This window comes from Netta rufina, assembly GCF_964035555.1.
Source record: "Netta rufina genome assembly, chromosome: 4".
NCBI classification, from domain to species: domain Eukaryota; kingdom Metazoa; phylum Chordata; class Aves; order Anseriformes; family Anatidae; genus Netta; species Netta rufina.
In genome coordinates this window covers 47,130,567-47,274,745 of record NC_140127.1, presented here as the reverse complement: position 1 = coordinate 47,274,745, position 144,179 = coordinate 47,130,567, and the positions used below count along the sequence as shown (strand labels likewise).

Genomic DNA, 144,179 nt, shown 5'->3' with positions numbered 1-144,179 from the left:
GCCCAAAAGGATGACATGACCATTTGTGCCCCTTTCCATTGGAAAGGGGTGCAAATTAGTCATGAGATATTTCCTGCCTACATGGGGCAATCACCATTTGGTTATGACGTGCAATCTGCCTGCACTGCTGGTCTCCTGAGGGACTGAGCGAGGAGCTCACAAGCCATCTGGGCTGCAAAGAGGACAGAGCTCAGGAAAGAGCCTCTGTGTAGCCCTTATCCCCACTAGGGCTCTTCCCTCTGCTGCATCCGACGTGCTTTCAGTCCTCAGCTTGGTTTTGCTTTCAGACAGGAAATCTTCTAATGGGATTGCTGTACTGTGATCCTTGTGACTTCAATAATCACTTGATTTTGCTTTCCATGTTGGCGTCCCCACCACTATAGCTTTACCTGCAGCTAATGCCTACACTGTCCTATTACTGTCATTAAAATGCGTACTTGGCTAGTCACTTAAAAAACATAAATGTAACCTATGTACCTCAGCTGCAAGAAGCCACCTCTGCAGTGAGACTTCTTATAAGGAAACAATACCCATTTTCCCCTGAAAATCAAGTCAAGCCAGTTCAAAATAGCCACTATAATGTGCCTGATCTCAAGTCAGTCTAATAATGATTCACGAGCAAGTCTCTTCTTCATAAACTAGGAATGTTGCACTGGAATTTGTTTTTATGGGATCTTGCATTAGTGCTTCAAGTTGTAGATGTATATTCCCCAGCAAAGAATTTATTTATTTAATAAATAAAGATTAGAACATTGCAAGGGGAGGGAGACCAAAGAACACCCTTACAAGGCTTTACTGCTTGCATAGCCATAACCGTGTCTGGAACTGAAGCAACAAATGGTACAAAAATACCAGCAGCAATCAGGACAAACAAGGTATGTGAGCTGTTGGAGCAAAACCCATGGCAGCAATTCTGGAATAAATCACTTCCCTGAAGTCTGTTCACAAACATTCATGCAAAAGAGCAAAAAACATCAGCTGCAAGCAGAACAAAACGCAACCCTGCAAAGTGCTATTTCATATCCAAGCTAATTGCCAATGTTTCTATATCTCTGACTAAATCTATGAATAAATAAATCTAAATAGCATCTAATTCCTTTTGAAGACTCCCAGAAAGCTGCTTTTTCGCTGCTTCAGGGCAGAAGTTAGCAAAATTTGTTGAGTGTACCGAACACCGAGAGGGAGCTATCCGCAGAGAAGCGGAGTAGGAGCTTGCAGGAGGGGATTTCAGGTACGCAAACGCGAGTGCCACCTATCTGCAGGCAGCACCGCTTCGCACCTCTCAAACGGCAGGTGCAGAAAGGGCTGAGCGGGGGGAAAAGTCCCCCCTGGGTGAAGGCGAGAGGTCGCCAGCAAGGCGAGCTCCGGCCCCTGGATGTCCCTGTGGACGGAGGGGATGGAGGGGACGGACGGGGAGCCCTGTCCCGCCCAGCCCCCGGGGTTCCTGGCCCGAAAGCGGTGAACCCGGCCCCTCTCCACGCCGGGGAAAACCCCCGGCAGCTCCCGGCCGGGCCATAAAAGCAGGGGCAGGCAGCGGGGAGGATCAGGCAGCTCCGTGGCACCTCCGATGGCATCCCGAGCCATGAACCCGCACCTCCTGCTCCTGCTCCTGGCCGCCTGCGCCGCGCTCTGTTGGGGTGAGAGCAGCGGGGACGTAGCTTAGGGGGGACAGGGGATGGGGAACAGGGGGACGAGGGGCGGGGGGGACGGCCCCAGAGCCTCGCTGAGGCCGTGCCCCCTTCCCCAGGTGCGCCCCTGGCCGGGGAGCTGCGGTGCCGCTGCGTGCAGACCGTGACAGAGGTGATCCCCCCGCGGCGCCTGGCCGGGCTGGAGCTCGTCCCCGCGGGGCCGCACTGCGCCGTGCCCGAAGTGATGTAAGTGCCAAGTCCCTGTCCCTGTCCCTGTCCCGGGGTCCCCCGGCTGGCAGAGCCCCTCCTGAGTCCCCTCTCACCCTGCAGAGCCACCACGAAGGCGGGCAAGACGCTGTGCCTGAACCACTCGGCGCCCTGGGTGCAGCTGCTGATCACCAGGCTCCTCCGCAGGTACAGCGGGATGGGATGGGATGGGATGGGATGGGATGGGATGGGATGGGATGGGATGGGATGGGATGGTACGGTACGGTACCAGGACCAGCCCTGCTGAGCTCCTGGCCCCTGCTTTGCAGCTCGGCACAGAATTGATGGGTAAGGGGCTCCTGCGACGCTCTCAGCTTCAGCCCTCAGTGGACGCCTCCTGAGACTCCGCGCCTCGACTTGGCACCTTTCGTTAACGCCGTGGTACCTGGATGCACTTAGAGCCCAGCTTTAAGTGTCCTACTCATTTTCTGCCTTTAAATCCTTGCTGTGAGGCATGGCACGAGGAGACTTCCAGCAACCACCCTGCCACCTCTCAACGCACAAACTTTGCCAGACTGCAGCATCGGCACGCTGCTGGTGGGCTCGGGATGTCCGCAGGCAGCGATGTCCACCTTAGGCATGCGATGGCAACCCTAGACAAGTGATGTCTTTTTTTGTATGGCATAATGTCATAATTTATATTGAGTCACGTAAAACTGACTGTTGCACTGGTGGATGTTTACTTGCTATAGTCCAAATCCCCTCTGGGAACTGCACGTACGTAGTTTTCCCCACTCTTCATAGCTCTGTCCAGCAGAAAGTGAAAACGAAGGGGGAATCTCAGCCTCTTTGTAATTACTGGTAATTAACTGTCTTCACAGTGAGACCATACGGGTTCTATTCATCTGCTAACTGCAACCTCTCTAAATGTCAAAGAAACTGCTAGTTATTTATATCTAATTATTGTGTAGGTACATCATTGTACAACCAGCCTGGTTGTGATAAGTGCCTGTAACTTAAATGGAAGATTTTTCTAACGTATTGTTTGCTACATGTGTTTCCTAATTAAGAGTTTCTCCTTTGTTGCTTATGGTGTTTCGCTTTTAAAAAATAAATATTTAGTTAAATATGCTTGGTGTCTGTTCCCTTGTGTTCACATCATCAGATAACATCACGGATGTTATCTGGGTAACACCAGATTTTCAAGTTCAATTAGTTAATGGCTTATATAGACCGTGCCCACCAGTACTGTCACCATTCCACTGTTACAGCCCTCATCGTGCCTTTGCCTTGGTGGCCTTCTGGTGTGAGAGCACTGGGACTGAGCCTCTTTTGTTTGGTCCCATTTGTAGGGGAATGAAATTATGTGAGAGGCTGATGTGAAAAGCATCGAGGCTCCATCATCTGCTTAAATTTCACAGCAGTCACCTGAAAACAGAACTAGGCTGGAGACAAGAGGGGTTGGAACAACAAAACAATGTGTTTCCACATAGCAGCCTGATTTTTTGTACTGCCTTGTGGTTCCTTTTCAAATGAGGGGTGCAGGACCACGTGGAGGTGAGCCAGCACAGCTCGTGGGTCAGATGGCGACACTCTTTGAAGTGTGAAGCTCTGTGTTTGTCTCAGGCTTCTCAAAACCAGGTGGCTCTTTGGCCCTGCTGGTAACACTTCTGTCATTTTGCCTACTGCAAAGGAGCAACAGTGTTTACTATATGTTTGAAAAACGCACTCTGTCCCGTGTTTTCATGAAGGCTGTGGGTAAAGCAAGGGCGATACAATCTATTTCAGCCCCAATTAGCCAGCTGCTAATTAGTTCCTCAGGCAAACTCACTTCTGAAGTTAAATACTGGTCATGACAACTTTTGTGGTGGCCTCATTAAGTTAATTCCCAGCCTCTGCAGAAAACATGAGCAGGGTGGAGGTTCCCATTAATGAAAGTGAAATTTGGGGAACATGGAAATTAAACTGCTTGTGAGACATGCTTCACAAATTGTCTAATTGTTCCAGGAATAAATCCACCCTGCAGATGTGCAATCAGACCTGTACAGATGTATCACAGTATCTGTTGTTTGCAACACCTGACCTGGCCTTTCCCAGTTCACACAGACGCTGCACTGCGTGGAGACGGTTGGTGTGGCAAAAGCATTTTTGGGACAAAACCAATCCCTTTGGTCTACATCTGCATGGTGAGACTCCTTTGGGACACGCATGAACTGAATTCTTCTTACATCGGTCAGGGAAAGGTTGGACATCAGACAGCTGGCAACAGAGAAGCAAAGCAGGCAGGTTTGCAAGGCTGGTTGGAGGAGTAACAAGGAGCTGCAGCTGCCCCGCTGCTCCTTCCATGCCCAGCAGGCATCCTTCAGCACCTGGCTCTCTCCTAATGAAGGATAGCCCAAGCAGTGACAGTGATTCCCAACTCCCTTTGAGAGTGACAGCAACATTTTGGCATTTCTGTCCTCCTCTGAGTATTTTTATTCCCACCCTTCCACCCATCTCGAGTACCAACAGGCTTAAATAGGTCCTGGATGGCTAAGTGTCCTTTTCACTGCCACAGGTCTGTAGCTGCCGTGGACAATGGGGGGATATTCTGTCTGTGTAGCTCTTTTGCTGTGAAAATTTGATTGTTCTGTTTGGATGATTGCCTGGACTGGAACATGACTGAAATCCAGCTTCACATCTGTTTGGCAGCATCCAGCCTGGTTTTCTTAGTAAAAAAAAAAAAAAAAAAGTCTATCATGGGCTGAAGCTGCTTCATTTGTTCTATACTCCTCTGTTCCCCTGGCATCTTTTGAGTATTGGCCATTTTCGGAGTACTTCCTAGATGGTTTCTGAATGTCTACGGTGAGTGGTAGAAATTCCCATCAGAACTTGTCAACCAAACTTTCATGACACACTCGAGAACCTATGGCAGAGGGGGAGAAGTCACAAAGGCCCTAATTGTGGGAACTTCCTCGGTTGGTTGTATACCTAATTAGACGTCAGAGAATCCAATTACAAAACTCATGTCCATTGAAAAGCAGGTATCGTCAGTTCTGCTGCTTGTTTGCACAAAGCACTTTAATCAGCCGCCGCAATAATCCTCACTCGGTGGGACCAGGGTCAGATCTGACACTTCCCAATGACAAGGCGAGCTTAGTGTTACTTTCAATACACGAGAAGAATGCCTTTCCTATCACCCGTGCAGAGCAGCAGGATGAGCTGTGCAGATCGCATATTTTCCTTATGTTCCAACACGTATTTTTATTCTCTTTATGTCATCAGATCAAACTCTTGACACACTAACCTCACCACAGATAAATGCTTTTCAAATTACTCCTTCTCCTTGGGCTTCCCTGATTCATGCTCCCTTTCCTGTGCCCACTTCCAGGAGGCACCAGTGCATGAGGAGAACAGAGCTACATCTTCTCGTCAGGCGAACTGGCAAGGGACCTGTCAGCCTCTCTTATCTCTCACCAGTTGCTATGACCAAGTATGACCAAGTGGTTGTGCCACTTAGGAAAAGCAGGGAAATCCCCATAGCCGGAAAAATCTGGCCAGGAGATTGGGCTGATCCCACCTGCAAAATCCAGCTAATTGCCCGGAGTGATGCAGACATGATCCTTGGGAGATGATTCGGGATGATCCTGATTTATTTTCCTCATAACTTTGTTAAGAGTCTATCTAAAAGTGACATCGTGGATTACCTATTCATGTTTTCAGCTGCCTCCTAGTCACAGACCTCTTTAAAGATGATTTTATTGGTTCCCATAAAAAGGAATACTTGTAGGATATTCTGGGCACCACCACAAACGGCACAAGGTGCTCTTGTTTTACAGGGACAGAGACAAAAGGTGCTCATCTGACCATTTATCACTTTTTTTTGCTAAAACTGGCTCCTGGCAGTACTGCTTTGAGTGTATCCTGATGGGGCCAGATGTGTAGGGTTAGCATCACACAGATTAAAGAGAAGGGGCTGAGCAATGCTCCTGAGCATGAGCCATTTTTTGCATTTTAGCACAACTCAAGTTTCCTCGCACTCAGTTGGCACGGCAGATATTTGCACAAGAATTATCCAGAACCATAGCCTGGTCTAAAGGTCAGGCCAGCTCTTGAGGAGTTTGATATGTCAGAGAATTAAGACATTCTAGACCATCAAAAATGTTCTTATGAACGTCAGACAAAATGGTTAATTACACCACAGGAAAATGACTGAGCAAATGAGCTTCATAAGCACTGCAGATGTTGCGCATTTGTCAACAAGCCACATTTGCTGATTGAAGAGTATTTCCTTTTTGGCATGGTGAAGCAATCTGTGAGCTTCTTCACCCCTTTCTGAAGTGCCTTTCTGCTTCCCCAGCACGTCACTGAAATTATTTCATTGCCCCAAGCTGCTCAGCACTCAGGTCTCCCTTTAGAAGCAATGTACCTGAACAGCTTATCTGCTGAATTCATGCTGAATCGTGTTGTAATTCACGTCAAGACCAGTCAGTGGCAAATAAATTTATGGGAATGAAATGTTCCTAGTTGAAGAGCAATCATACAGACTGCTTCGAAAAGCTGCACTAGCACAGGGAGGAGGTGCTAGGTGCAGGAGAACACAGGCATGTTGTCCAGTCGAGTTTACGAGCCCTGAACAGATCAAGCTCCACATTCCACCAACACCTGTCCTCCAGATTTTGGACATGATTTTTCTAGGAAAAAGATGGAAAACTTCCCAGTTCACAAGAAGCATAGCTTTATTTGAAGATAGCTTGTTTCTTGTTAGGCCCTCTCAGTTACTTGTTAAGACACCTCCCTGGCTAGGAAGCAGCCGTCCAGATGTTTGAGAAGGCACGGGAAAGCAGTGTTATTTCTGACCACATTGCTGGAGTTGGACACTTTGAAACCCACAGCACAGAAGACTCTCACTGCACGGGGACTTCGTCACTGCTGCCTTACCATATGCATGGTTAGTAGCCAGCCCAATCTAGTAATTCACACTCTTACATATTGCATTTACCTCAGCCTGTTCTTGGACTTGAATTCCTGCTGAGAGGTTTGACTAAAGCTAACACAGGTACTGTAACAAACTCTGCTCCGTTAATGCAGATTTCTGTGTGACACGAGACGTTGACCACACTCCAACAGAGAAATCCTTTCCTCTGTGAGATGGGCTCTTAATGCACCACCTGTAGTGATCTAAGAGCTCAGCTGCTGCTGCCCTCCACAAATTGTTCAAAAAAGGGGCAAAACGCAGGTCAGCCCCAATTGTTCTTCTACCCTTGCCTATTTAATGGCACCTAACGTCAGCAATGAAGAGCTGGCTTCATCTAAGATACTGGAAATCTTGCCAATGACGTCAGTGCGATGAGGGCTTCACCCAACAAGTGTGTTTCAATTGCAGGCTATGGGAGCTTTGCCTTTAATGCCAGCGGAAGGACTGCATTCAAACCGTGCTGCTACGGAGCTGGCGCTCTCCAGAGAAGAAAGCTTGTTTGCACAGAACATCACCACAAAAAGAAAAACAAACTGATAACATCAGAAAGATTTCCCTAAGTAAGCAAAGGCCAGCACATAATGCCATATCTTATAAACAGCCACAAGCTGGGAAATGTTAGCTTAATCTTTTTCTGGGGTGAACCAAATACCTGAGATAAGGAGAGAAAAAACAGCAGAAAATAGTTCAGAGAGGCTATATTCCTTACATTTTAAAACCAGCCTGTGTCTTTATGACCCCTTTGCATCTGGCACAGCCAGCACATCACTTCAGTTACTATTAAGAATACTTTTGTCTTGGAGAAATGGGATTTTCAGCAGGAAAACATATTTTCCTGGGCATCTTGTAAGGTGGTTCCACAGTAATAGGCAGGGTTGTGGCTGAGGTTGGGTGTTGTGGGGCAAGGGCTAGCGTCCAGACTAGTGTTTGACGGTGCTTATCTATTGAGCCCAAACCTGTAGTTTTTTCAGAAAGCTCCTGAGCGAGGCAGAAGGAATTACAGGCTAGCAGAAATCACATTATTTGCTCCCTACCTACCCTTTGGCAGAAGCAGGCACTTTGGAGAGAAACACAAACCCCTTCAGTTCTTAGATCTGCCCCTCCTGCTTAGTTTAGCACTGTCCTAACTTCCTGCAGGATGGCTGAAGCAAGAAATATTGAAGTGCCCCAAGGCTTTGGGTCTAACAGACCTAGGGCCACACAGTGCCAGGCTGTAACACACGCCAGGGAGGAAAGGAGCCCTTACAGAAGCCGGAGCTGAAAAAGTGCTGCCTGGATCTGAACAAATCACTCAGTTCACACACAGCTGCAAGAGGAAAACAAGTCAGCTCACTAACTGTGAGGCAGTCAAGTTGGTCAGTGCACAGGGAAATACCTGACAGCCAAATGGTGAGCACAAAGTTAGAACGGTCTCTCTTCTCAGCTTCCCTCTTCCTGGAATATTTTGCAATTAAGGAGAGAAAAGGTTTACAGACTTGCAGATACCACAGTAATAAATCAGTCTGTGTTGTCATTCCCCCCAGCCCAAGTCAAAAAGAATGAGGTGTCCATTGCCTAATGATCTAATGATTAAGGGAAAAAAAAAAAAAGGAAAAAAAAAAAAAGCACAATTATTACATCTTTGACAAGACTGCAGTGGAAAATTTTCAGTTCTGCTTCACTGCTCCAGAACACACAAGAGCAGTTCCCTAGCTGCCTCCTGCAGGCCGAGAACTGGAATGAGATAATGAACGGTCTGCAGAGTGGGAAGAGGGTGGGATGGCCCTAACACCTCCGGCCACAACCTCTTCCCAGAGGTGTTCCTGGAACCCCCGTCAGACTTTAAGCCTTTTGAGCATGCTGGAGAGGGAAGGCCATGCAATCTTTTACATCACACCTTTTGCTTTGCAGATAACAGGTAAATCTGCAATGAAATTACTGTGCATTTGGCAGAGATACCCGGGTGCTAAAATTAATTTTGAACGTATCCCTAGATGCACAGGACAAATGATTTCATGCCTCAGTTTCCACCAGCACCTTGCAAACCTAAGAACTTCAAGAAAACATGGGCTGGGCTAAATTCGGAGGCCAAATCCTCTTGATTTTATTGTTTTCTTTTACTTGTTTTTTATTGTTGCCTATCCCTGCGTAAGTATTTATGCATTTTCAGTGTTTTAGTACCCGTTCAGGATGACACCAAAACAAAAGCTGGTTGAAGCACACACAGTTCTGTGCTACCATACCCTGCCTGTTGCCTCAGCTGCCTAAATGAGCCAAATCTTTTGTTGCCGTTGTTCCGAGGTCTGTATTCACCACTTTGCACAATTTAAGAATTTCCATGAAACTGTGGGGTTTTGTGCCTAGGTTTGTTGTTGTTGTTGTTGTTGTTCCTAATTATAATTTTTTAAAGGAACTTACATTTAATTATTTGGTATTTATAGACAAGGTGGAACAGTAAATGTTCTGATGAGGCTTAGATATTTTATGTCTACTCATAACATACTGTCCTAGTTCATGTTGAGTAAGGCATTTTCCTTACTCTGCTGTGGGAAAATGCATTTACATGAAAAGGCAGACTTTTCATGTAATGCTAATGTAATAAAATGCAATGCAATACAAATACTTTTTTTGCTGAGAAGTATAGTGGGCTTTTCTGCCAATTCTGTGTTAAAATGGGCCCATGCAGCTGCGTCAGCTCAGCTAGCCAGGAAGTCAGGAAAGTGGGAGCTCTGCACCCATCTGCCTGCAGTCCAGGCTTCTGCAGGGTGCCCAAGATGCTCTGTAGTGAACAAATGTGCCTTTCCATTCCCAGGCACAGTGTTTAAATCCTTCCCGTGGAGCTGACGATGTGAAGACAGGTTAGCCCTCAGGTGCTGAACCCAAGTACACCCCTGTGATCTCCAGGAGCTTGTATTCTGCTTTGACTTAGGGCAGGAAGGAGCAACGGTGCCTGCTGTGGTACGAAACCACAACAATTTGCAAGTGGAAATGGGGAATTTGTTTCCATGAAATGAAATCGTTCAGGTTCCAGCTTTAACAAGAAGCCCTGTCACCTTTTAAAGCAAAGAATCTCTGTCTATTATTTTTTAGCACACATTTTAAGTACAAACAGTATGTTCAATCACTAGGTACATAACACTTATTTAGTGACAGAAAAATAGAGTGCTGTTTGCTCCCGAAATACAACGGGCCCTTATCTGAAGATGTAGCCAGATCCTGGCCTTGGGACACAGCTAACAGTGTTCTCCTCTGGTAACTGAAGGAAAACTACATCCTCGCAACACTGCCTAGCTTTTCTTTGAGAGAAATTGCAGGAAAGCAAATTCTTATGAAAAACTGTTGTTCCTTATTTATTCCTCTTTACCTGACAAGTCCAGGTGATCTATGTTTTCTAGTTGTGATCAGACTTTTGAAAACTTCTTGATGTATAAAACAGCTTTTCTCTCTGTAATGCCAAAATTCTAAAGTCCGATATTTAGGCTGTTGTGGCTAAGAGGAACTGTTCCGTCACTCAGAAAGGAGAACTATTTTTTTTCAGTGATACCATAAGTAAAGGGATAAAGTGTTACTATATTAACAGCTTTTCCAAGGCAAATCAATTATTTTTCTGAACTTATCCATCTGATGAGTACAGAAATTTAAAATGAAAAAGGGCTAAAAAGATGTTACGCATCTGGGAAAAGCAGTGAATCCAATGATGCATGTCTGCAAGCATTAAAGAGAGAAGTTAGGGGAAAAATGGACAAATGTACGTGTCCAAAAGGTACAGAGGATGGGAAGGTACTTACAGCTACGTATATAATTAACTGAATTAAATTTCTGTCAAAGGTGGATTTTACAATATGCCAAAGACACACAGATCTACTTGTATCAGGCACACATTACGAAATCTCAGAATGACTCGAATTATAGATGCTCTATTACCCAACTGCCTAGTGCACTTGGTCACAACATGACTTAGCTAGGAGTTGAAGACATTTCATGAAATGACCGGTGTTACTGGTTCGGTCATACAGTGAAATCTGGCTGTAAGGAAAATCAGCAGTTTCCAAATGACTGCGATGCTATTTGTCAGACAAAAATATTCCGAGTTTCCCCACATTGCCAAGTGAGCTGGAGTGATTATTATTGTCCTATCCGAGAACATTTTGCTTCTCAAAATTTATCTTATTAGACTGTTTTTGCATTTTCCCACATTTTGTAGACTTCATACCCTTTTCTGCTGGAGAGAAAAAAAGAAACTTTGCTCTGTTTCTCTCTGTGGGAGTCCTTTACAATACAGATGTCCCCGTGCCACTTGACACGGGGGTCAGAGGAGGTCCCCCTTGTAGAGACCTGGCTGGGACATGGGTGCATCGAGGCACTGGTGTCCCATGTAAGGGTTACTCGGAGCTCAATGCTGGTGATTACACCACCTACACATCCTTGCCCTTATCGAATATTGCAGCAAGAAGGCCTCATGAGAGCACCCTTCTTATCTAACCATAGAAATGATGAATAGAGTTCCAGCAAACCCTCAAAAGAGCTTGTGTAAGCAAAATGGGGTAACCTTTTGGCATCCAGGATTCTCAGAGAATGCTGTGCCCTGCTTGGAGCCCTGCTCTGTAATGCACAGTGAGGGGCTACCAGCATCTGAAGAGACATCAGATGATCTTCACTCTCCTCTTCTTCTGTGTAGCATTAGTTCCAATAAATGGCATTTTAGGTGATGCTTTGTAGAGCCTGACTGCCTCTCTTACTGGCACCCTAATGGACTAGCAACTTTCTGGTGCAAAACAGCCTTTCAGAAAATCCAGGAGATGGTCTTCAGATGCAGGCATGTGCAAATCTCCTGGCTACCAGTCTGTGACCGGGTCTGTGCCGGCCAACACGCTTCTTCCACACCAGCAATGCCAGCTTTACTGCAGCCACCTAGAATACCAGAGTTGCCTGTTACACCACCACGCAACAAGACCTCACTGCTCTAGGCAGTTTCTGGCGAGGTTCATCCAGACACCAAAATGAGTCTGCTGGATTTGGCAATTCTCCAAACCGAGCAAAAAGCTTCTAAAAAGGAAGCACAATGACAAATGAGCTCAGGTCTCTTCTGTCTCACTGTCCTGGTTTCAGTTAGGACAGAGTTAATTTTCCTTGCTCAGGGATAGGCTGGGCATTGGTCAGTGAGTGGTGAGCAATTGCATTGTGCATCACTTATTTCATACACATTATTATTATTATTATTATTATTATTATTATTATTATTATTATTATTATTATTTTCCTGCCTTAATAAACTGTCTTTATCTCAACTCACAGGCTTCACTTTCCCGTTTCTCTCCCCCATCCCAGAGAGGGAGGGGGACGAGTGACCGAATGGCTGTGTGGTGTTTAGCTGCCAGCCGGGTAATACCACAGCACTCACCTCTACTCACACTGTGTAGGGCTGCAGAACCAGAGCTACCCTTGGCTTCTCCCTCTCTCCCTCCTTCCATCTGACTCTTTCTCCAGCAGCCTGGCCACCACAGAAGTGGGTGCCTCTTTCCAAGACAGGACCCATGTAGTTCACGTTTCCAGCAGACCGCACTATCACGCTGAAACCACACATCCCCCTTCCTGACCATCCCCAGTGCCCAACCTTGCTCATTTTGCAGAGGTGTTTCCTGCTTCACTGAGGAATCCCACAGGATACTCCTCTGCTGGTCTCACACCAGAAATCACTCGTCTGTTCCCAAATTTATGGCTTGCCTTGCTCCCTTTAAGGACAAGCTTGAGATTGTAAGTTTGCAGGTGCTGGTAACAAGCCCATTGGGTTGCTGTTACCCAAGTAGGAGGTGCAGGTTCCTCCACCAGTTCCAAAAATGTGAGGATTACAAGGTCACACAGGCGTTCAGATACAGCAGAGTAGTCCTGCACTTGTGGCCTGCTGAAACCACAAAAAACATGTACCACCATAATTGTTACAAAGGATTGAAGCCAAATTCCATGTCAACCAACATACGAACCAAAGCTGAAAAATTATTTTGCACGAAGTGTTAGCAATTTCTCACAATGACATATGTACAGATACACATGGAACAAGTTTTTCATCCTGCTCCTTACAGAAAATAATGATACCTTTCCATGGGGAACTATTCACGGGAAAATAAAGTTTTCCACTGCTTTATGAAATAACCTCAGCTGTGAGCATTACCATAGATATGCAGAGTGGCATGCCTTACTGGTTGTTTTTGAAACAAAAAGAAAAAGCTTTTCTAAATTCATACTGTAGAGAAATGTTCTTGTACTTTTCACTTCACAAGCAAAACTGATGGTAATTAGGTATTTCTTCACATTTTTAACTTTTATTTAGTTGATTTCTAAAGTTACCAATGTTTTAGTTATTTCATGGAGCAACCAATTTCACAACATGCAAATGTGCACAGAAAACCACAAACATTATTTGTCCATCTTGTGAGCTATCGTTCACTCGCATGCCAATGCCAAACATTCATATATAGAATGGGTAAAACTGAGTTCCTCTTCTGAATACAGTATTTTTGGCATAGCAAAATCACCAGCAATTCATTATGGCAGAAGAAAAGGCTGGACTGGGATTGCAAGCAGTGTGCAGTGCACACGTCTGGTCATAGACATGGGGAGAGCAACTAGCCATGTGGCGAACACATGCTTTCTTTTGTTTTTTTTTCCCTCATTTTCCTCTCTGGAGGAACACAAAGAAAGAAGTGGGAAGAAGAGATCTGAAAAAAAGAGGCATGTTCAAAAGGGTTAAACACACAAGCACAAAGAGGGACAATCTCTTTGTGCTTGCAAATCCAAAGGGACTCACAAGAAGGAATTAATTGCTCTTGAATGAGAAGAAGAGAGAAATACCAAGGAGGGCAAAGGAGGGACCGTGAGGTGGCTGTTTCCAGCATTTCCACAGCTGGTTTGTGTGCGTATCTGTGGTATTGCGCAATTAAATCAAATCCTCATTTAGTGAACCACACGTTATTAGTTCCCTTTGAAGGGAAGGAGAGCTTATTTTGTTACTACCTCGAATGACAAAGTTAAACATGGCTTTAAGTTCTTTCTAAAACAGAGCATAATATTCACACATGTTGAAAACTCACACCTCCTTAATATCTTTATTTTATTTTTATTCTTTCTCAATAATACAATTACCCAGATTTTTGCCTATGTTCTGTTACCAAGTTAATTCTGCCTTGTATTTCACTGAACAAAAACAAAGCAAGTACTGAGCTATAAAAGTCAGCAGCAAATGAAGCTTCATATCTTCCTCACTGTTTCAGCCAGCATGTTTGAAAAGCTCAGTCTTTAGATACTCATGCATCTCACACATTTCTCCGTTACTCTCTCACAATTTGTCTGTCTCACCTCAGACAGAGTCTCAATCTCTTCTCACATCAGCTTTGTCTGAACATCATCCACTGATTCCACTGCGCTCGCTTCTGAATGACACTGCTGAAGTAAAAGAGGGCAAGGCACACAATGTTCAACTCCATAAAGAAAGCATTTTAGTATTTTACTGTTTTCTTTGAATTAAAGGAATCAGAGCAAGCCCAGGGGCTTCAGGTTGCTGCTCACTTACAGGTATGTTAGCAGAAGATGTTTCATCTCAGATTTTCCCACTACTTCTGGTTGTGGCAAAAGGCAGGAGCAAGAGCAATTGCATCTGTATGTACTTGTGCCTGCAAAACAAATCCTGCAGCAGTGTCAGCAGTCCCATGTGGGTCTGGAGACAGAAGAGTTTGTTTTCAGTTCACCATAAGAAGGCACAGAGAGCAGTCATGGATACCAAGATTGCAATCTCCCTCCTGATTCTTGCTTTTATGGGCAACTTTCCTGGTAAGAAAACTGAATTTATCTTCCTTTATATTTCAATTCTTCTGCAATATGGTTGAACTATACAATATTTTCAAGGTATGTAGGACTTCCAAACTCACACTGTCTTCAAGGTAGCAGGTCAAGATAAAGATGTCCACAAACTGTCAGAGTGAGCCTATTTCTCGTCTCCTATTATTCTTCTACTAGTGCAGATTCACTAACATTGAAAACTTGTCCCTTAAATATTCTGAGAAAAATGAGATTAGAACCAAGGCTTGAGAAATTATAGCCTGCGGCTATAACTGCGGCATGTTTCATTACTATGACTTTTCACGTTGTTTTTATAATAACAACCCCTGAGTTTAAAGCCCAGAATATTCAACTTAATTTGAGTTAATTTATTTCTATTCACCACCAATCTGTAGAAGCTCTTCCCGGAGAAGCATGAGGGTAAACAAAAGCAAAGTCTGCTGGGATAGTCCAGAGAGTATTTTGTGGGCAGAAAGTTTGCCAAGTTTAGGGGTCTGGAATGCTCCCAAGCCTCAGCACCACGGAGGTCCATGCATTCTGGCTTCACGCTGGGATGGCACACATGTGCAGTCCCTCCTGGGCCAGAACAGAGCTGGATAAGCTGTTACCAATCTTCAGGCTGGACAACTGGTTAACAGGACACTGGTATCATCATACACATCCAGCTCTGGCACCACCTTTGGAAATTTACTTTCTTCTGTTGAGCCTGAAGAAGAAAAGGTGCTGCTGCTATGCAGTGATGCTCTGTGCTGCCTGGTGTTTGACTTTCAAGTGCTTTTGTTTCTGCTTTCTGTCAGGTAGGGAGGGAGGTGCTGGTCAGCCAAAAGAACCACTGGAGGATTCAGCTGGCCGGAAGATAAGTGAAGAAGGGAAATAGGTGGATGATCTTATCAAGGTACAAGAAGTAGCACAGGGTGAGGTAAAGGGCAGAGCTGGATGGTATTAAGGATGTAAATACTGTCCAAAGACAACTGGTGAACTGAATGGGATTTCAGCTTCTGTGGCCCTGCTCATCTCAGTAAGAGTCTCTGTCCTCCCCCCACCATCTGTTTATCTGAAGCTTATCTTTGCTGCTTGTTGATGCTGCCCTGAAAAGTACTGAACTTCCCTTTCAACTAGATTCCACAGTTCAAGTGTCAGGAATTGCAGGCTGCAGCTCTAGCTTGCCTTAGCAGGAAAAATGAAGAAATGTGAGAGCTGTGATTGTACACTTTAACCCTGTGCTGTCTGACCTGAAAACAGGAACCTATCCCAGTGTCCGCAGAGGGTGGAGCTGGGAGAGCTCTGGGCTTTATGGCTTGCGATCCTGGGAAACTCCATCACCTTTCTGTGCCCAATCTTTAAAGCTGGGCTAACATTTTTCTTGCTTTGCTAGGAAAATGTGGGACTGGAAGGACTGTCAGGCAACAGCAGATCCGTGGACTTGGGAGCTGTAGGGAATGTGGCACAATACAATTAAACTTCATCCCAAAGCCAGATAGATTTCTTGCTCCTAGTACTTACACCGCATGGCTTCCTCTGCAGCCTGATTCTGAGGTCAAGCTTCTAAGCTAAATGTATCTGTGGCTCTCTCACACCAGGTGCCAACGCAGAAATTTAGCCCAAACAGGTTTCACCTCCAGGCTGTATTCATGGAGAGCAGCCTTCGGCCTCTTTGGCTAGCTTCTTCTTCCTCTCCTAAGACAGAGCCCCCAAACTTTCAGTAGCCTTTCACTGTCCTTGATATTGTGAGACGCCAAGAGAATTGTGGCAGCAACAGGAGCTTATTCATTGTTACCTGTGCAAAGTCTGCAGACATTATGAGCTTTCCTTTCGTTTCCTCACAGAGATGATGCTGGCGGCAGAGCTGCGGTGTCACTGCATCCGGAACATCAGACGATTAATGCTGCCGAAGCACCTGGCCAACGTGGAAATCATTCCCAAGGGCCCCCACTGCAAGGCTGTAGAAATCATGTAAGTAAAGTCAGCAGGCGATGGAAGGCACAGCTTGTAAATGCTGAAGAGTTGGCAGCCCTTAAGCTTGAAACCTTCAGCCTTCTCTGTGTCCTCCGCTTGCCTCCTCTGGTGCTAACATTAATTAAAGTGAAATGTTCATTCCATTGCAGAGCAACACTGAAGAACAGCCAGCAAATCTGTTTAGATCCCCAGGCAAAATGGGTGAAGATGATAATTAACAGGATTCTGCACAGGTAGCTGTCAGGATTACCTAGTAACTGGAATTATTCCACCAAAGGGCGTTTTCTCCGGTAGAAACATCAATGTGAGGGCAATGTTTGGCACTCTGTCTCCGAGAGCCATTTGAGAAATGCAAGGCTGGGAATAAGGAAGGACTAGAATTAGTCAATCTTTGGACAAGGCAGGAACAAGGCTTACTGGATATATCTCTGTAATTTAAAGCAAACAACCACACTAAACGTTATCCATCCTGTATTTCCAATGAGTATGTTGGTCTTGGATTCCTCAGGCTTGTGTTCAGCTCCACAATGCCACAGGCAATGTTTGGGCTTTCTGGAGGGAGAGCCTTGGAAGTAATACAAGAGCACTGCTCAGCACTGCCTTGCTGGTCAGGCTGACCACTAGGACAGGCTTCCCTCGTGGCTGTGGATGGATGCATCTCCTCGGAGATAAATTGCATGCAACAGCTATCCAGGGAACCTTAGTGTAGAATAGTTGCAAGTGACTTCCCACTAGTGCAACTTAAACCTACAATCAACTAAAAAGAAACAAAAACTAAAATAATTCTTTTTTTTTTTTTTTTTTTTTTTTTTCCCCCCTAGGAGTGAGTGTTTTTTACTGTTTCTGATGTCTGTAAATTAATATCACTGTGTTGTGCCTTCTGATAATTCATTACAATGTCTGCATTGCAGCTCAGCCAAGAAACTTCATCAGTAAAGAAAAGAGAGGCATCTCTGCAAACAAGCAAAAGCTGCATGGAAATGCCAGTAGCCTCTCAGTGTCTCCAGGGCTAGGTATTCATCATCTTACTCTCATTTTTTTCTGTCTTCACTTCTATCCATGTACAAACTGTTGATTTTCAAAAGGAGACTGCTGGGCTCAGTAGGCTGCCACAACACAAGCAACTTCTCATATTTTATCACAAAATTTTACACTGTGCTTAACCGCAGAGCATTTAAAGCAATATCCTAGCCAAGCCCTAGCCTAGCATCGCATCACTCAGCTGGAAACACTTGCACAGGTTTAGCTACACCAAGGAGGTAGCCGTCACCAAACTGGTGGTAATACCAAGTCATCTGTAAGCTTAAGTCATCTGTAAGCTTCGTTCAGAAGAACTACAAAGTAGGGTTTTGTCTAGTTTAAGAAAGCTGCAGTTTTCAAACTAATAAGGAATTAACCAAAGGAGATTCTAAGTGAATGTATTAAAAAGAAAGAGAGAGACAGAGGAAAAAAGGAATTTCTTGATATCAGTAAGCAGCTTGCTTAGAGGCAATATGATCAATTGAAGTGAAACAAATGCTGTAAGATTTTAGTGGTTAAAACCTTTTTTTTTTTTTTTTTTTGTCTCATGGTCATTAAATACATCTCTAACCTTAAAACCATAATCATAGTTATTTTGTTTTTTGTCACCAAGCATGACTGCAATAATACTATCAATTTCAAAAGGGTTCTTCTCTATAAAAGGTTTTTAGGTTTTCAGAAGCCTTCAACTGTAAAGAAAATGTGTATGAAATATCTTAATGTTTCAGATGTGCTCAGAGTTTTGCCACCTGCAAGCCATTGTGAGGCTTTATTCATAATGCACCAGGGGCTGAAATGTAAAACAAAATTTATAATAAATACAAGACTGTATATAATTTCCTGAATTGCTGTGCTGTTCTTACAGGGAAAAAATAGATTTTACATTTATTTTCAGTACAGAAAGACTTGGTGAAAGGCATTTAAATAACATATTTGAATACTATTTTGTTTTCAAAGTCCCCTTTCCCCATCTGAACACAGATGTATTTTTGGTTCTTATGCATGTAAGAGATCATGATATTGTCACTGAATACTAACATTGTTGGTCTCCAAACACAGCTGAGAGCTCACGTCTCAGCTGTTTAGCATGAGGGGCTATTTAAGATCTATCTGACTACTCAATAAATGAAAGAACAAAACAAAAGAACAGGTTTGCCACTAACACTTACACGTAAATGTAATTGAAAAGATAGCTCAGCAAGAATTTCTTTCCAAATATACTGAAAAATATGCTGATCTAGTCAATTAGTTAGAAGCAAAATGTTTGATACTTTTATCAGTATTTGGATTAAAAGAATGTTTATTTCAGCTGTACTGGACATGAGGTAGCTTTCTGATCAGTTTACTTTGCCAAAAGCACATGTTGGTACATGAAGTGTATATTCACATTGCAGTAGGAGTTGTTAGTGAAAAATGTCTGATAAACACAGTTTTGTGTGATTCTATGCACCCAAAAGTGCTATCTTGGATTCCAGTTTTTATCTCTGCAGACAGTCAGTGGCTGCAGTGACACAGAAGATTAATACAGCATTACTATGACACAGAAACAGCAAGTGAATCTTCTTCCAAGCCCATAAGAAACAAAAACACATCTGGTACCAGATGTACCAGATGTTGCTTCACCTCTCTGGGACATCATCCTAAAAAGATTTAATTAAGGTTTCTACCATTGGAAGGATTCTTGCAGATACTTGAAAAGTTCTTCTAACTTCTAATGTACTTTCACCCAGCACTGATGCAAAATCTCTTGATGTTTTTCCATTTCTATCCCGCTGCATTAATAGGTCTTTTCCATTAAGGTACCTGTAAAAAGTCCCCATAGCTCCTCTCGACAATGTAAACCCATTTCATCTCTTTGCAGAACATGAAGTCTTCTAGGCACTCTCTGAGTTCTTCCCCGTGTCTTCTTTGATTTAAGCTAATCTTTCTTGCACATAAATAATAATCTTCTGGATAAAATCTTCATCTTGGCATGAAATGATGATGCTGATTTTAAAAACACAGTTTGTTGTGGTTGTTTGACTGGCATTTTATTTGTTGTAGATGGTCATCCACACATAACAGACCTTTGTAAACAGTCTGCCTTACAAAGATTATTGATGTGAATGAAAACAAGGCTTGTTTTTATGATGCAAGACAGGATGTAGGCACAGAGCTGCAATATTTCTTTGAGATGTGGCTTAACTCTCAGGGAAAGAACTTCTGGTCTCTGTGATGCTAAATGAAATGTGTCAAGAAGCAGAAAAACAATCCTGTGGCAAATCTTTTGGTCTTTCATCATCTGTGACAAAAGAATGTTGCACTCCAGCCTAAATGCGACACAGCTACAGGCATATTTTTAGCATTCAATGGGATATGGGAATTAGAATCCTAGAATATCCTGAGCTAAGAGGTACCCACAAGGATCATGTTGCTGTTCCCAGGGAGCAAAGCTCAGCTTCGGCTCCTCCACTCCCCTCGGGAGGAAGCTGCAGGCTGCCATGAGGTCGCACCTCAGTCTCCTCTTCTCTAAGCTGAAAGTGGGGGACAAACCTCTTAGTGAAATGAGGAGAGCAGGAGGGAGCTCTCCTCACTTCAGTTCTTACGTTCCAGAAACAGAAGGTGTGCTTCAGATACCCTCTATTTATGAGGATTTCTGAGGAAAAATAATACGAGAAAAAGTCCATTTTCATATAGGTATTCTTGGTACTGGCTGTCATTTTGAGCTTTTTGCCCTTGATAATGCAGCCAGTGGGATGGAAAGGTGTTTGCTCTGTGGCTATGTCAAGGAAAGCAATCTGCATTTTATGTACTGTTAGGTAAGACACTGCAGCAAAGTCACAAAACTTTGTCCCTTTAGTATTTTGTGACCTTCATAGCAACAGCAGCCTTTTGGTGATCAGCTACATAAAAATGAGGGATGTCCAAATGACAAAATTATGTTGTCATAAATAAAATATTTTGGAAAAAGTACAAAAGCAACTTAAGCATTAAGACCCTAGAGGGGTATTTCTTTAAAACTAGTTATTCCAATAGGATGAGCAGCTGACATGCAGATCAAGCCTCTATTATGCCTGAACACCTCCAGATTGCACAGAAGACAAAACCTGCAGCCCTGAAGTGAACTGGTACGAAGGCCAATTCACAAACCCAAACCCAGACCTCTGCATACCTAGCGGATCTGAAAATACACTGAAAAATCCCACAAAAATGCCTTTGGTTACCCTCCAAGGTGAAAGCAAAACATCAGAAGGCCCACATCTTCTGTTTTCACATAGTGATACCAACAATTCAGTGGCTGAAAGGATACATAAAAAGTGCCTCAAGGAAACAGCTGAGTAGTCAAGGTCAACTTAAACCACAGACAAAGTAGTACTTGGCTGGAAGAAGCGTGCTGGGGACAGTAGCAAGGCCCTGGGTCTGTTTCCTGGAAAGTCAGGCAAGCTGCTGAAAGAGAAATCAGAGCATGCAGGACTGACAGCTATGCGGGGGGGAGGACTTCCCACCCACAGAGACCAGCAAGGCATAGCAAGCTTTCTGCCAGGGTTACCCCAAGCTCTTTGTCTGCCCACAACATCCCCTTTCCTTCCCCTAGCAAGACCCTCCTGGCCCAGCTCCAGTCCTGGTTCCTCTTCCTTAGGACAGCAAAAATCAGTTTTGTTTACATGGCTGAGAAGCCTTGAACTGGTTCTGCAAGGATTTCACCGTACTGTGAGGAGGCTGCACTTAGGAGAAAAAGTTGGAAATATACATGTAAAAATACCAGCAATGCCTAAATTAAAACAAAACAAAATAGCAACCACAAACCCACAACACTATAGGAATGCACTAGCATGACCTGCAATACGTAACACAAACCATTTCCCCGAAGTCAGCACACAAGCTGCCAAGCATCACTCCACATGCAGCAGTCACCGGGGAGAGGATGTGTGAGAGCTGGCAGTGTTGATGGCACTTTGATCATCATGCAGGTGTTGCACTGCAAATGAGAACAGGCACAAGCTACAGTTTTGAAATACCCTGGTTCCAAAGAACTGGGAGGCGATCCAGCTAACAGTGGGAAGCAGAGAGCAGGAAGGGCATCAGTCTGTCTGTACGGTAAATGTAGATAAGGTTCAGAGGATGATAAGGGTTATGGGAGGGGAAACAACCAAGTAGAATACACCTCTTCAACCTAGAAAAGAGATGTGACAAAATTTTGTAATGTTGCAAATGGCATGCATAAAGTGAACAAGGAAGTCACTGCTTTCAATCTAAAAGAAATATGGCCAAAAAAAAATAATGAAGGCAGCCAGTGGCAGATTCAGGAGAAACTAAAGGAATGTGTTCTCCTTACATCTAATAGTTAAACTGTGGGATTTTTGCTACACCATTCTGTGGATACTAAATGTTTACAGGGGGTCAGACAGTGATTAAGCAAATTCATCACTGAAAATCCTATAAGGCCTACTCAATACAGAGATGCTCTGTTTGGCTCAAGAAGTTCCTCAGCTGCAAATTCTTGACATCTAGAAAAATACAGTGGAATATTAAAAGAGTAAAGTATCTTTATATGTTTTCCCTATTCTTTCCTAAGCACTCCTTATTGGTCACAGTGGGTGTCAAGATATTGTTCTAGGTGAACCTGTAATGAGATGGTGATGCAGCTGCTCTTCTGCTTTTGTCCTAAGGCTATTGAAATGCCATGACATTTACAGGATACTTGTCAGCTTGCGTGTGAAGAGCTCAGAAAATCTCCCCTATACACCTACGGAAATGAAACAGGCAATAAAACAAAGCAGTTTGTTTCACAAAGTATGCTGAGTCAATGCTACGATCCTCATGCTGCTGATTTCATATTCTAGATTGGTCATATGAATGGCAATGTCAGCATGAAAAAAAAAGGAAACTATAGTTTCCACTGTGGAAGGATGACTTAGAAACACCATAGCATGATGAGGAAGAATGAAAATAACCTGAAAGATTGCACCATTACTGTGCACTGGAACCGTGTTAGGACTGGTGCGTAAATTCTCCTTGAATTAATCATGTCAAGTAAACTACAGAAAACATACAATTTCAGAAACATTTTTCCTCTGATTTGAATTGAGTTTTCTTGTTCCTGGAACCAGCATGCAGTTCAGTATGGTTTATTCAATTGACAGACACATCTATCAGCCTTGAAATGCGTTGCTTAATCACCTCTGGAATAGTTTTTCTGCCTTCTTCCAAAAAAATGTCAGGAAGGAGAAACCAGAGGAGATAAAATGTTATCCTCAACAGCACAGAAAAGTCTCCTGAGGCTTGTTTCCTATGTGACTATCAGATGCAGAACACGAAGAATGTTTTTCTAAGTCAGATGAGCAAACAACGGCTGGGTCCAGAAGGCAAGAAGGGGATACTTTGCCTAATAAAAGTAACTTCTATTTAATTCTTCAGTATTTGAGATTCTTAGTACTGCAGATTCTTAGGACACTGGTAATGCCCTTATTGCCTTCAACTATTTATTTTTATTTTTATTTTATTTTTATTTTTATTTTTATTTTTATTTTTATTTTTATTTTTATTTTTATTTTTATTGTGGGAAAGACCTAAGTATATGGAAACTTAGAGTCATCTCTGCCAACATGTGTCAAGTAAGAGGAAAAGGACTTCCCATGTATGTTCCTGGATTGTACTTCTAAATGTGTAGCCCCCATTGAATGAGGCCTCAGAACTTGATGGCCTGTTGTTTTGTCTTCTGTTCCTTAGAAAGGGAAGAGGGCTTTCACCCCAGCACTTCCATTGCACCTGCAGTCGTAGCAGATAGAAGAAACCTGTCTGTCTTTATGAAGAGTCCAATCAGTCCATCGAGCCCAACCTTCAACCTGACCTACTGCATCCCATCGCTAACAAATTGTCTGCATTCAGACTGACACCATCTCAGGGTATCTTTTCCATCTGCCCTTTCTCAGTGATAAAGTTGTTACTGAGATGAAAACAACAAAAAGCAAGGCCAAGTTATGAGATCATATTGGTCCTGAGTAAATTGACATGGAGAATGAAAACAATTAGCCAGCGCTCCCTGGACACTCACTACTTAAATATTAACACCGAATGGTGCCAGCAGAAAAATATACATTACACCACACTGCCAACAGGGAAACCTGAAGAGCCTGAAGTATGGCACCACTCACGTAACACTATAGATTTTTTTAACAGGAAGGTAGCTGCAGAGTCTGATTTCTGCACTTCTCCCAGTGTTCTTGTTCTTGTCCCTAATGCCAAGTTGATGTAAGACTGGACAAACTGAACACTGCTGTGGGAGTATGCCAGTGAGTGCATGGTACCAGGGTGAGATCACATTCAGACCGGACTAGCTGAAATCCGTGTTGTAAAGCCATATTCAGGATGTCGCATCCTCTTTCGTTTTGCACTCTGTGCCACCTTTAGATAACTCGAGGCTTTAATAATATGAGCTACTTTAAGATTCTTGTGAATTATGGGAGAAATTGTTCTATGAAAAAACAGGACTAATCTTCTCCAGAAGATTTCTGCATTTAAAAGGCTTAGCATGTTGACTGCAAGGCTGGTAAATGATGTGCAAATGAATGAGGTCAGCACTCTGAAATGGATCCAGTTAATGAGAATGAAAGCACCAATAATTCTAGAAGAGAAATCCTTGCATAAATCTTCAGATCAATACCTCAGCAAAGTTAGTTGCAGCATTTTTACTTCCTTCAATGGGCTGCATTCTAGGTTGCTCTACTTCTCAGCTACATGTTATATCCCATCTCAGGTAATCCAGGTTTCACAGAAAGAGCTGATAGAAATAGTTTCTTCAAAAAGCTGAACAGGAGATTAATGAAGATAACTGATCCAATGAAGCTGGACAAGTTCAGACTAAAAGGAAGAGAAAGAAGGGTGAGAAACCGAGAAGGAAATCTGGAAAAGAATGAAACAGTAAAGATTCCTTAAAGGGTGTGGAATCTTCCTGCTCCTGTCTGCACTGGCCTGCCTAATTAGAGCATTAGTTTTGGCACTCTAAATTGTTACCCATGTCATCATACGTCACAAGGAAATGTGCCATTCTGATTCCAGATGTAGGAAATTATGTGGGAAATACTGATTCACTGCAAGGAAAATAGTAAAGTCATAGAAAGTCACCTTTCAGGCTTGGGGCACGCTGAATAAAAATAGCCTACGTTCTGTATGAAATTAAAATGATGAATATGCATGTAATTCCTCATTTATATACTCAGTCAAAGTCAGAAAATAAATGCGATTTGGGGATTCATTTTTACATTTTGAATTCCAGCACCCAGGGTGTGGAAGGGGCTCTTCTGTCCAGTGTGTCACTCTATGTCAGAGTGAACAAACGTCTATTGGTTTTCAAGACAAGATTTCTTGGTGATAACACCCTTATTAACCTATTGGTAACACTAATACCTTTATTAGACCAGCTACTTTAACTGGGAGGAATAAGTATATACACCAAAAAGGCTTTGCCAGCCTGCTGTTCTACTTCCCTATACAGCGAAAATACCCAGATTATTTGACTGTCCGCTAGAGTTTTGTCTTTTTGATAAAATGCCATACTTCAACAACAACACCCCCAAACCACTGCATACAGCAGGCCACATTTCTCTACATCACATGAGTACACTGATGGAGCTCCACACTGATGTGTGCGACCAAAAAGATTTTTTTCTTAGAAAACTTCGGAGCCTGCTATAATGAAGAACCAAATCTCCACTCTACAGGAGGTAAAGAACTACTGCCACCTGTGGTTTAGTGATGGGGAAACTGAAGTCATAAATATCCCGGAATTTTGAGCAAGGTCTTCCCGTTTCTATTGCTATATAACACTATAACACTGTCTTCCTACTTCTTCAAATCAGCAGATCAGCATTTTCAGGAATCTTTCTTACAGATACAAAATTCTGCTCTTGTCAATGAAATGAAACATTGCAGGGATTTGAATAAAAAAATGTATTGGCAATTGTGTTCTTTGCCAATCCATTTATCCTAAACAGAACACCAAATTCGCCCACTGCTTTTTCTCTTACCATCCAGCTGAGATAAGCTTCCTACTGAGACATACAGTAAAGCACATAACAAGACATAAATTTCCACCAAACTTCTGATCTCACTTCTTTTTATTTTCATTCGATACAAACTTTTCTAGCAGAAGGGTTGCATCTGGGTTGCACTACAGCAAAGTCCTGCTGTTTTCGTTTTGCCACCAAGTTGTACCTCAGCACTCTTTTCTGTACAAAACTACAACAGGCCGTTGGTGGTTTGAAAAATCTTTTCTATATTATCAAATTATTTTCACATCCTGCGAGGGAATGTGGGGTAGTTAAAGAGTAGGTAAGCTGATAGTGAAGAGGAAGACTTCTCCAGAGCTCTTCTTCAGTAGCTGTGTCATGACAAAGTTTGCAGTATAAGAGTTCTTAAATCTCATGGGATTTTTCCCGTGATCTGAATTGTCTACTCTTCCGATGACTTTCTGCCCTGCCCCACATGACATACAATATATCTCAGTCACAAGGTGTGAAACATTACCCTTGCATTATTAGAAAACAGTCTCAAATTTCCTGTTTATACTGATATTAAACAGTAGTTCAACATAGAAGTTGCTTCAATGAAGTCAATAGAATTAAACTACAAGTGAACGTAGTCTGCAGTTGCTTTTGTCTCATGATTGCCATACATGTAAATACTAAATACTTGTCCCTTGAATGAACTCATCAGCATTTTCTGTGAACAGCTTACTGAACGATGGAAAATACCAGTTCTCCCTCCTTCTGTGCAATTGCAGTTTTTCATTTCAGGGTTTTTCCAAAGGCACACCCTATTTACGAGTCACCGTCTCTTAAATATTAGCAAAGTTTTCCTTACATGGCACATAAATAGCAGTAATTGCAATGGTAGGAAGGCATTACATGCCTTAAACCCAGCAATGGACAGGAACTGGGTAGCAGGTTCTGATCAAGTTTGGCTGCCATTTCTCCTGACATTCTACTTTTCTTGGAGGGGTTTACAGTGTTGTTAGACAAATTATTTTTGAGACTGAATTGTCCACTTGCTTGCTCTGGAGGATTTTTATACATTGAAGGTTTTAGTCACATCTTTTGATGACAGCTGAGGTGTATGTGAAAGTACAAGTACCCCCTGACACACACTTATCCCCCTAGTAATGTTGTGGTTGGATAGAAAACTGAAGATTGAAATGAGCAACATCAGAGCTGCCATATCTTAAAGACCTACTTAGACAAAACCCTAGTTTAATGTGGAGATGGATTGCAGAATAAAGAAGAAAAATAATTATGATTTAAGATAAAACGCTCAAGAACTTCCTCAAATAAATGTCATTTTTAGAAGTGATGTAAGCATATAAAAGTCTAAGCCAGACAAAAAGCCGGTTGAACCTACATGGCTGAGTGAGCTCATGGGTTATGAACTTAAAGTATGAGCTTACTGGTATCCCTGACTGATGGCCCTGATTTTGAAACACAAATGGCTTTTTCCAGTTCATACTGACCACTCTGCAAGTAAGAAAAAGCCCAGGTTCCCATCTGTAGCAATCCCAATACAATTAGTAATATCACAGTTACACCATTCTAGTTTGGCTTCATGCTTCTCTGTTTAGGAAAGCAAGGTGTCACTTCCAGAACAAGTAGAGTTTTTACAGTGCTCTTAGACATGGACATTGAAGTTTATCATCTGTTTGGAGCTTTAACACCATTACTAACTGCACCAGGAATGCCTTAGGTTGGCTCAGCATTTGAGTGTTGCTCTCTGAAGCTTTAGATGATTCTGTTGAAGTGCATCAATTCAAAGAGGGTCAGAATCATTCAAATTCTACATAATGGCTTACAGTTTAGAAAATAGCTATCGTCTTCTACTTTAACACCTACCCAGGAAGTTAAATAGTCTAACTGTATTTACAAAACTCAGAAACTAACAATAAAATAATCTGATTTTTTGATTTGCTATACTGACAGTGCCCATACACTTCAACTTCAGTAACAGAATCCTGCTGTAATTATCCTGTGGTTTCAGACACTGAGAATTTATTTCCTTTCTGGCTAAGTTTATCCAGAGCAGGATAAATCACATCTATGTTTTTCTTATCTGTATGTGCTTAAAACCCTTTGCTTGACATTCAGGACCTGAAGAAGCTGCAATTCAGATTGGATTCCTTCATGCTTCTGAAACATGCATTAAAGAGTGGCATAAAAAAATCTTAAGTTTTTACCTGTATAAGGAATAGAAAAAGACTTTTTCCACATCAGCAAATATTTAGTTTTATCTATATTCAGAATGGTAAAAAAGTGTCAAGTCATCTAGGAACATGGAAGAAATTTGCTCCCTGACTCAGTTGTGTTACTCAAATAGCAACGTGAAAGCAGATTTAAAAATAAAGCAAACAAAAAAGCAAATAAACAAACAAACAAACAAACATTATTTTGCCCAGGACAGCATTTTTTTCTAAGATAAGAAACTCTTTGCTGTCAGGAAGAGTTGCATCTTTGGTGAGGGGGTGCAGTGGAGCATGACAGCACCAACACTGCTGCTTGCATCCCTCTGGAAAGCTACCCTGGAGATTCGTGCTGTGAGAAGCCACGGCAAAGACTGCAGATCCATAAGGAACATTTTTGTTCTGCCAGCACATCTACCTCACTTGCTGGACACAGCTTATTCAAAAACTTGTCTGTGTGTTAGGGCTTATGCCCTTAGTTATGTTCCCAGAGCTTTTTTAGGGTGAAGTTGTGTCTTCCCTCACATTCTCAAGAGGAAATTGAAAGGATTTTGTAAGCAGCTGTCAAATTCCAGACATTATCTACTGCTGTGCCACTACCACAAAGTTGGAAAGGCTGAAGAAAGTGAAAATAAGTCCTGTATTGCACAGCTGGCTGGAGCTGAACATTGTACAGGTGACTGATACTTGTGTTTTTTTAGGAAATACCCACTGTGGTCAGATTGTGTAAATTAGGTTGGTAATTGCAGAATTTTTCTAATTCATTTTCAAGGGGGATTTAAAATAAGTGGCTTTTGTTCCCTCTACACACATACTGTTCAACAGCTCTCTACACACATCATATTTTTAAACCAGAGAATGAACACCCATGTAAATGTGCTTGTTCATTACCTTTTATGCAAACTTATTAACCTTAATGAACATGAATTCCACAGAATTTAATGTACCGCAACATAAAACCTTGCCCTAAATTTAACTTTACCATTCATATTTCTTAGAATTACTGGACCTCAATGCTGAAAACCCCAGCACTTTATATTTAAGCACACAAGCGGCATCAAATCATGCGGTTGACCTGACCTTAACAGAACAGCTGATTCTTTCCCAGTTCAGCTGGAGCTGTCTTGAAGGAGTTCAGACAGTCTCCACAGCAAATTTCCCTCTGTGTTTAATGGATCATTCCTGCCCACCCAAGCCAGGAACCACAGACGGCAAAATAAAAGATTCACATATCCTGCTTACATTTAAATACAGTCAAATCATTGCCAATGTCCCTTGCAATTAAAAAAATATATATATACTAGTTCCAAAAAGCTATTTTCTTCCTCACACCATGACTCCAACATAGAGCACATGGCATCCCCACATGAATTATACTCCTAACTTTTGCCTTGACAACCATCTTTACCCTCACCATTTATACTTTATAAAATTCTCACAGCAGCAAGGTCTCCTGGCATAAGTTTTACCCATCATTTCGCAAATCTTTCTCCACACACAGGCAGTAATTAAGTCAGTAGGACAGAGATGAGGACAAAGGTACAGTCCAAGAGTATAGAACTGGGTCTTAGGAATAACACCAGGATTTTCCAAAGAACTGGAGCGCACACCAGTTCTTTCCAAAGTCATAAGAATCATGTGAGGCCTGATATTCAGGCATCATCAAATCTTTTCTTTCGTGGCAAGCCCTATTTACAATGTAAGAGACACACTGCATTTTGAATGTCCTTTGGAGATAAAAACAGGATTAGAAGGGCATTAAGGAAAGTTACTTGTGCTGAACAGCCAGAAGAACTACTTCTCGGTTCATTCAAAACTAGCATTCTTACACAGAAAAGTAAACAGAGGACTTTTTAATCACATCAACAAACTCGGTTCCCTACTCTGTCCCATTTGTCTGCTACAGATTGGATTGATTCCTGCACAAAACATTCAGATGTAGCTGTCATGCCAACTGCACACACCCTACCTTAAACAGGCACTGGGCAAAATAGAACAGCTCCCGTTATTCTCTTGGACCAGTGCCACTTGCCTGGTTACTACATCTGTTCAAGCCTGATATGGCATTACGTGCTTATGACAAATACAACAATGCAGAAACAATTATGAAATAAATTACATACTCCTACTCTTTGTGTATCCTGCAATTTACTTATGTCTCATTTGGTTTATTTTCACAATTACCCTTAAGTGGTTTGCATGAAAGTATTCAAGGTTTAGTACACACAAATTTTATCATATGGATTTACTGCGATAGAGGCTCCACGGGGCATGCCAGAGGGATGAATGGCCTCTTGGTTTGTCGCGTGAGGGGTAGAAAAGCCCCAAATCCAGTCCTTTAGGTTAGACTGACAAACACGGCTCTCCTGGGAGAGCATTGCAACATCCCTGAGGGTGTAGGAAATGCTTCTATTTAGAGCAATGCCACATGAAGGCATTTATACTGAAAGGCCACTAAAGCAAGTAGCCCACATTTAATCACTTGTGTCTTAATGCCTCAGAATTACACAGATGTGCTCTGCGGCCTGATTGCAGCAAACAGCTGGAAACCAAAGAAAGGTGGTTAATCACATAACATGCGGCTAAGTCATAGTCAAGGATGTTGCAAATATTAGGAGCTTACAAGTGTCTCCTATGGATAATGTGTAGACATATGGCCAAAAAAAATAAAATCTAAAGACTAGCTCAGGAAGTCTGTGGAACACAAATTGTTGACAGTACAGGGGCAATTCTGGGAAATTCTTGCCCCACACTTGATCTATTCTTTTCTAGAAGTTTTTAGCTACCATCAAAGGAGACAAGGCTGGGCTGGATGGGTCTTCAATCCCATCTGGTGTGGCTGTTCTTATGAAATTAATATGTACTTCACTCAGCAGTCTGCCACAGTTAAGAGAATTTGGATTTAGTCCTTCCTCATCTCTCTTGTGGAAAACAGGCACAAGTATAGGTGATGCCTTACTGTGTTGCAACACTCTGTGTTTTGATAAACCAGGAAAAAACAAACCCAGGTATTAAAAAAGCTGTTTCCATCACTGGCACTAGGGAATTACCACAGGGAAGCAACCTCCGTCCCCAACCTTGGCAGTACCACTCCACACCCATGAATATGCTGCGTGTTCTCCTGCCTTCTGCCCCACCATTCCTTTCCTGCAATTCACAGGCGACCTGAGATTTCTGCTCCTTCTCCACACCCTTGAGAAAGTCCTGCCTGCACTGGCCACCACTCAACAGACTTTTAGTGCATCACTGTCCTGTTAGCAACGCTGTCTCAGAAGTTGCACAAATTCCAGACAGAGCTACGTCCAGTTTCATTTGACCACTTGACTTTGCCGTTTGTAAAAATCGCAGGTCTCCAAGGCAGAATTTTTACTTTGACTACCTGGTGCATATCAAAGAGTGGGGCAAAAAAATCTGCCAACAGTTTCCCTAAAGAGCAGACAGAGGTAATTTACCACTTGGAACAGCTGCTAGTTTGTATGTTGTTTTTGAAAACTGGATCAGTGAAGACTGCTGCAATTCTTCCCTCCTCCTCTATGTCATATGTTTTCTTCACATACAAGCTAATCTACTAAAACAGCAATGGAAATATATGGTCTTGTGCAACCCTGGACTTTTGCCTCCCACCCAACTTGAGACTATATTGCCCAACAATAAATGCAAGGAAAGCAAGACATAAAAAGCCTCCTTTTTTTTTTCAAAGTCTCCATGAGACCTAGGACCTTCTGTAATCAGTCCTTGCAACTCTAAAAGTACTAAGCATAAAGAAAGATAAGCCTGACAGTACTCTCCGAACTTCAAATATATGCTTATAGATAGTCAAACACACACAGTCACATTAAGCCTAGTTTTGCAAATTAAAACTGGATTGGACCCTTGCAGCTGTTTTTCATGGCATGAAATGTGGAACTGGAAGGAGGGTTTCCATTTAAAGTTCCAGCTTTGGATAGTCTACTGTGATAGTCTTTGCACAGTTTTGTAATAAACTTGATTAGCTGAAAAAAAAAAAGGAAAAAAAAAAAAAAAGATATTTCAAGGAACAGCTAGGAAATTGTTTTGTTATCAATAGTTGCAGACTCTAGAAACAGAATACTTTGAGAAATTAGAAATTACCCTAGAGGAGTACGCAAAGATGGTCACTACTACCATATGAATCATCAAATCATTTCTGTTGGAAGAGATCTTCAAGGTTATCAAGTTCAACCTGACCTACATCCCATCACCAAACCATGTCCCTTAGTGCCATGACCACACATCTCTTAAATACCTCCAGGATGGGGATTCCACCACTTTGCCTAGGCCCCCGTTCCAACCCCTAGCCACCCTCTCCATGATGAAATTCCTCCTAATATCCCATCTTAACCTCCCCTGGCACTATTTGAAACCATTTCCTCATGTCCCACCACTTGTCACCCGAGAAAAGAGACTTAGCCTCTCCTTGCTGCAACCTCCTTCCACCTAGTTGTAAAGATTGATTGTAAAGACCTCCTTTTCTCCAGACTAAACAACTCCATTCCCCTTAACCACTCCTCATAACTCTTCTCTTCTAGTTTTTCAGTTTTTTTCACCAGCCACATTGCTTTTCTTTGCACAAGCTCAAGGAACTCAGTGTCCTTGTAGTGAGGAGCCCCAAACTGAACACAGTATTCATGATGCAGTCTCACCAGTGCCACGTACAACAGGACAATCACTTCCCTAGTCCCACTGGCCACACTATTCCTGATGCAGGCCAGGATGCCATTGGCTTTCTAGGTTACCTGAGCACACCACTTGCTCCACTTCTGAAAATTAAATGCTGAGTTTGCAGCACTTAAAATTGCTTTAAATTTGCATTTCAGAGTTTTCATCTGGAGGTTAAAAAAAAAATTAAATAGTAATAGCTGGTAACTGTTGTACCTGTACATGAATCAGAAACAAAATAAAGACATTTTCTGTTATTTTCACCATGGGGATGGAAACTAGAAGAAATTAGAGACAGAAACAATCCAGGAAATTAGTGAGTCCATCTCTCTGCCAAGAGCAAATCGAGAAGTAATCCTCCATAGCTACTCCAGCCACTCTCAAGATAATTAACTATGGAGCACTGCTAACAATGTTTTGGCTGCAGTTAAGAGGTTGCTTTTGATTTCTGTGTTCCTGAACTAAGCTGTATTCCCTGGAAATGGGATGTTAAGTCAGAACCTAGAGAGGTTTCAAAAGCATGTGGCATACTGTAGCTATCGCCTAATTTTAATTAACTTATTTTCCTTTTTAAGCCTTGAAGTTAATTCCAAACCAATTGTTTTTCCTTGTCTCTTTGGAGTCTTCCCCCTCAGCACAGTCAGTCTGTGTCATAATGGGTCTGTTCTCTGCAATGACCTCTGTAGGCAGCCAGGATAATTTCTTGTAAACACTCTATTTAGCCTTAAAAATAGAGGGATGCGTGCTTCAGTGAAGATGCATTCATCCTCTTCAACACAGAAAGTATCTCTCAAAATGAGCTGAACAGCACGTAGAAACTCACTTGACAAACCAGCAACAATTATTATAGGCTTTGTTTTTTGCTTTTTTTTTTTTTTTTTTTTTTTGCCAGTACTATTTCAGTGAAGTAGCAAAACACATTCTCAGTGAAGGCCTTGTAGTTAAAGGGGTTTCCTTTCCAGAGTCAGGCTAAACAAAAAAAGCAGGTTCTTATGCTCTGCACAGAAATGGTTTTGCACAGAGAAGATAAAACATCTTTGTTTTCTATGTGAACCAGCTGGCATCATAAGCAAAAGTCATCCACTAACCTAAAAGAGTTATACATGTACTAAGGATAAATTTGTCCTTATCTTTCCTGATTGGTGCGTTGGCATAAATATGAATTTTCAGCCCAGCCCAGAGTTTCCTTAGTAATCCTCCTACCTGCTAGCAGCACAGCTTTATTTCTGATACCTACACGATGTATGTAATCTCAGGTATGATGCTGCACTTGATACCTATATTTGTTGCTCCTCATCAGTGGATTGTTGATAATTCATTCTAGGATGTTTTGCATACATTCTTCTATAACTTTTATTACATTGGTGACCTTTCAGTAAAGTGCTGGATTTATATCAGTTTCCAGAAAAACACTGTTTCTGTAGTACCTAGACAATAAATATAATATATCCCACACCAGCTATTTTTATTTCGAGAAGTTGGCTACTCCTCTTCTCCTCATTGGAATATTAACTTTAAATTAAGTCTGTAACTAAATCTAAATTAAAGTGGCAAATAGTCCAGTTTGAAGAACAAGGAATCAAATTATATTAATTAATTTTTTTAAAAAAATACAGAGAAAGAAAACAAATGTAGATCCTAACAAACACACTGATTACAGACTGGCTTTTAAAAGACCAATTTATTCCTTGTCCAGCCATTTTTGTGTGATATACCAGATTGCACTTTGATTCTGACCAGTGTTTTCTGCTTTCCAGGAACAGTGTACTCATCATCATAAGTGTATTAAACCATATTTCTACTGTAATGCAATTGTTTAAGATGGACCTCATTTTTTTTTACACTTAAGGCAAATCAGAACATTACAAGAAATTTCTTCATAAGTTTTCTCCCCCGCCTTTTTCTCAAAGAGAGAGTGACCAAGTTCAGCTGCACATATTCACAGATTCTTTTAAGCGCTTTCCTGTAATTCCCCTGGTGATCAAAGACAGCTGCCAGCACACAAGCTCTTCAACAGTGATACACCCAAATCCCTTGGTCCCTGGACTCCGATTTATCAATCCCCTTCAGCACATCAAGTTAGCTTCCAAAAAGAAGAGTGCTCAGCGATTAACTTGGCAACTCAATTCAAATCTGTCTTTATCTTTCTGCAGCCCGCACCCATCACAGTATTTGTATTTTTTTCCCAGACACCTTTAAACCCTTTGCAGTCCTGCTCATCATGTTTGATTAGCTACTCACCTCAGCCATATACAACAGCATTCTGCTGCATGTTCAGAAGGAAACATCTCTCAGCCCTCGGAAATGAAATTTGAGAAGGGACCATATGTCCTTGCCTGAAAGGAAAAAAAAAATAGTCAGCAATGGAATTTCAATCCTGTATTAGACAGAAATTTTATGCCTCTAAAAAAATATAAATAAACAAACCAAAAGCCCAGGTTAAAAAAAAGGATGGGAACTTTGTACCACTGGCATATTACTGCTGCCAAGTCACTCATTCCCTCCCATAAAAGATGTTGAAACTGTCAAAGTATATAAGGCAACAGTAACTGCAATATGCATGTGACAGGTATTTTGGAATGTCTATAATTTTGTAGAAGACTTGGGACAGTATATATTTTCATAAGGTAAATGCCATGAGCTTAGAGTCTCATACAGAAAACTGTAGCTATATTAACATCTTTTCTAAATTTTTGACATGAAAAAGCTGTTCAAAATTGTAACATGTCTTTAGAATTTCCATTTTTTTCAGTGATATAAATAAACTGCAGATAAAGTTACATCCTGGGATGGTGAACAAAAGAGTGCTTTGCCAAAAAGCATAGCTGCCTAGTGGCTAGATGAGTTCTAGGGGCTTCAAAAACAAAGACAGCTGAAGAACAGTTTAGCAAGTGACAAGAATGAAGATAAATAGTATGGGTATGCTGCAGACTTCAGTGAAAATTTACTTTGATGTAAACTCATAACATGTGTTCACTTCAGTAACAGTGCTAACTGTATGAGTATACTTAAGTAAAAATCCACCTTTAATGCTGGTTTTATGTTCTGTTGATTTATGTCATCAGAAAAACAATTTTCATGGGCATTTTTTTCTGAGAACAACCTGTAATGTAAGACCCATGAGAAGATCCCTTTATCAGAAATAATTTATGCTGTGTCGTTAAACCACATGCTAAGTCTCGGCAATGTTTATCGTTGTTAATGATTATTTGGAAATAACATAAACAAAATACAAATACAATTAACACGTCAACGAAGCTTAAGAGAAGCTTTCCAAGGCTGAAAATTCATGCTTCCTGCTGTTGTGCTCATAGCAAGGAGCGACAGCACTGACTAGATACCTTGGTTTCACTTGAGCTGAGTTATAAGTATAGAGGCAAAATATTCAAAAAGTGTTGTGGCAGAACAAGTATGCAGACTACTGCAACTTTATCGAATCTAAACTCAACTGGAAAATCACACCGTTTGAGTAGAACCTGTGTGTATTTATAGCACATTTTACATTCCTTGCGATTCAAACATCCTACTTGGTTTCTTTGGCTAAGAATAACAAATGATGAAATAGTCAAACTATTATGTATTTTTGCAAATAGACTACAGAATCTGGGTGTTGCTGCTACTTAGCAATAGATATTAGTAATAATAATAGTAGTTATTACTAGGTATTAATGGTTTTGTACTAGGACAGACTGTTGTGTGATTTAAAATCACATCAAAACAATTTCCTTGCTTCTCCATCCGAACATGCTTTTAAAGGATCCAATAAAGTTTGTGAAAAGCATTATAAATGTATACTGTTATACATTTACTGGTTAACATATACTGGTTAATTATTCCTATTTTATTTAGTTTTAAAAAGTAACACCAGAATCTTTGCTCAAAATTTGATCCCAATCTATCCATAAACTGGAGCGCTCTGGGAGGGCTCGAGCCTTCTTGAGTGCTCTGAGAGCACTGACTTACTGCTTTGACGTCTAAGGTATGCCAAAGTAACTAGGATAAAAAATTCTCATTAAAATAGACTTGGCAAGGTATTTGTTCCTTCAGTTCATGCCTTAAAACTGTGTATTTGGGCCAAGATTTTTCTAAACATGCTGTGTGCACTGGCAGCCTGAAGGCTCTTAATAGTTGCAGGACAAGCATAAGGAAAAGGGGGGTTGAACGATTGCCTATGCTTCAAGGTTCATTTTTCTCTTCCAGATCCTAAAAAACAGCAGACACCAGTACGAGGCAACAACGTAAAGCGAGTCTAACGCGTGGAAATGCCGCCTCCTGGTGGCTACTTTCCAGCATAACCTCGAAAACCAGGGAAGAAAAGCACATCCCTTTGTGCAAGTACAGAAATAAGTTCATCCAGGATATCGGTGTTCTTTAAAAACAGAGGAGAGGGGTGTAGAGATAGTAAAGAATGGCTGGAAATTTAAATAAATAAATGAATAAATAAATAAATTTAAATACAAAGCTACCTAAGATGAAAAATGTTTTTGACTTATGTTTTTCCAAAAGTAAGACTCATTTTTTTTCTTAAACTAAGAATGTTTTTCTTCTCAGCCTCTTTATCTTATACAAATATACAGCTTCCAGTAGCTGGGAAGACAAAAAAAGAGAAGAAAAAGCAGAGCAGCGAACAAAGATATAATATTCCCCCAGGATATAAAAAGAAATTATATAAAAAGAAATTATTCACTTTTTTTTTTTTTTTAAGCTACGTTTCCTGATAAGGGTTTTTACAAGATGAGAGAATGGTGATATGGCTTCATACCAAAAGAAAAATAATCAACTTCCCATTTAGACACAAATAACTATTAAGAGATATTTTTAGGTTGATGGGATTGTTAATACCCAAAGCAGTATTTTAAGATTATAGCCTGTTATCATTTGCACATAAAAACACACAAAGTATAACATACTCTGAAACAACCTGTTAAGAGTACCTACCTTTTCACAGCTGCTGATGCCTAACTTTGCTTTAACTGTTAGGCAAACAAAATGGCATATTTTCAGCTTTGTCTTTTGTACCAATTTCATCAGCTCGGTGTGGATAATATGCTACTATCTTTTATTATAGTAGTATTTATATAAGGTTTTCTATGTAATGTATTCAGTGCACCTTTAGCAATAGCAATGTGGTCCCTTTTTGTAGGCTTTGCTCTGGGAGCTGTTAGATTGAAGTGTTGTTATAGCAGACATGGATTTTCAGATTATCCTTTTCCAGGAATGATAGGAAAAGGCAGTAGTGTGAACCACTGATAAAAATAGCTTTTTTTTTTTTTTTTTTTTTTTTTTGGTAATTATTAATAGATGTAGCCTCAAGATCAAAGCTGAGATGGCCAATATGATGCAAAAGTTAATTTAATTAAAAAAAAAAAAAAAAAAGAGAAAGAAAGAAAGAAAGAAAGAAAGAAAGAAAGAAAGAAAGAAAGAAAGAAAGAAAGAAAGAAAGAAAGAAAGAAAGAAAGAAAGAAAGAAAGAAAGAAAGAAAGAAAGAAAGAAAGAAAGAAAGAAAGAAAGAAAGTTGTGATATTTTAGTTTTAAACTTAAATAGGATCTAAGGCCTAACTAGGCAACTATGGACAAGAAAAAAGGCTTCATCCTCTTATTACTGGGTATCGAATACCTGGTTTCGTATGTCTTTAGGGGTTGATATGAATTGCAGGAGTCCAACTGATATAAAAGATGAGTTTGCAAAGGTAGTAGATAACTTTGTTTTCCTGTTGTTGTTGGGTTTATCATCATTGAATATAAGAATATACTCGCCTGTATTCGCAAACATTCTGTAACTCATGTACTTTTGATCTAAGACAGTTTTTCAGTCACAACTGGAATAGCAAATTTTACCAAAAATACTTATCATAAAACTACTTTTCTAGTGTACTAACGAGTGAGAGAAATATTTGTTGGATATTTTGTCTGTGGAAAACTTTAACAGCAACAATTCCAAATTTTATAATCAAGTATACACTTTACACACACACACACAAATAATAATAAAAAACAATGAGTAGACAACCTTCTTCTTCCTTGACAAAAGGAAACTTTTGACAGAATTCTTGTCTCTGTAATACCAATTTTTAGTACTAATGTGACTTTTTTTCTTCAGTTCTCTGTCATGTTCTCTGTTATCCTCTTTAACTTTTCTTTCTTTTAATATATTACCTCCTCTTTATGTATATATATATATATATGTATCTATCTATCTATCTATCTATCTTTCAAGTAACCTACTTCATCATTTTCAGGATTACCTGAAAGGAAGTAAAAAGAAATACATTTTTTCCTTTCCCAGCAGCATATAAGTGTCAGTATTTTGCTTTAGAATCTAATCTAATTATGTCTTAAAGATTTGGTATCTGTTTAGGACCATAAACTTTCATGAGAATTCCTATATCCTCACATGCTAAGTTCTCTCCAAACAGGGTAGTGACAAAAAAATAATAATGGAAATAAGGGACAGTGTTTATAACTGTGTCAATGAATCTCAAGTAAGTGTGCTTTTCAAGAAAGCTTTACAATTAATGTAGTACATACATGCTAGAGGGTGTTGCTACTGTATATAAAATAAGAGATGGTAAGCTAAAGGGGAAGATTTAAATAATATACACAAGACTGGAAGAGATATGAGAGATATCTAGGATGATACCTCATTAAAAAACAGTACGTACATCTTCTGTGTAAGCACCTAAGCCATGGCCCTTATGTGAACACTTAACTGATCAAAAAATTTGCCAGTGCTATAGCAGAAACTGCCATAGTAATCTGTTGTATCATTTACACAGCGTTCCCCAGTTTCATAAAGGAATTTGCCAGCTCTCAGGTAGGCTCAGTATTGCAGGTAAGATTGCTGTTACTATTTTGGCATGCTTTGTATTTCAGATCTTGTTTAGTTTTCTTCTTCTCTTCTGGATGTAGAGAAAAATCTGCAATAAAATATGACAGAAGGCACTAGTATATGAATCGCAAGGAAGTCCATGAGACTTCCACTGGGAAAACAAGAGGACGTACCTGAGAATTATGTGGGGCATCATACTGCAACTGCCTGAAGAGACTATAATGAGGTTAGTGTCAGCCATTTTTCGCAGGTGACAGGTGATAGCATGCAAGAAAGCCTCAAATTGTGCCAGGGGAGGTTTAGATCGGATATTAAGAAGAATTTCTTCACAGACAGGCTGACTGGGCCTTGGAAGTGGCAGCCGAGGGAAGCGGTGGCATCGCCATCCCCAGAGATACTAAAGAAACGTGTGGATGTGGTGCTTAGGGACATGGTTTTATGATTCTATGGCTTAGTGGTGGCCTTGGCAGTGTTAGCTGGATGGGTGGAATCGATGACCTTAAGGTTTTTTTCCACACTAAACATTTCTGGGATCCCGTGCTTGCCTGAGCCCGCCGGGCTCGCCACGCCGCCTTTCGGCGGGAACAGCAGCTCACAGGATCCAGGCAGGGCAAAACCCAAAGGCGCCGCCCGCCCTTCGCTCCTTCTCCTGAGGAATTTTCCACCTCAAACCCCTCCTTTTTTTAATTTTCCCGGGCTGCCGCCTCGCCTCGCCCCTCAGCCTCGCTGCCCCAGTCCGAGCCATCGGCTCCTCCTCCGAGCCCGCCCCCGGCCCCGCTACTTGCCCCGTGCTCCTCCCTCCGCCGCCGGGCTGCGGCTGCGCTTCGTGGGCGGTGGGAGGCAAATGGCGGCCGCCGCCTTCTCCTCCTCCTTCACCGTCTCGCTGCGCCCCTGCTTGGCTCCCCTGAGGAGATGGCGAGCCCTGTCCTGCCCGGCGCCCCGCAGCGCCAGCGGCTCCCCCCGCAGCGCCGCCAGGTACGGGGCGGCTTCGCCTTCCACGCCCCCGCCGCGGGGTGGGGGCTCCACAAAATGGCCCCCCCTCAGGTGTGGGGCGGCGACACAAAATGGCCCCCCCCCCCGGCTGCTCCCCGGGGGTCCGGGCGGTGATCTGGGCGGGAGAGCCCTGGCGGCTTGGCCTTCCTTCCCCCTGCTGGCAGAAATCGGCCTTTTCAGGATTATTCTGCTCCCGGGACCTGCAGTTGTGTCTCGATTGTTTTACGCAGAATTAGCTTGTACTGATTTTTTGGCGTCTGTCAGGTTGTATAGCGATATTAATGGATGCTGGAGAATTTCTCTCTGAAGAGAGAAAATGCGGTGGTGGGGGTCCATGTTTTTGCATCTCTGCCCTCAGAAGGGCAGGCAGCTGCTCTCTTCTGGATGAGTATGAAGAAAAAAATGGGGGAAAGAAACAAAAAGCGGTGTCTGTGTATCCCACATAGCACTGCAGTGTTTGTTGAAAGCTTTGTAGCCTTTGTTTTCAAACATGAAAAGCTTGGTAAGCAATACCGTGACAACCGCATTAAGTGTCTTCACCTTCTAGGCATTGTGTATGTCTTGTTGGTGCATGTGATTCTGCTGTTTTTCTGCACAAATGTCTGTGTTTCTGGAATAACACATACCTACTTGTGTTCTTTGTTGGCAGTAACTGTTTTTTCCATTTCAGGAAAAAGTAGATGCTCCTATGATAGTGCTTTTACTGAGGTTTTCATTGGGAATTATGGTGTATATAGAGTTGAGAAGATCCCGTTGTGAAGTCTCATATGATTTTGGATTTGCGGTGTGTATGTGGATCTAAAAGAGTAGCTGGTATCTTGGTGTAATGTTTTGCAAGTCACAAGAAAGACTCATTATGTGAATTGTTTTAACTTCATGCAAGCTTCAGAGTAAGAGCATCCACGAGCAGGCGTGATGATAGTGGAGCAGGGAGCACAAACATGCTTACTCACTGACTTCCCACTCTGTCAAGTTTTCTGTGTGGATATATTTAAAACAATAATTCAGTTGTTTTGAGTGCTTTGGTTAATTTGTTGTAGTGTATAACCTTTCTGTATACCTGATGCCTTTCTTGGTGTGATTCTTAAGTAATATTTCCATCGAAGGAGTTAACCTAGATTCTCAATCTGCTTAAGCATCAACATGGTACAATGTTTGCTATTTCTCAATTTGACAGCCGTGAGCATTTTTCCTTGAGCAGATGTATATACTGTCTTATTAATGTGGAAATAGGTGTGGTGTTTTTGTTTTAATCTCTTTTTCTCCCTATTTTTAAGACTAGCAGAGGAAATAATTTTTTTTTCAGAACTCGCCACTGCATTTTTTCCATATGTTGTTAGGGTAATACTTAAAAATCCTTAATGTTCTAACACCCATGCGTTCACAAGGTTTAGACACAAGTCCCTCAATAAATCTGGTGTTTGTTGGCTTTATTTGGCCCATATGTTGAATTGTCACCAAATATTTTCCTTGTTTGGCTATGCTAATAGACAAATATGCATCTCATTAGTATTAATTGCAAGTTATTTTTGTGTGGCTTCTTATAGTTGAGACAATGCAAAATTGTTTTTTAGATCATTTCTTTGTGTCTCTTTTTTTTCCCCACTGAATGTTATTCTAGGTGCAGCCTTGTTTTCCCCCCAGGATATAGTACAGAAAGGAGTAATGCGAAAACCTGATCGGATCTGTAGTGGTTGAAAGTCATTCTGACTTTTATCTAAAACAGAAGGCTTTATTTGCTTTTGCAAGTTAGCATGAAATGCATTAATCTTGGCAAACTAACTCAGCATATGTTAAACACCACCAGTGCTAACTGCCTGTGTGTACAAATGCATGTTAAAGCATCAAGCATGCGTATTTGCAGAGAAGGTTCAAATGTCTTTGTTTTGGATGGTCAGTTCTCAGGCTGAGGAAGTGATTACTGCTGGAGATGTCAACCTTTTATTCTTTTAATAGCTAATCAATTTCTTTTTTTTTTTTTATACCAGGTCTCTTTACTTTTTTTTTTTTTTTTTTTTTTTTCCAGAAAGGTTTTTATTTAATTTAAACCACACTTCTGTTAGACAACAGGTAACTTGTACTTCCACAGCATCCTGAATTTGTTCGGAATTCTAAATGAAATTCTGGACCCAACAGAAAATAATAATGAAGGAAAGTAGTAAATACTGCTGTCCCTGTAGAAAGTAAAAGTAAAATGGGTACTTTTCTTATCTGATGTGTCAAGCTTAGTTCAAGTAACAGAAGCTGAAGTTTAACTGAGCACAAGGTGTAAAAATAAGTAATTCATTCCAGGAGTTTAAATCATTAAAATATTTGATAAGAAGAGCAATATATTGGCTTTCTACAAGATGATCAGTTAAGATAATATATTATAAGTACTGAAGTAATTCATTTTAGGACCTCTCTAGATGACCTTCATTTGAACTAACTATTAAAGTACCGAGATTTCAGCTTGTATAACTGAAATACATGTATGCATGGTTAAGTGTGAACACCAAGTACTGGGATTTCTTAATTGCATTTAATCAAGTAGACTTGCAGAACAGTAACACAACTCAATACCTGCTGATTGTGCCATACTTAACTTTGGGAAGGAAAAATACAATCTTTATATTCTAAGTAATGTAATGGTTATTTTACACTTGTTTCATTTGTATTTAGATTTGTAAAACCTACAATTTAGGTGCTGGCTGAGATAGGGCAAAGCTTCTGCTTCTTGCAAGATGGTCCTGAAGGAAGATTAGAAAAGGGGTTATGTTTGCTGTATGTGATGGTGACATAAGCTTTCAAATCTACTACACAACCTTTGCAAGGGAACTTTTCTAAGAAATATTGAACATTTCAACCCAAGTGATGGTTGTTGCAGTAGCAATATTTACAGGTTGGTTCCAGAGACTCTGTTTTTGGTGGAATCTGGTGGGCATGTGGAAAGCTTTCAATAGCCTGGGCCTTGTGGCAACAGGGATGCTGAGTTTTGGAACCATTATCAAGCTACTGTGCTTTGATCTGTTGAAAAAAAGGATTGTACTGAGATTAGTAAATCGTGCATGGTTGAGCCTGTGTGGTTAGAGCCAGGCTTGTGATCACCAGCCATGAGTGAATGGTGGTGGGGGGAAGCTTTCCAGCTTGCTACAAATAATAATAAGATTTAGAGAGATCCGCACAAAAAAAAAAAGCTTTTGTTCTTCTTCTCTTCCCTTTTTTTTTTTTTTTTTGGGGGAGAGAACAATGCATCTGAAACTTCACAGGCTATTTATCTATAATTCTGTAAGATACTGACCTTTCACAAATTATTTAGTGATTTCAGTTGCTGTGTGGTTCACAGTCAGCCTCCAAAGCAAAGGCTCACAGTTTTAGCTGAGTATTTTCCTATACATCATTTTTAGTGAGATTATCCTTGAGACCTGGAGTCACTTCCATAAGAGCATAAATGCGTACGTACTTATTAGCATCTCACTCCCCAGCACCTTTAAGTTATGGGTATGGCAAACAGAGCTACACTGTCAAGTGATAAGTTTTCTTTTACATCTTGGAAGTATCCACGTGGCTATGGGAATGTCAAAAGAGGATAGCTCATTGGAAGTAGGGCCATCCCACACCTTCATGCCATGTTCTGGTTTTGTTTTTTAATTCTGTGTTTGTCAATTAACACGGGATCATTTTGATTTCCTATCATCTGGGGTGCCCCAGAGTATCCATTTTTTTTTAGAGTAGTTTTAGCCTGAAGCTATTTGTTCAGTCAAGTTTTTATCTTTTATAATTGGCTTTCACTTAGGCTTGTAAAATTGGCTTTATGCTGTATTGAGAAAGATGCAAGTATCATGGAGTGTAATCAGTGCACCTCCTGTCTATGACATGTTGTGTACGTTTTGTCCTAGCTTATAGTGTGTGTATGGGGAGGGGATGATTGTTTTCTTGTGTGTGTGTATTGTGGTATTTTGTTTTCTTTTTTTTAGCACTGTGGTTCTGTTCATTTGCTTTTGATTTTTTGGTCCTTGGATGACTGAGAAGCTTGAATGCAGTGGGGTGAGTATGGTCAGATTTACATGAGATCCTCAAAACTTAATGAGTATGTGGTTAGTCTTTTGGGGAAGAGGCATGCACTTAAAATTGGCTGCTTAAGGATTAGGAGAACTAATATTTTGGCAATGCATTTAGAGTACAAATGAAATATGATGTGGCTTTTCTATCTGCTGGCATTAAAAAATTGTGTCATTAAATATACATTTGTATCATTAAATATGTATTTTGTTAAATTTTTGTATAATTAAATATATGTGCCATTGCTACGTAGTTGAGCATTAATTATTTATTTGGCATAACGAGTACATGGAATCAAGTGTCTTGTGCCAAAGGCGTGTATAGCCAAAGCATAAATCATGCAGGTGAGAGAAGTATGGAAATGAGAACATAAAGAGGAGGCCGTACAGGGGGAAAAAAAAATAAAACCACATGTTGATTTTTTTTTTAATTTAAAAATTAATCCAAGTTAAACAGTGCTGAAGGTTATATTGGGAAGTAGTTAAAGCTGGAGTGAAATTGAAGGAAACAAGATGTTCATGTATTGTGCCCTAAGTTGGTTTGCTTAATGGGCTGAATGGTTGGATAGTTTGGTTTCAGCAGGGTGATTTTGTTTTTTGCTTTTTGTTTTTTTCCTTAATTACTAGGCACTGTGATTTATTTATTTGTTATTATTTTTAATTCTCTTCCATGTTGGTGCCATAATTCTATTGGGGACATTTATAATATGTCAAATGTAATCATGTTGAATTTATGCGTTCATTTCCAAGCAGGGTTTATGGTCTGTGTGTGTGTACCTGTAAAGCCTTTCATTTCCAAGGAACAAGCTCGAGCTTATTTTCAGCTCGGTAAGATCAAGTCTGTCTTCTCACTGGTAACTCCGCATCTGTAGTTCTGTTTCCAGGAACTAGGTGTTACCTCGCTGCATTTTCACAGTCAGAAAAGCTGTTGCTGTCATAATATCGGATAGTTGTGCCAAGGAAGCTTAACTGTAGGTCTATATTGTGTTAGGAGTTGTTGAGTTTCTGTGAGGAAGCAAGAGGCTCAAACAGTGTAGATAAAAGCTTCAGCAGTGTGGAAATGTCACGCACAGTATGCAAGGTGAGCAGCACCTCTGCTGACAGTAAGCACACAGGTGTGAACGTGGAGAAGACTCGAGAGAGCAGGAGAATAAGCAAGGTAGGATCAAGCTGGCATTTGGGGGATCCCAATAAAGCAGGCCTTAAAGAAGAGCAGTTTTGGTAGAAATGCACTTGATCTTTGAGCAGCCAGCCACTGAGGAGAGCACAGGAAGTTGATGAAAGAAATTGGTAAAGCTTTTAAAGGCTAAGTTTGAATTTTGTTGTCACCAGTATCACTCGAGGGCGAGGGTTGGACTTGTCAGTCAAATTTCTTACTTAATGTCACCCTCTGCTACCCACGATCTACCTTGTGTTCCACTTGAAATAAATGTTATTTTAAAATACGTTTCAACAATTGTCATCTTATTGCTCAAAAATTGTCATATTGTTTGAAGGGAATGAGTTGTAGGAGAAAATAGAGTTGGCTACTATTATTTCTGGCCCAGAAAAATGTGTGTTCAGATATTCTGTTCTTCTTTGTAGCTGAGTCCTCATAGCACTGTTGTTCAGTGGTCTGAAATGTAGACAGGATTTCCTCAGCTGTCAGTCAGATAGAGAAGTGAAGTTTAGGTGACTTCTTTTATATAAAGCCTTAGCCTGGTATTTTGGTGTTTTGGGGAATTTCTTCCTGCCCAGTTTATTTAACTTCACACCCTTCTGCTTTTAGCTTCTTGGGTTATTAAGGTTTACCAAGAATGGCAGAAGGCGCACAAATCTCTGGAAGAAGTGAAATGGAGCTTCATCTTCTTGGCTGCTTAAAAGTATGATATCAAATTGTATAGCATACCCTGTTTCTGAGTCAGCAATACCACAATTTCTTGCCCTCTGGCTTTCCCTCTGTTCCTGCTTCTTCTTTCCTTCCCCTGCCAAGCAGTAAAGTTGATTTATAAAGGTTGGCTTATTTCATTAAAAAGTTAATATCATAGTACCTGAAAGTGATGCATACTGAAGGCTTATTTCTTGCAGGTTGGAGGGGTGCATTTGGAGGGTTCCACATCCTTGGTTGGGGTCATGATCACTGCAGTGATGCAGGGAATGATGCTGAGGGGGGCTGGAGTCAGTTGGAAGCACAAGACACTTGAGTTTTCCTCTGCCTTTGCTACGAAGGCAGGGCAATGGTGGTGGGCGCTTCCCAGGAGGAGGATGCTTGTCTGTTGTAGTGCTGGTTGAGGTTAAGAGCAAGATTTTGGGAAGGACGGGAACACGAAAACAGAGGGTGTAAGAGCAGCTCTTGACTTAATCAGTGTAGTTGTTTCTCAGCTTTCTTAAAATTAGCTTAGATACGTTATAATCAAGCTTTGGACAGAATCCCACGTCACATATATTGTTTGAAGTAAGTTTGGAGAGTGAGTACAAAAATTCCTTAAGACAGAAACAACTTTGTGGTGTAAGGCTGTTCTTGTGTCCTGTTCCCAAGCACAGGAATCGATAGCTACTAAACCAGATTGGCTATGTGTGCTGGGACGGTGGGGTGTGAGGCAGAAGGCAGGTGAAGCTTCTCTTTTGTATGTACTGGTGGCACTTAAATGCTTTTCAAATAAGATCATATGAAGAAATAAAAAATCCCTTTAAATAACTGTTTTTTTTTCACAGGTGGATTTGTACTGCATTAGTATTTTTTCAAATAATATTTGGAATGTTACTGAATTGGCTAGTCCAAGGACTTGCAAGTGTTTAACACAGTAGATTACACACTTAAGTGTCTTGTTCATGCAATTTTTTAGATGTAAATGTTGTGTGCCTTTTTGTCTTTATAGCGATGAAGCAACCGTTATCTCAGGGACAAAGCTTGCTAAAGAAGTCTTGAAGGAAGTTCAAAGGGATGTGGAATCGTGGATATCCTCTGGAAACAAGAGGCCTCATCTCACTGTTGTATTAGTAGGAGACAATCCAGCTAGCCATATATATGTCAGAAACAAGGTAAAAGCAGCTACAGCTGTAGGTATGTACAATATAATATAAATGTTATTGTAGCAAGGGCAAGATACAGTGCTTTAAATATATATATAAACATATATATCTAGAAGTAGCAGAGTGATCTCCTCTGTATCTTTACTTGATTTTACTCAAGTAAATCCCTGGTCCTGGAATAAGGACCAGTCAGTACAGCATCTCACTTCCAAGTGGAAGTAGCTTAAACAGAAAACTTCAACTTTATTGCTCACCATGGAGCTGCAATCTTGTGAAGTAACTTGAAAAATCTGAATTTTGTCTCATAGTAGCAGAACGGTCATGTTACCGGTATTAAAACTTACTTATTTTTATTTTTTTAACTTCTGAAGCTACTTCGTCAAGCTACTGATTTATTTTATTTTTTTTTTGCATGGTTCATCATGAGATTGCACTTGACACCTAGAAATACAGCATTAAAGCCCATAGAATTCAAGTGGGATTTTTTTTGGAAGTACTGCATGATTATTGAAGATGTTTGTCAAGTATCAGGCAGGTTGATAGACAAAATGAGTAAGCTCTGTGTACATAAATTTACTGATTACAAATATGTTTCTGTTTTTTATCAGGCATTTCTAGTGAGATCGTACTAAGGCCTGAAGATGTTTCTCAGGAAGAACTGTTAGATATGACTTTGAAACTCAACAAGGATCCATCGGTTAGTGGTGTATTAGTTCAGCTACCTCTCCCGGGTAAGTGATCTCTTATCCCATCCCTCTAATACAGTCAGCATGAGAGAAAAATGTTTAACACCTTTTGCTGTGGCAAGTCTGTCTCAGTGATATAAGAAACTCCTCAAAACAGGACACATATAATGAAGGACTAAATGAAGAGATTATAGAAATATGTTTGTTGTACACAGAACAACCCTGCCCATTTTATCTATTTGACTTCTCTGGTTTTATTTTCTTCTTAACATGTTGCACTGCTTTTCCTTGAACTCCAAGACTTTTGCCACAGACCTTTGCTCTTCATTCCCTACCTTCTGCCAAGTTATGATACTTAGCAGACAATGCTACAGCCTTTTTCACAGTAGTTGCAATTTTTGCCTGTTCTGTGCTTTCCCCAGTGTTCCAGGTGAGCTCTGTGTTAAGGACCTAAAAGCCTCTATAATATTCTAGCTGATTTACTTACCCCTTTGCAGTCTATACTAAAAACTCACCTGGCTGATCCATACAAATGAGTTGTCAGTAGCTGGCAAGATGGTCCTTAGACAGAGGTAAACTTTGCAGATTTTCTCACAAACCTACCTAAATCAACGTATTTAAACTAGTGTAAACATTCTTGTGGAGATGTGCCTGAATTACTAGAGTTACTGTAATAAACTGGCATGTTGAGTTTGCCCCACATCGGTATTTCCAGTTGTTGTCTTTTATCACATATTTAGAATGTAGGCTATGAAGTGTAGAAGTGGTCTTTTTGGGGGATTTATAGATGCAAGTTCCTAGCACAAGGTGGGACCTGATGTGTGTTAGTGTTTGTAAACAAAACTGGTGATCATGAAGTGGAAGATCAGTTTTTAGGTAAGCTCTTTGTTTCCCCTTTTGTAGTCTTGGTTTTTGCTTTCAGGCAGTTCTTACAGTCTTAATTGTGTATCCCCAAAACATCAACAGGACAGGTGGTATATTTATGGAGGAGGAGAAAGATGTGCTTTGTTCACGTTGATAATAGACTAATTAGAATGAACACTGATTTATGTACTTATTCTTGCACTTCATATTATATGAAAACTACCTAATGGTTGTGCCCAAATTTGCCACCTGCTGGAATAAGTTGGCCACGAGGTGGAAGTATAACACCAGTAAGGAGAAGGAGGTCTTGGATATAAAGAACTATGGGAGCTGGCTGAAAGTGGTGGGTTTGCTTAGAACAAAGATCTCTGTCTGTAAAAAGAGATCAGGGCAGACAGGTTATTTAACAAGAACTTATACAAGAGATTCAGCACTGACAGCTGAGGGATGGAAAACTTCTGCAATGTGTGTAACGTAGGAGAGAGTCACCCTCCAGACTCCCGATCTGTGGCGGCATTCCCCAGAAGAGGGAGGTGTTGTGTGTCACATCTTTTTTGTGCTGATCCTACATAAAATAGTTGGGTACTGCTGGCAGAAACACTTGCTATCAGATGGATCAGGACATGCAATAGGCTTTTAAGCAGTCTGCCTTCGTTGTACAGAGTGATACATAATTCAACAAGGGACTGAAGCCTTAGTGATTTTTCAAATATTCAACAGGTTTAAAAGAAACAATCTGAACATGACTCTAGTTGTGTCAATTCATGTGTCTATTGCTAGTACCTTTAAATGTTTTAAGGTCACAAATAACTGGGTTAACATCCCCTTCAAGAACTACAGTATGTCTGTCACAGTAACTATGTTAAGACTAAATAGTTTTCATTTAACCTCTAGAACTTGCTAATTTGAAGCCTGGCTGTTGCCTACCGTAGTAAAAACCTTGGAGTAATTTAATTAACAGCAGAACCTTTCCAAAACCACTTTGTCCATGTAGATATACAGTAAAGGTACATATCTAATCCATCATGAACTGAAAACGTTCAGGGAATTCTTTTTATAATGGATGTAGCTTGGAGTGCTGAATTATTACTTGATATTATTTATTAACTGCTAAATATCACGCTCTGGCAAGGGAACATTAGAGAGAAGGGCAGAAAAGTTATTTACCTCCAATTTTCCAAAGTCCTTTCAACTTGTACTGTAATGGAAGGATACAAAGCCCAGAAGTTGTGAAAACTTGATCAGTAGTGGCTGCTTACCCCACAGTTGGGATGGCTGTGTGGTTTTGGGTACTTATTTATTTTTTCAATAAACCGCACACAGGTGTGGCTTTTGATCAACATTGGGATAAAAATAGAAGCAGAGAATAGCTTTGTTCTCTTTGACTTTTGTGAGATGGAGCAACTTAACTTTGAGGATTATCATCTTTGCCTGAGGAAAACTTCCTTTCTGTGCACCTTTTGAGTGCATTGCTTCTGATATGGTAATGGTTTCGTGGAGAGTTTCCTTATCTCTTCCCTTGCCTGGAAGATGGCTGTGACATGTTAGATGCTTGTCTGAGATAAAACTAAGAAAACGTCAATTTTTTTGCATTCTAAGCAGCAACGAGGTGTGGGACAAATTGGGATAAACATCACATCCTTCTGTTGTGAAGGACAGTGCCAGCCAAAGAGCAACCTGCTTCCATGGAGCCAAGCACTAAAATCATAGCAAGGGCCCCATACAGCTTCTCAAGAAGATTGCCAAGGAGCTCGTCGCTGCCACTGAACTGCTTCTTCTTTGCTTCCAGTCCGTGTTTCTTGATCCACGTGGCATATTTTAGAATCTCTTTTGTTCCATTGTTATCACTTCCATCAGTCCTCTCTTTTGAAAACCAGTCTTAATTTTTAGTATGTCTGCATTGGAGGCACGCGTTATTTGTTGTGTAAATAAGAGCTTGGAATGACAGCAAGGAGGTTTGGGTGAACCTCAGCTGAAAGAAGGCTAAGCGTGTTCTGTGAGACTGGCACTAACACACTGAAGAAATGACTTTGCTCCTCTGGAGCAAGAAGGGGGGGGGGGGGGAAATACTGTAGCCCTGTGGAAATAAACCAGGAAGAATATCTTGTGGCAAGTAAAAGCTACACACTAGGTAGTTACTACATATACAATTGCAGCTGTTGTTTCTTGTTGGAGGAACATAGGGGATGATGATGATGATCAAGCTGGCATTCTATAAGCATCTCTGATGAGGCCAGGAAGGTGTCCGCATCTTTGTTTCTCAGGCCCATGCCAGCTGATTTGTTTCTAGCTATACAGTTGTACTTCTTTCCAGTACATTGTGCCCTTTTTCTGAAATTCCATAAATCAATTCTTAGTGGAAAAAATGCACATGAAACAGACTTCTCTGCCTCTTACATGAAATTGACTTTTTGCCTGTCTGTTTCAGGGAATCTAAAGACAGACAGGAAAGACATTGCTCTATGTACTTAACACCTTAATTTCCACAGGCCCGTATCAGTAGGATACAGAAGGAATTCTCCATTTTCCCAAGGGATAAATTTCCAATCTCAAATCATAATAGTAAAACCTGTTAAGCGTGGTCTGATTTAACTCTAAGGTGTCTTTTGTTTGTTTTAATTGGAAAGCTTTTAACATGAGCTTAACACATTTTAAGTTCCTTAGTATGCATGATATATTTTAATTAGCTTGTTTCTTTTCATGCAAAATAAGACAACACATGAATAGAGCAGGGTGACCACTGAATACCATAAAGATGTCTATAAAACACTGTTATTGGAAACATCTCAATTTCATGATCAACGCTCATTTTCCCTTTATTGGGCTTTTTTAAACATCCTGTTATGTACCCCGAATTGGCCTTTGGGATGTGTCACCTCCTAACAGCAGAGTTCAGTTAGGGATCTAGCCTAGAATGGGCATTCCATCCTTACAGAAGAGATGCAAAAAATAGTTCTGAGATGGTACTAAAGCTTGAGCGTAGTTCTGGAAAATGTTAAATATATTTTTTAAATGTCCTTTCTGGGTCAGATTGGAGACATGCTTTATAGAGCTGTTCCTCTAGTGTCCTAATGTATGTAACTTTTACATTTGGTTTTGTAACTTCTCAGAGTTGGAACTGGCTAACACATATCTTTATAATTATTACTATCAATGTTTATGTATTGTAAGCTTTAAGCAGCTGCAGACTTATCCTGTGTTGCTAGCATGTATGAAAAATGCTTATAATGAATAGTTATAGATAATAAGTTATGTGCAGGTATCTTCATTTCAACTGTATTTAATGTTTGGAGCTCCGTGCTATCAAACATTTTTTTTCATTCTTAGTTTTCCAGAGAAAAGGCCTATCTTCACCCCCAAATTGGCAAATTCTTTAAAGCAATTGTAATGTTATAAAATTGAAACTGAAGATAAGACCTGTAAAAATCGTTTGAGATTACCATTTACTTACATTTGATTAAAACTTAGTTAATATATCTTGTGGTCTGTTAGAGAGTGATGAGAATATGCACAAAATGATTTTCCTCCTATGATTTTTTGAGCCAAATTATGATTAATGCTTCTAGATTGTAGAAGAGGCTCAAGCGTTGTGCCTAAACTCTTCAATAAAGCCATCATTGGTAGCTGAGTATCAGTCTTAAAGTTTGACCAAATCTTTTGTGTTAGCTGTGTTGTTCACTGACTCATTGATCATTGAATTTCCAGTAGATGACAAGGAGGGTTGAGGTTCTAACTTTCGTCATTGAGGGGGAGATAATTATTTTAGCTAGATGGAACTTTGTTTCTCAGTGTAATGATTCAGGTAGGACTGATGACCCCTGACAAGTGAAAGAAATGTAATTTGAAAGCAATGTTTCCCAGACCATATAGATGAGCGAACAGTTTGTAATGCTATCGCACCCGAAAAGGATGTGGATGGATTTCATATTATTAATATTGGACGTCTGTGTCTTGATCAGCCTTCGATAATACCTGCAACTGCTGCTGCCGTGTGGGAAATAATAAAGCGGACAGGTAAGAAACTGAACAATATTGAAACTTTTATATAAGAAGCAGAAAATGAATGAAGTCAGGTGTAAATGAGAAGGTGTGGGCTATCCTAATGTTTTGCACTCATTGAAGAACAGTGTTTAGGGGATTAATCTAAAAAATAAGGAGGTGCCAAAGATAATGAGATCTTTATTTTTATTTTTTACCAGTATTGTAATTATTAATTAAGTGTAGGTGGTGGTTCATGTGAAATACTCAAAGCATCTTTTTTACTTCCTTTCTGCTTGCTAGTGTTGCAAGGAACTTAAAGAATATTACTTAACTTTGTGATTAATTATAAAATACAAGATATCCATTTGTAATTTCTTGTGGGGCAAGGTGGGGGGGGAGAACAACAGAAATGAGAACATGTAATTGGTCACTAGAAGGGGAAAGGATAGTTATAATATGACATCATTTTAATGTGTAACTATAGATGCTCCTATTGACTGATGTACGAGCTTCTGCTTCACTTTGTGGTCAGAGAACAGAAATTACGTCCCTCTGAAGGGAGGTTTAGGTGACCTGAATTAGTTGCCAGTTCTGTTTCAACTCTGAAAGTCAAAACTTGTTTTGTGGCTTCAACATTGTGGGTTTCCAAGTTGTATTGGTATCAGCATTCTGCAACAGCAAATAATTATATATTGGGCATTGAGAAGGGGTTTATCTCAAAATAGCAAAATAAAATCTTGTGCTCTGTTTTGTTCTGTGTTTTCTTTGAAGGAATCCAAACATTTGGAAAAAATGTTGTTGTAGCTGGAAGATCTAAGAATGTTGGAATGCCAATTTCAATGCTTTTACATACTGATGGAGAGCATGAAAGACCTGGTGGTAAGACGGTCAATGTTGTCAAGTATTTTAATGCTTTAACTTGCAAAATCATTAAAATTAAGCTAGCCTGAGGATTTGGATAAAAAGAGAGAGCTTCTGTGTATTGTGTGGTAGTTGCAACTGGAGCAAGGAAGTTAATTTGCTGATATATTTTCTGATCATTTCTCAGGAGAGAAGGTTAGTTTCTGGACTGAACATTTTCTGGTGTTACGTCATCACTTTCCTAATCTTTTGAAACAGCTTCCATTTAAATTAAGGATCATTTCCCAACTTAAATGATTCTGTGAATGGGACCTGGAGCAACCTGACTTAGTGAAAGGTGTCCCTGCTTATGGCAGGGGAGTTGGAACTAGATGATATTTAAAGGTCCCTTCCAACCCAAACCAATCTGTAATTCTAAATAGCTAGCACCAAACATTAAGGATAGTACCTGACAGCCTAGCCTTAGAGCTACAGCAGTTTGTATGATGTTTATACTAAGTACAATAGCTTATAAGCCTTATCTTCACACTTATATAATGCTGATTTCAAGTTTTTCCATACATAAATAAAAGCATTAAATGTAATGTTTGTGTTGTGCTATGCTGGTTAGGCTGTGATTATGAGAACACTAATTACCAATGAAGTAGCTTTTCAGTGTAAGCTTTATGATACTATTTGTTGGTTTGGGGGATTTATTTTTTTCTGCAGTGCAGTTCGTATCCCCTTGGAAATCATAGGCTGTAAGGGAAATGTTTTTGAGTAATTTTAATTATAGAAGCATGTATGTGCTGCTGTAACTATGTTGTAGGAAACAACAACAGTATTGTATGTAGTGTTTATTTTTGCAAGTTCATTTTGATGTTAGAAACTGCCGCAATGGTGTGCGCAAAGGAGGTAAACGTGGATGTTTAATCCCAGGCAAATTTAATAGGAGTGGAATGAAATCTGTTATTAATATAATGAAACGCTAAAAGCTTCTTACTAATCATAGAGTTGGTTTTTCCATTCAGCCTCTGTGGGAAAGTTGCTATTTGAAACTTCTCGGAGTGTTTGAATTGTAATTACTATTGGTGTGTAATTCTGGTCTCATCCCCATTCCTGTGAAAATTAGTAGGATTTTTGCCATTTACTGCAAATACTGGGTTCCGTGTAGTACTGGCAATGCTTTGCAGTGATCCAGCATTGAAGTTGGTAAGAGGCTTTCTTTGGTGCAGATGTACATTGTAACCTACTCCTATGTTTCTCAGTGGGAAATGGAGAGGTTTAGCAACCTGTGGTTCTTTCAGCAACTTATTCTAAAACCCTAAGCAGTGGTGCGTAAGTTTTTATGCTGTAAATAGTGTTTTGTAGTTGTCATCTTTTGAGTTAGTTGGGTCCATGTCTGAATTTTCTTATATTCTGGGACTGTAGCTGTACCTATAGCTGTACCAGCTGTACTGGCCAACAGTGTGACTTGCTCTTGGGAGCTAGTCTGTGAGCCTGCTGGCCTATGAATGAGCTTTGTTCTGCTGCAAGGTAGCCTGCCTAGGCTCTCATTTCTGGCATAATGCACACATACTTCACCAGTAGTGCCATTTGCTGGGGTTGTCATTTATGCTATGCATGTCAAGTGTGCTGTGTGTGGACAGAAAAACATTCAAATATACCTTTCTGTACCCTGGAATCTAGATGTGAGAGGAGTTAACTTGTTATTGTTACCTATTAACCTTATCTTTGCTTATTCTGAAGAAGTGGATGCCTTTATAAGGCAGTCCTTCTTGTTTTCCAACCTGCAGAGCAGTAGTATACAGTGTAAGGCATCTGACAATAAGAAAATAAAAACATCTGTTGTCCTTGCACACTGAACAAGCACTAAACACGTATTGGTTGTGTACATGCTAATAAATCCTTTCCAAGCTGAGAGTACAGTTTGCACTCCAGACGTGGAGTGGGCTACCTTTGAAGATCTGGTTGGTGTTCTGCAGTTAACTATCTTGTCCCGCTTGGAGCAAAAGCCTGGCTGGGTGTGGAGGGGAAGGCAGGCTAGACAGCGGTTTCAGCTCTACCACAGTGGTTATCACAACTGAGGGACGTATTGTGACAGAGGAGAAGCCGAAGTCAGTTGAGATAAACTGAGACAAGCAGTGAAAGAGAATGAATAAAGCTAATGGTGCCTGAAATGGGGGAGGTGGATCTAAAGTCCAGATCGGAAATGTGAATGTAATAAAAGTAATAGCTGAAGTGGAATTATCCTTTTCACCTGTGTTTTAGCAGCTGGTAGCAGGTCAAGATGTACGTGTTAGAGATACAAAACCAGGTAGCTTTAGCAAGCATGCAGTTTCTAGATGAAATGTTTTGAACATGAAAATGACTTGTAAAATCGCAGATTTTTATTATTGAACAGTGGCAGGCTTTCCTCTATGTGCACATTTAGAATGGTTTAAGCTCGTTAAGACAAATTAAGTGGAAGCTTTTTTCTTTTTCTTTCTGACTTTCTGTTGATGACGTTAGAGCCCAGAAAAGACATTGCAAGTGCTGACAAAACACGTTCAGGTTATCAGTCAGGATAGGGTTTTCACAGCAGCTGGTACTGACTTCGTGAAGTAAGTGTGGTTGAAAAGTGATGCCAGGTGTATGGATAGGTTTTTAGGTTTGTTTTGGTGTATTTTTGTTTGGTTTTGTTTTTTGGTAGTAGGTTTCCAATTCTTCAGAAGCAGAACTGGAAAGCTGGGGTCTGTCTTCATCTGTGACATGTAGAAACTGTAACGTCCTGCAGGTGGCGATAACTGATCATGTAGGAAAACTATCTAAATTTACAGAGCAATTTGTGTTCTTCATAGACAGGTCAAGAGACTTTACATTATAAGCTAGGGAATTAGCTTCGCAGTATCATGCTAAACCTTTTTTCCTAAATATCTTCCTCTGTCTTCTTTCAGCACAAGTAACAGTGTAAAAGTAACTTTCTGTTTTGGTCTGATCTCAAATGGAAAATCTACCCTTTTGGAGGTGTCTGTAAGCTTCTGGGCTTACCCCTCTGGAAGGTGGGGTTGGCTTTTTATTTATTTATTTATTTTGTTGGGAGTAATTGCTTGGTTTCAGGAGCTGACTACAGACATGCATTTCAAAATTATTGACAGGAAATGATTTTAATTCTTAAAAGCTGTGAATATTCATAACTTTGGATCTAATCCATTGTTTTCTCTCATCCTGCTTGCTGAATATAGTACAAGAAGTAAAAATAACCTTACTATATATGTGGCTTTTGAAGTAATGATTGTAGTTCCAGGTAGAACATCTTTCTTATCCTTACCTGAACATTTGATAACAGAATATTACTGTTCTATTCAAACTTTTCTTTCCAGAATCCAGTGTTAAGGATGGCTTCCATGTGTGAAGGATCACCCTTCATAGAACAATTCCTAGAGAAGGGATGTGTGTCTCACCAAAGGACAGACGTGAATCTCCTCCAGCAGGCAGCATTTTGTTTCAAATTTGTTTTAGAATGAGTCCTCCAAAGGAGGAAAACTATAACTGTCTCTACAGTCTGTACGTGACTCAAGAATGTGTGAGACCTCCATAAAAACAAATCAGTAATTGGAGAGATGATGCTTTAGATTAGCAAAATCAAAAGTAACAATGAATAATTCTTTTGTCATGTTCCCTTTTTTTCTTTTTTTCTTTTTTTACTATTATTAGTTACCCTTTGGATCAATAAGTGACTTTGGAGAGAGGGAAAATAGAAGGAATCTAGACATGCAAGCTTTATGTACTGTTTGGGGCCTTTCTATCACAAGAAAGGCTAGCAGTGCAGAGATGTTCTTAAGACGATTGTCTGTCTAGGCTTTTGATGGACTTGCATACATAGGAAATAAAAGAACACTGGTGAAAGATGTCTGCTGGCAATTCTCATTTCAAGAAATTGCTTCTGTACATCTGTACTTCTATGTCATTAACTGAAAATACTTTAATTTGCTCTCCTTGAGGACATGGTATGAGGTGTAGAGACTGAAGGAGGACAGGTGATAACTGAAGGAGGAGGGGGATGAAAGTTGTGAGAAAAGAGCCGAGAAGTCAGAGTGCAGTCAGGTTGAAGATGAGATGCTTGAGGAAGACAAGTAATGAGATAAGAGGTCCAGATTAGACAGTCAGATGCATTCCAGAGGCAGCCACTGTGGTTGTAAAGACTGAGGTGGCAAAAATCTTAAGTTTAATGGCTAATAATGTGACTTTGGAGCCCATGATGAATTAATTGAAGGTGGAGATGAGGGGATATAACACCAGACAACTACGCAGTACAAATAGTTGTGAGGGAGAAGCATGGCATCAGAATATGCAGGAGTTTCATTTAATAGCTGCTAGTTTTGCTGTTTTCATGGGCAGTCTTAGAGGGACTGCTACCCTTGGTGTTGCACGTGGTGTAAGACCTCAGTCCCTATTTCCATGTCACTTTTTGTGTGCAGTGGTCTCTCCTCAGCATGTCCCTTCATTTGCACGAGGTTTTTTATGCTCTAACAGCAGGGTTTATTTGTAGCTTCTTGCCAAGCAATGTGGATACATGCAGGAGCAGGCCCCAGAGCTTTTGAGTTTGCCCAAAAGGATGTGGTCTTCTGCTTGTGATAACTTCAAACACTTCCTACTCTGGTATCAAGTAAGTGTTCAGCAGTTTTTCCTTTATCAGGAGATAGAAAAGCTGGTAGGGCATCTGCAAAATCTGAGCGCCTTTTAGTCAGTCTCTTCCATTCCTGTTCTTGCACTTGAGCTACGCAAAACAATTACTTTAAATGCTTTGTGTGTGTGTGGAAAAATGTATGCGTTTGATGTATTTATTCCTGAAGTGGTTACAGGGATAAACATGCTCAGATCCATCCAACTGGAATCCTACAGATCATATAAATATTGATGCTGCTGTTGATTGTGTTCTGCATGTATATTGAAGAACATCCCTCCTCACTGAAATCTGTTAGTGTTCCAGTTAACAGGGGGATTTTGCTGTCTGCCCCCTGCATGCAATTGTTGGTTAGACAGCGTCTAAGCGAAGACCTTTGGCCCAGAGTGTCACTGTTGTCATGGCTGCTAAGCCTGTTCCCTACGCAATTAGGCCCTGTGAAGAGAAGAGCCTTGGTTGTCATCGTGTGGCTTTGGTCAGATGATCAGCCGTGCTCATTCTTGAGAGGGGGCACATTAGTAAGAAATGATGCTACTTCACTGAACGTGAATTACTGTTTGTTCCTTGAGCAGTAAAAATTCGTCAGAAACAGAGGCCAAAGGCTAAGCACTGACCATACAACAGGAGGTCAAAGGAAGCGTTCAGGGAGTTTCGGGACAGATGAATGACAAATGTGGTTGAGGACAGAGGTCTGAACACGCTGATATTATATTTGAAGCTTTAGTTTGTGACAAGCAACTGAGCCTTACGGTGCATTCCACAGGTTGTGCTTAATAATGTAGGTGACAAATTCCATGCTGGGTTTCTCTGTGTAATTCTACTAAGTGTAATGAAGCTGATGGAGTCAGTCCACGGTATATGAATTAATTAATCCTGCGTGAGTTTTTAAGGATAAGCACTTTTTCATGCGTGTAAAAGGCAAGTGTTACAAGCGTTCTGACTGTGCTGAAGTAAGTGATGCATCCCAAGACAAATTTGACGGTCATCTTTACTGTTTCTGGTGGACCACAATGATTCACATGTACCTGAAAGTAAATGCTTTACAGGCCTTCTGTATGTATCAATTAATTGCCCGTCTTTTGCCTTTCAGGTGATGCTACAGTGACCATTACTCACCGATACACGCCAAAAGAGCAGCTCAAGATCCATACTCAACTTGCTGACATTGTCATAGTAGCTGCAGGTAATACTAGTTGTTAGTACTCTCATCACAATGTTTACAACGTAAAAAGAAAAGCTTGGTGTCTGTTGATAGCACTACTAGCTATGTCACCTGTTTTACCAAATATTTGGTGCTCATGCTTGCTGAGGGTGTTGCAGTACGTAGGATTTCTTGTAAGAAAGGCAAGTGATCTGGCTCTTTGTTCTTGCCCTTCACATTTGCAGACTCATAAACTGTTTCTCATCACATGTGACACCTTTCCCTTAGGGAGACTTCAGAGTGAACTCAAGACTGGGAACCAGTTAGTGCATAGTTTATACAGGTATAATTATGTAAATTAAAACATTCTCTGTACAGTGCAAAAACCGTGAGTCATCTAACTTTTGACAGGAGGGTTTCTTTAAATCAGCTGGAGGCTGCATTCACGAAACAATGGTATCTTTTTCTTGCTGTTGGAATTAAGGACAGCCTTGGCAAATTAAATGGTAGTTTTGGTAACATATGCATGTTATTCATGGCTGATTTTTTTTGTTGGTATGTTGACAATTATCATGTCAAGAGGAAACGAATGGTAATTGCCAAAAGGAAGGGCTCTGAAAGATCCGTGTCTATGTTCTTAAAGCAATGTAGAATGAAATACTTTCAGTTTGACTTGTCTAGAAGAAAGAAACAAGTAGCAGTGCTTCTGAGCTTTTTTTTATTGTTTGTTTTTACTTGATTGGTATTTATTAATTGAAATATAAATTAATCAGGGAAAAAAACAAACAGCCTCTGGTCAAATTCTGTGTCCCCTTGGAGTTCATGACATCTTCCTTCTCTGATACTGCTTTGGAGGACCACAAACAGATTCTGTCTTTGTCTTTTTCTCCTCCCTTCCTCTGTCTTCACCATTCTCAAGACCAAGTCCTGGGAAGTTATTTTCCAGATTTGGACAGATAGGTACATGTCCAAAGCTCATCACTTCCTGTTGAAGCAAGATGTCCTTTTTTCAGAGCTTAATTGCGCTACCTCTTTCTCATGCCAGGTCAGGAACAAGAAACAGCTCAGTTCTCCCACATGGGATTACTCAACTGTGGGTCAGACCAGAATTCTCACACGGAATGAAAAATAATGATGTGTCTGCTAATTGGAAATAAACTAGTAATATCAACATATACTGCTTCTGATTTAATCATAGTTGAAGGTTTTTTTGTCTGCTGAATGCTTTGTCATCAGTTACGCTTGTAGTGAAACATTTCAGTAGCAATTCAGCTGTGTTTGTTCACATTATTTTTCCTCATGTCATTTGTAAGAAGAGCATGATACAACACTTGTTACACAACATGAGATATGCTTTGAATGATGAAAAAACCTAGGGCTAGATTGTGCAAACAGCATGCAGCCCTGCCCCAGAGAGAACTCTGGGGAGGATGACACCTTGGAAGGATGTCCCTCCATGTTCCCCTTCTTGAGAACTGTGTGCATTGGGCCTTTGGGATGGTGCTGGGCTTAACCCTCGAAACATGTGACCAATTTAGTTAGCAGTGCAAGAAAGGAAGCATTTACAGTGTCACAGACCACCATGCAAGATGTGCGAAGGGAAGAAAGCTTTCTGTGAGTCGGTTTCACCCTAATAGTTAACTAAACTCCACCATAACTGCCTTCTCTCTCCCAGACGAGGGAAGACAATGTGATGAAAAAGGGCTCAAGGGTTGAGATAAGGACAAAAAACTGCTCTGCCATGGTACACCATGCAGGGGAACTGCTGAGGAACTTGTGTTCCACTTCATCCTCACTTTCTTCACTGACCACAGTGCCTGCAATCTCATTTCTTACATCTTTTCTCAATCCCCTTTCCCAGCTGCTGTTGTGCAGCCATTTGTTTCCTTTCTTGCCTGCGTTCTCATAGAAGTCCAACCAGTGTTGCTCATTGGCATAGCTCTGCCCAGCATCGGCTCCCTTCTCTCCCTTGTAGAGTCTGCTGGAACTGGCTTTTAGCTAACTTGGGGCAACTTCTGAACTCCTCACCGAGGCTGCTCTTTCAGCCCTGCTGCTACCAAACTCTTGCCATGTAAATCCAATACACTGTGTAAAAGAGCAAGATTTCTGTTCTCCTCTTCCCATATAATGCTCTAAGAGCCACCTGCCCTCTGCCTCCCCTTTTGGTGACTTGTGACACTAAGCGTGTTCATTCTGTTATGGTGCTCTGTCTCTGAGGAGTTTCCTGTTCACTTGTGTTCATGGTTCTCAAACAGTTCACACCAGGTGCTTCTGTCTTTACTCTGGAGTTTGGGAATGCCCATCTTCAGAGGCTGCTTCTTGTTGGCTCCCATCCTTGGTACCCTGGTTGTCCAGCTTTCTGTGATGGTAAATATTGATGCAATTTATTCCTTCTCTCTCGTCCCCTCCCAACTCATTGCATCATGAGGCATTCCCTTAATTCTCATTTTCATTCCCTCCCTGAAATCTTCGTCTCTGCTTCCAGCTGGAGCTTTCTCAACTCTGTGCCACACACCTTTTGCCTTTCTAGCCAAAGTGTAGTATTTCCTCCCAAGCACACCTGGCACTTTGCATCCCACTACGGACTTCATAAGCCATTGTCCCTGCCTATGCAGACATCCTATGGTGTCTGCTCCTGTTGCTATCACACCAGTCCCATAATGACAGACTAAGTAAACCTTTAGTTATGGTGCTCATGCAGCTGTTGCAGTGTTTCCAGGGCAGTGATGGAGGCAGTAGGCAGTCTTTGTCTCCTGTAATCTGCTGCTGCTGCTCTCTGGGCTTTCCAGTCTGCCTTGGGAGAGACAACTCACCTGCCTGTTACCTTCGGAGAGAAGGTGAAGAGAAGGAACCGAGGTGCCAAATGCCAGATGAAATTCTTCTGGGCAAACTTGCGCTGTCCCTCAGGACATGATCTGTGGTCCTCCTGCATGGGAATTGCTGATTTGCCAGGGTGCTTTATTCAGCCAGTCGCTGGTTAACTTCCTCAGGATTTAGCTACCTTACAGTCCTTATACCTAAACTGGGATTAGGGAGGAGTTTATTTTTTTTGTTGAAAGCATGATTCACTGTTTTTGACAAAAATTAGTAAAGAAAGATTTTCCCACATTCTTCAATCACTGCATTTTAGGAATAGCTGCTCTAACGCTTATCTCTCCCTACTTGGTATGTAAAGTAGGCTTAAGTAAATAGATCTGCTCATTTGGTTTGGGGGTTAGTTTATTTGTTGCTATTAAGTATTTGGCCTATTATCAAACCATTTTACAAAGGGTGTAACTGTGCAACTTCCGTTAATGTGCTTCCATCCCTATCACACACAGATCATTAACCCCCATAAGACGAAGGCATTATCCAATTACCAGCCAGCTTGCGATTGATTGCATAAGAGCGATGAAGTAGATGCAGCCAGATCTTATCAACAGCATAGGAAAGAATTTGAGGTCTTGGCTTGCTCAACATTAAAAGCAGAGTTTCAAGCTTGCGTCCTATGGGGGAGTGAGAAAGGAAAGGAAGGTTCTTGTGTTGCTTGTAGCCAAATGACTTGCTGGCAGACGTCCAGCACTTCAAATGAATCCACAGCCCTTGTCTGCCAGCAGTTGCCTCCAATAACATCGTGCTCCCAAAAAACATGGATGTGCTTTCTTCTTCTTTTCTTTTTTTTTTTTTCTCTCCTGAGAGAAGGCTGATTTCAAGGGGAGGGCAGCAGAGGGAATTTAGATTCCCCCTTTGCAGATACTACTACCAAGGTAGCCGTTCTTCAAAGAACGTAAAACTGAAGGAATAACTGAAGAAGCAGGGTAAAAGTTTAACTTATTTGAAATTTGCAATTTCCTTTCATTCCAAGCTAGAGGATGTGTAGCAGGAAAGAAATTTTGGAGGTCATTTAAAGCAAATGCACAAAAAAGATTGCAGCTGTTGCCTTTAAGGTGTGATAGGCTAATGTAATGCAGATGATGGCTGATGACTTTGTAGTCTTGACTCTCTGATAGCGTGTACTGACTTAGCACTAGATAGCACTAGACGTAGGTCTCAGATAGTAATTTGCCTTAGCATTTGAAGAGGTGGTTCATTTGTTCTGAGTCTGTCCAGGAATTAATTTTCAGATGTCTGGTCACACATGATGCTGCTGTTGGTAAGCAGTGCTCGTGTTTCTGTTCTAGGGCAGCCTTAAAATTGCTGTTCATTAAGAGAGCTCCTCCTGAACTCCTGGTACTTGAAAGAAAGGTCTTTTGTGTGCATCCAGTGGAGCTGTTGGTATGCTAGAAAAGCATTACCTATTACTTGAGAACACTTGGGAAGTTCAGTGACATTCATCTTGAAGTAAATGTGTAGTGCTGTCTGCTGTTTGCAATCTGTTGTGGCAGTTCTTTGTGAAATGGAAGACGCTTCCAGTTTGGGAGTGCTGCTGTAGAAAACAGTGTTTTGCTATCCCTTCAGTAGGACCCAGCTCAGATCCTGTGGGCAATTAAGTTGTCATTGTTGTGCTTCTCTTGTCCTAGCACCTAAATAATTGTTTTGGTGTTGCTTGCAATGTATACAGATAGATGAACTGTGTTGACTGGGAACATATGCTGTTGCCTCAAGTTTTTTGTCCAGAACTTTAAGTGACCTTTTAGCGTTTATATGTGCTGGCTATCAAACATCTTTGTAATGAATATCAACATATTTGGAATTTAAATGCATTGAGAAAATGAGTTGTATGTGGAAGTTCTGCGGAGGTTTGTCACAGTACCCTGCTAGCTAGGGTTTCTTTACAATAGAAGTGTCAAACCCCAGGAAATTACCCAGATGTAGCTCACCTGGAGCTGATGAAGGTATGTGATGTTGAGGTCCGGCATCTTTGGTCAAGCAGGGAAGTCTGTTCCAAGTGGCAGAATTGCAAATCGTAGAAAAGTAGGGCAAGGAAGTTTTTTGAAAGCCCCTGCCTTAACTTCTGGTGCACTATGATGGATATTTGATATACCTGTTCAATCTGCTTTTAACATTTCCTGTGATAGAGACATGGTTCTCTTCTTGGGCTACTTGCTCCCCCGTTCCTCTGTTCTTATGGTTTAAAAATTCTGGACAGTGCAGCAAAGAACAATTTTTTTTTTTTTTTTTTTTTTTGCATAACATCGGTTGTGGTTGTTTGTGGGGATGGGAAGCCTAGTGCCAAAAAGCTTTTTTGTGTTTTTTGAAGGCTGCCATGAAATCAGGCAAGTTCATTCGGGGCAGTGTTTCCTCATAACCTTCATTGTTCTTGTTGGTGCTCATAGAGATGGACAGACAGATCAGAGAAAGCTGGCATCCACAGCAGGAATATGGTGTCCCAGCTGATGTTGTCTGTTGAAGAGATCAGGAGTTTTGCGTGTCTTGCAGTAGTGTGACTGTCTGTTCAGGTTCAGTTGATCTAATTCCAAATTTTTTTTGTTGAAAAGTGACCACCTAACCAGTTGCTGACTGCCTTGCCTTTGCAAGGGGTAATCATTCGTATGTAAAGGAATGGTATCTTGCCTTTCTTGCTGTTGAATGTCAGCTGTTTTTTGGTGCTTTTCTCCTTTTTGCCAGCGGTGTTTGAAATCTAAGCTAATCCGTTTCAAGTTCTTTCCAGCTTTGGGTCATTTGCATTTTGTGTCACTACTAAATAGTAGGTGTTCTCTTCTGTCACGTTAGTGCCATTATAAATGAACACCTGGCCCTTGTAGAACTCTTTCCACACAAACTTAGGTTTTCATCAAGAACCACCAGAGCCTGTTGTTACCTACCAGTTATACCTGAGTACAATTACCCGGCCAGTATTCTATCCAGTATGCTTTTCTTTTCTCACTCAGGAGGTCAGGTAGAAGAAGTTCTATTTGAAAGGCAGTTGCTTTTCTCTTGCAGACTGATCTGACACTTATGGGTAAATTGAGTTGGCCCCTTTTGTTTGTTTGTTTCTGTTGTTTACCTCATTCATATATTGGAGTAATGAAAAATAAGCTGGTGACATAGATCAGATTCTCTCACCGTGCTTTTTTTTTTTTAATTTTTTTACAATAACATTTTGTGTAGCTTGTATTTAGTATTTTATTAACTGCCTGAAAAGCATTGCATCTAAGGAGTACGTGACCGGTCAGAGAAGGCAAGAAGAGTAGCATGAATCGAATACAGATGCTAAAAAAAAGCCAAGACAAAAGAAAACATTGCCAAGATAACATACATAGTTTGCTTCAGAGGTTCCTGACATTTCTGGACTGGTGGAATTCCAACAACCCTAAACATTTCTTGTAGCTCATGCAACACCTTTATCATCCAGCTTTTTTTTCTTTGGAAAAGTTATGAAGGTGACTTGCCACCACAAACCGGCAAGCACATAGTTCACTGGGATCATGTTGACTACATTTGTGACCACAGGCTTATCTGAAAATATTCGCTCGGAATAAACAGCTGTCAAGCTTTTTGTCTAAAAGTTACAGGCTGTGTGAAGCCAATTGTGTTCTCTGTGTGATGTGTCAAGAAAAGTTTAAGTGAAAGATTTCTTTTTATTTATATTTTTTGGTGTAAGTATACATAACATGTGCATACACACATTACTATAACTTGGAATTGATGACCTAAGACTATCTGGCTGTGTTAATCAAATACCTTGATGATTCCAGGTATCCCGAAGTTGATTACAACCGATATGGTCAAAGAAGGTGCAGCTGTGATAGATGTAGGCATCAATCATATCCATGATCCTCTTACAGGAAAGACCAAATTAGTTGGGGATGTGGACTTTGAAGGTCAGTGAAACACTAATATTTTTATCCAATAGGTTCACATAAAGTTGGTGGGATTCTTTGATGATGAATACTTTGAATAGCTCATGTCCCAGATAAGACAACACTTGAAGGAGTGTGTGTTTGTTTTCTTAAATAAGAAACAAGCAATTTGTTCATGTACCTACTCTTAAGAAATGATATGTTGTTTAACAGCAAGCGTTACTTCTAATTACATATACGAGCAGCCTTTAAGAGATGCAGATGAGTTCTTATGGATGTTTGGTGGCAGCAGTTTTAGCGAGATGCTTGTCTCCAGGCTTCTTTATCCTTTGAGAATCTTTAAAGCGTCTCAGAAGTATGCATGCATGCTCACACACAAACCCTGCACAAAAACAACCCGCAGTTTCTGCCGTTTCACAAGTGTAAGGTTTCCCACTGATCGTAGCAAATACTATGATACTACAATTTCTCAAGCCTCTTTTCACACTTAGACTTAATTTTTTGAAAACGTTAACCTCTCCTTCAGAAGTACCGTTTATACTAAAGTTTAAGGTGGGTTCATCTTCGGCTCTTTAAAATCTTGGTCCAGGCAAGCCTAACTGAGATAATATGTGATGTTACATATTGATCTTTTTATGTTTAATGTGTTGCAGAGCAAGTTCACAGTGTAATTGGATTAAATATCTCTGCTCTGGAGAAGCTCCAGACTGGAATAGCAGGATTGTTGCAGTCGAAAATTAAAGCTTATTGGCAGAGTTGTGTGGGAAGCTTAGACAGCATTTACCCACATTATTAATGGTTCTCAACAGTTCCTTATTTTGATAAGTATGAAAATCACCCACAGGGTTTTTTTCATAGTTATTAACATCTTGGCTGGCATAATGTCTCAAAGCTTAATTATATTCAGAATGTTTCTAGCCCACTGTATGTATTTCAAATTACATCACTTGCTTAGTTCCTGCGTATTTTACTCATCACACATGATATCTGTCTGCTAAAATCAATGAAATTAACCGCACGGGTGTAGCTAAGTCATTGTTTCAGCATGCATTTGGGAATTTATAGCTGGATGTATAAAATAGTTCTGTTAGAAATATTTTTCTAGAGTGCACCTTGAAAAATTTTTTGAGTTGTTACCCTGCTTTTGCCATCACAACTAAAAGGTTGTTTTCCGTATACAGAAATAAACTAAAATGAAGTAGAGAGGAGTTCCAGGGTTTTTTTCCTGCTTGTTTGTTTTAGCATGTTTGAAAAACAATATGACTTTCAGAAACTTGACAGCGTGTCCTTTTTGTTTGTTTTCTTTAAATGTATGACCTTCTGAATGTAATGAGTCTAGATTCAATGGCCATGCCATGATTCAGAGTTTCAGCAATGCACTGTATCTGTCTCGTCATGTCTGCTGTGGGTTGCTCTCAGGATTTTACCTGGGGGGAGGGAAGATCCAAAAAAAGAGGGAGGAACTTCAACGTGGATTATGCCACTGCAGCTCCAAGTAGCATTTCACTGTGCATTGCCAAAGGGAAATTGTTGTTGGTTCATTAGTATCGGTGAAAGTTTCACTAAATCTCTAACAACAAAAAAAACTATCCCTGTGTATACAGTTCAAAATACCAAAGAGTAAGTCACCCTTGCCAAGCACTGATCTGGCAGTTAGGAAATGCAACAAGCTAGTGTATTCATGTACTAAATCATTTTATCCTTTCCCTCCTGTTGATCACTTGACTGAACTTATATTTAAGCTTAAGTGAAAATGATTTTTGCAGTTTAAGGCCAAGCACACGAGCTGGTATGATGTATGCCACCTGTTTGACATAAAGTAGCCCACCAGTGTCTATTCTCTCATCATCCCCTTCCTCAAGCAGAAAGAGGTTTGGGGTAGGAGTGGGGGTTTGGTGGTATGAAAAAGATTTAACTGGCAAGTCAGGGATTAAACTTGATTTATAAGAAATGGTTGAGGGTGGCGGACTTAACCAGGCCATCGGACTAAAAACCCCTGGTAGAGGAAATAAACTTGATGAGGTGGATGGAAACTGCTTTTATTCCTTTGTAATGTCTTAGCAATGCTTGGATGCTGTCTTCTAATCTAGGGAGCAGGTCTGAAACAGGAGTTGATCTCTAACAAGAAGGGGATGACACTTGAAGTAACTGTATTTTTTAATGAACTGCATTCATAAATTCAGTATAAGAAGTACCTGAAGGAAAAAAAAAAAAGCTTACCACAGGCCAAGAGAGTTTGATAGCCGTTGAAAATGAGTTTTGCGGTTCTGAAATATGTTCTAAAATCTGCAAGTGTTAAAGTCATGTCCACTCGGGCTGTAGGCAGCTTGAGCTGCATGCAGTCACCTGCAACCGGAGACCTTGCTGGTGACAGCACTTCCCACGGTGGCCTGAGGACTGACTGCTGTGTGTGTGTGTGTACACCCTCTGAAGCCAAGGGACACGCTCTGGCTGTCCTTTAAACTCCACTACATCAGAAGAAACGACAAGATGGTTTAGTCTGCTGAAAGCAATTTAACAGTCACCTAAATATCACGTTTACAGCTGCTCGGGTGGCTGGCTTGGTGGTAGTGGCATCCGGACCCTTTGCACTTTCCAGGCTTACCTGTTCATTCTGGGCAAAAATCCCAGGCTGTGTTTTGGGATGTCTTTAAATAAGGCTTGTGATTTTCCCCTCAAGATCCTCTTTATTTTTGTGCTCCAAGTTGTTCACATTAAAAAGATTTTATTTTTTCCAGAACACTTCCATGTGCAGTTCTAAGATAGCTAGAAGATCAGGAAAGAAAACACTGTGCACTTAGGTGGAGGTCACCCATGCAGCTCCAAGGTACCCAGCTCCATGTTGCTGGGATGTTTGAGACTGCATGGGCATCTCTCCACGAGTCACCAGCACAGCATGTTCAGTGTGCTCCTATTTATGTGAAGAACTTGCCAAAATATTTGGACCAGGGAGGGGTCGCCTTGGCACTTCCGTGAGCCACCACGAGGGAGGATGGGAAGCGGTGTCATCCTTAGATCATCGCAGCGCCACTTGAGTTACTTTCAAGCAGTGAATTTCAGTCACAGAAAGGGGCACATGTTTCTGTGGACAGGATAATGCTCGTGTGGGTGTAGCTGGCCCAATTTTTTAGGGCTTTTGTTGCCACAGCATTAAAGCTAAAGGGAGAGGAGGGCTGTGAGGGCCAGGAACAAGAAATAAAGCAGCAGCTTACCCAGAGCATTTAACTGAAACAGCTCTTCTGGGTGGAGCACCGTTTCCAGGTGTGACTGGTAGAGCAGGGTGGCAGCACACCAATGTAGGAGCTAACCTTTGTTACACAGGAGCCTCAAAGAGCTGCTCACCTCCCTGCCCTGCTACCTGTCCGGGGCTGGTAGCAGACCTTCCAGGCGATAGTGGCTATTTTCCAAAAGCACAGCATTCAGAGCTGCTTCCTGAGCTGGGCCCCAAAAAGCAGCTGCAAGGCTTCCCTCGGTTTGCTGTCATCACCCCCAGGTAGCTCCTGCCCGAGTGACCTTTTCCAAGGCTCCCGGTGCCCTGGCATTGGAGGTTTGTCACAGAACCAGGAAGGAGGTTTGGTACACGAATTGCCACTGCAGCTTTTCCAGCTCATTAAAGGTGGTGTTAGTCCTGAATTGTGCTGTTCGTGGGGTACACAAGTCTTTGTGGTGTTGGGCAAAACATGTCAAAAATGATCACTAACAGTATCTGAAAATGAACTGGGACAGGCCTGTGAGGCTGAAGTGTACAGAAAGGTAGTGTAGTTTCTTTAAAAAGCAAAACAGCTTTTGCTGGCTACATTTCTGTGTGATTCTTCCCATATTTTTGACAAGCAGCTGCTAATACTCAGTTTTTGAGTCTTTATTGTGTACCTATGAAGACAACTTTTTATTTAAGAAAGCTTTCTAAGCAATATGTTGGAACATCAGTGGAGGGGTTTATAACTGAGAATTGTTCTGTAATGCCTAGGCAATATAACACATTTTGGACGAGAGGTGCCCAACCAGGAGCAGGGAGAGGTTTCTGGTACTGAACAGCAGAGAAGGGGTATCTTGACAAACCAGCAGTACAGTGACCAGTGGTGGGCATGTATTATAAATCTGCTTTCAAGGAGGGATGATCAGGCACAGTGACCACAGGAAAACGAGGGAAGGGATATGTTGAATATTGTTGAGGAGGAGAATGGAGCAGGCTCCTGTAGCACTGCCAGGTGGAGCAAGCACATCAGTTCAATAAAAACCTGGGAAATGGATCCTGTCCTGATGAGCTACAGGACTCACTGCTACCAAGCCATCGGGCGAGGTGACAAGTTTCTGAGATTTGTTCAGGTAGAGGAAAGATTTACATTTGAAGCCAGTTCCTTGGTGGAAGTGGGGGCTCTGCAGTTGTCTCAGGTAGGGTTTGTGACAGCAGTCACTTCGATGGTTGTTTGCTGCCGCTCTGCGTTCGCTGTGCTACCTTCCAGGCTGTAGGCTTCTTCACCGACTGTTGAATCCTTTCCAACATATCTGTGCCGCTTATCCAAACAGCGGTCATGAAAACAGAATGTGGATGTTCCAGCTGCTTTTGCTACTGCTTTTTTTCCGGTTCATTTTGAAGAAGTGACATTCTTTCTGCAGGTAATACAAGTCCCAGTACTACGAGTCTAGTCTTCATAATCCAGTCACCACGTTGCTCCTTGATAAAAACCAGGGGTAGCATTGCCTGCTGTTATGCTTTGCTAATACAAGAAACCACGTTATTTTGCAAATTCTGGAATCTTAATTCCTTCCATTTCAAAATAGTGGCATGTTGCCTGTTTTCATAGTTGGGTAGGCTACTAGTTGCAGTGGGTGGATGCTTCTAAGGAGGGTTGTGGGCAGAACGTTTTGCTCGATGGGAATGTTAGCACTGGGTTGTGACTGCCAGAAGGCCAGACAGAGCAATCACTGACTGCTGGCAGTAACCTTTTGGATAGAAGAGTTTGGGTACTCCCTCACAGAGGAGTCTGCATGTCATGCAGGGGTCTAAGGAAGTCATCATTAGCATCTTGAATTTCTGCTGCCACTGCTTATTATCCTGGGGCTATTGCAATATTCCATCCACCTGTCTCTGCTAATAAGCTGAATTTGAAAGTAGCCATGCAGCATTATTTTCTGCTGGAGATCATTAGCAGATAATATCAAAAAGAAGGAATTGTGAGAAATGGGGGGTGTATTAGCTGAATGGTATCCCATGGTGCACGGTGAATAATCCCAAAATGTGTGTAGAGCAGAGCATGGGGTATCTACTGTCAGTGCTGGGCACGTGAGTTACACTTGTGCAGTGCTGCAGGGATGCAGTGATCCCAGGGAAGCTTTACAGGGACTAATAAAGCTGTGTGGAAACAATGCTTAGGCAGGAATTATTCTGCATCACTTAATGCAGATGCACAAGACCCAGAATTGCATTCAGGTTGAGACTTGCCCTTGGTTTGTGTGATTAACCCTATTAGGTGTCTGATGTTCTTAGCTTTAAAGGGACGTAGGAATGAAGGGCTGTTTCCAAAGCAGTGGATCCTGTTTTTCAAGGAAATAATCTACATTTCATTTCTTCTGAAGAATCAAAGGAAGATTTTCAGATTCTAAAGAAGCTGCAAAATAGCAGCTCCTCCCCCATAGGCACCTAATTTGTATACCGACATTTTCAAAATGGCCAGAGAAACGCCTGGGAGAACTGCACGCATCTCCAGAAAGCCAAGGTAAAGCTAGGGACAAGGTGCTGCTGTTGCTGAGAAGCAGAAACAAGACCTTCTGAAGGAAGCAACAGTGCAGCACCTGATGTGCTGACATGACAGTGGTCACACTAAAAGTGCTATTTTAGGACCATCTGGCCAACTACACTTCGCAAGGAAAGGACCAGGTTATTTTCCCCCCTTTGATCACTGGCATTCGTCTTGGAGAATTGCATTCACCAGATGAATGTTAACCCGTAGAAGTGGAAATTTATCAGATGTTAGGTCTGTAACTTAGACACCTGTTCATTTAAAAATCTGGGTTAGCTTTTGTGAATAAGATATCCAGGTGTTTGTATTCTAGCTGATATAAAATAAGGCTTCTGCCAGGCTGACCCACAGCTATTTCCATAATGACAGAGTATGGTAGAGAAATTCCCCAACAACTTGTGAAAACAGAATACTCTGTGTTTACTCCTGAGCACAGTTACTAGCACTAGAGGCGATGGATGTTGTCCATGATGTTCATTAGAAGGCTTGCTTTCAGTAAGGCACGGTTGAGCTCTGGACTGCACCTCCGTGTAAGTAAGATAGGAGTGTTCTGAATAACACCACAAAGAGAAACGTGTAACATTGCCATGGAAATGGGCTCATTTCAATGTAAAATGTCTAAAACATTTTCTATGTTAATTGTTACGGTGTTCACTTCAGATGTGGGTACATTTCAATAATTATGACATTGACTTGGGAATTTGCAGTAACAGTGTTAACCATAAACACCCATCTCAAACAGTAGGCAGCTCAAAATAGTATAACTAATAAGACAAATTATTTGTGTTTGAAAATACTAAGAATAACTGGAAAAAAAAAACCACCAACAACTCACATTGCAATTTGTTTAGCTTTCCAACTTTTTAATAGTATATCTGGTGGTACCAATCAGCAGAGTAATTAAAACCTTCTCAGCTGTAATTAGCAGCTCTCCTCAGCGAGGCTTAATCTGCTCTTCAGTTCAGTGAGATATTTGCCGCTAACTTCTGTGAATCCAGTTGTTAGGGCCCTGTGTTGAGAAGTTCAGATGGTGTTTTTCATTCCCTTTAACGTCCCTGAAAGTCTTAATAAACGTTTTGCTCAAGAAGATAATATCCAGTTCTTCAAATTCTTTTTTCTAAGAGCTTTTTATCCAGAACAACGAAGCACCGCGTACTTTGGAGAGAAGTACAGTTAAAGCAGAGGCAAGATACACTGCTTGTTCCAAAATCAAGCTGCCAAATTTTCCATCTATTGATTGCTTCTCAGGGTTAGGTATAGATTCTGCTACCCAGTGGGTTCAGTGGATATCACAGAACCATTAAGGTTGGAGAAGCCCTCCAAGAAGATCATCTGGTCCAACCATCCCTCTACCACCAGTGTCACCCACTAATCCATGTCTCTCAGCACCACGTCCAACTTCTCCTTAAGCACCCACAGGGACAGTGATGCCACCACCTCCTTGGAGGGCCCATTCCAACGCCCGACCACTCTTTCTAAAAAGAAATGTCTCCTCATCTCCAACATGAAATGGCTGTAGCTTCGGGGTTGCTCTTGCTTGGTGTTTTCTGTGTATGTGTGTGCACCCTGTCAAAAACGATGCTTTTCAAATAGTCAGATTCAACACAGACTGCATCTATGTGGCAAGCTTGCTGCTTCTTTCCGCACTTCATTTCAGACACGTGGTGACAGCAGGGAGAATGTGACTTTCCAGGAAATTGTTTCTAAGCAAGGGCTAGGGTTCACAATGGCATTTGGAAAAAAAACTTCATAGTACTCAGTAATATGCCATTTGGACTAACCATTTTTAGCAAATAACTGCTCATTAGGGTTTGTCATGCAATGAATTCCCAGCCAGGTGCACAGAATTCCTTTACAAGTAACCTGAAATTTCAGTTGATTATGTCTTGCACAGTAAATACATCAGGACTTTTTGCTACATGATATTAATTCCTCATGCAAAGAGTTGAACTTGATGGGTATTACCTTAAATGCTTTAAAAAAAATACAGGCATACTGATCTCCTAGCATGAGTGCTTGAGATATATGCTAACTTTGGCTAGTCTGATATGTTATGTGGTTGGAGCTAATTCATTTTTGTCTTTGAGACAAATAAAATCAGTGCCTCCACTTCAGTATAGGCACCCTAGTAACACTGTTTGGTGGTGGTGCTTTTTTAAAACAAATAAATAAATAAAATTTTAAACAAAACTTCTCTGAGGGAGCTGAGTATTTATGGCTGCCATTGCAGTGGGAATTTTGCCACTGCCATCTGTTTTTCCTCATGCACAGTTGTATTTATTGCTCTTTATCCATCTTAGGAAGGAAAAACCAAATCAGCCAGGAAACTGTTCTCTCCCTCTACATTTTTCTGAAGCTCTTTGTTATGATGGTACAATGTCTTTGTTAGAAGCTGCAAACTGCAGTGAGGAAAAGAGGCTAAAGAAGCGGCAACTTGCTTGTGCTTCGCTGTCAGTTTTGGTAGTGTCCTGCTCTTCTTGCAGCTCCTCAGGAATAGGTTTGCTTTGGGCCTTCAGAAGGAGATCTTTGGAGTATTGAAGGTGGCATCAAGGTCTGCAGGTGCAGAGCCGTCTTCCCGGGGTGGTCCTGTCCAGGTAGCACCGAGGTTTGGTAGGAGTGTTCTCCCTTGAGGAAAGGGCAGCCTTATGCAGGTAGATTGGCTTAAGCAGATTGTGAAGCTATGCCCTGCAAATAGCCCCTGGATAGTAATACTCAAATCAACAGCACTACCTCACAGCTCTGACTGTATCCCAAGACTACCATGGTTGTAACAAGATTTCTGCCTTTTCATTTTCCTGTGTTCTCCAGTCCTGTCCCAAGTTATGGGCCTTTGTGTTTGATATCAGTTAGGCGTGTGTGGACAAATGAAGGAGAAAAACGTTTTTGGACACGTTCTTAGTCAATACCTTTTCTTTTTTTTTCTCTCTCTCTTTTCTCTTAGAAGTAAAGAAGAAAGCTGGCTTTATCACTCCAGTGCCAGGAGGGGTGGGACCTATGACTGTTGCAATGCTTCTGAAGAACACCCTCATAGTTGCTAAAAAGCTCCTTTACTAGAGCAAGCAGGCTGTCTTGGAAGAAGAATCCAAGTTGTTCTATTTATTGACATACAAAACCTTTATTTTTTACTACAAAGATATTTATTTCTACGTTGTATTTATTTTTTCATGTAAACTCTATTGAAGGTGATGGTTTACAAAATGTTAAGATGCTTTGTGTTACCTCCAACTGACTTGTGAGCAAAACTGAATTGGAGAATGCGACCTGTGCTGATGTGTTGGTGGTGGTCAACTGTGTGTGTGAAAATGAAGAACAAAGCTTGAATTACAAATATGCCTGTTTATTTTGAGATGGGGTGCTATTGTCGAGTTTATTTAAATACTTGGGACCCTCAATCTTGTTTAAAATGTGCAAAAACTGGATTTCAGCTTGCTAGATACCTTTTGGGTTGGGTTCTGATGTCATGGAGCACTCCATGTGTAGTTTAAAGTCTTGAATATTATATTTTTGGGTAAACATTTAGATAGCATCAATCTTAAATCTGAAAGGAATGAAAGACTGGAATTTGTTTCACCTGTCAGTCAGTATTGCTGGCAATTAATGCAAATGCTCAGTATGCATTTTAAAACAGTTGTGTACTTAAACATTGGCTAAACTCTCCTCTTAAATGTATTCAAGAGGACTGCATGAATAGGCACCTAGAATTGAGGCCAGAATTGTTTTCTTGCCATGTCTGGATTTGTTTGACTATGTTTTCACACACGGTACCTACAAAAAAAAAAAAAAAAAAAAAAAAAAGCTTTGAATCGGTGACTTGGTTGGATTGGACTTTACCTGGATAGGATGTTGTTAAAGCGACTTTTAATGTACATTTCTATGACGTTGGGGGGGGGGAAGAGAAAGAGAGAAGCAAAAGTTTATCCATGGTGGAAATATTTGTATTGGAATTTGAAATAATTTACTTGTTCTCTTGTTTTCTGAAGCAGCATGAAGGATTTTAGTTCATGGTGGAAGGCTGAGGCCTTTCCTTGTTTACATTTTGCTGCTTAGAGAGAACTGGGTGGGATAATAAGATGCTTGCTTTAAAGGGAAATAGAGACTGGGAAAATAAGTGGGAAGAGGAATAATTAGCAGTATGTTTCTCTACCTTAATCTTTTAGTTCCAAAGACAGATCCAGAATAGTCTCATGCAATATGAAATTTCAGGGGGCATTACTGTGAAGATGCCAGGTTTACTGAGTGTATGCACTATTGACGTGAAGAGCTGCCCCCAGTTCCCACTGAAGTCAGTGGGAATCAGTTTGGGCTGTTGTCTTCATAAATTTATCTCATTTGGGCAAACATTATTTCAGTCATGAGCCTTTGGCATATGCCAGTAGACTCAAGATTACTTGAACGGGGAAGAGAAAGAAGTGTGACTCAATACTGCTTCTGTTTATTTAAAAAAATAATGCTTGCTATAATAAAAAGAAGGAAATGGATCGTTGTTTCTGTGCTGCTTGTTCTTCTGATGGTCTTTCTGAGAGTTTTGCTTAATGTAGTGGTCGTAAAATAGCTTCACAGATGCATCACTAAGCACATGGAAGCAATAGTGCAGACACTTGCTTATCTGTTCAAATTAAGCAGTTAGTCAACCCATCATGGGCTGAGGTGGAATAAAACTTGTTCAGTTCTGCAGATCTTTCTGTGGCAAATGTTAATACAGTTGGTGTTGTTTTTCTCTTTTTCAGCATGTTAAAAGTGGAACGTTGTTCGTGTTTTGCTTGTTCATTATTTTGTTTGTTCACGTTGCTTTCCTGAACTGACGGTCACTTTCTGTGCTTTGACTGAAAACGGACTCCGCATTTTTGGCAGAAGAACAACCTAAGGCATTTTGCTTATGTCACTCGAATGAGTCTGCCTCTTTCATATCCTGCAAGCAGTTCATTGTGCATCTTCAGCTTTTTCTCTTTTCACCTCTCCCGGGTGAGTTAGCCTTGCACAAAAGCCAGCCAGACGGAGGTTTCGCTCAGCGGCATGCCGTTTTGGGAGCTGCCAGGCGCATCTGTGAGAGTGCCCTCCGCTGTGACATCCAGAGGGAACGGCCTGTTTCCAGCCTGAAAAGCACACTCGTGTGCCAGGATCCAGTCAGGTCTGATCCGAGCACAAACACCCCGTGGTGGACAGCCGCACGGCCTCATCTGCTGAACCCTTCTTGCAGGCCTACCGCGCCCAGCTCTGTTGCCTAATGATGAAGCCGCCTCTCGGATTCAAGCCGGATTAAGTTCCCATTGTGCAGATGTGTGTTGAAAGGAAGGCTCATGAGACTTACCCCTGCTTGGGACTGATAGCAAAGGTTATCCAGGAAGGCACACGCACTCCCGTCGATCCGGGGAGTGCACGAGCTGCACTAGATCAGTGTGCAGGCATGTGGCAATTCAGGATACTGAAGGAAGGGAAAAGCCTCCTGGAATGCAGTCCATGAGCAGGAGAACGCATAATTAAAATGTGCATAACTAGCTTGTGTTTTTCCCTGAACTTATGAAGTGGTTAGATTTAATCCCATAGATCACTGAGGAGAGCGTGGCGTAGATGGAGAACTTGAGCTGACCGGAGTTGTTAGGGCATCTATCAGAAGGTTTTGTGTGGTTTTTGTTTTTTAAATCAGTTGTGGTAAGTTTTTTGTTGCTCAGAGCTCACAGTCGAGAAACCGCAAGTTGGGGTGAAGTTAGCAGTTTTCTTGGGGTTAGAGTCAAGAGTTTTGGGGATGTTGAAGTGATTTTGTGTTATTGAACTGGGCCTTTCTGATGATCTCCTCTAGTGCTTGTGGCTGCCTAAGAACCCTTTGGAGGGACCAGTCCTACTTGTTCCAAGGTGCCTGTGACAAAGGAGAGTATTTAGGGCTGTGGAGAGCAGCTTAGTACAAGAACTGTGTATGTCAGGTATGTCTTAAAGACCTACAAATACTTGATGTAAAAACCATGATTGCTCTCATTACGCTACCCACTTCCTTGAAAGGGGAGCAATGCGCTCTCGTGGCTGGATAGAGGCAGCAGGAATGATGGCGTGGCCGTGTACAGCCTCCTCTTTCAGCCAGTATTTCTCTCCCCTTTGTTTTCTCTGTGCTCTGCCGGCTCCCACCTGCCACCCTGCACAACCACAGACTCTGATGGGGCTGGTGCCCTGCCTTGCTTCAGAGGCCTGTGCGCAGGGCAGGCTGAATGCAAAGTGGTTAGCACGCCCCTCCGGCTCCCCAGAGCCTGTGATCAAAGGCCTCTTGCTGGCAGTCGCTGCTGGAGAACATCAGCCGTTATCTGCGTGTCTGATCGCTTCCTACTCCTTGCACTAGCTGCACTCGCAGTTCCTCGTCAGGATAGCAGCAAACTGGGGCACAGTAGGGACCGGGGAAAAGCAGGGGCTGGACCCCGCTTCCTGAAATCCGTGGCAGCAAGCTGAATGTTGACCATCTGCCTGGAATTACCACAAGACTTGCATTGCTAAGGGAAAGAAAGAGCACCTTGTTCACAATACATCTTTTTTTTTGTTTGTTTTGCTCGCTTCTGTTTTTGCTGTATTTCATTGATCTGCTCTGGCACATACCAGGGCTCTTGAAAACTGCATCTTTGCATGCACAATAATGCCCACAGGTAATAGGAAACTAGGGTTTCAAAAGAAAACCTGATCCCATTGCTAGATAATAGTAGTTTCCTAAATAAATGTGTGGTTGCCCCGGGGGCTGAGGTTGTTGCCAGATGCACCTTTTTTTGATTGGCGAGAACAGCAGATGACGCTTCATGGCATATAAGTGCAAGAGAAAACACACGGGAGCACAGATAAGCAGAGCAAACGAGCTACCTGGAAAGAAGAATTGAAAAGGTGCTAAAGCAGCTGCCTGCAATGGCATTTGGAATGCTAATTTATATTTTGCTGAAAGGTAGGTTTGGAGGGGGCTTTTCTATGGCATAGTACGCTGGGCTTTCTGGAGCAGGAGCTCACTCTACCAGAAATAAGCAGTAGGAGTGGAAAACATGCAGAGACGTTGTGAAGCAGCATTGTTTTAGTTAATGTGAACCTCAACAAAGTTTTTAACAGATAAATAATAATTTAGACTTGGAAAAGAGGCTACTTTGTTAAGTAGGTGTAATATCGTCTGTAATATATTGCAGGTAGCCTTGTCAGAAGTTACACAGATAATCGAATGGAGATGGATTTTGGATTTCTGCAAATGAGAGTTTTTTTTCTCTCACAATAATAATAATTATTCCATGACAAAAGGAGGTTTGAGGCAGGAACATTTTACATGAGCTGTTATTACTTTTCTGCATTGCATCAGAATTTGTAATAAGTGGGTAAATGCTTTCTGAATGAAATGAACCTTGAATAGATACGCTGAGTTTTTCTGTTACAGTAAGCATCTATTTGCATTACACAGCAATGGGGGCACTGAGTGAAGAATCAGCTATTACTGTTTCATCCCTCAGCACAGAGTTGTGGAATAACTGGACAAAAAACAACACTGAAGGTATTTGTGTTCCATTCTGTTTTTCTCTATTAATCTGCCACTGAATAGGTTTTATTTTGTTTTATGCTAATAGCTGCTGTAAGGCTCCTGTCAGTTAGACGAAGTTGGGTTTTGAATATATTGTACGTGTGGGATGAGCTTACTTTATTCATGGAGCCTTAAAATCCTCTCTGAAATAATGGCTGTCGCTCAGCTGTGGTAGGCTCGTTGCTGACCAGCTCAAGAATCACTTATCCAACCCTTTTTATAATTAGGGGAAGGTATTTTGAGGCTATTTGGGATAGATTATCTACACTTTTACTGGTCATTTATGTTTTAACTAGTGCTTGGTTTCTAGCTGTCTTCAGTCTGAGTCTTTATGCACTAAAGTGAGAATGCAGCAAACGTAACTTAAAGTGATGCCTCTCATTACGGTTACTCAGTAGTTTTTCTTTGTTGCAGTTTTGCTTTCGGCTATCACAGCTTCCCCAGCCCTTTTCAGAGTGCTAGCGCTCTCTTCACTTTCTTTTCTGACTGAAATGTGAACTCAAGCTATTTACTTGCCAACATCTGAGACCAGAGTGCTGTGTTTATCCTGCAAGCTGCATTCTTGATGTTACTTCAGGTGCTAGTGATGTCATTACTTTTGGAGACCTGTGCGATCTGGAACTGAGGTTTTGGCAGGTCAGTAAAGGAGGAAAGGATTTTAACTGTGATACTTATTAATGTCTTTGTACTTTTAAAAGAACATAAACATGCATACAAATCATTTTCTGCTAATTGTAAGTCATCTTGGGATGTCTTGCAAGCTTTTTTTAGTAGATCCATAAGCTTTTTATTTTTCTCATAACAAGTCAAACTGCTGTTCTCTTTTTGTGTCTGTTTTGTCAACGCGGTACAGTTTTATAGACACAAGCATGTTCGTACACATGCTGTATGTGTTGGACTGTATTATTTTTGTGTGTATGTGTATATATATATAATACATATGTATATGCACTTGCACACACATCTACATACTTGTAACAGTCAAGGTGGTGTTGATTTTTGACTGCAGTAGTTTGATTTATTAGCCCAGCGTCTGTGGTCTGGCCTAGTGGATGTGTCTGACACAGTTCTTCCAGTGCAGGAGTATAATGAAGTAGCCGTATTTGTTGGGACTCGATACGTACCCTGTATTATTTCTAGCCAGCAGGAGTTATGGGTCATATTTTAGTAAATAAGAGTTGTGTTTACAGGAACACAACCATGACTGCACTTGTTCCCTGCTAGTTGCAGTTGTGCAAATCAACTAGGTCCCCGTGCTGTTAGCTGAGACTTAGCTGAGAGCGTGTTTTCCTCAGTAATACCACAAATGTATAGCCCTTCAAGCACACGTTTGCACAGGTAGTTAAAAGCATATGTAGGCGTACCTTATACGCAGCCCTTGATAAATCAGAAAATGTCATTTCTGGCAAGAAGATGAGAAAGAAATGATTGAAGGGTCACCAGAGAAACTGAATTCACGGGTAAGAATCACTAGAGGAAACAGCAGTTTTCTGTGGGACTGCAAGTCCTCTGAGGACTGAAGTGCAGCTTGTGGAGAACGCCTAACTTCTGCTCGAGGAATAACTCCATCTTCATCCCATCTACAAGACCACGTCCAGTTTCCTGTTGTTATACCTTAGGCAGGCCAGTGTAACCAGTGCTGGCACTGGGAAGCATTAGGCTCTGTGATCAGTCGGGGGAAAAAACGTGTGGAGAGCTTACAAAGCAGGGACGAACAACTTCAGATGCTCTTTCAACCAAAATGAAACTTTTGTAGTGAAATTTTCAGCCAGAATTTGGGACAGGCTTGGTTTAATGGGGAAAAACGAGGCCCCTTCATTGCCACAAGCCGCTTCCTCTGTGTGACTTCAAGGGAGGTCCCAAACCTGGGACTGACCCCTTCCCTCCCCTTCCTGATGCTCCCGTTCCTCCCTGGCACACCATACCTTAAGGCTGAGCTGTCGTGGTCTTAGTGGCTCGCTCTTTTGGTAGCCGGTCTGTCAGTTTTGGCATGCCCGGGCTTCCAGGTTCCTGTCGTTTTTGATTTCATGTCGGATCTTGCCAAGTGTATCTGCAGGAATGACTCAGTGGCAGGCAGCTGTCGGGTGCTTACACAGCATGCTTTTCTTTCCTCACGTGACTTGAAAGGGCACATGGATGTGTTTGTTCAACAGCTCGTTTAGTATCTAGGTGGATAATGTGATATGAATTAGCATAATGCTCTGGGATGGGTTAGAAAATCTTTCTTTTTGTTTTCAAGACTCATCATTCTTGTAAAGGTAATCATTTGTACTTTTGCAATGTCAGAATAATTAGCACTTGGGATTTGCGTGCGTACACTTCAGATGGGATCTGGCAACCCACACTGGACAAAGCTCTCGCTCCTGAAGTAAAGGAGGGCGAGCTCACTCGCTTGTGGCCTGTGTTACGAGATGTTTGTCTTGAGCGCTTTCCAGGCAGGCCTCTGTTCAAGGCTGACCTTAGTTTCTGATGACAAAGCTGACTTGGGTACTCCGGGGAAGTGTCTGTGTGCACTAAGCAAGCTTTCTTCCAGGAGTGGCTGGATGGAAGGCTGCCATCTCTCGGCAAAGGTGGTGCAAATCAGGAGGGATGCTTTGGCAACCTAGCAGTGGGAGCATGAAGCTCACCACTGAGTGCTGCTGCATGCGGGGCTGACCTGGGAGTTGTTTCAGGCCCTCTCTGCTGCGCTGCAGTGTGCTGTACAGATGGGGACTGAGCTTGGACATCTCCCACAGAGCACACATGTTGTCTGTCGCTGGATTACTAGGCCAAAAATATGCAGCTGGTAATACAGCTTCTGGCCTTGTGTTTCTAGCTTCAGGACTTCTTTCTCCACAAATCATCAAGAGGCACTTGTGAGTCTTTCTTTTTACTTTTTACAAGACTAGGGAACGTGCTGGAAACGTGCTGTTTTCTCAGCCCAAAGAATTATGTTTTAAATTAAGATAAGCTTTTCCTTCTCCTCTGTAGCTTTGCCTGAGAAAGAAGAAATCCCTCTGCTCTTTTTCGAGAAGACTTTTTCTCTAGAGACCTCTCCATAAGCTGGAAGTCTGATTTCTCTGTAAGATGTTAGGGGGCACTATTTTCAAAGCAGTGTTGTTCAATCTGAGTGCACGAGTGGATTCCTGCTGTGAAACGACTCATACTGAACTTGGCTCAGAAAATGGGGGGAATTGGTGGTGTTAGTCTTGAATCTGATAATTGTTTTGTCAGTATAATCTTTCTAAACCTTGATTCAGCACTTAGAAAGGAGGCTTTCTGTTTGCTGTGCCATTGGTTAGTCACTGAGCAGACCTGGGCACCTTGTCACCTTCCCACCTGATGTTGTGTTTCTTGTGGTCCTAACGGAAAGCTGCTGCTGATGTTGGCTCAGTGAGGAAATAAATCATCTTCAGTCATCTTAGAACTGTCCCCTCAGATAGTAACACACTGGACATCCCACCCCACCGGAGATTGCTGTAAATTGGGTTGAGACCAGTTCAAACTGATACTCACTTTGAGCCTTCTTTCTGTTTGCTGCAGCCCTTTTCTTGTGACAGATTGATCAAACCATAACTGGACACTGTGCTAACAGGAGACTGTGGAGAACAGGTTGAGGGAGCAATCCCACCATTCCTTGCTTAGTTGTAGCTGCAGCACTGACAGACAGGAGTGCAGTGATTTGTCTTGTGCTGGGAGGAAAAGGGAAAAGAATTCATCGTTTGAATTCAAACTGGGAAGCATGCTAAGAATAATTCAGTGCTCTCATTGTACCCGTAGTCCCCTGAGCGAATATTCCATCATCATTTTTCTACACACTCCTCAAGAGCAAGTAATTTACTTGCAGTTTGTTCTTCTTCCAAAGTCAAGCTGGTGGATCTTAGAAGCTTGTTCTGATAGCAGCGTTTGTCAAGAGACCTATCCCAGTGAATCTGTATATTAGGTGTCTTTCTGCAGGAGCTGTCTGTTCCTCTTGAGTTGTGAAAATATTTTTGAATTATTCGATTTATTTTTTTTTTCCAAATATAATGCGGCTTTTTCCCCTTTGACAGTAGAGTACACAGAGCAGCCGAGGCTCTTGAAGCTTATGCAGACCTGTCTGGAAGAACACCACAGCTATTGCATTAATGGACTCTGCGCTTTCCACAGTGAGCTGAGGAAACCCATCTGCAAGTAAATAACACCGTTGATAAGTACTCTTCTTACAGAATTAGCCTCGTTTCTTTCTCTGCTATGCTTTATTGTTGTAATGTAACCCAAGTTTCAGCAGAGCACAACTTCCAAGTGACATTGAAGTATCTGCAGGCTTAAAGCTTGGCACAGTCTCGGATGCTGTGCTGGCTCAGGACTGATGACAAAGCAATAATGCTGTGCTGTTACAATACTAAGGAAGAAAGAGGGAGAATTAACTCTCTAGATCCACAGCCTCAGTGGCATCTCAGATCAGAACTAGCGCCATAGTTAAAGAACATTCACAGCAGGCGCAGCAAAGGGGACAGGATATTTTAGGATGACAGCTCCAACTCCATTACTGTACAGCTGCTTACATACCCTAGATAGACTGGGACAACCGGTGGTCTTGTTGAAGAGGTTCTGACTGAGTCCCAGATTCAGTCCATCCTAGTTTAGACTTGTTCTAAATTGTTTAAAACTACTCAAAACTAACGTGTGTTTCTGAAGTACAAAGTCTAAGATATTCTGAGTAATTTTTACACGGTGTATATTTAATTTGTAGGTGCCTTGCAGGTTATAATGGAGAGAGGTGTGAACATTTAACACTAAATTCCTACGCACATAATTCTTACGAACGCTACATTGCTGTGGGAATTGGTGTAGGGATACTGACAAGTGGGATACTTGCCATCATCTACTGCTACGTAAGAAAGAGGTACGGGAGACGTGTAACCTTCTCATTCTGTTCAACTGAATTACAGTGGGGGGGAAAGCTGTGCAGGGTTTTTACAAGGGCATTGGGAGCATGTTCTTACATTTGTTGTGTGATCTTAAAGGAGCTGACGCTCAATATTTCTGCTTTCTGATCTGCCGGTTGTATAACACAGTGCAGCTTTGCTAAAAGTGGGTTTTGTTGGGGCTACTTAAATGAATCAAGCAAGTACATCTAGTTCTGTTCAGACTACGGGGGTTTTACAGGTGTCTGGCTAAAATGACACAACCTTTTCCATTTTAGATGCAGGAAATTGAAATCGCCCTACAAAGTCTGCACAGGAGAGACGGCGTTGTGAAGACGTGGCGCTGGGACACTTAGCAATCTGCCTGTAGGCAAGAGGCGGTTCTGTTTGGAGGGCCACCCCCCGCCACCTAGCAGGTACCCCAGCCTCGCTGACGAGGTGAAATGAAGGGAGTGACGGAGCGAGCGTGTAAACGGAACTGCTGCAGAACTGCTGGGCTCCACTCACTTTTGAAGAAAGACTTGATATTTCTAGTGAAGGCTGCTAGATGAGCAGGTCAGAACAGCAAGGGATACTTGCAGCCTTCTCAGCGCTCTCCTGCGGTTCGTATTTGTCCAGGGGAGGACTGAGTCATTTTACCTAGTTTTTGGTCATTTCAAGCCCTAGTACAGTGTTCTGCTCTGGTCTTTCCTGTCTTTTTTTTTCTCCTTCCCTGAAACAACCTGTTTCATAATGGCATTGTATTCTGAACATCATGCGCTGATGAGAAGCCATCTGGATTCTGCTTCTATTGCCGTATGGGACAAAATCATCAAGTGCTTTGGACTGAGGAAAATACATTGTTCTCGGAGACTTATTAAAATCTGGAATAACAGGTATGCAATTTCTGGAAAATTAGACTATGACACCTTGGGACACAGCAAGTTCTTAACATTTTTGATGACAGAAGGAAATCAACATCTTTCTCGAAATGGATTATGGAGTGTGCTCATGAGAAAGAACACAAGTCTTCCCAAACATCATATAGCAGCTCATCACATTGCTGAAACTTAATGCAAAACATTGCCTTGCTGCACGGTGATTTCAGAGCAAGACTCCAGCTGCTACAGAATCTGGAATTTTGTTATGCAACTTAGCATAGCTTTGCCAAGGAAGCATGTTCATTTTACTCCTTGTGCACATCCTGTGCACAACGTGACCACTCAGATAAAAAAGAAATGGCCACAGGGATTTTGTTTCATCATGGCCAGACAGATTATTACCAGGTGCTTGTTTTTCTTCGTCTTTCCTACAAAGAAATGCGAAGGCCGGAGGATTTTGTTCAAGGAGAAGAGACTGAGTTGGTTGTAAGGATGGTGGCACTATTTGTGACTTCTCACTGACATTTGGAGGATTTGCCATTGCTGATGAGACTGGAGATGGCTCCCAGAGATTTTTCATTTCAGCTGTTGCACATTGTAGACAAATTTGCTGTGCTTAGTCACCTACAAGGAAAAGGCAGATAGGTACCTCAACAATCTTTGGGATTTTTGTGGAATAATGCAGGCTCATAAATTGCTATGCGTTGCTGAGAAGTTCAATTTCTTTGTTATGCGAGTTCATTTTTACCAGAGGATGGTTGTCATTTGTGTTTTGTTTAAAAAAAATAATAAGCTGTGTATTTGTGAGACTACAATGGTAATGCTGAAGTGTGTACGGAAGGCTGGATTTTGAGGAGGTAAATGCATGCTGAGCACTTTAGTGTTCAGAAGTTCAGTGGGCTTCTCACATGGGGGATCCTGGTCGGTAACTGAGTCTCAGCTCTTGATTTCATACAAAAAAAAAAAAAAAGGGGGGGGGCAAACAAAAAAAAACCCACAGCACATCACCCTGATTGGACATGATTTTGAAGTCATCTTTCAGTTGTTGCCATGTTTTCTGTGTCACCTGTATGTAGTGAGAGAGCAATCAGATGTTAATACCTGTGCAAATGCACATAGGCGTGCAAAAAACACCCCTCACCCCTTGCACACACACACTGTCCAAAGGCTGAACTGAAGTACCTGTTAAAAACTGCACGTCATCAGGAAAACACAGGTTAAAGATCTTCCTTGTATCTCTGAGAAATTTTAATCGCTGGACAAGCCGAAAAGAGGAAAAGCTACAAAGCACTCGTCGTGCAAATTAATCTTTTCCAGTGTCCCTTCCTGTACACACCTTGCAAGTGTTGCGTTCATGTGTAGAAAAACCATCTTTCTGCATCAAGAAGTCTGTCATGGAGCAGCCATTCACAGGAACACTTTTTCAGTGCATATATGCATCTGCTTGAGGAGTTTTCAAGGCAGGAGTTTGAACAGCTGGAATTTCTTTTGTCCTAAAGAGCTGTCAGCAGAGAGATGGATTTGTGTGTGTGTGTGTGTTTTAACGATTTGTGAATCCACTCGCTGTTGTTCTTCACTATCTGGTGGCCAAATGGGTGCACTGCAGGACATCGAAGTGCTTCTTGAAAAGTATTTATTCAAAACAGAGATACTCTGTACCTAGGGAAGTGCACACTGATATTTTTTTATGTTTAACTAGAACATGGATGCCAGCTGAAAAGGGAGGTTATTTCAAGGCCCCAGTTTGGCAGGAAGCTTTTTCTAGTTTGCTTTCAGGACCAAGGCAGCTCTGTGAGGGCTGTCTGTGAAAGTTTGCAGGGGTTTTGTGCTAATGGAAGAAAACCTCAAGAGTGAAATACCAGATGAGTCCATGGCATGCAAAACAAAACTTGGTCTAAGCGCAGGGAGAGTAAAATGGAAAGACAGATGGAAGAAGGAAGAGAAAGGAGGTCTTTGCTTTATTTTTTTTATTTTCTTTTTCCAATTGGTAGTGAGGCTTCCAGATGTGGGTTCCTCACCACTTGGGTGCTATGTCCTTTGTGCCAAAGCACGATGTGGGAGCAGGCTGCCAGCTCCTCAAACATCCCAGCTTGGTGGCACCAGCACAGATGACTGTTCTCTCTGTCAGCCTGCACAGTGTCTACGGGCTGTAGCCCGTGTGGGAGAAGAGCCTTGTCATTGCTGTTCTAAGGGATTTCATCAGGCCCAAGCTGTGTTTGAGGCATCCCTGCAGGAATGAATCACTCAGCTGTTTGATGCAGTGACCCTGCTGAGGAAGTCTGTGCTGCCTCAGATTGCTTCGTGGAGTCAGCTGTGCTGAGCCCTGCCTTGATAAGTGACAGGTGCTACTGGGCTAGTATTGTCTGTTGCTGCTTACAGTGCTGAATTTCCTGCAGAACTGGCCCGTCAGAGGATCGGGATCGTCTTTCCTGTCTCATTTATCAGGCTCAGACTCTTTCTGTAATGGCATAATTAACAGAGCTGTGAGCTTCTCTTTCCTATTAGCTGCACGTGCCAAAAACGCTGCCATTTCAGGAGGAGACCCTGTGCTTGTGTGGCTTCTGGGCACCCCTGCGTCAGGCTTAGTGGGGGCACCAGCTCAGCAGGGAGGAGAGAGAGATGCTAAAGACTGGGACCTGCCTTTGCCTTGCACGCGATCCTGGCTGCTGGAACCACACCACAATGCCTCGCAGTGCATCACTTGAGCCTAGCTGTCTATATACCACCAAACCCTCTCCCTGCTTTGCAGCAATCCACCCTCAACATCTGGGTGCACTTTGTCACTAATGCTTGGCTGGGACTTGAGCTCCTCCCCAGCATCTGACACCTGTTTTCTTCTGAAGTACCTGGGTAGCCCACAGTGTACCTGCTGGCAGCAAGGCCCATTTAAAATGCTGGGATGCAAGCTTGTGGAAAAGATAAGTGTCCTGGCAAAACACTACTCTTAATCTTGGAAGGAAGCATATTGCTGGCTGACAGTCAGTGCATGAAGTGTCCCTGTGGGCACTGAAAACTGTCCCACCTTCCTGACAGGGGGTGCTGCTGTTTCCCAGCAGTGCCCAGGATCACCCATGAGTGCATCAGCAGCCTGAGAAGGGGGCACACGAGCAGCCAGGCCACTGGCCCAACTCGTCTGATAGCCAGTCAGCAACAGCAGGCAGTGCCAGAGGCTTCAGGAGCTGGTCTGAGAGATGTGGTGGCAGGCAGGCAGGTAGGAGAGTTTTCCCTCAGAGAAGGTTTTCTCTTACATGTATTGTTGCTAACAGAGAGCAGAGTTTGGATGATAACACAGCAGTGTGTCTGATCCTTCTCACATACAATGGAAGAACAGCTTCTTCTAGTGTGTAGTAAAAGGAAAAAAAAAAAAAAAAAAGGTTTGTGTTCATGTGGCTGGCAAAAGGCTTCCTTGGGCATCGTTTGAGCCATAAATGCTGGGTTATGTCCTAGGAACTAGAGGTGAAGTGCTAGCAGTTCTCTATTTCAGGCAAAAACAATAATATAGCTCAGCATAACTTTCTGACTTTTTAGTTCTTAACACTAGTTCTGTTTTATTTCATTTCTGGTCCATGTAATGTGCTGTGGTTGGAAAAGCATCCCTCAAAGAGAAAGCCAATTTGGCAAAATAATGAATTTAATAATTATGTTAAGAATAGTTGCAATGACCTCTGAAACTTAATGGATTTGACTTCACAGCATCCATGTGAAGCAGATCAGTGCTTTGGGATGATGTGCTGTGGAAACTGAGATGAGGAGGGACTAACTTCACGTGAGTGAGAGGCGTCAGGGCAGCGAATCCAGACTCCTCAGAGCCTCTTGTGCTATAGCCAATAGGTCATGGTTTTGCTCCTTTTAGTCCTTTTAGCGCTCTTAAGAAATGGTGTTATCACGTAGATGGATAATGCACTAGTAGTTTTCAGAGAGGGAAAAGAAGGGAATTCTCGGTAAGATGAAAGTTCAAAGGCAAGAACATGAGTTTCTTCTTGAATATTGATTTGAGCTCTGGGTGGTGTATGACATGAGGACAAGGTTTTTGTTTGAGAAGTATGACAACAAACCAGTACTTGGGAGGGGAGAAAAAAAAAAGACAATTCACATTTGCAAGTAAATGATCAGCAGGTTGTATGCGGTTAGCTCCAACCCATTGTGTGCAGGGTTTGTGGAAGTCCTGCTCATTTCAGGAGCTCCTGGCCAGGAACAGAACAATTTCAGGGCAGCCTTGAGAAAAGTGAACATGACAAACTAGGAGGGGGGGAATGTACTGGTTATTGTTTACATTTCAAGGTGTTGGGTGGCTCAAAGGCACGAGAGAGCAAATTGGCCTGACGACTGAGAGACTGAAAGTGCTGTCTGCACAGCTCAGTGCTTTGGTCACTGCGTTTGTAGAGCTCTGATGGCATCTGCAGTGACGTGTGGCTGCTCGTGCACGTCACGTCCTTCGCCTGGCTCTGGAGAGGGAAGCACCTGTAGAGGTCCCTATTGTACTATAAATCCAGGAAATCACTCAGGATGCCTTTACGACCCAGTTAACAAACAAACAGAAAAGCGCAGCTACTCATTAAAAGCTCAGTGTAAGTAGTCATTAATTATCATGACAGCAATAAAATCTTGTACTATGACTAGGCTCTGGGCTGCTCCTACTCTCGCTGAAGTGAGTGTGAGCAAGAGCAGGCTCTGAGAAGCAGCTCTCAGCGAGCTGAAGGAGGTGTCACAGCACAGCTGCTGCTGCTGGTTTGTGCCTCCTCTGGAGGAGGACCCATGAAATGAGAGGAAACAGAGGCACAGGGAAGCCAAGTCACTTGATCTAAATCCCAGAAAACAAGATGGGTGCGTAGACCCTGGGCCTTTGGCCTGCCCTTACGTGGCCTAGGTAATAGCTTTTTCTCCCATTTGCAGCCCAATATTTTGCTTTTATTAAGAAAGAACAGAGGTATGAGGCCTGGCAAGAGACCCTGAAAGAGACCCCCGAGGCAGGGTAGCCATTCAGTAGGCATCTTATTAATAAAGGATGGAAATCTGTAGCACCTACGATCATGTTTTCATGGTCTCACATCTAAATCATCTAAATCTTTTCTTCCTTGCTGGGGCTTCAATTTGATAAATGTTCACATAGAAGAGAAAGGCACAATGTAGGCAGTAAGTGGCACAGAAAAATACAAATATAATGCTCTCCATCATGGGATTTTTCCATATAGCTCATGGATTATGGGTTATGGTCTGCATCCTGCTGTTACATCCCTGTAGAAGCAACAGGTCACATAACCACACCGAGGCTGTTGTATAGCTGGTCCAATTGATTGTTAGTTTGATGGAGTTGGCCAAATTAAAATTTTAATCTTAAAAATATGAGAAATTCACAAGCCAGGGTAAACACAGTTTTAAATGCTCGTCTTCTCTAACAGTTCAAGATGAGCTGAACGTGGGACTTGAGGCGTGTCTTGCCAAGCCACCTTTTGGGAGATGCCATCCAATTTTTTCCCCATTTTGGCAATCAGGAGTCCTGCGAAATTGTCAGGTAGCTCTGGGATCGGTTTTCCAACTCCGAAGTCAGAGGTATGCAGATGCCACATTTGGGTTCTGTATCTAACAGTGACTCACTTAAACACAAAAATTTTAATGAAATCTTCATGTTGAGTTTATCTGGTGCAGGTTTGCAAACAGGTTGCCTAACAGCAGTTCCATTTTGACACTCTTATTTAAACAGTACTTTGTCCTTTAACAGGCAGAAGCACAGCTAGGTGGTTCTGTGAGTACTAGAAATTGAAACGTGGCTGTGTTTCCTGGCCATGACTGACCCAAAATACCGTGTGGTGGCTTTGCCATTGGCCAAGGAGAGACTGAGGATGAGGATCCAGGCTGAGGCAGCTGTGGGAAGACTTCCCAGGCACAGCACGTTCAGGAGCCCGGTGCTGAGTGCACCCCACATGCTGTGCAGGGGCTGCAGACCTCCTGGGAGCACTGTTTCTGTTTGCAAATTGATCTGCCTTCAGCTTCCCAAGGCAAGGAGCCGCAATGTGACCCGGGGTTGGGAGTGGTACAGCTTGTCACTGTCACTTTACGACATATGCTCTGCTCTTTGCTACTTTGAATTATTTTATTGTGGTATTCTGTCATCATTTTTGCTATGGCAGGCGAAGAAAAATCCAAGAACTCTTCCTCTGTCTTCTCTTTGCAGGACTCCAGCACAAAGATGCCTCCTGGTAGCTCCTGCTGAGAAATAGCACAGCCAGGGTTGAGACACAAGAAGATAGGGCCGTGCTTTGCAAGAGCATCTGACTAACCCGAGCAAAGCTAATTTGTTTGACATCATTTCTGTACGTAAGACTAAGTCTGTTTGTGTCCCATTGTTACGGCAAATCCCATGATGAGCTGCGTTTTATTGACTTCTGCTGGCCGTTTGACGGAGCCCCGGCGGCAGATGTGAATAGGAGCGCTGTTCCAGGAAGCTGTCTAATAGATACTCCTTGGGATTTGGAAGGTTGCAGGGCAACCGGTAGGCCTGGCAGGTAGCTGCAACAGCTTTACGTAACAGGGAGGACCCAGGAGCTTTCAGGGCATCCCTGCCCTGCGAGCCAGGCAGCCCAGCAGCCACCCCGCAGGGCGGTGAGGCATCTAAGACGAGGCACTGGCAGGCAGGGGACAGTGTGGGGACCGTGATTTTATGGGGCCATGCCGCATGGCCAGAACATGCAGATTTTGACCTAAGTGTTTGTGTCTTTTCCCTCTCTTCAAGACTACATGCACATGCTTATGCCTATTTATTGGAGGGATGTTGCTGAGACAGCAAAACACAAGGAGGGGCCCCTCAGGTGGCCTCAACTGCACTTGTGCTTTGTGGCAGCTCTTAGCATCTTAGACATTGGGTCTGGGCAGCTCTGGCACAGAACGTGGGCATAGCGGGAGAGCTGCTGGGAAGGGTGGTGGTTATGCTGTGTGATTTTCCAGCAAGGAAAATAAGTGGATGCAGAGTTCCTAGATGACTGACTGATTGCCGTGCAACAGGGCCTCGTCCTTCTGTTCAATTCAAGATCAGACCTGGGTCCGCATGGGAGCAAACGCTGGGATACCTGTAAGGAAGGCTGTAGCAGGTAGAGTGGTGGCTGTGAAAACAATCCAGTAGGAATTTGTGCTAATTTCTCTTGCTGCCTTGGTGGCAAGGGGCAGAACTGTGAACTTGAAGATGAGCATGAACTTGAAGACAAAGGCACATTGAGCCTGGTGAAAGGCTGATGAACCCGTGAAGCTTGTAATTTCCAGCCTGATCCTGTAAAACAAGTCAGAAGAAACAGGATTGAGCATTTCAAGGCAAAACTAAGTTCAAAACCCAGAATGACCACTGGAAAGAGCTGACCAGTTGCACGGAGAGCGGTAAGACCTGTGGAAGGGTGCAGGAGATGCCTGTCTCACTGCAGTGGCTTCTGCTTCAGCTGTGTCCTGGTTTCCCACTTAGGACCATACAGCTGAGCAGCTTGTCATGGCCCCTACACCATGGTGAACTTGCACAGCTTGGCTTAGATTGCTTAAAAGAGCAGCTCTGAGTTATCCCTGCTGGGCCTGCAGCCCCTGTTAAATGAATGCAGACCCCAGCAGTTGAGCTGGGTTTTGTGGTTGCATATGGATTGGTGATCAGACAACCTGACTGAACCAAGACTGGGATTTTGTTAATCAAAGCCATCCAGAACGTTAGTCCTGGTACAGCAGTGCCTGGGAGCTCACTGCCCTCTCACAACTGGCTGTCATTGGCATGAGGACTGGTGTGTGTCCAGCAGCTGGGGGTTAAAGCACAGCCTTTCCTTCTTTTCCAGGTAAAAGTGATGTTGCAGATCTGCCTGCTGCTCTCGGAGCAGCACCGGCTCAGGCTGTCCTGGTTTACCAGAATGAACCAGCACACAAACACAGCGCGGCTCCCGAGGAGCTGACAGACTGGAAATTCTCTTGCCCTTTCCCCTCGCCTCGTTAATACTTCTCTTGACTTTTTCTGGTGGCACATTCATTGCTTCTCAAGTGCAAATATGTTTGTGAGGTCTCCTCCCTCGGGCACATCTCAGCCATCTGAATGCCTTGCTCCATCACTAACTGCTTTTCCCATCAAGATTACAGCAGCAAAAAATGTTCTCTATGGGCTGGGTGCTCCCCTATGCATGAAAAATGTGTGCAGGAGCCAAGAAACACCAGGAGTTTCTTCCTGATTGTTCCAAATAAGAATGGGGAGTGACGCAGGCGAAGGGCATGACCTTACAGAGACACATGCACGCGTGCTTTGAGATCTGCACAGAAATGGTCGTGACCTCAGCAAAACCTTACGGGATTTAGGGGAAGTTGGACTGGGTTGTGGCCTCGGACATTCCCCTCCAACCCTTTCTTCTTTTCCAGCATGGTTCCTTACAGGTCCAGCCTTCCAGGCCTTCCCAGTGCAGGTGTCCCCTCCTTCCACCATCAGCAAGTGCAGGAGGAAATCCCCTAGGTTTGTTCTCTATGGAGGCCTCCAACGGGTTGTAGGGCAGAGGTGCCAAGGAGCGTTTCTGCCCGGGTTCTGAGCACTGCCGAGGGCTGGGCCGGGCCCCAAAGAGAAGAAAGTCCGCGAGGTTTCACAGGGTTGGGAGGAGAGATGGAGCCTGCCATTCTTGCTTTCCCCTCCTGTTATTCAGGGCAAGTTTGCACTGGTTTGACCTTTCCGTTCATCTAGGCAGAGGACAGATATCCCGGTGTGGGATCCCGCTGTAAACTGGTCCAGCGCACTCTTGTATTTCAGGTGCCACTTTCAAACTACAGCCTGCAAAGCCTTAAAAGAGGTATTTAGGATGATTCCGCAGAGGGTTAGTTTGATTGCTTTTTAGACCATTAAGTGTTTGTGAAATGCAGCCATTTAATGTCTTAACACGAGGATTTTTAAGAGAATTAAAAGAAGGGATCTGGGATTTTCCCAATTAGCTCTGGCCTGACTCCAAGACCTGCCGCAGGCTGTAGTAAAACCCCTGTTGATTTCAGTGGGTATGGAATTAGTCTTTGGGTGTTTAGGCATTTTTAGGCTTTTGATTGCCATGGGCACTCAATTACTTAAATTTCCTTAAAATTTACTTTTTAATATTTATATTACTAGGGAGTTCCGTGGGATGTAAGAGGAGCAGGATGAGAGATGCAGGCCACCATGCTATGCAGTAACAGCAACTCATAAATGTAAGCATGCTCTGAATATTATTGGGAGGTTAAAAACCCCAGGGTGGGGGACAAAACTTGGGTATTTTTCTAAATACAGGACAATTTGGACAGAGCCTGTAGAAATCCTGGTCATTTTTCCATCAACTTCACGAGGCCTTCTGGTTGCTGTAAGATAGGAGAATCTGGGGGCATCTCTTGTGTTTGTGCCAGTTCTTCCTCTCTTGTTCTGCAGATGAAATTGTACCAGAATTAGCATGGCTGGCTTTGAGGGGTGACTTGTGAAATTACACCTGGCAGTGGTGGGAATTAGCCTTTGTGTGGTTCTGTAGGATTTTCTTCTTACCAGCTTTTTATGTCTGCCATAGGACTTCAGGACAGGGTGTGCACTACCTGCAATGCAAGTGAATTCTAGCTTTTCTCCTCTGTGCTGTAGCTGTTTCAAAAGAAAATATGACACAGATAGGAGCCAAATTCCCTTTGTCATCAAATGTTTGAATCCCTTAGAGACTGTGCATTGTTTTCTGTTACTTGCTGTTCGCTCAGCACACTAGCTCTCTGCTGCCACGTACGCAATTTCTCTTACGCCAAATAACATTTTCTGTGCTCAGTGTCTAGCTGACATGGAAATAAGTAGTGAAATGTTCATACATGCACCCTGAATGTACAATAGGAAACTTCTGATTTTAATGTACAGGATGTACCTTGTGCTGCTGCCAAGCTCGGGCTCTGACTTAGATCCCAAGGATTTTGGTAATGTTGTTGAGCAGCAAGTTTGTCTTTTGTTTCTCATAAAAATATCTTGGTTAACCTAGAACTCAGGTTCACACGGATCAGTACATGCGCAGAAAGCCCTGCGGAAAACATACCATTATCCTCGAAGGAACTTGGGTAGAAAACAAAACAAACCCATCTCCATCCCGAGCCTCGTGTGAGAGTCTGCTGTGTGGGGTTCTGCTGCGGTGTGGTGGCAGATCTGTGTCACTGGGCCCAGCCAGGCCCTGTGGATGAGACCCCAAAATCTCACACGTGTGTTAGCCTGGTTACTGCTGTTGGCTGTGGGAGGATAGTGGTCCAGGCCAGCGCAGAATCTCTGCACTCGTGTGTACCAGTAGCAGTACGGGATGAAAGGGAACACAGCACAGAGGCCTGGTGGCACTGCACAGCAGGGCATGGGGTGCTGTGCATCCCAGGGTGTGTGGAAAAGTTCTGGGGTTTGAATGGAAGAGCTTTCAGAGACTCCATCTGATGAATGACTTCCAATTAATAGCTACTGGCTGCTGGCTGCAAAGGTAAATCCTCCTCTATTTCCAGCCAGAGCAAAAGTGATACAGAGATTTTTCCATGTTCTACACTAGGTCTTGAGTCCAGGCCTTTCCACAAATCAAATTCCCCAAGGATTATGGTCTTAAGCAGTATGCAAAATGGTTTTCTTGCACAAATAAGACAGCATTACACTTCATATGTATTAATGCAGGTCACTCTCAGACCAAGGTTTCCCTGTGTCATGAGTTTTGGGGCAGCACAAAGAAAACTTACACCTGCTTCAGCAGGCCTGTTATTTCAGAAGCTTGAGCTCAAACGTGTCTGTCACACACTGCAGACTTCCTAAATCTCCTGTCCCTTTTGTAAGGCAACAGAGTGCCTGGGATCAGGATGTCAGCTGCAAGTTCATTTCGCCCGTGCTAAGGGTGAGGAAGCAGCCAAGGGAAAAAAGCTCGGGTTGGTTCTCTGAGACCACCATGCACAGGATTTGACATCTCCCAGCTGGCAGTCAGTGTGCCCAAGGGACAGAGTGGTTGTCGCCTTTAAGCATAACAGCCTGACAGTTGTGCTACTGCAAGTCTTCCTCCTCATTCAGCTTGACATTTTTATTCTACTGCAGCGTGGATCTGGGCTCTGGGATGAGGAAGAGGAGTCTGGGAGGCAGCCAGTGCTGCTCTCACTTGCCACCTGCAGAGGAAGCGATCCGTGAGCAGGGCAGGAGCCGGGATCACGGGAGATGCAGGTGGGAAGCCTGTGCCTCGACACGCGCCTCGGGTAAGCTGCGCGTGCCTCGGTTCCACCCTCCGAGAGGTCCCAAAATAGCTGCAGGGATGCCGTGGGGGTGAAAGCATTGAAGACTGAGTGTAGTTCATAGGCGCTGGAGGATGGTGGAACAACGCTCAGTCCTTAAGTAGGTCTTGGCACCTGTAGATCAAAAACCAGTCTCGCCCTCGGTGCGGGGGAAGCAGGCAGCATCTCGGCAGCCAGCTGAAAGGATGCGGGGACTCCCCTGGCCCATCATGCTGTAGGGAAGGGGAACACCTCTCTCTCTCTCTCTGCCTTTGCTTTTGCTGCTTGCCTCCTTCGGCGCTCCCGTCCATAAACAACTGGGGGGAGTTTCGGGTGTTATTAATTTTAATCAAGTGGTTTTAGGAATGCTTTGCCTCTGTGGAGCTTTCATAACATCAACTAATAGAGGCTTTTGGCAAGAGCAGTAAAGCAAATTGCTCCCACCCTCCCTTAGCGTGCGGTGAGCAGTGTCTATCCCAACAGCCACGTGACTGAAAGTCTGAGCACGGCGCAGCACCTGGGAGGCTGCAAATGTCCTTGTGAAACACCCCGGCCTCCGTGTCCAGCACAGAAGCGTGAGCCTCTGCCCTCCCACACTTCCTTTGCCCGTGATCCCTGCAGACTTGAGCAGTTCTCCAGAGCTGCCCAGTTTGAGCGAATTGGGGATGTTCTGCCACTGGGTAGCACATTCTCATGCCACAGTTGCCACCGAGTCCTATTTCCTTTGCTTTGGAAGGCTTACATCAGACCTTTAGGTGTTTTGGGCAGGAACTTTTCTGTTTATCTGCCTACCAGGTAAGGGAAAGGTGAGCAATTTTTATGCTTTAAATGCCTCTCATATCTCCCCAAGGGCATTCAGTTATCTCATTTCTTAGCTGTAGATACACTTGCAGTGGGTGTAAGTTAGTTTCCTCGTGCTTTATCTGCAAAGCCATCTGTGAAGCCCAGCTGAGTTCATAGTGCACAACAGTGATCTACCTCAGAACAAGTGACATCAGGACTTAACACTGCCTTCTCCTCCTGGTTTTAAAATTTACGAAGTTTGCCATAATTTCATTGCCAGTTGTCTGCGTTCAGCTGGTGCTAATGAAGGGATAGAGGTGTGAAAAACAGGCCCAACATTCCCCACTTGTGGTGGCAGCAGGAATGACACCAGAGCAGTCCGTGTTCCTTCCCCGTGGGTCCAGCCAAGGCAGCTCCTGCATCCGGAGCGGAGGCTGCTCTCCGTGCCTCGAGTATGGCAGGAGACAATTCTGCCCTCCCAGTCCTCTCGCCTAAGTGAGGGGCATAGAAGGAGATGAGAAGAAAACGGGGTTTGAAGGCTTTGGTGTCACTGACCTTATTCTAGGAAGCAGACAGAAATGAGATCAATGTTCTAGCTTTTCCTTGCTTGTGACACAGCATGTGACTCACGTCTTTCTACCAAAGTCTGGGGGAATTGCATGTGCAGGTGGGAGGAGATGCAGAACAGGAAGGCTGTGAAGCATGGGGAGAGCTGCTCTCAGTTTTCCCATAGTTTTAGGCAGGATTAACAAGATGTGCAAGTGCAGTCTTTTTTTCTGATACATACTGAGGGGGAAAAAATCACTGCAAGACAACCAGGCTCCATGGAGTATTTTGCATTCAGGGACAGAGATGGAGCTAAGGGGCTATCGTAGCCTGGTAGAGAGGCCAAGACAGTAAGCTATGCTCTGCTTACCCTCACAGCCATCTTCAGCACGGATGGTAACCTGGACTGGCCCGGACAGACAGCTTCTGCTGCAGTGCATGGCTTGACTGAGTATCTCTCTGTGGCAGATAAGATCTTGGATGAGAGGCCACAGAGGTTTTCTGGTCAACAGCGCAACCTCACTAGCACTGCTGCAGAGTGGGAGCTGGGGGAAACCAGCCTGACTCGGAGAAGCATTAACAGTCAGGGGACAGCGTTAGGATCTGTGTCACGTGCAAACCCCAGGGTTTTGTTAAGGGATGGCACCAGATATCTGAGACAAGATCTTTTTTATGTGCATCGTGTTTGGAGACAGCAACAATATATATTCTTACAAGGACTCCCTCACCTGCTGAAGAAGTATTTAAGGTTGGGGCAAGTATTTCTCAAATGCTTTACTGGGATCTGACCTTAAGCTAGCACAGCTACTGCCTGTCATTACAGTTCCTTAAGGCGCTTATTTTGAAGCTAAGGACGTACTGACAGACTGCTTTGCATCAGTGAACTCCCAGCAGTGGGTTATTCACACTTGCATCAGGAGTGACACAACATTATGCTGCCTCTTCTCCCACACCATGGGTTTACTGCAGTCCTTCTGTTGGCTTTCAAGCTGGAGTTTCCCTCTGCATGAAAGCAACTCATCCATCCCCCAGAGCTCACTACTTTGTCTCTTAAACGTGGGCTAACTGGGGTAGGCACACATGAATTTTAGTACAATATTTAGCTTAGAGGGAAATTCTGGCCTCTCTCACTGCCAAGAGGATGTGTCTGTAGGTGGATTGATACAACACGAGGGTTGTGTTACAACTTCTTTTTGAAAGGTACTTCAAAATTTCCTGCAGTCAAACCACTGTTTATGGACAGATACCTAGGTACTGACCATCTAAACAGTCTTCTGCAACGCTCAAGGAAACCCCAAGAAAATATTAAAGAAAGATTTTTCTGTGTGCCATATGTCTGCAGGTGTACGTGTACGTGTCCCCATCTGCATTCAGCTGGAGAGAAGTTGATGTGAAAAATTAAACAAAACACAATAAACAAATCTAGCTAAGGTGCAGCAGCAGGAATTCAGAACAGCACGATTCTCCTGCTCTCTCTCTGACTGAGGAGAAATGCACCGTGCAAGCCTGGAAAATGCTGGCAACAATAATGCGTTTTTTCTTGGATTTCTGCTTGCCCTGGCAATGTGCTGAAGATGTACCAACCCCAGGATCAAACTGTAGGGGAGACGAAGCAGAATCATTGGTACATGCAATTAGAGGCAATTGTTGTGGTCAGTAACAGTTGTGCAACACTACCAGTGAAGTTTTAGTGGAGATAGATTTATTACAGACGGGCACATATATATTAAACTGCTGGATTTCCAGCGGGATATTTACAAATCGTTAGTATCCTGTTTATAAAAACCCTGTAAACAATTGAAGGCCATTGCCTAAAGGGCCCAGCCTTATGTAGATCTACGTAAAAGACAATTTTAGCATTTGCAGCGCAGTCGGCGGCGCAGATGACACGTCGCACGGTTAGTACACACGACAATCCGGGCTGCCCCCGTGTAATCACACGCATGCTGCAGTGTGCAGCGCCTTGCATAAGAGCGCTCCGTGGAAGAGGGAGAAGAGACTTGCACTGAAACCTCTTTTCCCATTTAACTAACCTATGTGCCCTTTAAAGTGGTTGATTTGGAAAGAGGGGCAATTAGCTTTGCATACAGCAGTCCTTCCTGGAAATCTCGCTCCTTGGTCCACGTCGGGGAATGTTACGAGAACAAAACAAGGGGAGGGTTGTGAAGCCAGGATGGAGGCCAAAGAGCTGGGCCATGCTCTGCATGAGCCCTGCTGGCTGGCGTGTTTCAGCTCAGCACAGGCCGTCTCCCGTGCTAACTTCATGGTCTTTGTTTTGGTTGATGTCAGCTGGCTTGTATGCCTGGTTGGGCAGGGTAGCTTAATCTGGGTGTGGAGCTGGAACGTGTGTTATTTATGAAGGGGTGACCTCTGCTGTAGGCACGCTGTAAGTCGGTGACCAAAAGTGTTTCATCCTGAGCATCTAATGTGCAGCCTCTCTTTGGACTCTTACCAAAAAAAAATGGTTTTCTGGGATGCCTGACTTCTCTAGAAAGCCCTTCAGAGGGACTATTATTACTGCAGAGTTGAACTAGATCCAGAGAACTGAGTGCTTTTGGCAGCTCTAGCTAGTGTTTCCCGGAGTACTCTCTTCCTCACCTGGCAATTCACCCTTTAGCTTCAATTCACATGGGAATTACCGGACCCTTATCCACAGCCCCCTTTTTCATGTATAAAGGACCAAGACACTGGCTACAGGAGTGGTAATCAAGAACTGCCAGCCCCAGGTTGGTGATGTTCTTAATGGAGTAACTAACACCAGTCTAATTAAACCCAGCCCTGGCCTTTGTCATTTCCCACTCTTGCTTTACACACCTGCACTTGGAGTATCCTGAAGGAAACCTCCTGCATCTCTTCAATAGCACCCCACTGCAGGGAGCAATGCTGGATGAGGAGGTGGGTGCAGAGGTGCCATGCAGAGGAGTTACCTGTGGAAGTATCACCGTCAACTGCTGGCACCTTGTGCCCTGGACTTGGGGTTGAGACCCCAAGACACAACTTCAGCAGGTTTCTCTCCTCATCCCATCTCCATGCACACACCAGGTGACCAGCACCCTCCTTACCCTTGTTGGACAGGTGGGGACAAGTTCCCCGGGGGCCTTGGTGTTGGGGTCAGCTTAGGCTGCTTCCTTCACCTTGGGGCAAACTCACAGCTCCTTGCAGAGAGAAAGGATCCTTATAGAAGCCTGCAGTCTTTCCCTAGAGCTCCCTGTTGGTACCCAGTGTATGACGAAGCTGGTTAATGCTCTTCTTCAGTCTGTCTCGGGGAGGTTGGATACCTGAGGTGGTGTTCAAACCATGGCTGGGAGGAGAAGGTGACTAGAAGATGATTTCAGTTACTCTTGGTCATTCCCAAACCAAACCCCGGAGGTTTCCGCATGCCATGTGACTCACAGCTGGATTTCAAGAGTTGGTGATACCAAATTCACTGGAGATCAAAGAATATGGAGTTTTATTGCAGGTTGGGCCCACGGAGAAAAAACACGGAATGGAAACTTCTTGTTGAGTGTTGAGACCCCAAGGTATTCCTGATCAGCTTCTTGCCTTTCTAGCTGCATTTCAACAGAGAGCACCCTGATATCGACATCCTGGCTCCAAGCTAATGCAAACAAGGCCGTCATAGCTCAGCTGGAGGGAATGCCAGGGTTTCGTTTTGCTCAGGTCCTAGGGGAGCTTCATCGTGGACCACGGTGTCCTAGTTTGAATATGACTGCAGTGATGAATTGGGCACCCACGTTTATAGATCCCCTGGGGCAGGCTGTCTCATCACCCCTGCATGACAACAGCCAGGACAATGAAGGCTTGATCCTGACTGCTTTTTTTTTTTTGGTCACTACAGTAATAGTAATGATTAGCAGTAATTATAAGAACAGTAATAGGAGTGTCCCATAATGCTAGTGGATGGGGGAATTCCACTAAGTGCATCTGCTCCCATGCCTAGCTCTCGTTACCAGGCCAAACAAATACACCGCGGACTTGTCTCTTTCCTAGGTTCTGTTTCGGGAACGTGTGCTGGCTAATCTGGTTTCAGGTGAATTGCTGTTTACTCCATCATCCCTAATGCCACACCCCTCGTGGCGAGGGTGCCCCAGCTCCCTGTGCGCATGTCCAGCATGCAAGTGGCAGTCACCACTGAGTCACAGCCAAAATGTGGAGGCCAAGGCAGGCTGTTTGCTTCCCTCTGATGGTGGCACTCCTCTACAGAATGTCTTTTTTGTTCTCCTTCTCTTCTCCCTGTTTTAGTGCCAGCTATCCAGAAGGACAGAGCAGGAGAGAGGAAGGTAGCGGCGGAGAACACAAAGCCGGGGCTGATGGCTGTGGTGAAAGCCCAACTGGAACCAGTGAGTGCTGGCTGAGTCATGCCAATCCCCACAGCGGTGGTTCTCGCTGGCATTTCACTGTCCCAAGAGGGATGTCACGCTCTGAGCTATCGAGCGGAAGCGTTGCATGGTCAGCGGCCAGCAACATGCTTTCACATATTGATTTGCTTGCTTGTCAACAGTAAAATGCAGTCAGGTCATGAGAGGCAACTCAGAAGGCTGGCAGCATGCGTCTTAGAGCCCTTACTGTATGCGTGCACTAAAGTTTGAGTTTTGAGACAAAAGAAAAGGAGGAAAAAGTCAGAGCACCTGAATGGCTCGGAGCTTCATTCCTGCTCATGTGAATCAGCTCTGTGCGTCTTACTTCTGGGGAATCTACTCTGAGCTGAGCTGTCTTGGTACAACAAATGATTTGGAGCAAGGAGGGGAAAAAAAGGACTAAATATACAGGTGAGTCTTAGTTTAATAACACCCTTTACACACCAAATGTTTGCATGGGTTTGTTTAGTAACAAATAAAGACAGGAGCCATGGAAATTGTATCAATGAAAAAATCTATCACCACCTTGGAGGCTAAGAAATCACCTTGCAGGGAGCTGTAATTAGGAAAGGGAAAACATCAGCTGAGCATTAAGAAGCTCTTCCTGCTAGCAAGATGTGTTGGGCCATTCAGGAGTTGCCCAGGAGAGAGTAATGAAAATTTCATACAAGCCAGCAGAGTGAAAAACTGCCCTGTAGGGAGCAATCCAGAACGAACGGACAGATCTGTTTGCCTTTTCCTTTCCATCATCTGAAATGCATTGAGATGGATGGGGTTTAATGCTCTCTTTTTGTTTTTGTTTTCCTTTTTAATTTCTGGTTAATGCTAATCCAAGAAGTTGCCTAAGAAATGAGAAAGTTGGGGGGGGTGGAGGGATTGATTTTTTTTTTTTTTTAAACAGTGAAATATCTTTGTTGTCCAGTAGCTTTGACCTCATGGTGCATTTACAAGAAGTGGCATCAGCTGCTTTCAGCCTTAGGATAGCATTTTGAACTCGGATAGTTTATAGGAGAGCTTGGTTGTTTAAGAACACTGGGCCTAAATGATTCATCGCATACATAGAGAGGTCAGCTTCAGATCTGCTATGGAGTAAGTTCAGCTCCAGATTTTTTCCTTACTCCGTTTCCTTCACACTAACTTGTCCATGAATCCCAGTTAAATATATTCCCTTTTTAGTCACATGTAAGCCCCATACTTTTTACTATTTGAGGTGTTTGTGTTTAATACCCATCTTCCGTAGTTGAAATAAAAATGCTGTCTTGTGAGCTACACTCCAGTTAGCCTACTGATATTTTGAGAGCATTTCTTGAGCATCTTTAATGCTCAGTAATGAAAGTTTACTGTCAATGAAAATTGAGGTACACATGCACTGAAGCATGTATTTGTGATGTTTAAAAGAAAAAAGCTTGTTGATTTTCCCAGGAATTTATGAAAATGTTGGTTTGGGTTATTTTTTTTTCCCTTGTGTAAGGGTGTCCGGTGCCTCAGTGCAAGATTAGGAATGATTTTCTTGTATTTTCAAAACTGCTTTCTAACAAGGTGATGTTGATTTTGGAAATAGGTGGTGTTCCAAATGGACAAAAACCAATGCAGATCCACACCCAGAATGGCAATGTGTAAAACTGGATGCAAGTTCCACAGAAAACAGCTAAAGTGAGTAGTAGTTGCCTGTCACTGATGGATACAGTTATGTAAGAACACATACATGTACATGAAGTGACAGTTCATTACCATGAATGCATCTTCCACAGCAGATCACCATGAGGACAAGTATTCTATTTGGAAGCACAGAGAAACGTACATGAAACCTCTGTTGTTCCCCTCTAAGTTTAAAGGATATTTTGTTCATAGAAAATTCTCTGTATCATGAATGTGAGATAGACTAATCAACAAAAACCTCAAATCATGCTCTTGATTCACTGCTGTGAATCAGCTGCTTTGTCTCAGAATAGATGAATAATTGCTCCAGTGAGAGGATGAAACACAAAATTGACTTGACTTGAGCCCCTGTGCTTTGTAAATAGAAATTTTCTTTAAAGTTGGTTGTTAAAATGTTGTAAGGTAATAAAAGCTAGTACATTTTCTGCACGAGTTCTTTACACTTTGTGAAGAAGAAAACCCTGACAAATGGAATTACTTGGGGGGCTTCTTGCTGGTCCGATGGCAAGTGGCATAAATCCATCACTGGCTTGGCTTGGGTGTGCCAGTTCACCCCAGCTGTAATTGAGGCCACCAGCTGACATACACCCATGATGGTCTGTTGCCCAATCAGTGCTACCTTCCAGCATTGTGCAGGCATGTCCCTCTGTACTCAGACCTGTGGGATGTAATGAATCTGCCTATCAGTGCAGGAAGGTGCTACTCAATGTGAATAGCTGCTTGGAAAATTGGCTCTTAAAGTGTGCATCAGCCGTATCCAAAGAGACAGCCTCCACATGGAGGAGAGGATGGTGAAATCTGCAAGCGGGGATGTCTGATGTGGAATCACATACCACGAGACCAAGAAAATTACAGAAAGATGAAACAGATGTATATATGATACTTGTTTTCCATGTATTCAAATCTGAAAGAGGAAATTCCAATGAATTGCTCCAATGGTGTCAGCGTTACTCGGTATCTGAATACCGGTACAGGACTATAATTAAATGCTCTCTTTTCAGAGGATAAATCAGGTAGGAATTTAAGGGTGAAATTAATTATAAAGTGGAAGTTCTACAGTGATGTTGCTTTTAAGGCATCCTGAAAAATGCCCGCATACAGAAACGCTTTCCTAATGGTTGCAATTCCTTCCTTTACTCACTGAAAGAGCAGACAATAAAATCCTTAATAAGGGGGATCAGCCCGAATTAAAGAAGCAACAAAAACAGTCATGTGGCATCAGAAAAGCTACCATCTGCTAACCTTAAGGTAGTAAAGTGATTGTATGGGGATAAGCCATGACCGTAATGCTAGAGGGAGAAAAATGGACTCAGAAAAAGTGTCAGATTAAATCATGTCCTGCTTTCTCATGGAGTACCAGAGTGTATGCGCTGCTGGCACGCTGCTTTTAGTTTCATGGATCCTGCCAACTCTCCCACCATTTGCATAATTTGCCTGTGCTGACGTAGTTCAATAGTAACACATTGATCTTTTTCATTTCAGCATCTCCACAGTTCCATAGATCTGAAAAAACGTTACCTAAGCAAGCAGGAATGTGATTTGTAAGTACCAGGTCTATTCCCAAACTGCCTGAATTAATGCGTTTATTGCTCAGAACTGGAATCTGAACATGGAGATAGATTGTGCCATATTCTGCAGTATCTATCTTCTATAGTTAACTCTCTTGTATCAACAACCACTTGTAAAGTAGGCAAACTGAATACTTGAGTTATCAGCTATTAAAACTGCACCTTGCTATGAATACTCAAATTCCTTACGCTACGAGATATGCTTATCAGTCCTGCAATAAATTGGGTATCACCTTGACTTTTTTGGTGCTCAAAAAAGGTAAGGCAGAGGAAGAAGGTTTTTGCTTTAGAAGGAAAAGAAATATCCGCTGTTGCTGAGCAGCTTCTTCAGAGAAGAAGCATTTGATATTTCAGGTAGGCGTGTACAGAGGGATGTGGGGGTGGATGTGCCCGTCAACTGTCTGATGATGGGATGTAAGTGCAGAACGAGGTCTTGCTTAACCTAGTCATAGAGTGCATGGGCTTCAACAGGATGCATGAAAGGATTAAAAAACCACCAACAACCAAGTGCTGACAGTCAAGGGTCCTACCTAAAGAACCAAAGGACACGTTGGTACCCAGCTGGGCTGGGGGGGCACTGCAGTGTAAGCACCTGCTGACCTGGAGCCTGTCACAGCCTGTCGAGGTGCGGGGTGAGGTGCTGGCATTCCTGCGGCCTGTGCTGGAACTTAATAGACCCTTTCTGCCCCTAGCCCTGAGGCTCACGTGAGCTGAGGGTCACTTGGGAACTGATGGGAGATGAGGAAGGAGGGGGTAGCCTTCCGGCTGCCCGCCCTGCTGTGCTTTCTTGCTTTGCGTGCAAGCAGTGACGGGCCGTGTCGCAGCCCCCCACGCAGGCAGGGCCCCCCGGGCAGCTCTGCTCAGCATCCACCCCGCTCCCACCCAGTCTCACACCACCGCTCCTGGCACCGATAAATTGAGCGCCAGCGGTGCCACCGCTGCAGGGTGAGCTGTGGGCGCCAACTCCTCGGCCTGTTTGCTCTAAGGTGGTTTTATGGCCACGAGAGCCGTATGCAGCAATGTTTGCTAAAAGAAGGGTAACCCAAGCACGTGTATCCGGACGGCAGCCGAGAACCGGAGGAATTTGCCCTGCCAGCCTTGCCCTGCCTGCCCCACAGCATGGCTGGGGATGCCCCCTGCCTGCCCTCGGGCCATCGCCACTGGGCACGGGGGGACAGGCGGGGAGGGCCCCGGGTGCGGGTGCGGCGGGGCAGGAAGCGAGGCCGGGCGAGCACCTGCCCGGAGCTTGGCCAGAGTTTCATCACCGCTCCGCCCCGCCTCTCCCGCAGCCCCATAAAGAGCCCTGGCGGCGCGGCCGCCGCCACAGCACTCCCTGCCACCACTGCCTTCCTCTCTTCTCCTCTTCATCATCTCCTCTTCTTCATCTCCTCCTCTTCCAGCCGGCGACATGAGGGCGATGGACACCGGCCGCCTGCGGGCCCGCAGTCTGCTGCTCTTCCTCGGTGAGTGCCGGCGGGGACAGGGCTGGGGCAGTCGCTGGCTGCTGGAGGACCTCTGGCCACACGCGGGGCGAAACTTGTCTTGAGGTGAACACGGCGCGTTTGTTCCCCGAGGCAAAGCGGCAGGCAGGGCTGGGTGTCTGCGGGCTGAGGAGAGGAGCGTGCAGCTCTCGCTGTCAGGGCGCTGAGCTGTAGCAGGGCACTGCTTTGCTCGCTCTGTCTCCGTGCTTCTCCCCTGCTCAGCCTGCAGCGCAGCCCTGGCTGAGGCAGAAGGAGCTGTTCTGTCACCTTGTCCTGCCTGGCTGCCTTCACCCGGGCTGTGCTCCGGGTGAGTCCCCGCAGCAGCAGAGGCTTCCTTCTGCTCACAGAACAGGTCGTGGCCTCCCGTGCCTTGATACTTCACCTCTCTACTGGGCACGTGTTCCTCTCGCATCACATAAGCTAGCTGACAGCCTGAACTGAACGTCCGTGTCCTGAGAGCATCGAGAGCCCCAGAGCCTGGGTGCTGGCAGGGACTGCGTGTAGCTGGCCTTTCGAGATGACTCAAAGTATGTGGGCAGCAGGTGTTGGAGGCAGGATGGCAACCTGGAGCCCTCACACACTGCTTTAATGACAGGGCATGTTCTCACACTGCCAGTGCTGGGCTCGGGGTCTCAGGTGATGGGGAAGCTCAGTCCCCAAGACCTCTTTTTTGGGACAGATGTTCCCTATCTGCTAACCCCACTGCAGCACGAGTTTCTGTCATCTTAGCCGGGTATTTCCATAAGGGCTTACAGATGAGCTGCTGCAGCATAACATCTTACTTTCAGTGACAGCAGGTTAAACATCTTTCAGCCTGTGACTCAGCCATGCTTCGCACAAAACTAGCACTGGAAGGAACTGGTGTGTCTTCATGGATTTGTGTACAGATTTATTTATTTCCGGGACAGGTACAAAATCTAATAGTAAGGGACAGATTAGTCACAGCTAGATGGCCTCATAGCAACTGTTATGAGCACTTTACTGCCCTTCCATCCCAGGTCAGTAAAGCTGGGAGGCCCATCCATAGCTGATGTTTTGCCAGACTCGAGAGGTTCACCACTCAAAGGCTGAAGCCTAACTCTAGTGGCACTCATTGTCAGCTTTGTATCTGGGCTATCACAGCAGAAAGGCAGTGACAGGAGAGAGCTGGCACTTGTCCCTGGGGAGCTGTGGCACTGTGCCAGCCAGAGAGGAGGTGGCAGTGATGGAGCTGAGCCCTGGCCCTGCCTTTTCCGTGAGTTACTGTGGGAGCCCCGAGCAAGAACTTGCCCAAGGTCTCCTTGCAGTCGCTGTAACACCCAGTCAAGCCTCATATCTTCACACTCATGGGCTTCAGGAGCTGCCAGTCTTATGGTTTACTGTGTTGTGTTTGTCTGGCCATGGGCAGGTAGGCTCAACACAAAGGTTGGTAAGTCTGGAGATGTGAAAACATCAGTGGCAGATGTGTCTGGTGGGGAGAAATAACAAATTTCTACTTCTGCAGCATAGGGAGCTCTGCCCCGTGCTCATGGCAGAAAGCAGAGTGGTGCAGGAGCAGGGGCAACATGTGAATAAGATCAGTGTTGTGCAGGTCTCCACGGGGGTGGAAGCAGCACTAAGATGACTGGGTGCACACAGTAAGTAATTATCCGCATTATCTCTGTTTAAGTGCTGGCACAGTGCTGAAGGTGATTGTGTGGGCCTGCAGCAGTTTAGGAGCAACAGTCCTTCCATGCAGGCTGGTGTTGCCAGGGCTGCTGTAGAGCTGCTCTGGCCTGGCCCTGGGTGTCCCCAGCTTGGAGTCTGCAATTCTGCACTCAGGGGTACAAAATTCAAGATGGGGAAATGCAGGCGATGCTTCCCAAACCATGCACGGGTGCTGCAGCCTGTTGCCCTAGGGGTAGTTTCTTTGCATCGCTCTCAGCACCATCAATTTTGGTGCCTCCGTATGAAGAAGTGGCCAAAGTAAGGCAGACCAAGAGGGGTGGGGAGTGGGAAGAGCTGTTAGCATCATCTCCTTTCACATGGGTGAGAAGAGCAACCTGTACAGCCTGTATGTCTCATCTCAGGAAGAGGAGTGTCTGGCACCTGTTTTGCTGGGCACGGCCAGACAACTAGCACCGGATACATCCCACCTGAAGCATCAGTCAGAAGCCAGGCGTTGTATCCTGAGCGCAACGATGAGATGCATCACTCTGAGGTGGTTAAAAGGATCTCAAATGACTGCTTCCCCTTTCTGAGGAAGCATGCCCAGCATGCGCGGATAGCCTGAACTCTGGAAATGCTGTGGTTGATGTGAGCAAGGTTGCACAACCGAATCTTGAATAAGAGCAAGCTGTTAGCAGAGCATCCATGGCTAACCCTGCATTTTCGTGGTCCTCATCTGGAACACAACCACCCACCTGGCCATTATTTGCAGAGGGGCTCGCTTGGTCTGGGGTGGCCTGCAAACATCTGTGGCTGCGCAGGGAGGTTAGCTGCAGAGACAGGGAAGGTTAAGCACTAGAGTTAAGTGGTGGTAGTGGTGATGCTCACAAAGCCAGTGGGACAGATTGGCTAGCTTCAATGTTTCCTCCAATGTTTTCTGCTTATTCTATGCAAAGAAAGCCCTAGACACTCTGACATGCTCTGGGTGTGTGAAATCAGGTGATGGGGGTCCAGCTCAGTCTGTCCCTAGAGTTAAAATGGGCTGAGATCCACCAGGTGCATTGCTGCGCTTGGCGTCAATTTGGAAGTGCAACCCGAGTTAAAAGTGTAGGCACTGTCTCTGTGCCACAGGGACCATGCTGCTGTGAAATAGCATCAGGAAGTCTTGTCCAGGTGATTTGGTGTGTGACTTGTGATCTCAGGGACAGGCAAAGTAACTCAAATGATGGTGGGGCCCAACACCTCTCAGATACCTAACAACCTGCCTTTAAAGTGGGGATAAATCTTGTAAAGGTTCTCAGTTAGGTTTATCCTGTACGTACATCCTTCATCCTTAGCACTCAGCAACTGGAAACTGTAGCTGGCTTTGAGTGGCTGAACTGATAATTAGCCCTTGCATGTCATCTCTGATGAAGGCTGCAGGAAGCTGAGGCGGCCGGCCTCTGTTCCTTATTCTCCATCCTGGTCCTTCCTTGAAGGATGAAAGCAGCAGCAATATTCCTGTTTGAGGAGCAGCTGCTGCTGTCAGAGCTACTCGTACAGCGAGACCCGTGGTGTCAGCCGGGGCACTGCGCTTGTGTGCTGGCCGCATGGCACTCGCATTCCTGTGAAGCATAAATGAATACCAACAATCTCATTACTCTTATCTTGTACCCTGTAGAGTATTTGCTCAGTGAACAGCGAAGGAATAAAAATAAAACTACCTCTCCCAGGTCCTGTATTTGATATATATCACTTGATAAGTATTCAGGGAAAGGTTTTCCTCTGTCCCTGCACCATGTGGATCCCTTATCCTCCTGCAGGATCCCCCTCCCAGTGATGTCAGAGGGAAAATATGTGCATGGGGGAAAGGGCAAAACGTAACAGTGCAGAGCAGGAAGAACTTTGCCCACATGCCGAAAATACTGCTGGGTGTCAGCAAATATCCACGCCTGTGCTCCAGCCTCTCTGCTCTGTGTGCCTGCAGTCAGGTGGAGGAGGCTAGCAAGCTTTTATTGGGCTTTGTATGAGCAGGTGTATTTTAATCTGTCCCTCACAGGTGTCAGGCATTTCCTCTCTAGGGACAGGTCCAGCTGAAAAGCAGTGCCTCTTTCTGGAGCAAAGAGAAGAGCTGAGCTGCCTCTTAAGCGTGCCCAGGTTGGAGTTTGTCAAATGCAGAAGCCAGGGGCTGGTGTTTGTCAAGCTGAGAATTTTAGACTAAAAAGCAGCTGCCTAAATTGCTCAGAGATCAAGGAAGAACGCAAGCTGAAAGACAAGTTGTGTAGGCTAAAGGAGATCTTCAGTTAATGAATCCATCTACTTAACTAACTGTGATAGAAGTGGACATCTCAGGTACACCCAGCGTTTTTTTGGCTTGCTTGATGTTCATCATAGTCAGGTGGCCCCACAGACCAAATCCTGCCGCAGCACGTCACACAGAGGCAAAAGCAGCAGGAGATGGGTAACAGGAGGGAGGCTCAGGGCACTTTTGCCAGTCTCAGGACTTCAGCATCCCTTCTTCCAAAAGTACGGCATTGCTTTTGGGATGGGGCTGTCCTGTGCCACAGGTGCGCCTTGCCGAGGGAGCAGCTTAGTCCATGGAGCACTCCTGAAATATCCCTTTAGTTCCTGGGAAGAAGACTTGGTAAATCTTCTTTTCTCAGCATCCTTTGGGACTCCAGGTCCCTGGTCAAACCTCATAGCCTGCTGTTCTAGCTGTAACTGAGCTGCTGTGGTCTGTCAGCTGATGCACTTGTCTTTCGAGCACTTGAATTTTCTGTTGTTCTTACAGAAGCATTAAACCGCTGATTCTGATTAAATCTATACTGAACATAAGGTGCTGTATGAAAAAAAAAAAAACAATAATAATAATAAAAAAATCCCACCCTGAAAGTAAACTTTCTGGTCCTGCCCCATTGGAGTGAAAGGCATGTCCTGCTGAGTCATGCTAGCAGGAGCAGCTGTCTCTGGCACAGTCTCTGATACGAGTCCTGTATCACTGCTCTGTTTCTGTGGCTCTTGCTGTGGTGGACTTCATCTTTGTCCTTTCCTCTAAAGCATGGTGGAAACCTGGCTCATTAGCTTGGCAAGAAATGTTATGGAGAGGAATGAAGGGAGAAGTATTATGTTTAAAGCAAAACAAAAGAACCCTGTCTCTGTAAGGTAGATGTTCCTGCTGTTCTTCTATCTAACTGAACTAAATCTGAAAGGAAACCTTACTAATCACCCAGAAATGGATGAATTGCAGGAAATTCGTAAATTGCTGCTAGATTTAACACTGAGATGTAATGAAACTTTCTAATAACTGGAGTTGAATTAGAGTGATCAAGAAATTATGAAGGCACACTCCCTCCATTAGCCATGCATGACCTGACAAGTTAATAGAGGCAAACAGCCCAAAGACACAAATTACAGACTTCTGTGGAATGGGGCTGATGACTAAACAGTTCATGAGCAGGTTAGTTTATGACCACAGCAGGAGTGTTCGCCAAGTGGATTTTATGGCCAGCTGGGGCACAAACATTGACTGTTCCTTGTGGGCTGGCCGTGAAGCTACAAGTGCATTTGCTGGCCTTCAAATCCTCGTTGGAAATGTTCATTTGACTTGCAGAATACCTGAAAGCTGGCCTTGTGCAGTAGATACCCTGAAAAGTGTCAGAATGCTTTATAAGATGCATCTGTTTGAGAAGGGAACAAGGCTCCCTGCTCCCCAAGGGAATGCAGCCGCTGCTCTGGCAGCCAGGCTCCTCAGCCTGCCTGGTGCAGTCTCACAGTGTGGCTGGTACCCACATCAAACCTGCTTGGAAGGGACAGTTCTTGCTTTTGTATGGATGGTGAAGGAAGGATGGAAGTGGACCCATTTTCTGCTGGGGTGTTCTGAGATGAGTGACACTGGCCCAGGATCCGTGTGCTGGTCTATATGTCTCAGAGCCAGTGACCAAAGAGGGTTTGGTATCTCATGTTATCTTTGTGCAAGTGAGCACAAGAGTGAGTGTTAGTGCAGGAGCTGGCCACCCTTTCAACCTGGTTACAGCAAGTAGAGGGCTGAGGAAGCTCACTCCTGCAAAATGGTAGCGTATGTGTTAAGCCTACCTCAAGTGGTATGTGGTCTCTGAAGCCAGCAGCAGGGTGCTGAGTCAACAGCCAGGCTGACTTGTTGAGTCCTGGGAAATCCTCTCCCCAGGGACTGCTGTGACTCAAGGTGTTCTCTATTTCGATCACCAGAAGAACTTCTCCTGTGATGAATGCACAATTGTCACACCTAAGCTTACCCATACTGAACAAGAATCTAACGTTGACTCTTTATTCTCTCGTAGGTTACCTATTGCAAGCAGTCACGGGCACAACAGTGATCCCATTATGTGAACCTGGTGAAATGGAAAACTGCACAACTGCACTAAGTAAGTGTACTGCACAGCTCTCTTTGCAAGCGACAAGTCTTTGGTTCCCATCTTCCTCAGGCTGGTGACCTCACCGAGCCACCCTTGGAAATCACTTTGACTCTGCAAATAACTTACTGTTGAATCACATTTCCAGCATCCCACAAAATGTTCACTCTTGTTGAGCGGGAGCCATCTTACAACCTGTATTTCCTTAAAATTGCCTTTTCAGACTAAGATCTGTGTCTTAGATGAGAATACCTCTATAAAAGCAGAAATAGGTAAAGTGGAACTTGTAAGGAGAGAGTCGATGTAACTCTAACATGGGAAAATCCTCTCCTTATTCAAAAGGCTCACCTGCTTCAGTGCCTGCTGCATTACAGCTTGGTTGGTAGCTAGGCTGTTAGTTTTATTTGTAAAGCTTGCACATTGTTTGGGAAACTGAAAGGGAAAATAAGGCTGATGAGATGCTAACCAAATCTCTCCACAGTCCAAACAGAGAACAGTCCTCGTGTGGCTCAAGTTGGGATAACCAGATGCAAGCCTGAAATGAAAGATTACTGCTTCCACGGACAGTGCGTGTACATAGTGGACTTGGATGAGCACTACTGCAGGTATGGACAGAGTGCAGCGTGTCCTGCAGCCTCCCTGAGGTGGGCTTTGAGATGAGCTGCACGTGGTCTTTGATCTTGCTGACACTTAGCTGGATCACCAACCCTGCAAGGCATTAATGCTTACAAGAACTGCAAAAGGAGCAGTATATCTATAACAGACCTCAGCTGGATTTAAGCAAGCATTAAGTATGTATGTTGGCAGCAGTGAAACCAGAGTGACAGTCTTAGACACCTGAAATTAGTCACCAACCCACCTTAAACATGGTACACTCATTCTGCTCTGCCTCCTGTTGTTCATCTGTAGTTAAAATAGTGTGAGATCCAGACCTCAGGCAAAGCAGCAAGGTCTCTCCTTTGATTAAGTCTAAAAAAGAAAGACCCTCTAGGCATTTTTAAGGGTGTTTCTCACTTACTTGAATGATGTGCATCCATTCCTAAAACCACGTGGGCTTCGGTTATCTAAGTTGAAATTGCTTGTCCCTGAGGAAACAGGCCAGTGGTATAGCATGCTTTGTGGAATGCTAAAATGTAACCCCATGGCAATTTCTCTAATTCTGCCTCTCATCCTCAGGTGTGATGTCGGCTTCTCTGGTGTCCGTTGTGTGCATTCGGAACTTGTCAGGCAACCCCTCAGCACAGAGTATGTAGCACTGACAGTCATCCTAATCCTGCTTTCCCTCATCGCCATCTCCATTGCAAGCTACTACATCTGCAGAAGGTAAGAGACGTCATCTTCATGGCTCAGAAAGGCAAATCTGTTGTGTGCATAATAAGATGTCCACCGAGGGCCTCCAGCTGGACTTGAGATACTTAGGCTCACTTGATTACATTGAGGTAGTCTGATAAGCAGACCTGCTGGCATGAACCAAAATAGTAGTGTGATGACTGCACAGCATACCCCAAACTGAAGGCAGAGTCATGCTTAGGCAAAAGTACCTGCAGATGCTCTTTGACCCTATTGGAGAACTGTGTAGGTTAGTTCATGTCTGTCTTGGAGAGGGTACGTTGAGGTAAAGGAGCGAACAGACAAGGGGCAGAAAACTCTAGCTGCTCTTGTTGGTAATGCCATTTCCCCAGTCAGCAGGAACTGGAGAGCAGTTGGATTAATAGTAGCCAACGTGTCCATCTGACATGTTGTTGCGGTGACTGTGCCATATCGCAAGCATTGCCTTATCAGCTTTACCACGCAGGACAGCAGTCTTCTCCACTAACAGACACAAAAGCATCAAGAATTGTTCTTCATGCTCATAACTAATGGTAAGCTACTGTCAGAGAGCCGAGAAGGTGGAACAACCCCCCGAGGGAGATCTCAGCTTCACAGGTCTGATAGCTAGGTGGTAACTGCCGTAACAACTCTTCCCCACCTGAAGACTCCGTGGCACGTCATATCAAACAGAAGATGGCCTAGCTGGTTAGGGTACTCAGCCTTATTGCAGGCAAGGATCCAGCAGGATTTCGCAAAGACGAGCCTACTGCCAGCAGCAAGACTTTAATGCAGATGTGAAATCGTCAGGGACAAGCTGAGAAATGAGACTCTGCCTGCAAGTTATCTCAGACCCAGAAATAAGCACAGACAAAGCCTAGCTGCTAGAGTTGAAACAAGCACAAGGAGGTCATGTAGAGTTTTCTTTCTTCTTCCTTCCCTCCCCCCCACACCCTCACTCCCCAGAAAGTCATTTGGAATTACTGGCTTTCCAGAACTGATGTTTCTCTTCTCTACTTTCAGGTACCGACACAAGAAGAGACATACGAACACCAGTGAATACAAGGAGGTCGGTGCCCTGTAGAAGAAACAATCGCTTCGTCCAGTGTTCTGTTCATTCGGACAGACTCAGAGTCTTCCCATCTATTTAAATGTTATTTTTATTAACAATATTTACAATATTTATATCCTTTTACAAATTTCAATTGTTTGGTGATCCAATCAGTATAGGTCAAGCATTTTATTTTCAGTGTTTTATTTTTTTATGAAATATTTCTTAATGCGAACCCCACGTAAGTGGTTCTGTGCGATAGAGATATATTTTTGTAAAAAGTGGTCTTACTCTGAAGAGTAATTTTATATTTATTCTTGTGAATATGTTCAAAACAATTTTACTCATTGAAATAAAAGTTCTAGACAAAGTCAAAATGTGTCTGTGTTTTCATTGAAGTGAAGCTTGGCTTGACTTGGCTTGGTTGAGCAGGATGTTTGAAGCTCCAGCAGTTAATTTTGGATGGACAAACCACTGCTTCTAATACCATGCACCTTAGTTCCAACAAACATTGCTATTAGCCAGCAAAACTGAAGGAAGACTTAAAGGAACAGTGCAGCTCCTAGTGCTGCTTATCCAGGCTGTGTGACAGCAGCATGGATCTGGGCTCATCCCTAAATTCAGGAAAGTTGTATTGGATATGTCCTGGATTACAACAGTGGCGTTTCAAGTTAATCAGCCTCCACAGCTCACCACAGTAGCACACTGCAACTTGGTGTATGAATCTAGCTACAGGAAGAAAGCTCCTGCAGGAGCAGTACCAGCACTCCAGTCCTCCCCATACTGTCTGTTGTAAAAGCTGTGAGCAGGGGAAAGGAAAGCTTGCAAGTTTGTGCTCCATGCAGATACTTTGCTGGCCTGAAATAAGGCCAGAACAGCCTGCTGGGTTTAGCCGCACCCAGCGTTGTGCTTGCTGTGAACAGGAAGGGGCCTTGCAAAACTTGAATCATCCACGTTAACCCCACCGCTTCTCACGCTTCAAGAATATGTGAGACGAGTGCAACCTTGACACCATTCCTGGTCTTTGCATACTGCATTGCTCTGTGTTGCTTGATGTTTGTGGGTGTGCAACAGGATCTTGGTAAGGAAGCTGGTGGGACCTGAGACATCACAAAGTGAGAGTGCTATTGCAGAAGCTCCCGTCTCTGTAAGGAGAAGTGATGCTTGCCCAGCACATTGCAAAAGCTTCCAGCTCAGTCAGGCAGAGGCCCTTCTGGAGGACTAACCTGGCTCATTCTCCATCTCCTTCAAGTATCATCGTGTCTGAAGTGCTCTCAAGATCAAACAAGTGAAAGAGGGGATCACCAGAACCTCCCTTCCTTGTTTTTCCACTGTGTGTTGAAGGTAACAGTGCTTCAATCCGCCTAGTATCATCCCATCTCTGTATCATCTTGTCTCTGTCTTGCCATGGAAAGAGACGTGGGAGCTCTTCCACGCACATCTGCAGCAAACAGGCAAAAGGAGGCCAATTATAGCAAGGCTCTGGGCAAGGAGTGGTGCAAGGAAGACCCTTGGAGCTAGCAGTGGGAGGCAAGGTGGGACAGGTTTGCCCAAGTGCTCTGCCCCTGGCCATGCGGCCTACACCCTTTCCTTTGGAAAAGATGAGTCACGTGAAATGATAGCTCTGCTTCTTCCCTGCCTTGGTACTCACATCCTGACTTTGATTTACTTTCCCTGTTATCTTCCCGCTTACAAGCACCAAGCACAGCACGGGTGTGGTCGGGCAGAGCGGGGCTGCAGTGAGATAGCTCTGCCCAGATTCTGCCCATTTCCACCGCTCTGCTCTTCCCCAAGCTGCCCCGAAGGCAGTGCATGAGGTGAGGAGGAGGAAGGATGTCTACTGAGCAAAGCAGAGGTGTGATCTGAGCACAGACTGACCTTACTCACGACAGATAGCTCCGGCAGCACGCAGCAGGAGGGCCCAGACGCTCAAAGGCACCGGGTGTGAGCTCTGGTTGCAGTGCTGTGGCCTGGCACAGTGGCAATTCCTGTGCTCCTCACTGAGTGCTTTGTTCACTGTGGACCTTCTCGTGTGCCTGCACTCGGGGTCCCTCTCTGGCAGACGTACCACTAGCTTCTGGGGCTAGGCGGCACTGGTTTTTCCCTGGCATCCAGTTAGAAGGGGACTGTTGGTCAATCCCTGCTAATTGGGCCTGGTGTCGCAGGGCCCTCATTAGCTGCTCTTCAGCTTTTCACTTCCTCTCTCCTTCTCCTGTAATCCGGTTGTCACCGGGGAACCTGTTCTGCTGGGTGACTGGTGACAGTGAATGGCAACCCCAGCCCCAGCCTGGTGCTAGCATGGCCCTCTCCGCTGGGAAGATGGGGCAAAAATCAATTCTTGGAGCCTCCTGCCGTTCCTGCGGTGACCCAGTTAGGATGGTGACACATCTTTGTTTCCACCTCAGGCTTCCCAGCTTGGCTGTGAACCGCTCTGGCCGGTCTCTGTTCATCCTCCAGAAACTGTTCCTGGACTCCGCGGCAAGGCTCAACCCAGAGGCTTTGCTCCTACTCCCACACACTGCCCTTGCTGCTCCTCTTGGGGCATCACAGAGACTCCAGCCGCTCGGCTAACCTTTTGTAAACGATGACCCCGTGTATTTGAGGTGCTATTAGCAAAGCTCAAGTCTGAAAGGCCTTAAATTATTCCCTGCCTTGCTCTCCACAGGTCTCCCAGCTGCTCTCTGCCAGCCCCTCTGGCCATGAGCAACTTCAGTACCAGAAATGCTTCTTTCCTCTGCAGCCCTCCATTGCGGCAATCACACAAGTTTTAAACTGCAGTGACAGCAGCAGCTTGAGGATTACCCTGCCCTTGGCTTTCCGGGTTGGGGAAATTTGAGAGAAACAGTCCAGTTTCAGACTTAGGCAGGATTTTGTTTTCCTACGTCTTAACTTTTAGCTGACTGTTTTAGTTTGGCTTGGGTTTTCTCCACCTACCCTGTTGCTCATCTTAATCCCAGCCCATAGCAGCCCTTCCAGACCCTGTATTTTTCTCACTCCTGCATGTGATTGAGCAACTGGGAAGCTTGGGGCCACATACCAGCCTGCCACCTCAACAGCTTGCCGGCTGGACTTAGATTGCCAGTCCAGCAACCACGCAGCCGGGTCCTGACGACACACCCCAGGTAATTTCTCTCAGAGAGTGAACCTCCCTCATTCCTTCCATGGTTTCTGCTGGCACCACCTCCATCTCTCTGCTGCAGCTCTTCCTCACCCTCACCGCCTGCTTTCAGAGACACCTTTGGCTGTCTCTGCTGGTGAGAGTGCCTGCACCGTGCCCCCTGGGCTGCCCTGTGCAAGCCCTTCTTGCCAAACAGCTTTGTGTCCTGCCAGGGAAGTTCTCCAGTCCCCGTGTCCGGCTGCATCACAGCAGAGAAAATGCATGGAACAGGTGGGGATGCAAACTAGAGACCAGTAATGGTGAGACCCAGCTGATACTGAAGAATCCAGATGTCCCCAGGGCCACCACCATGTCACTGGGCAGTTTTTCCACGAGATGCTTTTGGCAGGAGTTCTCTGGAGCGCTGAGCACCCACATCTCCCATCAGCTGTCTTTGACATCTCTCTGTCATTTTCAGACCTATCCCACCTCAGACCTGCCCTGTCAGTATCCCTGCTGTGTGATTCTTGCCCACACATCTGTATCTCCTATCTGAAACCCATTCCAGCCTCTTGAGATTCAGGCAAAGGATGACTGACGCTTGCTTTCAAGCTTGGCTGTCAGATCTAGGAACATAGCAACAACTCTTGTGTTGGTGCTCTGTGGAAGGACAGTGCTTTTCTGAAGTACTGTGAACTCTCCAAAGTGCTTAGCTTTTGTGCAAAAGTTACTTTTGTTAATACTTCCCCTGCTCACAACATCCATCCTTATTTTTTAGTAAGAGGGAGCATAGTGGTTTTAGTAAGAGGAACAGCAGCCAGGCACAAAGCTGCCGAGAGATCAGCGTGGGAGCAGGCACAGCAAATTAAGCCATCCTTCGCTTATCACTTCTTGAGGGGGAAGGTTTTTCAGCATCTGTTGCGTGCCTGCTGTTACTAAACCTGGAACCCTCGTAGCCACAGTGCCCATGGTCACGGCCATAGCGTGCTCATCCCCCGTGGCCCACACAACAGAGGACACGGCGACGCACCAAGTTCCAGAGGCTGACCTTTCTCTGCCCAGCTGCCGCCTTGCCTGTTGCGTGCTTCGTGGTAATGTCACTAGAGGTGCTGTGGCAATCTCAAGCCTCTGTGAGTCATGTGTCCCCCTCGACGGGTTTCCTTGGAGTGCGTCAGCCAGTAATGCCCCGAGCTTGCTGAGAGCCGGAGGAAGCCTCCCTGACGATCTTGGGTTACATCACGGAGGCGGAGGATGTTTGGACAACTGGTTCCAGTCTCCACTGAGGCAAGTCTGAGATTGCGCAGAGCAGCAGGCACCTCACCTTGGTGCTGCTCGTGAGAAGGCCAGATTTGGGGCACAGGGAGGAGGGGAGGTGAAAAGGGCTGGAAAGACTTACAAATCACTCACTCATTGCAGAGCCGGGCTGGGTCAGTAGCAGCCATCCTTCTTGTTGGTGACAAAGAAAGGATGAGTGGACAGATGGATGGATGGATGGACAGATGAACACATGGAAGGAGGGAAGAAATGATGAATGAAAGAGATGAAGGAAGCAAGCAAGCAAGAAAGAAAGGAAGGAAGGACAGTGCTCCATCAGTAAAGGTGGAAGTTTGGTCTTGCACAAATAATTATTATTATTTTAATAAAGCTAGTGCCAAACCTAAATTACTCCAGCACTCCCATTATATAATTCCACCCTGTATGATTAAAAGCTTTCCCAGCAAACTGGGAGATTACAACAATTGATCAAAAAATATTGAGAAACCTCTCTGCCCTACCCCGCTGGATGCCAGTTTGATCTTTCTGACCCAGTCATCAGAGGGCATCAAAGTCTTGATAGGAAAACCCAGCAGGAATTCAGGAGAGGAGATGCAATAGTGAACCAGCAGCAGCCTCAATTTCACCACTGGTCCATGAACGTTTGCCAGTGGTCCCCAGTGGTCCTGTGGTCCTCTTTCTGTTCCAGATCTTCAGGCTGGTTGTCAATGCCCTTCATTATAACGGGAAGCGGAGGCAGTTGTACAGGCCACATGAATGAGGAAGAAAAGCCAGTTTAGCTGCCTCTGCCAGGACGGCTGTCACTTAGGCAGTAGAGGAGGGGAAATAGGGCTTAATTTAGGAGAGGAGAATAGGTAGTGGGAGATGGATCTCCATCAGGATACCCATGTCAGGTCACTTCTGAGAGGGAGGCGGTGGCAACCAAACTGAAGAGTTTAGACGAGGGCAAGAAAAGATGGCAAGACTTGTGATAGCAAAAAGAACACGATGTTGAAGTCAGCCGGTAACAGGAGGACCCGGTACCTTACAAGATCAATGCACCTTTGGCTTCCCAAACATACAAGAGGTTCGCATGCTCAGCCCACCCATGCCAGTAAGAAGCTTTGTAAAACAGCAGAGCAAGATGCAGCAAGTTTCAGAAAACTCCTGTTTTTCTCTATAAATCTTGCCAGGAGGACAGGGGCATTTGTCTGAGCAAGGTCAGACAAATCAGATCAGCTACTGGAGGATCAGACAGGCTTTAAATCAGCAGGAAAACTCAGGAATGAGTGCAAGCCATCATTTTCAGGGGAGCTCTGCAAGAGATGCTCACAAACCCTTCCCAAACCTGCTCCAAGAGCCCTGGCTCCTCTCCTTCCCTTTAGTATCACATTTGTCTTTTGAAATGGGACAAGAATACCACAGCCAAGGGTGGTCCCAACCCAACCATCAGCAGCTGGAAGGCTCTGCTGGGAAAGCCAGAGCTGCCTGCGCCCACTCGGTGCTGCAGTGACCGCTCTGCTCAGGCTGTGACTTTGGCCTGACTCGCTCCATTCCTCATCAGCCGCTGCCTGAGCGGGGACATCTCCCTGCACGTGGTGACACAGCTGGGCCTGTCGGCTGCTCCCCGCGTAGAGCTGCGTGCTCCTGATCTGCAGTCAGGTTTGCTGGGAGCAGGCCCATCAGAAGGATTTTTCTGGTGGAAAACATGAGTTCTGCAAGCAAAAACTTTCTGACTTGGGATTGTTTCTTCTCCCAGTGAATTAATCCATTTACTTGGTTTCCTTTCCACCAGGGTCACTGGACTGGACTATTTCAGCCAGTTCAGCACTGTTTAAAACTCTTTTTTTTTTTTTTTTTTTTTTTTTTTTGACTCACCCAAGCTTTTTTGTTCCAATAATCTCAAATCAAGCAAAGAAAGGAAAAAAAAAAAAAAACTTCATTAGTCAGTATTCCTGTACAGGTCAGTGCGCCACGAATCTTCTGCCATTGGTTTCATTCCCGCCTAGTGGTCACCTCAAGGACTACATCTCCCACTTCCACATCCCCAGTTTTTTGCCTCCCTGCCCCATCCTGCCACCAGGAGTTAACTGGCAGAAGGAAGCAACATTCAGAAGTCTCCTGGGGAAAAGAAGCGTTTTGTGCCCCAAAATGGCAGAGAACATTCTGAGCTTACAAATAAATAAATAAATAAATTTTTTTGTATGCACTGAAAAACATAGAAATGAAGAGTTTCAGAGTTTTCTTAACACAAAGCTTGCAGCATTGTTGACACCCCCATGGAAAAAATACTTATGCAATTTTAGTGTGCTGTCCTCTTTGGGAATAGAAATTGAGGTTGGAAAGTCAGATTCTCCATAGGGGCAGACACACGGCTTTGGTCTGTCCTGATCTGAAAGGCACAAACCACATCTCCTGGAAGGTTCTCACCATTCCTTGTGCACGCTGTCCTCGGTGTGGTTAATCATTACTGCAAGGCTCAGTTTCCTGACATTTACCAGCAAAGTCTTCCTTTCTTTCCAAACCCAGGGCACGCAGCAGGCTCTGGAGAGCTGTGCGGCCACCAAGGGCATTTAGTCAGTCTCGTCCCTCATGGCCACAGGTACCTTGAAACTAGGCCCGTCTTTGGCAGAGGCTGGAAGCAATTCCCAAGGGAATGATGGATTTTATTCACCCCAAAGCCGCCCCTCCTGCAAATTCATCAACTTCAAAACGAACCACTCGAGCTCACAGTCTGAGAATGCAGGAGTCACTGCGTCCTCCTGAGGATTTGGCACTGAGCTCAGCCCTGACGCACTTTGCCCACCAGCGGCCACCCAGGACGGAGAGATCTCTGATTGCCCTGCTGGTAATTTGGCAGCCGTGGGTGGCGAGGAAATGGCGTGTGTGCATTTGTGGCTCTCTTCACACTGGGTGCGGAGCTGTGTCAGAAAAAGCTTTCCCTCGGAGTCTCCTCTGTTTACTGGTGAAGTGATGCCTTACCTGGCTGCCTCCCTTGCGGATTTCCACCTGCAGGACAGCAGGGAGTCTCCGTTTCAGACACTGGAGCTCAGTGGCAGTGGAGAGGCTGCCTTGGTGCCCCACTCGCTGCACCAAAGGTCTGGCTCATGGGATTGCTGACAAGGGACAGCCACTCCAGCAACACCACAGTGCACATGGATGGTGAGATGGGTACATGCTGCCTATCAGCGGTCCGACCAGCAAAGTCCCATCAGCCCCAAAATCCTCACAGGCCCAGCTTGGACTTCAGAAACAAGAGCCACATCCACAGAGGGGCTAATGGCACAGGTGTCAGCTCTGCTGTGCGGGCGCACGCTGGGAATACACTGACTCTCCAGCTAGCAGTGGGGATGGAATAGAGCTTGGGTGAAAATCCCTTTTGCAGAGGCATTCCTAAATTGGAGTGCGAGGCCACTTGTCGCTGTAGGTCCACAGGGCCCCAGGCAGCCTGGCTTCTCTTCCTTTCAGTTTCCTTCAAAACTTTTAAAGTGTTTACCTACCATGTCACTTAAGGTGCCACACGGAACACCTGCAAAATGAAGCATTTGGCATTCGTGTGGGTCAGGATGCTTGAAACATGACTCTTGAATTGAAACCGTATGGCCATTTCTGAGTTTTCAAACAAAGTTTTGTGCATATGGGTCCCTTCCAACTCAGGATACTCTATTATTCTATGATTCTATGATTCATTTTTTCCAGCTCAGCTCTTTCTTTTAAGTGCCTTTAATTTTATTTGCCACCAATCTACTAATGTGGGGAAAAATGGTTTTCTGGCTGCAGTGACCTGTTTCATGCATGTTAAAATAGTATTTATTTAAATCTTAAAATAATTTAAATTTAGTCAAACACATTACATTTTCTCTCTCTCTTTCTTTAGAAACGTGTTAATTCCATGCAACTTGAGCAAGCTTGGGAACAACCTTCTGGAGTTAAGAATGGAAGACATCGTTCAGTATCAGCAAAGCAGGTGAATCTCAAATGAAGGTTTCAGAAGGCAGAGCAGGGGACAAATCCTGTTACACGAAATGGGTAAATCCATCCTGCCCTTCTGTAATTCGGATCAACATAACCCAGGTAGGAGGGAATAGAGACAAAGATCTCTTTCTCTGCCAGAAAGCTGATTTTGACACTAATCCCTTTCACCACCAGCATCTCCTCTCAGCTCCTGCTCTCCCATACCAGCTCCTGCATTCATCTGAAACGAGTTCATTTCCCACTGTGTAGGTGAGTTACCTCTTACCATGGCAATGGAACAGAGCTGAGCTCTACATTTCAGGGAAAGCCTTTGGTGGAGACCAAAGCTCAGTGCTCAGCAGTGCATTCAGTACCTCCAGGTCCCTCCTTCCCCACTGGATGCAGACGTGTCCCCACCGAAACCTCTTGGGTGTAGCCCACAGGGGCAGGAGGAGCAGTGCATATGCTTGTGCGTTGGTCACACTGAATTTGAGAGTGGAACGAGACTTTTTGCGAGCAAAGCACAGCCCATGTGAGTACAAGACATGAACCCCACTCACTGTGGAGACTCGGTTTTGCTTCAGAGCACTGTGTGTCCCCATGCAGTCAGACCAGGAGAACCCAAACATGCCAAGAGGACAGTTTTGTAGCATGCCAATGTAAACAGGTTTCTGTCCAAGGACTTCAAGAACAGTTGTTTTTTTTTTTCCTACATGAAGGCAAACTTACTTGCAGAAGGAAATGAGACTGTGCTTAGGAAGCCTTCTTCACAGCATGAGTGTGTAATCTTTATGCAAACAAGACCTTACTCATGTGGTGTGTCTCAGCAGTCCTCTCCTGGGAAAGCTTTGGCTCCACATTCCAGCCTGCTGGGGACAGACACAACACGCGAGGAGGAAGGTGCATGAGGTGCACAGGTTTCGCTGACAGATGGACGTGTGAGGCTGGAAGCAGCATCACAAGGCACTCACTTACTGGTCCCACTTCATCACGGTGAAATGACCACCCAAATTGCCAGGGCTGACTTAGTCCGGTGGCGCATTTGTAGTTTGTCACATTTCATGTTTATTTGCTAGTACAATTAATTAAAGGCAGCCGACGTCAGGAGGGCACGGGACTTGTAGCCAAATGCAGGTACTACCAGCTAACAATGGGATTTCCAAGGAAGCATAACAAACATGCCCATGAAATAGAGTGTTCTCCTCAATTTCTTTGCTTACTCATTGCCTGTGAAAAAAACAAAATCCAGAGTGATCTACGTAATCATTGTTGTGCGTAGGAAGGCTTGCCCAGGCTTTGTTCTGGGGAAAAATCTAGCTTTGGCAAAGGTGAGAGGAAAGGAATTTCTAATTGCTTTAGGCTTCTCTTTGTGATTCATTGTTTCTTCACATACCAAATGACTTCAGGTAGGTAAAGAAAATTCACCTCCTGATGCACCAGTGGCAAACACTCAGCTGTGGCAAGACAGTGCCAGATGTCCTCCTCTTCCTGGGAGCAGGATGATTCAGAGAGAAATCCGTTCAGATCGAGGGAAATATGATGAGTTGCGCTTACACCAAAGACTCTGCACTCTGCTCCTGCTGCAGGAAGCAAAAGCAAAGCAAACCTGCACAAGAGTTGGGCTTGCAGTAAGGGGTCCCTCCAACAGCCAGGCAAAGGGCTTTCCACATGTTTATTTCTAAAATCTGTGTTTGATTCTCACACCGGAAGATAGGACTTGAGTTTGACTCCTCCTGAGAGCTTTCCTAAGGGGTCTGAATCACACGCCAACAAACCGATGTATGCAGCAGAGATGAGAAATGGGAAAGCAGCAAAGAAACAACAGCCCTTTTGTCACGGCATGGGCCAGATGCGTCTTTGTAAAGATGCTGGGACAAAACGTGTTCACTTCGGATGGCAGAGATCGCTTCTTGGCTGAAGGGATTTGACCAGGTTGCTGCAGCTCCCAATTGTAGCAGCTCACAGCTAGGTGAAGTCTTTTCTCCATGCTCTGTTCACCTGTGTGCATCCATCTTTCTCACCAGCCATCCAAAATTACAAACCAAATTGGAAAAAAAACACATTGTGTGAGGAAGATTATAAATTAAAAAGCTACAACTTTCCCTGCACTTCCAGGAGAAAATTCCCAAGCAATTCTCATCTGTACTTTATTTCTCTGCTGCTCCGAATGCTGTTGGAAATAACATGCAATATGAAAGAAAAACATGACGCTATTTCTGTCACGTGTTCCTGGTCCTCATATGAGATGATAATCCCTCAAAACGTGCAGTACCGTGTAATTTACTCACATGCTTTCAAATTAGGTGATACGCATCTCCACAGTGACTTCATACCCAAGCCACTAAGGTGAGGAAAGGGATATGTTGTTCACCCCACTTAACAAACTCAGTTATTCAAGCTACACTTTGCAACTTTCATTGGCATCAACACACTTCAGGTCAGACAGACTTCCGTGGAGAAGATCCTCCTAGGGCAGCCTGATTTGTAACCCCAAATTGTTGCCACCCCATCTGCACAGGACTACCTCAAGGAACTTTGCCTACAAAAGATTGCTCCTCCACTGTTAAAACCAGTGGTTCTATTTGCTCTGACCACACTACACGGTGTCCTTAAAAAGAAAGCTGCAGCAGGCATGGAGTAATTAAAAACTACATAAGGGCTTTTGCCTACAGAAAGCCACTTTATCACAGTACGCCAAAAAAGCGATCATCCAGAAGTTGTATGGAATGAAGGAAACAGAAGACTCATAACTAAAATTCCAGGCATTAGAGGCAACCACGTTCTAGCTTTTAGAAACTCCGCATTGTAGTATAGGACTTCGGGATTTTGTTGTAGGTTTGTTGTTGTTGTTCTTTGTTTGTTTGTTTTGTGGGGGGGGATTTAAGGTGAAGATTTCTGCTCTGGTCTTTTCAGCTCAATCTCTAAGACGCTAAAGAAAAAAAGAAGCCTTTTTTTTCCAAGTGTAGACATTATTCTTCAAACAGTCACGCTGCTCATATAAATACGCACATTCTCTGAGCTGAGTGCTGGGAGATGACCGTGCCTTAATGAACAGCAGCCAGGCAGCTTTTGCTACCATGGTGGAAAAGTTTAAATAATTTTTCTCTTCTTTTTAAAATGAATACGTCAGGGGTACTTGCAAAACGATACATGACCTACATCCAACTTTGGAATGCATTAAGATGGCTCTCCCCCTCTGTAGGGACCGTGCAGGGCTGCAACCCAAGAAACTGTGTGGAGAAGAGAGATACTGTGGTGATTCTGCCCACCTGAGAGCAACAAGGTATTCTGAATATATGCACCTGTGTGCAGAGTGCAGGTGAAGCAGTGTGATATGCAAAGTAAGGGGCCAGAATTACATTGCCCAGGTACCTCAGTGCACAAATTACAACAGCAGAGGTCCAGCCTCAGTTTTTGTAGGGACTCCTGTACAACATCTTCCCCTCCTGATCGCGTGGGGCCAGGGAAGCAGGGTCAGGAGGGTGGTGGTGCATTGTAGTACCGTGGGGAGCCTGACTCCAGGAGGACGTGGGCAGGACCATGAGCCCTGGAGTCCTGGGGAATGTTTCTGTGATCGCCCGAGGAAATGGAAGAAAGGGCAGCAGGTTTCAGTGCTCTCCGGCATGGAGGAGCTGGTATTACAGAAGGAGATTGTTAGCTGAGGGCCAGCTCCCAGTTCTAGTGTAAATTCAGCATTGCTTCACCCTGCTCACCGCTTCAGGCCCTTACAATTACCGCTGGGGTCAGAATCTGCCCCTGAGCGTTTGCAAATTGCACAAAAATGAGTGGGTGAGCGCTGGAGGTTGTATTTGGTCAAATGAGAGCTGCTGGGTGCATGCTGTGTGGAAAATTAACCAGTCAGAGCCTGGGGCAGGGCTCTAACAGCAGGCAGCTTCCCAAAAATCCTCCTAGAGTGTGGCAGGACTTTCATCCCAGCCTGATTTGTAATGTGTTCCCTGCCACCACTGCAAATCTGAGCCCAGCCTGTCATCAGGAGGTGGGAGATGGCCCAGGACATTCTGCAAATTTCAGGCTGGCCATTCCTGAAAGATGTGGAAAGCACGTGTAAAATCCCACCGCTGTGATTTGGTAGCATTAAATCCCTCAGTGCCATTGCATGCTTCATCAGGTGAGGCAGGGATGCACACAGCTGTTAGAGTTTCCCTTAGCTGATTAGGAACCCCTTGGGTTTTCAGGGGGCTGCTTTTCATTCGTGTTGATGTAAACGAGAGAAAAATGCAGATCTCATAGCTGTTGTGGGCGCCTGTAGATTCTGCCCTTTTTGTTTTTATTCTTTAGGCATGCTGCAGAAGATTTTGCAGTCAAACATGGAGCAGCTGAAGACACGTGCCACCGGGCAGATTTCCCTGGGGTGAACAGCTGATGTAGTACACCTGCATAAATTATTCCCTTTCTGGATGGGTTTCACTCATGAAGTCTCTGCTTCAACCTAGGTCTCTGGGAAATGAATCGAGCACTACCAGACTGTCACCACCTCAGGAGAGATGTTGCTGTTGACTTTCATGGCAGGGCTGCATGGTCCTCCAAATGCCTGCATATCTCAGAGGCTAGGACCTTCGTACCGATTTCCAGAAGTGCCGTATTGTTTCCCCTTCCTTCCCACCAAGAACCCAGGCTAGGCATCCACATCCTCGTAATTACAGCAATCTTGACTTGCATCAGCAGGAACTGGAGTGACACATGCCTCACTTCAAAGCTCTCTCCCTGCCTATGAGATAGCTGCTGATAGCAGAAGATACTGGCATCTGCAGATCACAAATCAAGTGAAAGTCTAGTGAGCTGCCCAGAAGACACTGCTCCGGTTTGAGTCATCACCCTTTTCCACCTGTTCTCAACTGGATGGATGAGAAAGGATAACTCATGTTCAAACACCCAGGTCAGCTGCGCCCGCCCATACAAAATAAACATTTGATGTCAGTGAAGAAAATTAATGGGCAGCAATTTCTGCCACTTCCTTTCCCTTCACGCATTTCTCTGGAGTTTTATCAAAAGTAAAGAGAGTGAATAATGAGATCGTGGCTGGCACGCGGACACTGCTGGAGGACACGATGCCCAAGCGTGCCCCGCCAGGGCCAGGCAGGACTGGTGTCACTTGGCCTCTACAATCCCTGCCTGAGCCCCTGATTGTCACTGCATGGCCGGGGAAGGGACAGGCTGCTTGCTGGCCACCCCATGCAGGGTGAGAGCAGGGTGGCTTTCACTCTGATACGCGGGGACAGAGGAGAAGGAAATATAATCCACATTTTCTGCCAGTCTGGGGGCTCCCAGCGTCATTGAGAGCTGAAAATATGTAACTTCACATCCTGGGCACATCTTTCCAGTTTGATCACCTCACGCTGATGGATCACGGTCAGTGAGGGGCACAGCAGGTCCCGGGAGCTGCCAAGTGAAAGCTGAGGAGAGCTGAACTTGTACAGAAATGAGAGCACATTAATTCTGCCAGCAAAAATTTGTTGGGATTCACCACAGAATGGGAAATTCACCACAGTTGGGATTCACCACAAATGTCTGCGTGGCAGGGTCTGACCTGCTGTCTCGGGATATCACGCCCTTGCCAGGGTGGTCTGACAGCCCCAGGGAGCAGCTAGCCAGATGATGCACTGCTCCAGAGCAGGAAGCGCAGCCACCACGTTCACCCCTGGCATGGTTTCTGGAGAAGACAAGCCTGGGAAAAGGCAGGCAGACCATCGGAGAGAGATCTCCCCTCCAACGTGGCTGCAGTGCCATAATCGCACCCTGCAAGGCTCTCCAGCCTTCGGGGAAGCTCCCTGTGCCCCGCAACAAGCAGGATGGACAGTGGCTTGCAGCCACAGCAGGGTGTCCCGCTGGAAAACCCCAGGTGCCGCCGGGAGCGGTGGCTCAGTAGGTGGCACTCTGCATCCACGGGGAACCAGCACCTTCCCAAAAGCAAGCCCTGCCCCTCACTGGCCCAGCACCCTGACCTGCCAGCCCCACTGCAGTGGGGCAGCACACAGGGGTGAGTCCTGCAGCCCCCTCAAAGCTTCATCTCCTTCCATCACTGCTGGGGATGTCCTCCAGCAGCTCAGCCTGGGGACAAAGTCCAAGCATCCTTCCAGCCTGGGAACAACGCCATGGTCAAGCTGAGCACCTCCTGCCTGATAGCATGCAGCTGATGGGGGCACGGAGTTGGGAAGAGCAGATCCAGGCCCTCCCTGCTCAGGAAGTGTCTGATTTCCCTTCGCCTGTGGCAGGTAAGCTGGTCAGAGGCTGGCCCTACAGATCAGCAAGGGGGAGGTTTCCAAAATTTTTGTCCTGCTTGTGGCTCCCTCTGCAGTTGAAGAAAGTTCTGTTGGTGACGCATCAGCCAGAGCACTGGGGGCTTCCCTCCCTGCACGTCTCCCCAAAACACCTGACCTCTGGAGGTGTCATCTCAGAGAAGCCCGCAGAGCTTTGCTGGAAAGCATTTTGGGAAAAGCTCTGGTGATATCTCCCCCAACCCTCCTCCTGTCCAACTGGCAGCCAGCACCCTCGGTATGTTCCCTGGATGCTGAGTGTCTCACCTTGCTGCCCCAAACATCCCAGCTGCATTGGCAGTACAGGATGGCAAAAGAAAAACACTCTCATGCCTTTGCTGTGGCCACCAGCACTTCTAAAGCGTTTCACAGGGAGAAGAGGAGATTCCTGAGCTGTGTTAGTTTATGCCCGGCCACCCGTTTTTCTTGCAGGAAGCAGGAGAGGCAGGAGGAAGTCAGCGAAAAGCCTAACAAATTTGTAGCGTGCCAAGCCAAATTCCTTGCCGCTGCCAGCTGGTGAAGCGGAGCCATTGGTTGGAGATTTCAGGAGCAAGGTCAGAGTCAGTAGCTGGATGTGCCATGTTTGGTCTCTAAACAGTGCAGGTAAGACAGTTGATTGCACTCGGGTCATTAAACCTTTCCCCCGGTTAGCTTCTATTTTCACTTGCTTAGCAATTTGCCAAGCACAGCATGAGGTTGGAATTTTCAGTGCTTCTTGGAATGAGATTGAAAGAATTACCTCAAAGTGTTCCCGGTAAATTTCTCTCTAACAAAGGCCGGGAGAAATTTACTTCATTTTAAAGGCAGCAAAAAAAAAAGAAAACAGGGAAGCTGTAGGAGCCAGCTTTGAGCACGTCAGGCGAGGGGCAGGAAAGGTCTCAACTTAGGCAGCTCTATTTGGCCATTCTCACAAAACAAACCCCACTTGTAGGCAGAACAGACCCCGTCCCCAAAAGTCAGCATCTCTGCCTTTGGAGAAGCTGTGCTCACACTTGGTCTGTGCCCCGTACCTTACAGGGGTTATGGGTGGGTAGCTCAGGTCTGTGGTGGAGGGGAGGGAGCTGCGTTGAGCCCCAGGCTACCCCCAAATGAAGACTGAGCGACTGATTTGGCAGCGTCTTTTTTGGAGCTGTCAGGCATCACTTCCCAAGATTTACTCACTCTGGAGTGCTCGGCGCGGAGCTGGCATGAGCCTGAGAGCCAAACAGAGCCCCGGGAGCTGTGTGTCCTCCTTTGGCCTGCAGAGAAGAGGGGAGAAGACTTAATAACCGAGCAACTTGGATCCCAGCCAGGTTAAACAAAGGCTCCGGCAGCTCCCTGAGCTGCAAATGGCATTCCAGAGCATCCTAATTAGAAGAGCAGAGCTTTGTCTGACTCTCACGGCCATCCCACCCTCTTCTGCTTCCTCCTTACAGCCGAGTACTGGGGATGCTCTTATGACACCCCGTGAGGAGGAACCTGATGCAGAGATCTCCCACCACACAGCTGCTGGGGGCCGTACGTCCCCCTCCGATGCTCCACGCTGAGCCTTTGTGGTGCTGACCGACACCAAGAGGCACCCACCTGCTGTCCTCGCACCACTGTAGGGCTTTTCTGCATTCCCACGCTACACCAGCACGCTACAACCTGTTCCCCTGAGTTCATCCCCTACAAGCAAGCCGGTGTGGGACACGGGAGAGCAAGGCGCCCTTCACCAGGGGTCAGCGCCCACCCTGGCTGGCTGCCCCCCTCCTTGCCCCAACTTCGTCAGTCATTACTCACGTCCTGCTCCCCGAGCACACCACCCACGGCCCCGCACGCAGGGCCACCACCGCCTTTGTTGCCCCCCAAAACACGCCAACCCGCTTCCTCCGAGGGGCAGAGCAAAGAGCGGGGGCGTGCCCCGCCATAAACGTGCCGGGCTGTGTGTGTACGGGGCTCGCCATGGCAACCCCGCTCCGCATCACAGCGCCAGAGGAGGGGACGCGGAGCCAGGGGGGGAGCCGCCGACCCCCTGAGGGGGGCTCCCCACAGGGCGACCGTTGGGCGGGAGCGCGACCGTTAGGGGGGTAGAGGGACCGTTAACGGCGGGCGCGAGCCCCCCGCGCGCGCTCAGCAAGGTGCGCGTGCGCCGCTCCCCCCCCGCCCTCACCGTTCCCTCCCCCCTCACCTGCGGCCCCGCCCGGTGACGTCACGGAGCCGCCTATAAAAGGGGCGGCGGCGGCGGGCGGCTCCTCATGGAGCGCTGCGCGCCGCCGCCTGTCGCGACACTCCCCCTGTCGCCGCCGTCTCCACCGACGCTCCCGTCGCCGCCGCGACCACCGATGCGCGCCCTGGCGTTGCTCGTCGCGCTGGCCGCGCTCGCAGGTGCGGGGGAGGGCGGTGAGGGCGCCTCGCGGGCGGCGGTTGGGGCCGTTATGAGGCGGTTGGGGGGGGTTGGCGGGCTGCGCGCCCCCCTGACGGCGCCGTCTCTCCTCACAGCCCGCCTCGCCGCCGCCTCAGCGGCCAACGGCACCCAGCCCGGCCCGAGGGAGACTGAGGGCCGCCAGGGGGAGGCTGTGCCCGGCCCCGACTACGAGGAGGAGGAGGAGGAGGGTGAAGAGGCGCTGCCCGTCCACCAGTACATCGTGGATGACTTGATCCGAGGTGAGGCGGCGGACCCTCCCCGCGGCTGTGCTTCGCCTGCTCCGTGCTGCCCCTTCTCGCCTCGCCGTGTGTGGAGTGCTCCTGCTGGGTTAGAAATAGGGCGTCAGGTTTGGGAGCTCGGTGGGAGTGAAGTTAGGGGGTGTGGGAGCCGCTGTGCTGCCTTCCTCACTTTCCTCACAGGAAAGTTGTGGTGGAGTGACTGCCTAGCTGCTGTGGGAGCATCAGCAGGGCTGCTGGGTGCTGTCCCTCTCAGGAGAGGGGTTGAGATGAGGCTGGTTGTCCTGCCTTGAAGGCTTTTTGGGGTGTCTTCTCATGCTTACTTGACTTGGAGTTGACTAAAGCTTTGCAGAAGAAACCAACACAAGCGCCATAAGTGGCTGCAGAAGTGCTTGTTAGGCATCCTTTAGCCAGCACTTAAACAGTCCTGGAAGCAATGAGGATATTTGAGCAGCCCACCGGACCAAGAACAGAGGGGACAGGAGGACCTTCTTGGTTCTCATCTAAGTGCAGTTGTGAGACAAGCTGTGGAGGCTGGGGCTAAAGGAATACCTATGAGTGATTAGCAATTCAGTGCAGGATAGTAATCGGTGCTGTTGCCTTCTAGGATGGGATCCAACTGCTGTTTTTCCTGAGGGAACACCCTGAGGCTTGAATGAGACTCAGGGGAGCATGTTCCAGATATTATGTACGGGAACGTGTGGACCCTTGTTCAAGCTTTCTGTGACTGCAAGACCTTCAGGGGGAACAGGAATGTCAGAGTTAGTGAGCAGTTTAGCCAGTAAAACTACTGGCTCCGTGACTTCTGTGTTGTCTAACTGCACAGAAACCAGATTTGTTACCAAAGGTGGTTGGTTTGTAGACAAGCTCTGCTACTTGGCATGAGGTTTATCTGTGGAGGGAGTCTTCAAGCTGTTATGATTCAACTGTGGATGGTTTTCTTGGCTATGCAGCTTGCAGACGGGGACGTAGATCAAACCAACAGCCTCTTCCTTGAAGAAGGAAGAATGGAAACAGCCTCAATTACGAAAGTGTGAACCTAAATATCAAGTCCAACTGGACAGGACAGAGGCCTCAGCTGTCAGTTTTAAGTTCACACTTCTAGGGATAGGAAACCTTGCTGCAGGAACAGTGTTCCTAGTTTACATATTAATATAGTTTATACAATTTGAATCAGACTTCTGGTTGCTGAAGGCATTTTTGCTTTTAAGTAACTTCAAGCCAGGCTTGTTGCTCTAGAACTTAAAATGATTGCTGTCTAGACAACAGTGAACTACACCTTGTTTCTTTGTGTACTTTGTGCCATCTCCTGTCACTAGAAATACAGGGCTATGGAGTTGTTGCATCCTGTTGTGGTAACTGCCTGCATGTGTAGTGCTCTGAGTGAAATAATCCCCAAATTTTTCTCTTTGCGGCACTATAGGGAAATAAACAGTCTGGAAGATGACTGCAAATGTCTTCTCTGTTGTTGAGACCTCATGTGGTTAACTGTTACTCCTGAATAGCGTGGCATCACTTGGGGAAGACTTCTTGTATGGCTAGCAGAAAAGGGATGGTTTGTTCAGAGAACCAGTGCTTCACCACCTTGCTCTATGATAATGCTATCAAGCTTTGTTGCCATGTGTCTGTGGAGTTTATTCACCTAGTCAGTGACTGCCCTATGCTTGTTCTCCCTGGCAAAAGGAAGATGCCCTCAAATCCAAAGGCTACTAAGACACCAGCCTCTTAAACCACACTCTTTGGGAGGTTTATTTTAATTGAGATAATGAGGGGCAACAGTAAGTGGCAGAACAAATAACCTGACTCTTGTGGACTCTCCTGCTTTCACTCCTCTGGTGCACTCATCTCAAAGTAGGAGAACTGGAAATGAACTATCTCTTCTGCTGAGGACAGCACTGCAGGTTATTTGGGAGAAACAAGTACGCTAACTGGGATAGCAGGCTGTCTTGGCTTGACAAGCGCCCAGGACTATCTAGCAACTTACAAAGCCTTTCATCACTGATGCAAATAGAGTTTAGAGCAATGGAGGCTGGTAGCCTTGCATCTGCATCGCTATAAAATGTGTGGATGGCTTGGCTCAGTGTGAACTCATATTCTTCAGAAGTCCTTGACTGAACCTATGTGGTTTCACTCAAGTGTCTTAGCCATGTGGAACACGGCTAAGTCCTTTAACTCTGCTCTTTATCCACTCCATCTTCTTTTGCCTGCATTGCTCAGGACTCAACGGTATCAGAGTTAAGCTTAATGAGCTTCTGAGCTTGCTGCATTTGTGCTGGATGTCAAGTACCCAGGTCTTTGCTCACTTGCATTCTGTGCTCCACAATCACAGGCTCTCATGAAGTGATTCCCAAATCTTATTTCATTTTCACAGGATCTGTCTGTTTAGCATTAAAGTCCTCTTGTTCTTTTTTCAGTTGAACCTGTGGTTAAGCCCAAGACAACAAAGAAAGGGGGTGAGAAGAATGCTGGTAAATCAAGAAGGAAGAAGAACAAAGGGAAGAACAAAAAGAAAGGGACTCCCTGTGAAATGGAATACAAAAACTTTTGCATCCATGGTGAATGCGTATACCTAGAACATCTCCAGATGGTGACCTGCAAGTAAGTTACGTGCACCTTGCGAGCCAGCTGTGATTTGCATGTGCTGGTGGCATATGAGGGCTTAGAGGAAAAATTGGTGTCAAGTTGGCCTAGATCCATCTCGTGCAGTATTTTGACTGAGAATCTTTCTGCCATGTAAATTAAGTGATGATGGAATCTGAGATGCATAACAAGCCACTGAACTCATCAGTTGGTCATAAACTTGAACCAAAAGAATGAAAAGGCGTGTCTTCTTGGAACATCACGCCCAAACTAATCTCGACTTGTTGAAATGCTGACAAATCTTGTGCTAGAGCAGTGACTGCATTTCATGAACATGCTCTGAAGAGAGCATCTTGAGATTCATGTGAAACTCTGAAGATGTTGAAGTCAGGCTTGAATGTGTGTGTAGGCGTCCTTGGCTCCAGACGGTACGGGAGCTGATAAGAACTTGTGTTGATGTTTACTTGCAGGTGTCATCAGGATTTCTTTGGTGAGCGCTGTGGTGAACAGTTCATGAAGACTCAAAGGAAGAATGATGTGGCAGACTACTCCAAGACCGTGTTGGTAGTGGTAGCTGTCCTGCTCTCAAGCATCAGCTTCATTACTGTACTTATCGTTGTGATAGTGCAGTAAGTATTATGTTCTTGGGTGGCTGGCTTAAGGGTGAGCAGGGCTTGTGTCTGGTTGTGTCAAAAGTCTGTGTGGCTTGTCTGAACTGTGTGCGAGACCTCCAAAAGGGCAGAGTTCTTATCCTGGCTTGAAGATGTCTTGAGGGTAGAAGCGAAGTCTGAAAAGTTCATATCAGGTGTTCGCTTACTCTTTCATTATTGGCTATGTGCAGCCTGTGAATGCTAAGTTTTAAATCAAGAGCCTTCCTGCTACAACCAGAGTACTGGTGCTGCGAAGCATCAGCAGGAGGTGGAGGAGGAGCATTAATGCTGATGCAGCAGTGCATTTCCTAATCCTTGTGCAGAATAATTCTGCCAGCAGTAATGTGACTAATATGTGGCTGTTATCCAACAGCTGGGTACACAGCTAGAGGTAAGGAAACAGTCCTCTAGCTGTCCTTTTCTCAATGGAGGTTGCTGGGCTTAAATACTTGTGCTTTGGGAGAATCAAATAAGGGAGCAAGTGCTGCCTGTCCAAAAGGTTGTATGGCGTGCTGTTAAGGTTGAGGAAACAACCATTCCTTGGTTAATGGCTGCAGACAGTGCAGAGCAGTGGGTAACCAGAATCTCAGGTCCTGTTCTATGTACAGTAAAAACTTCACTGGGAATGTTCTTCATGCCTTGCATGAATGCCTCTTCTGTACCTGTGTTTCTCTGTACAAGGTACATGCAGCAGCTTCTACCCATCTATGCCTTGGCTTCTTGTTCTCTAGGCTTTCTGCTGCTGCCATTAGGTAGCTGGCACAGGGAACCTGGATCCGGTGTTAACCAAGCACAGGAGCAGTTCTCTAGGTCAGACACTGCAGCAGGGCTTGGGGTAGTGTGGGTGAAACTCAGAAATCTGGTCTAATTTTAGATTTAGAAGTACATTGAATTAGGTACATGCTGTACCCTTTTGTGCAATTCAGGAAACGAGGTGTGCATTTGTCGTGTTGTTGTTGCTTCATATTTAGATGTGAACTTGAGGAATGCTGGGAAGAACAGTTGCTCTCTGAACACTGCCTCATTCCTCTCTGCTATGAGAGAGAACCAGTTTGTAGTGCTGTAAGAAAATGAGCAGAGTTAGCTGCTGAGGCAAGCCATGCAATAGGACTGCATCTGTCCCATGAACACTCATGAGCTTGAACCATGAGGTACCTCTGTACCTGTGTCCAGAGGTGGCTTGTTGGGAACACTAGAAAAGACTTCAGGGGAAAAAAATCAGTTAGCAGCTTGCTTTTGATGGGTATTTTGACAAATCTCTTAAATCCCTGTTCCCTTCAAGTCCTGCTCCAGGAAGGAGCAAAGCAGTCTTCACTCTGCAGCTGGTTGCAAAAGGCCTCTGGGCTTTTTGCAGCAAGGCCTCTTCCTCTTGATACCTAGTGAAGCTTGAATCAGGAAGCCCTGGCTCTGTGTGGCAAAACTCCCTGTACTTAACCTGGAGGATCTGTAATGTTATCAAGCTGTCAGATGTAGCTTAGAGATGAATAGTTAAACATTTAAACAGTTGTGCTCAAAAATTCCTGGTGCTCTGGGGTTGCTTGAGGATTTGAAGGATGTTAAGTGTGAATGGTGCAGAGAATGGGGGGCTTGTGACAGAAGGCTTTGTCAGGGTTCAAAATGACCTCTAACGTGATGTTGTTCCACAGGGTCAGGAAAAAGTGTCCGCAGTATGAAGAGAAAGAAGAAAGGAAAAAACTTCGGCAAGAAAACAGAAATGGACATGTTGGTGTGTAAATGAGGAAAAAGCAGGTATGAAAGCTGATGTGAAACTTGTTTCAGGTTTTCTAGGTTGGGGTTAACAACACAGGAGTTGCATGCATGTTCAGCAAAGCTAGCCTTACCTTTTAACACATCAAGTGCCTTGAAGCAGGTAGGTTACATGCAAGTGACCTAGGTTACTGGTTTCCTGAAACCACTCATGTTGCAGTTCTGTGAACTCTTCAACAGCACTGTTAGCTTTCTGGTAGGCCTTATCATAGGATATAGCGCAGCAGCCAGATGGATCATTATCTCTCCTGAGAAGTACTGAGACTTTTCACATCTCTTCAAGGCATTAGCAAGTTTGCAGTGCTTAGGGAATACAGAAAGACCAAGCTGCCAACTCAACAACCACCACAGATAGCTCCTCAGTCAAGTTCCATACTCAAAGCAACAGTGCTGAAGCTCCTTGGATAGATGGATTGCTTTAGGGAGAAATGTGGTGGCTTTTAATGAGCAAGTAAGTTACTCTCTTCTGAGCAGAACTGTATTAAACAGCAGTTTCAAGGACTTCTATTGAACAGGAGTTACACTACAAGCTGAAGGAGAAACTAAAGGATAGTCCAGAAAAACTTCGGCATACAGTACTTACGCTTTACCTCATGTGAACTACAGAGCTTATCCAAGCTTTGTCCCGTGACAGTTGCTGAGTTCTGCTCAATGTTTGCTTGAAGCTGAAGAACATGTAGCAGGGCGCACATAGCTAACCTGCCTGCCTTGGATGTAGGTTTGACCTGTTTCTAGTGCGGAGTACTCATGTTTTGGGTGATGGTTAACGTGCCTGGTCTGCCCCTTACAGAACAATTCTGCTGTGGCCACTGCCAAGCTACAGGGTACCTCTGGCTACCTGCCACATCCACCTGGACACTGGGGGCTGGAGTTGTTGCCACTAAGCCCTGACTCATCAAGACGGAGGCTGCTGCAAGGAGATGCCCAACATGCCACTTGCTGCTGAACCACTTGCTGGGGAGAACAGTTGCCACTCTACTTTGTACAACAACATGAAGGGAGCTGCTGCTGCAGGGGCAGAGGACTTGCTATCAGGACCTGCTGGAGACTGCTGTTACTGAGCTTTCTCTACCTGTGCTAGACCTCCAGTCTCTGTTTTGTGGATGGACTTTTTTTTCTGCTAGCAAGTCTCTTTTGGCAGCTCTAACTGAGGAGAAGTTGTGGCTTTCAGCAAAGTGAGGCGAAGGGGAGGATGTTCCCTTCCCTCTCCCCAAAGTTAGAAAAGAGCTTATCTAACTAGGCCTCAGTGGACAAAACTAATTCTGCTCTTGCTGTGCTCCCTGTTGATATCAGCTTCAAATGATTTCATCTCCAGTTCTGACTTGCAGGGTGTTGGTGACAAATCTGTTAGCCACACCTGGGTTCTGTTACTGTATGTGTGGAAGGTTCTCTCTCTGAATTCAGTAGGACTTACTGTGTGAGTGGAGCTATCCATCTGTGTGTGTGCTAGCCACAGTTAAAACTAGCCTCCTCAGGATGCTAAGAAGGTCTGAAGCTCTGTCCCTGAAGGAAAGCAATGCTTGAAAAAGCAATAAGCCTGGGCACTCCTGTTGTGGTGTCTGTCCATTGGCTACAAACACAGCTGTTATCCAGATGTTGGATGCTGCTTTGAGCAGCATTAAAGTCAAGTGATGCGAATCAGATTCAGCCATTTGACAACTCAGCCAAGAACCTGTTCCTTTGAAGAAAGAAATTGATGCACTGATACTCGGCAAGTGGTGGTCTCCTGTGCTCTACCTCCTGGTGTGAAGAACTCTACTTACCTCAAACTTCTCTGACCCAAGTACCCTCAGTTTCTTGAATGCCCATGCAATCTTGAGCACGGAGTATTATCTGAGTTCAGTTTCTTCTTGGAAGACTGTGTGCACTTTCTAAATAGATCAGAATTCTTCTGGTAGCAGAGCAATGCCATTAATTGTCAAGTTATATCTGTAAATGTGTACATTTATTGTATTTAATATTTAATGTTTCCATAACAAACTTATTTATTTTATAATTAAACTTTTTTTTATAATCTTATCATGGTAAGAGTTTTTCTTGCTCTCAGGAGTACATGTAAACACTTGAAATCAGAGCTTGGTTTCTCCTCTAAGCATGAGTTTTAACACTTACGTGCACAAAACAGGCCTGGGAAGACCTAACCTACAGCAGGTGCAAAGTAGAGCTCGGTGTTCTCAGAGTGCAAGTTGTTTGTAAACAATGTGCAAATGCAAGTGCTTGCTTCAGTAGGAAGTCCATTAAATTCGACTACAAAGGAGCCTTTTAAGTACTGGACTAGGGAGGGCATTAGTGAGCTACCTCATTGGAAGCAAAATTTGAAACACAAGTTTCAGCAGATGAGTAGCCATTTGCAGCAAAGGGAGAGCTGGGATTGTTGAACAGGGAGAGTCTTTCATCTCACTGTGGTCAGAGAGGATTTCAACGGTGGCTTGGAATCCCATCTTAAGTAAATGAGGAAAAGCAGAATAGCTTCAGGCCTGTGACTCTAAACAGCAAGGAAACCTTGGCCTGTAAAGTCTACCTTTAATTTCTATCCTTCCACAAGTGATTATTAGTCCAACTGTGTGCTGATGTTCCCTCTAAGCATTTCCAGGAGGGAGCTGGGGTCTGAGGTCCAAGTTGCCTAGAAAAAGGGATTCAAAGGGACAAGAGCTGCTTAAATTCCGTAGTTTGAATAAAGATGTGAGAACTTTCTTTTTAAAGCCTCTCTCTCAAACAGGTCTCTGAGAAGGTTAACTGTTGTGTCTTAGGTTGTGGCAGATTGCAAAACTTTCAGGAAAAAAAAGACCTCAAACTTTCTGCTGGGACCTAAGTTGTGTGCTTGCTGTAGGAGAAGGGCACAGTCCTGTGTCACAGAGCTGAGCCTTGGCCTTTTGGCTTAGCCAGGCTGTTCTCAGACATTCTCTGTGAGAGCCTGTATGGCATGTAGCTGAGGTACAGGTAAATGTATTGCAACATCTCTTGGGAATATGGCAATACTTCATTCCAGGGAACTTGCTTCATTACCAAAGTAAATAGCATCTCTCCAAGTGGCTTTTCCACAGACATTTGGTATTAGAGCTCTGGCAAGAAAAGCTGTTTCTGTAAGTCATGCCAAGGTTTTTGCTTTGGAGTAAACAAGCTCAATCTCAGTAGTGGCTGAGGCATAGCCTAGTGAGACTAGGAATGGATTGCAACTCATATGAAAGCCATGAGACTTCTCTACCCAAATCATATCCATCTTCAGTCATCTTTATAAAGTAAATACCATATTTTTTTTTTCCTTGATAGGCTAAACCAGTCTGAGGCTAAACCAGACTGAGGTGTTTTCACTCTTCCTGTTACAGCTTTGAAGCCTAACAAAAGTGAAGCTGCTACAGTGCAACTTGTAAATTCCATCTGTTGTATGTTTTTCATACTCTGAGTGACTGAAGTTACAAAATGCAGGTGCCCAGCTGAGCCATTTCTGAGAAGTTGCGATCTTGAAAGTTTAAGCCTCAGCTGCAGTTGTCCTGGCTTGGACTGCAGTTCTTGTCAATAATCAAGAAGGAAAATTGTTGATTGCTGCCAGGTGGCTGTGCATGTGCTAAAAGCTGTCCTGTGTTAGGCAGGCAGCTTTCTGTGTTCCTTGTGGTGGCCTTTCTGAGCACTGTAGAATGTTTGCTGAGGATATTCCTTCTTGAGAAATTTAGTGCATAAAACTGAGGTGGATGTGCCCTGTCCAGGAATAATACTTAACTGTGTATTTAGAACTAACATGCAGCTTTCCAGTTAAAAAATAAAAATAAGAAAATATGCATTTGATCAACTGGAACTGCAGGCAAATACTCATGACTTTTTTCTTCTTAGCAAGCAACAATATTTTTTTTTCTGCTGGAGCTATGGCACTGACTAATTACAGCTTATTACCAGCTTCCTAATGTGAGTTTGGTACACAACCACCATTAAGACCTAGTGTGCCCAGTGGGTTGTTTGATTGGAAAAAAAAAAACTGTTGGATAGAATGATAAATCTGTAAGTCTCTTGACATTCATGGATGTGACGTTTGTGTGACAAGCAAATCTGATCTGCTGCAGGGCAAGGCCAAAGAGAATCTTGAATGCTGGTCCTTCACAGCCAGGTCTGTTTTTCAGGATACATACATCATCTGCTCCCCTCATCTTGGAGTTTCCTTCATTGCAGTAAGCATGCCACACATGGTCCCGCACATTATCAGGAAGTTTTGTCTCTGGATTTTTCTTGGCCTTCCAATGGTAGCGTCACTTTGACAGGAGAGCTTCTGTGTCCTTGTTACCTGTAGCTGCCTCTGCTGAGACCTGGAAGAGCAGCCTGACCTCTCTTGCACAATTTTCTGCACACATGGCTGATTTTGCAAAGCATTTTTGGTATCCGGCTCAGTATCCAGGAATTCTGGTAAAGCGTGGGTCACGTCTACTTGCACAATTCCTTGCCATTTCCTAAACGTTTTGTTCTCTGCGATCTCTGTGATTTTTTAGAAGACATAGTAGTTCCTTATGTTTCTTCTGTTGTGGCTTCGTGACATTTTTGCATGTTTTGCAGTTGTCTATAAACAGAACAGCCTTCTTTCTCCTTGTGAACCTTGCACCCCTCCTCCTACCTTCCTCTCAGTGGCCCTTGTCTCCTTCAAGAGGGAGGCTTGACCTCTTCAGTAGCAGATGTTCCTTTAAATCTTGACCTACTGGGTATCACAGAAAGACTGGTTCTTCTCTGTGGCACAGGAAAGGTGCAAGTTAAAGATGTTTTCTTCTTCCTGATATACAGGAACATTTGTGAAGATGTTTGCATTGGCAGCTGCTGCAAGTAGACATAGTGCAGCAATTTGCTTAAATCCATCTTTGAGTTGTTCAGTGCTATTACCGGTAGTTGGTGTAAAGTTTAGTATTCTTAAAATATCTGTGTGTTTTTTATATCAATATACTTTGCTATCCTGCTAGCATGACAAGTACTTCAGTAAACTACTTGAACAAACATAACTGAAGGCAAGGTTGTTAACGGGGACAAATGCCGGCTTGGTTTTGAAGAGGTTTTCTCAATGCACTAACGGTATGCCTCATTTCAGTGAACTGTCCTGCAGTCACTTGGCTCTTGAGGAGTTTTCTTTGATAGGAAGTGATGGCTTCATGTTCTTGGTGACAACTGAATGCAGTAAGTGAGCGTGCTCATGGAGCAAGAGCAAAGTGTTTGTGTCGGTGGTGGAGGCTATTCACAGGAGATAAATCAGTGGACAGAAAGGTCGGACAGCCTTTAATAAGCAAACTTTGATTCCTTCTCATTTTGTGAACAAAGCTGTACATACCTATCGTTCCTCAGCTGGTTACACCTTCCTCGAGCGAGTAATCCTCATTTACTGCAGGTCTGGCTTTGCCTATGACTCGTGAGATTGCTCAGTTGAGACAGCTACGCCTGTGAATGTCAGAGGGAAACAGCTATTGTTAGCTTACTGTGGGTCTCGGCCTAAAGCCAAGGAAGGAGGATTTGTGTCTTTTTTCAAAAATTATCTTGATATGGAGAGTGGCAGGGTGTTTGGGTTTTTGTTTGCTTTTTGTTTGTTTTTTTGAAAAAGAAAATTCATCTCAACGTTTTTTTGTGTCTGAAAGACAGGCCTTTGCATATAATTCAGAAAAAGTCAGTCTTTACCTCAGTGTTTTTTGAATGAAATATTATTGCAGCCTCTCTGTTCAGTTTCGGACACAACTAAGTAATCTGAGAGCCAGATCTTATCCATTATTTCCCACACATCCCAACATAGATGTCAAACCTTCATTCCAACACCATGCATGCTAAGTCAGGTAACACCGTCACTGCTTCTAACTGCCGATGGATTCTTGCCTATCAACAGTTTGGTCCAGTCCTTAAAAAATAGCTTCCTTCTTTGGGTGTGGTTTTCCTTATACAGCTGGTAATGAGTTTGTTTCTGGGTATCAGACTGCAGTCACTTACTGATCAAATTAGTTCCTCGGTGAAACCTACTAGTTTTCCAGAAGATCACCAAGTACATGTCTTGGTACTTTTTGCTTAGGAAAGGAAATATGTCAGTAGTTCGGGTTAACTAGTTAAAAGCTGCAGAAACAGCAAAGACTCTTTAGGTGTCCAAAGCAATTAGATATTTTGAAATGTCGCTATTGGATTGTCCACTTAGACAGCTCCGACTGGCCTAGGGTCTGAGCACCTCAAAAACAATCCAGATCATATGAGGTGTTGTGAGATCTGTCTTCCACCGCTTAATTCACTGCTGGGATGATAAGGTGAATTACTGGAGGTCAAACAAGACCTGAACCTGGTAGCTATCCTGCATGTTGGCCACAAGATTTCCCTTCTAAATGCATCCTTAGCCCTCACATTTCTAACCAGTGTGATTTATGTTCAGAAATGATTAAAGGCGCATGGAGAAAATGCAAAGAGAGAGTTGCAAATGAAACTTGCAAATGTAATTTCCATAGGCACGGAGTTAGTGTGGCTCCCGTTGGTATCTGTCTGCATTGCTTTCATACAGTACCTGCCTCCTGTGGATCTGGCTCCTCTTCCAGTTAAAAGGCGCTTTCCTGTCTTATGCCTGCAGATGATTACTGTCAGGGATGAAAGGCAGACACCTCCTGGGTGGAGCGGAACAGAGCAAAACCAAACCAGGGCTTAGGGCAACAAATGTCCTGTCAGGTCCTAGTCCCTCTCATTTAGGATGAAAGCTTTTCAAGAACATGAGCAGTAGCTACGTGTTTTAATCCTGTTGAGATGTTCTAAGCAAGCGCTAGCATTTTGTCTGAGCAAGATGGCAGTA

The 144,179-nt window shown here is 44.1% G+C and overlaps 4 protein-coding genes across 4 annotated transcripts; all 4 read left to right on the top strand.

Annotated features, from left to right (window-relative positions):
• Positions 1-40,134: 40,134 nt before the first annotated feature.
• Positions 40,135-75,725, top strand: MTHFD2L (methylenetetrahydrofolate dehydrogenase (NADP+ dependent) 2 like; the record flags this gene model as incomplete). The annotated part of the gene is made up of 8 exons (XM_084285717.1): positions 40,135-40,265; positions 47,182-47,366; positions 47,944-48,066; positions 52,747-52,899; positions 53,638-53,745; positions 59,463-59,555; positions 66,131-66,256; positions 74,918-75,725. 8 exons carry the CDS (start codon positions 40,135-40,137, stop codon positions 75,028-75,030), a joined length of 1,032 nt encoding a protein of 343 aa, XP_084141843.1. The 3' UTR covers positions 75,031-75,725.
• A 3,124-nt stretch (positions 75,726-78,849) lies between these two features.
• Positions 78,850-84,723, top strand: EPGN (epithelial mitogen; the record flags this gene model as incomplete). The annotated part of the gene is made up of 5 exons (XM_084285718.1): positions 78,850-78,886; positions 79,385-79,474; positions 83,533-83,653; positions 84,216-84,368; positions 84,669-84,723. The coding sequence occupies 5 exons, from the start codon at positions 78,850-78,852 to the stop codon at positions 84,721-84,723; spliced, it is 456 nt and encodes a 151-aa protein (XP_084141844.1).
• A 22,066-nt stretch (positions 84,724-106,789) lies between these two features.
• On the top strand, positions 106,790-115,292 carry EREG (epiregulin; the record flags this gene model as incomplete). Its single annotated transcript, XM_084286812.1, has 5 exons — positions 106,790-106,835; positions 112,775-112,858; positions 113,328-113,451; positions 114,023-114,169; positions 115,178-115,292. The coding sequence occupies 5 exons, from the start codon at positions 106,790-106,792 to the stop codon at positions 115,236-115,238; spliced, it is 462 nt and encodes a 153-aa protein (XP_084142938.1). The 3' UTR covers positions 115,239-115,292.
• A 16,709-nt stretch (positions 115,293-132,001) lies between these two features.
• AREG (amphiregulin) lies at positions 132,002-137,371 on the top strand (the record flags this gene model as incomplete). The annotated part of the gene is made up of 5 exons (XM_084286519.1): positions 132,002-132,131; positions 132,246-132,410; positions 134,822-135,005; positions 135,458-135,616; positions 137,284-137,371. 5 exons carry the CDS (start codon positions 132,002-132,004, stop codon positions 137,369-137,371), a joined length of 726 nt encoding a protein of 241 aa, XP_084142645.1.
• Positions 137,372-144,179: the final 6,808 nt, after the last annotated feature.